This window comes from Solanum stenotomum, chromosome 1, assembly GCF_019186545.1.
Source record: "Solanum stenotomum isolate F172 chromosome 1, ASM1918654v1, whole genome shotgun sequence".
NCBI lineage: Eukaryota > Viridiplantae > Streptophyta > Magnoliopsida > Solanales > Solanaceae > Solanum > Solanum stenotomum.
The window spans coordinates 2,340,531-2,452,406 of NC_064282.1; the positions used below are offsets into that span (position 1 = coordinate 2,340,531).

Genomic DNA, 111,876 nt, shown 5'->3' on the forward strand with positions numbered 1-111,876 from the left:
AAGAGTTGACCATCATATTGTGTTTGACTTCATCATTGCTTCAATTTTGCTCCATGCCCCCCATATAATTAATATTAAAAAAAAAAAAACTTGCACACACTACTAAATAGGCTCCACCATTGTCTTTGCACCATTTGGTTTAAACCTGTAATCAATGTCCAACTACTTACACCTTATAAGATTTTGGATTCATAGATAAATATTTACTAAAAAAACAATAATTTTCATGTATATGTCCAAGTTTTGTGTGAAAAACATTGATTGAGTTAGAACTCAACAATAACAATAAAAATAAATAAATAATAATAATAATACATTTAATATAATTTTATAGACGTAATTTCAAAAAATATGTAATGTATACAGATTGCACTCCTACCTTACAGATATAGAAGGACTAGTTTCGAAAACCCAATTCAATCTGGTTATGACAATTTGGGCGCTCTCTATTTTACCAATCTGATCCCTATACTTGAATTTAAAAAAAATAATTAAAAATTTATGAAACACAAACTATATCTACATTCTCATGTACGGATCTTAAATTCTCAATTTTATCACTTTAGCAAGGCCTTTTTAGTTCTGGAATTTGTAAAGATAATTATTGCTTCAATTTGAATTAAACTTCAAATTAGTTACAACAAACATTGATTACTTTCCTTATTTTTAGTTACAAAGTATTGTTTAGGATAAGTCGTGCGTGGTACAAATTGAAGAGAAGTTTGTTTTTCTTTCTTATTTTCAAAGTAGAGTTGCTTCCTCTGACTAATTTATATTTTATTTTAAATAAATACCAACATTAAATTCTTCACTATGACGTTTGATTATTCTAGTCTACTCTTCTTGAAATAAAATACTATTTGTTTATTTTAATCAATTAAATTAAATGTTATTATGAATTTTAAAGAAAATAGAAATCAACTTCTCTACCTTAACAAGATAGTATTAGGTTTTACTACGTACACTTCAACATTCTCAGATCTCACGTACGTGATCACACTTAAATATATTTTAAAAGGATATAAATAAAAAGATACAATAGGATGATTAGATAGTTATTTTTGTGAAATCTGAACGTCAATATCTCTTCTTCATACAATTAATGGTGAAACTAACATGCTAAAATCTTTGGATATATAAATGAAAGTATTTTGCTTAGACTAATATACACCATTTCATTAGTGCATGAGATAATGATCATATGATATTTTCATGGTGGAATATATTCTTGTGATTGATTTTTTTTGATACACAATAATTGTAACTATGATTAATGGTTTCAAATTAAACATGTTATCATTGTCTTTTAAAGGCTCATACTCAGAGAAAAGACAGCATCTAAAAAGTTAATTGGCCGCAATAATTACGTTTCAAGTTTTATACGTAGGAATTAACTTACAAAGTCACTAAAAATTATTTTGTCAAATTAACTTTTAATAAGAGAAGATTAGGATTTAAAAGGTACGATATTTTAGAATAGTTTCAAGTTAATATTAAATATTTTAAAAATTGAATTTATGATTAAGTATTTATAGATGTTTAAGTGTTTTTTAAAATCAGATATAAAATGATTTTATATTTGCCTTCGTTTGTAATTGTCGTTTTGATGTTTTTGTTTATATCATTACTAATATTAGGGGCTAGTTTAGCTACGATATATATCAAATTCACTATAAAATGAAATAGAACAGAACTAATTATTTATATGTTAGAATTTTGACCGCTTGATTTTTTATGTAATTGGCTAACAAAAGAAATTGCTTTTACCTTTTTTTGAATATTTTTATATGTGTAAAGTTTTAGTATAATGTAATTGCGACTTGTCTTAAAAAAACAAAGTTATAATTATCTAATATATAAACATAAATAAATTGAAGTAACAAACTACATAAATTGATTTATTATTTTGTAAAATACCATTCTTAAAACTGAAAATGAAAATTATTGAATTAAATTTTTTAATATTGTACCCTGTCCACCTCTAACTACTCCTTTCTCTGGTACATATTAATTGAATTGTTAATATTTTTTTCATAGTTTAAACAAAGTAATTTTTAAACGTTCTAGAGAATTGTTGAGATTTTTTTTCTTTCTTCTATATTTACCCATATTTTTAATGAGAGTCTTAACTACTTTATATTTTCTACCAGAATAGTTTTAGAATAATAAAAATACTAGCATTTAATTAATGTTCTTAAATATTTTTCTTAAAAATGTATCATATCCCATTAATTCACTTAACATGGACTAGAGAGTATATCATATATAACTAAATTAACATCATAAATTAAATAATAATAATTATACCTAAAAGCCAATCGTCCATAATAATAAAATTATCAGATAAAATTAAAAGAAAAGAGTAACCCATGCCGTAGTTTATTTAATTTTTTTTAACACGATGTTATTTTATTTATTGAGATAAACCCAAGCACGTCCAAAGATGTTTTATTTATTTATTCAAAAAAATAATATTATGAAATCTGTCTCACACATGTTTTCGTCTCATTCAACACTTTTTCCACCAAAAAAGAAACCAACTCTTAGTCAGCACTATTTTAAAAAAATCATAAATAATAACTTTGCTTTAAATAAAATTTACCTAAATATCATCGAATTTGCAATATAAAAGAAAAGGTAATTAATTAAAAGATTTCCCATAAAAGTTGCCGAATAATACTTTACCAGATACTCTCATTATTTATCTACCAAAATAAAAAGAGGAAAAGAGTAATAATTACAGAAATAATTAGAAGAAAGATTCTAGTGAGAGAAAAAATAAAACCCAAATTAAGTAATTTAATTATTGTTAATCTATTTTAGAATTAAACTAGTTGCTTTTAGCTTAGCTGTTTTTTTGCCACTTTCCCGGTAGTCAACTTAACCCCTCACCCCCCCCACCACCCCACCACCGTCCACGGCGGCGAAAAAAGTTCACTTTTTGTCAGCATTATTTCCAAAAGGGGTAAATATTTTTCCATAAAAAATACAATCTTTTTTGTGTTCTTCTGTTAAATTTTCAAGATTACAGTAATGAACAGTACAGCAATGATCCAATTAATCACACAGAGTTTTTAGAGAGAGAATTAGGATTGACTCACTCTCTCTACATCTACTATTTCTCCTCTTTTCTTCATTCACACCACTTTCTCACACACACAAAAAAAGAACCCATTTTTTTAATCTTCTCTCTTACCTATCAAACTGAAGAAACTGAAAGAAAAAGAGTTGGTAGAGAGAAAACAGTATAGGGATTAGCATTTAGAACTCTTCTTTGCTTTATCAAGAACAAAGAATCAAAGCAAAAGCTTAGTTGATTCACTCAAAAAAGGTAAGCCCTTTAATTTTCTGACACAGAATGTATATTCCCTTTTTTATTTCAAGAATCACTATGATATAGAAGGGGTATAACAAATTAGAGATGCCCATTTATATATATTTGAGAAATGACGAGAATTTTCGAAGTTAAATGAAGGTTGAGCAAGAATGGTGAACCAACAGGACAGAGTGGTTTTGTTTTGTTTTGTGTTTTTCTTGCTGTTTGACTCTACATTTCAGCAGAGGGTTAGTTCTTCAGCTGAGAAATTTGCTTTGCTTCAACTGAGATCTTCTTTAGGGTTAAGAGCCAAAGAATGGCCTATAAAGGGCAACCCTTGTTTCAACTGGGCTGGGATTCGTTGCAAGAATGGTCGAGTTACTGAGATCAACATATCTGGTTTTAAACGTACTCGAGCTGGGGGTCAAACCCCTCAATTCTCAGTTGATGCTCTCCAAAATTTGACTCTTTTGGAATCTTTTAACGCTTCCAATTTTGTACTTCCTGGTTCTATTCCTGAATGGTTTGGTCTTAGGCTTGTGTCTCTTCGGGTACTTGATCTCAGGTCATGTTTCCTCATTGGTCCTATTCCTCCATCCCTTGGCAATTTGACTAGTTTAGTTACTCTCAATTTGTCCAACAATGGTCTCACTGGACAAGTGCCTCGAAGTTTGGGTCAATTGTCACGCCTATCAAGTCTTGATCTTTCACATAATAAGCTTCTTGGGGTTATTCCTGATACATTTGTTTCTCTGAAGAACCTTACCTTGCTTGATATGTCTTCAAATTTCTTCAATGGGGCTATTCCTTCAGATATTGGGACTTTGCTTCAGTTGAAATCCTTGAATCTGTCTGACAACAGCTTTTCTACTTCGATACCCACCCAACTCGGTAACCTTTCTAATTTGGTTGATCTTAACCTCAGCTTCAATAGTCTAAGTGGAGTGGTCCCTGAATTAGGAGGATTACGGAACTTGAAGAGTATGGCAGTTGGGAATAATAAGCTGTCTGGATCGTTGTCTAATGTTTTGTGGTCGATGCCTGGGTTGCAATTCCTAGATGTCTCTGCGAATAACCTCACTGGTATTCTGCCAAATGTTAGCTCTGCTGTCAATGCCACTGGTGCAGTGTTTAATCTTTCTCATAATATGTTTTATGGAAATTTGCCGTCCTTAAACAGAAGCTTCAGTTTTCTAGATCTATCAGGAAACTATTTTGAAGGCAAACTCCCAGATTATGCACAACGTAACGTGTCAATTAGTAGCAATTGCCTCCAAAATGCGACAAGTCAAAGGAATAGGAGCGAATGTGCTTCTTTTTATAGCGGGCGTGGCTTGTTGTTTGATAATTTTGGAGAGCCAAATGCCACAGAGCCTCTTCCAACTTCCAAATCCAACAGAAAGAGTCACAGAAATAAAATCATATTGGCGGCTGTTCTGGGTAGCGTTGGATTACTTGCAATTGTCTTTATCTGTATATTTCTGCTGATTTTTTGCACCCGCAAACGTGGTGCCACGAATCAAAGAGCCACTGAGGTTGGGCCTGGTCCTGCCAGTTCAAGTCCACCACCTCCTGCACCTGGAGTATCATTGAATTTTTCAAGTTTAGGAGATGCATTTACCTACCAGCAGATTCTTCAAGCCACAGGTGAGTTCAATGATGCAAATCTTATGAAGCATGGTCATTCAGGTGATCTCTTCCGTGGCACCCTAGAAGGCGGGACACTTATAGTTGTCAAAAGAATAGATGTGCAGTCTGCAAGGAATGAAGCATACTTGTCAGAATTGGACTTCTTCAGCAAGGTTTCTCACTCCAGATTAGTACCTTTTATGGGGCACTGTTTGGAGAATGAGAATGAGAAGTTCGTGGTGTACAAGTATATGCCAAATGGAGATCTTTCCAGTTCTTTGTTTAGAAAAAACAATTCAGATGATGATAGTTTGCAGTCATTGGATTGGATAACAAGACTGAAAATTGCTATTGGAGCTGCTGAGGGTTTGTCTTATCTACATCATGAATGTAACCCGCCTCTAGTGCACAGGTATCAAGGGCTTGTCATATTACATTTATCTTACTTCCATGTGCCACCACTTTTATGGTTAATCTGAGATATTTTGAATAGTAATGCTGGACTTATGTGATTTACTATTAGATTTCCATGTTTGCATGTGCACTTATATTTCCCTATCATCAGTGTATTTCGTGTCTCTGAATTAGGTGGGACAAGATTCCCATAAAAGACTCAAATTTTCAACCAAAAATTCAGTGCAGCGCAAACACTATGCATGTTAAAGGTGCTTTGCAACTTTATGGATTGTGCCCATGTCTGGTCGACTAAAAATCATCTAAAGCCTATTTATAAATGATAATATTAGATGTCTGCTTCGCTCTTAGCTTCTCGGGATTTATAAAAGGAGGCAATGCATGGTTGATGGTTTTCTGATTTGCTATCAGTTGGAGATCTGTAATGTTTATTGCCTCGTGAGACTATCATTATACAGAGTTCATCACATAAGGAATAGCCTCCATAATATCTTGGACCTGGAGCTTGACTCTATCAACTCGAGGGCTTCACTTACTATCTTTATGAGCTACACCTGCATGTAATAAAAGTAAGAGCTTAGGAAACCTAAAACCTGTCCTTTTAGGGCTTAGCAATGTAACGTCAAGAGCCATGCACTTCTAAAATTGCTGTAAGCTCAGCTTCTATAGTTCCATGCATGTCTGCGATATCTCTAATCTAGGCAGTTTCAATTGTTAGATTCGGTATGAGGGATGTGGCCTTAGAAGATCTTGATGACATTATATTTCTACTGTGCAGAGATATTGTGAATGCAGAAATAGAAAATTTCTCAAACTAAGAACAGTTATGTTTTTTTTTAAAGTTTTTTCTTTTCTTATTATTGAACCTTCTCCATACATCAATCCTTTTTTTTTGATAACCATGGTGCCCGGGCTAGCTTGTGCACACCTCGACACAATCCCATCAATCTTAATCAACTAAAGGTAGTCTGCATGTGATACTCCTCATCTTTTGTACCTTTTATCTCCATGGAACCTAAGCCAGTCACTGAACTATCTTATTTCTCTAAAACTTTTCATCTGCATGTTTTGGGTTCAACCAATAATCTTTCACCGGGCAACCCTTAGGGATTTGGGTTAGTGGCAAGAGCACAACTCATTATGTGTGGGTTAAGCTCACGTTATCAGTTTGAATCCTACCATAGACTAAAGCTTGGTATTTAAGTGGAGAAAGGTAGAGGGCTGGGCCCATTATCCACCGACTTTTGGACCGTGCACCGAAAGAGCTGGGAGGATTTCTCAGTTACAAACAAAAGATCCTTTCATGGGGCATCTAATAGACTTTTTGAACCGAATATCCATTCCAGAAGGAGTTTCCAAAGGAGATGCTTCTCTAAATGTCCACATAGTTTTTCTGCTGCAGTTCACCATGAAATTCTCAATGATTTAATTGCATGAATTAGTTTCTTGGATTCAACTCTTCCCTCAACAACCCACCCCCCACCCGCCCAAAAAAAGAACTTTATTTCTGTCAGAATTTTGCTAGTGCATCATGTAGTGACATCTTCTTTTTCCTATGCCTACTATTCTCGCAGAGATGTTCAAGCAAGCAGCATACTTCTTGATGATAAGTTCGAAGTACGGCTAGGGAGTCTAAATGAGGCCTGTGCACAAGAAGGAGAGAGCCATCAAAACCGAATTTCCAGGCTGCTTAGATTTCCACAGTAAGTACTTGTTGGTAAATTCTGTGTTCTAACCATCCTTTTCTTTTCGAAGGCTAACCACTATTACTACTAGGTTGTTATGTAATGTTCAATAATTTTGTTTCAATATTTGTCTCCCATGATGGATCTTAAAATTAGGCAGTTTTATAGTTAATATGTTTGTATCTCCAATTTGATGTTATAGAAACTACTTTGGCCTGGTTTCTAAATTGGATTTGAGTTCCACAGTTTTGCTGCCACTCAAGTCTTTCTGGTGTATATTTATTAGCTCTGATATAAATGAGAATCCTAACGTTCATGCGGCTCTTAACCTTGTCATCTCGTTATCTGTTCTTATACAAAAGGGCTTTAGCTTTGTTTCTAAATTAGAAAAACTTGTAATATAGGCTCTGACTAGTTTAGTCCTGATGATAGTTGTCATGCAGTTGCATATAATCTTATTTCTTCTCAGTATTCAAGTTGCAAGGAACACTGTAAAGAACAGTGGGTCTAGTCTGAAAGACCATCACCCACTTGTTAATTACTTGTTTTATCCCTCAGTAAATTATTCCTTTTCTATGTTATATGAATCTTTTTGCCTTGATTTACCTATGTCTAGCGGGTGTCACATGGGTGTTGTTGTTTAAGTAGAAATTAGCAAAAAACTGTATGTACCCTTTCTGGATACTTAAAACTCATGTATGGGATATGCATGCGTAGCCGAATCCATGAAACATAGTCCTTTGATGTACATGTTTTCGCTTGAGGAGAATTTGTTGGTTATGCTATTTGGTAGGGAATGCATAGTTCTCATTCTTTTAGCTTTCCATCCTGTGCTGAAGTAAGTTTAACTATTTCTCACTCTCATTGTCTAGCTTTAACTATTACCTATTCTCGTTATGCCTACACATTGAATGCAGGAAATTATTAAATTTTGTATTGTGGTACTAAATACTTCTGGAACGACCTAGATATAATGGCATGTGAAAAATTGGTTTGAAGTCCCATGTTAGATGCCAAAGATTTTAGGCCTTCTATTCTATTATTTTAATCTTCATAGCTTCTGTTAAAACTTTCCAGGTTCTCTCATTTTAGAAATTGAATTTACGACCACTGATCACAGTAATCCAGAAAGCTTTTGTTTTATAGTGAAAACTTTTCCATATGTATTTCCTGTCTTACAAATGGTTATCACTGTTTTTCCAGCTTTTTGTCGAAGCTTGTTGCATGATCTCAAAAGTTTTGTTATATTCTTTCAACCAGTAACTGTTTAATAGTTTATACTGCTTATTGACATAGTTCTCCCTTTCTTATTTGCAGGACGTCGGAACAAGGTGCATCAGGTATGTGCAACTTTATTTAGTTCTACTTTCTTTAAATAGAGTTTACTTGGATATTCTTAATATTTATTAAATTGGTGTAAGTAACTATTTAAAATTATTTGCGTCACATTTCCAGTATTGTTTGTTGGTGGGTAAAATTTCCTTAAATTGGTCTAGGCAACAAATCAAAACTGTAGATTCTCATTAGAAGTAAGAATAAGTGAGACTATTAGGTGGAAATTTACGATATAAAGCTGATTCCAAAGAGTGTAAAGGGCTGGGCAACTGTATATTGAACTGTACTGCCTAAAGAACTGGAGATTTTGATGGCGGTGTTTTGCTTTACTTTTTGTGGGATGTTTGTTGCTTGAACTATCACTAGGGAATACTTCAAAGTCTACTCCTCTCGTCCTAATATTCTTTCTTACCCGAATGGACAGGTACACCTAGTGCCACTTGTGCGTATGATGTCTACTGTTTTGGAAAGGTTTTGCTCGAGCTAGTAACTGGCAAGCTAGGTATCAGTGCATCCAATGACGCCAGCATGAAAGAGTGGTTGGATGGTACGCTTAAGTACATTAGTATATATGATAAAGAACTTGTCACAAACATTGTGGATCCTTCCTTAATCATAGACGAAGATTTATTAGAGGAAGTATGGGCGATGGCTATTGTTGCCAGATCCTGCCTCAATCCCAAACCGTCAAGGAGACCCTTAATGAGATACATCCTTAAAGCTTTGGAAAACCCTTTGAAGGTAGTTAGGGAAGAACACACTAGCTCAGCAAGACTTAGAGCAACTTCATCGAGAAGTTCATGGAACGCTGCACTGTTTGGCAGCTGGCGTAGCTCCTCAGATGTAGCAGCCGTACCTGCTGCAGCTTCAGCACATAAGTTGGAAGGAACAAGTAGTTTGAAGCAATCCGGAACAACAGGCTCTCAAGGAAGTGGTCCTAATGGGGACAACAACGGTCATTCTTCATCAACTAGACGACAGTCCAAAGAGATTTTCCCCGAGCCATTGGAGGAGCACGATGTAGAGAGAGGACCACAGGCGGAGTAAAAGGGAGGGTGATTGTCATTAATTCTTTGTTAATAATGCAGCAGGATCTGCATTAAGGTTGCATTTTTGTTTGGGGACACCTTGTACATTCTCCGTTTCCGGAATGCTTGAGTTTGCAAGCCATTATCTTGCCCTGATCTTGAAAATGGAGATGCATAGTTTACCTGGGGACAGCAAACATCAAATTGTTTATTGGGGTTTTGGGATTTTAAGTTCTTTTTATTTTTCTGGGGATAGAGTTGGAAAACAGGATTTAGTAGTGGTGGTGGTTCTTTTTGTTAATTTTGTTTTTGGGGGGTTTATGTTTGCTTCCAAATTCCAATTCTTTTCTTATAATTCTTCTCTTTTACTAGTCTCTCCATGGAATGTAAATTATACACAATCTTTCATTTTCCAATTGGAGGAGAGGGAAAAAAAAAAAAAAAAGAGTATCCCATTGTTCTTTCCTTTTTCTTGTTACTGAATTTGCTTTGCTTCTTACAACTTTTGGTCTCGTGCCAATTTCTGTGCACACTGATTCTGGTCTACCATTGTTTTATTAGTTTGACAGATGGTTTGGCATCGACAGTCGTAGAACAAGAGATCATAGTCCAAATCTAACAACAACATATCTAGTGTAATTGTTATGTTTTCCGTATACTCAACCTCTACGAAAATAGTATTCAATTCAAACAATTTGTTCGCACAAAAAATACAAAATTATGAATTCCGAAACATCGTCTGATTTTATTTTTCTCTCTGTTTGTTGAGAAGTCGGAGAGAAAAGTCGTATGCATCTACCAATTTACTTTTTTTTTTTTTTCTATTATTAAATTTTCTCTGAAATAGTGGGAAAAGAAAAATCAAACAGAACAAAGAAAAAAAAAATAAGGTCCCACCGAGACTTGAACTCGGGTTACTGGATTCAGAGTCCAATGTCCTGACCACTAGACCATGGGACCAACTTGTTGAAAATGCTTCACGTGGTTAATAGTAAATGTTATAAAAATTCATTTAACAAACAAGTAAACTAGGACACTCCATTATTTTACAAGTTAAAACAATCCCGTCCTTTTGTTATAAGTATTATATATCCTATTTATTACTTTCATTCAAGTTGTTAGTTGGGATGGTGATATAACCTTTACTAGCTAAATATTACGTGAGACAGATCCAAAATTTAAAGTTTATGAATTTCTACGGTGAATTCAAAGTTAATATACATTAACAACTGAATTCAAATTCAAATACTTATGTATATATAATGAATTTTTAATATAAAAATAAGAGTCTCAACACAGGCTATTGGCTTCACGTGAACATGATTTAACCTAGAGTGTGACTCAGGACATCACTTGCTCAAGTGTGACTCAGAATTCTGAATCGACATGTTAGATGTGGAGAAACCTAGAGTTAGTATGGTTAAATAGATAATTTCAAATATTGCACATACTTTTCTAGATTAAGCAGATCTAATTTAGAAAATTATCGACATGCTAACAAAAAAAAAAGGACAATTATGGTTCATTGAAATACTCACATTTATTTGGAAGATACTTATTTCAGATGGGTCACACCAATAGTATGATAAATTATTGAATGCTGAATAGAGTATCGTAGTCGCTACCCCTTGTGATAGCCATATAGATAGAGTCAACACTAAATGTTATTCACTATTTGATGTTGCAGACTCATAGTGTCCAGTTCACCAATGACCCCAGCAATTCCATCAACTTTAATGCCTTGAAGAGAAAAAAATAAAATGAATGGCATGGAAGGTTTGGGCAGTGAGTTGATGCACTTAAAAAGACTTTGGCCAAGAACCAATAGGCAATAGTAGAGGACAATAATTGATGTTGCCTATGTTATGGTTTGATGAAATTTTTCCAGACAGCTGGACCATAATCCATAAATTGCCCCTTTAATTTTGGTTGTACTCCTTATATTTGAGCAGGTGTTGTACTACTTGAAAGACAGTCCAGTGTATATATATGCAGAGGTTCTAAACCAGCAGACGGGTAAAAAGAGGAGTGGGGCTGAATATGGCCATAGTCAAATCCAGTACACATTTCAGAATATACACAAGAACAAGATTTTACTCTTAGCTTTTTTCATTTTCAAAATCGTGGTTCTTGACTGACCTGTGCAGGCACCTCAACTATTTCCATCAGCACTCGTATGGGGTATAACTTAACTCTGCTCACTAACGTTTAGATAGATGGAAAGAAATCACTGTGTTTTCTGCCTGTGTTCCGATTTGAACACTAACATCTTATGGTTTTCACTGACTACTAAGACATGCACTTGGATCCAAGATTTCATTCTAATACATCCTCACCTAAATGAAAAAAAATATTTTAAATTCAACACTTAGGCAACAAAAATAAGGGTAATTCTTAAGACCAAGGAGTTGATCACAGTTCTGTTCAAGCAAAAACTTTGGAACCTGTATCTGTATAACATTTTTGTTTTTGATAACCGCGGCGTCCGGGCTAGCTTGCACACACCTTGACTAATCCACCAGCAACAAGTACCAAGTAACTCTATCCACCAAGACAAGACATTTACCAGCAACTCTTTAGGGAAATCATAGGAACATGCAAATTTTACCAATGACGGGCCTGGAGGTATGTCATCCGATACTAGGGTGTGGAAATAATAGTTTAGTTTGTTCAAATTAGGACAAACGAAGAAGCATTCTTCGTAGGAAATGCAGCAAAACATATGCTTGGTCCTCTAACAATGGTTTCTTTTAGGCAATGGGTAGTTTAGAAATTTTGGCTTATATGGTTTATAGACAGACGACAGACCAAAATCATGTAGTGTTCGAATGTCTCACCATGATGAAATAAAGGTCAAATGCCATAAATCAAACCGTAAGCAGCAGAAATAGCCTTATGGCACTATAACATTTACAAGGTCTTGAGATAAATTTCCCTTTCCTCAAATAAGCAAAAAGTAAAAGTAAAAAAGGGACGTCCAAATTGATTTTAATCAACTCAAAATCATCTATGCAATAATGATTTGACAAGTGCACATGTCCCTAGAGTCTCATTTTTATGTATATATGCAGCTTTTGATATGCCGAAAGCTTGAAGTCAAACACAATGTAATAGATACAACTAGTTGAAAGGAAATATCATATTGAAGAAGCACTTATAAACTTTCATATATTCACTTCAAGTAACTTTTCCAAATGGGATAAAACTTGGAACGTCACAACTCTGTAGACAAAAGTCGAATAGTTCACTTGCAAGCACTGTAGCTATCCGAAAACTCTTGTGCAGAAATTTCAAGCACCAAAAAGTAATAGTTCAACAACTTGGTTGACAAATACAGTGCCCAGTTCATTGATCATTGCCAGCACCACTTGAAACCAAATTTGGTAGCACTATTTAATCATTACTCCCTGATAGATTATCTGAATTGTCCTACAGAACTTACCAAAGTCAACATGTGCTATCGACCTTGCCAGCTAGTTATTGATGGAACTGCCATGATTGAATTTGCAGCTCTTTCCATCCTGAACAAATATAGTTTATAGCATCTTGACCTATGTCTGGTGAGTAATAAACAAAAGTGAAAAGAAACATAGTGGGTTCGGAGAGTACTTATAGATTTCTTCAACAGCCTTCACCACTTCTGAGGAACTTGTCTCAAGAACTTGACCTCCCAAAATGATCTCATCTAATATAGCATGCACCTGCAAAACTTCAATACATCAGCAAAGTCTCAAACATTTTTAGTTTAAATTATGGAAGCAGAATGTCAATGCAAATAACATCTTATCTACAGGCCAGTCACTCTTTCTTGTCTTTGATTAGTTACGGTTATTCCTAAGAAGAGTAATAGTTTCTCAAATTCATTTGGTAATACCTATCAACTTAACTCAAAAGAAGTAAACGCCACGTTGAAATTTCACCACCTTCACTTCTTATATTTCAAACTCTTGATGTACAAAAAGAATTAGCTCGCCCTAATATACTTAAGCATCCCTTTGTTTCCAGAATGGCCCACTTACAACTAATCAATTAGCACAGTAGCTCTGCTTCTTAGATCAACATTATTTCAGGGGGAGTCAACTTCCAGTTGAGATATTTGGAGATTAAGGTATCCCAAGTCTTAATTATTTTGTATCCCCAAAGTTGATGTAAACAATGAACCAAAACACAAGTGTTTCTTTAATATATCAAGTACCACAAAACCCAAAGGAATCAGGTCACTGAACAACTACATAACTTTAGTGATACATACTTCATGATGCTAAACCAGAGAGAAGACCAACCTTATTGAAATTGAATACTATATCAAGTTCACGTACATTGCTGAAACACTTGTCCATTGTCTCCACAAAAACTGAAACTCAAAAATATTGTCAACATCATTCAAGTTAGCAAATCTTGGAGAATGATAAGATATACATTGAAGTAAAATAAAATGATCAGAATATGCTCTGGTCTTACAAACGGAGTTCTTAAATTGTGTTCAGTTAGCTTACATCAGAAGCACAAATACACACACTTATCACAAGTAAAAACTTTAGAAAATGTTTAGCAGTGACCACAAACTCACTCCTGTCATTCCTATGAAGACCTATGACATAGTACAGCTCGACGAAAATTAATAGCAGCACTCCCACCAAATTTTAGATGTTGAAAGTGGTACTGCATAGCTATCAAAGATCTCAGACCACCATAAGACACGATGATGCTCAAACTTGCATATTTCTCTCATATCCCATATTATACTATTTTAGTAAAAGATACATGTGTGATAAATTTTCATTTGCTAAAGTTTCTTTTAAAAGGGTAGGACTTTTCATTCAATCTTAATATTTTGGAACCGACAGATACCGCAAGGCGACAAGCAAGAAATCGTTAGGAAGCCTCAGTGACAAGTTTGTTTCATTGCAAGAGTTTTGCGCCTGAACTCCCAGTGCGAAGGAAGAAAAACACAAATTACTTTAAAACTCTATCAAAGAAGAGATATTTGGCTTTCAATTTACTTATACATAATGTAACCTTTTGTGGGATTTCACTGGGTATGTTGTTGTATAATGTAACCTTTTGATAATGAGTCACAGCTCTTCTATTAATCGATATAATATCTTATAGCCAGCATGGTCAGAGCTTGAGTAGATATACCTTGCATGAGATCAAGCATTGCAAGTTCATTCTCCGAGCTGTCAAATATGAATAAAATATGTAGTGTGGCATAAGTCTTGTACACAAGTCGAGCATCCTGTATGTAAGGAGGCACAAGATGTGAATCTCTCTAGCTATTCAGGTTAAGCAGAATCTCAGCAATGGTTAGCATAAAGAAACGATGACGAAAAAAGATTGATCAACCCTTTCCTTTGTTTTACATGTACTTTCGAGGAATGATAAAAACCAAAAAGAAAAATAGAAAACCAAATTCAGAGAGATATAGAGAGAGCCAAGAGGAAAACACATACCGGTCCAAAGAGGGAGTCAACCTTGACGAAGTTGCTTACATTCTCTTCTCTACTGGATAAAACTGCACTTGAACACAAAATAATCACAACTAATGATTTACACAACAATCAACAGTACACTGATCACCATACAGAACAACAAAAGAGTAAATCTTCACATCACTAGGTTTAATATAAATGTTCAAAACCACTACGTGATTTCTTACATGTTACCTGGTAGTTATTGTTGGTGGGAGGTGACAGGTATCTCACGGAATTAGTCTAGGCAGGGGCATATTTATAGCCTAAATATGGGCACCTGTTGGCACCCATGCTACAAGAAAGTCGAATGTTGAGTGGTTACCTAGAGGACTAGGGATCAGTTCCCACTTACTATACTATTTTCTTCTTTTAGTGGTGCACTCATGTTCTAGAAATTCTAGATTCACCTTTGACTCTAAATGCGCATAAGCTGGCCCAGATACCACAGTTAAAAAAAAAACATTTTTCAAATACCACCCTAACAAAAATGAAATTGGCAGAAAAACACAGATCAAGATCCAATCTTTATACTTACAGAAGCAAAAAGAATTTGACAATCTAAAACAAAAGAAAGAAGGAAATCAAATGTAAATACAACCTCCATATAATCTTCGAATCAGCTCTTGCTGCTTTTCTGCGGGCTAACCTTACATTACAACAAATAATTGATTTTAAGAAAGAATAAAAAATTAACAAAAATAATTTTAATCTTTGTGTTCTTGTTTGTAATGTAAAGGGTTTAGAGAAACTTACATGATAATCGTAGAATTTAGCAAGACGGGGCTTTCCCTTATCGTTCATCAAGATCACTCCCTTTATCATCTTCGTTTGCTTATTTGATTCCAATTGCTTGTCTCCTCTCTCAATGTTTCTAAATCTTGATTCTTGATTCTTGACTTAACGAGAACGCGCGTTGCTTTGTGTTCGGAACCTTTTTATGTTTCGTTTATTACAATTAGACACACACAAATGTGGTGAAATGCAAATGCGACCACCAATGTCAAATTAAAATACTCCTTAAATTGAAATGGTTATGCGATAAAATTAGTTGAACATGAAGTTTAAAAAAAAAATATGATTTAAAATAATTTTAATATTTTGAGAGTTATTTTTCTTAATAGTATTACACATTATGTCCCAATTATGGGATAAAGTTTGGTTGAATAGATAGTATAAAAAGAAAAAAAATCAAATGATATAACATAAATTTTAAATATTTGTGTATGCATATATAATTTTATATGAAGATAAGATATAAATTTTATAATTAAATTATTTTAAAAATATAAAATTGATATTTTTTGGGAATATACTAAAAAGGGGGGCGTACTCCATTGGGACAGAGAAATATTACTTGGAAAAAACTTGATAATAGATGACTTTTGAACCTTGTAGATCTTAAAATAAAGATATGAAGAATATATCAAAATGCACTTTAATCTTATATTGTCAAGTATATTATGTAAAATTTTAGAATCAAAGAGTTATCGAAATAAACTAAATAGTAAAGTAAGACAAACAAATTCAAATAAAGGAAATATTAGGAATAAGACATAATAACTCGTGAATTATGTAAAAATTGTCACTAACACCCCTAAACTATGACTTAGGGCCCGTTTGGAAAGTCACCCTGATAAATGAATTTGGTGCAATTAGTGTAATTACATTGTCTGACTTGTTTAGTTGGTCAGCCTAAACTAGGTGAGGGCAAGTGCAATTTATCTTTGTTTCTGGTGCTCAAGTATAGCTTTGTCTAACTTCTTGGGTTTTAATGAATAACCAAAACCACTTATTCTTTTTCTCTCTAATGAGATACTTGCAGAGCTTTATCCAAATTCAAGTTTCCTCCATTGAAGATGCTTTGTGAGCTTCATCACCATCACTTCTTCTTCACTCCACAATCCATAAACCAACAACACCAAACTACTCTACCCACCATTGTATACTTCTCTCCAAAACGCCGTCGTTCTTTTACCATTTTCTCCACCCACCAGCAACCCCACCTTAAAAATCAAGAAACAGATGCCAACACCACCACTTCATCGAATGATGAAAAGGGTATCACTCGAAAACACAATTCGAAATCCTCTGCTGTTCTCCTCCGTTACCTCAAACAGGAAGAATACCAAGAACCGTTACCCGGTTCAGCTGAACCGGAAAAACAAGACTGTGCTGTACTGGAAGAAGATAAAGAGAAGGTTCTTGAAATGTCACTGATAAGGAAAAGAACCCCTCAATTTCCAGGTTCTTTATATGTTCAATCCCCTACTGACGCTGATGTGAATACTTCATTGCCCCCAATTTCCTCTTTGTTTGATTCTAAAAAAGGAAGTGGATTTGATGATGATGAGATGCTCATAAAGGCACTTGAGATAAGGAGGAAAGTTACAGTGGAGATTTTTAAAGAAGCAATGAGAAAGGGAAGGTTTAGTATTACCTATTCGACGAATTTGGTTTCCGAGTTGCCTGATTTTATAGATTATGTGATGATTCAAGCTGCTTCAATGAAGCAAATGCCTGAGTTCTTGGGTTCATCATTCAATGTTCGTGCCAGAGCCTTCATAGATGACTCTGGTGTCGTGCCAATTGTGAGGTACAAAGGAATATGCACATTGAAGTTTGTTTATACACATTTTGCTCACTACATAGTTGCATTGTTAATACAAAGGTTGATTCCTAGAATAAATTTCTGCAAATACTAATATAACTTCCATTTTCGGTTACAAGACTCTATAACGAATACTTGCTTATGCATGAAACTTGGGATAGAATGTGGAATACGATTATGTATATTGTCTCTATTAAGATAAGCTAATTTCTTGACCTAAATTTGGCAGTGAATGTGTGAAAATCCGTGTATTATTGTTGAATAGCAATTCATGCATTTAGGGACGGAACTAAGCAACTTGTAGGCAGGAGGTTCAACTGAATTCTCAACTGTGCATAAAGGGCAAGAACTAGTTCTGTTTTAAGGGAAAGTTTTTGTGAAGTGGAAAAGGAGGTTCAAAATTTTGCTTTCTGTCATGGATTCATATCTCAGATGTGACATTTTTGAATCCTTGTATGAACTCCTGGCTCTCCACTGTCTGTGTTGTAATATTGCATATCTAGTTTGGAACCAAACTACTCTGTGTTTCTTGCAGGTGGTTAAAACACAATGAATTGTCATATCCTCATATTGCAAACCTCATTTGCAAGTCCAGAGGAGATCTTGAATCAATAAGACGTTTGGCTGAGTGGTTGAAGTCAATTCATGTGAAGGGAAGATTTATTGGGCTTGTAATGATTAGAGCTAAGGGTAATGTTTTGGGTCGAAGCTTGGAGGAATTGGACGAAATCGTTGGATATTTGGAGTACAAGGGTGTGAAGAGAGATTGGATAGGGTATATTGTAGGCCGATGTCCTGAAATATTGTCCTTCAGCATGGAAGAACTAGAGTCTCGTACAAATTTCTATTTTGATATGGGAATGGATGAGAAGGATTTTGGAACCATGGTGTTTGACTATCCTAAGGTGCTTGGGTACTTCTCTATGGAAGAGATGAACCAAAAGGTGCCTGATTTAACCTATTTCTACTGTTCTTTACATAAATGGGCTATCTTGTTTTTTCCCATGTTTGGTGCAAAAAGCACTGAAGACTGACGTTGTAAGTGGCTATGACATGCCACTTGGTTGATTTAACTTTAGAATGAAATCTTATATTCCGACTTTTCTTCTCGTTGAAACTTGATTTATGCTCATCCAGGTTGCATATCTCAAGGAGTTTTGCCTCAGCAATGAAGATGTTGGAAGATTATTAGCTTTTAAACCCCATTTGATGGGTTGTGGTATTGAAGAGAAGTTCAAGCCTCTTGTCAAGTACTTTTACTACCTAGGGATTTCAAAAGATGGTATGAGAAAAATTCTTGTTACCAGGCCAGTGTTGTTCTGTGTTGATTTCGAGATCACCATTGTGCCTAAGGTATGCTATTACTTTTGGCATGTGTGGCACTACATTAGATGTCGGAGCATCAAAATACAAGTACTTAAATCTCAATTTATGAGGCAACTCAAGTTTTTTCACTTTGATTTGAAGTTTCTGTTGACAAGTCGAACTTCTGCAGTGCATTTTATACCTCCAAATCAGAAAATATCTACTACAATTTCTGTTTGTTTTAAAATATCTCCTTTCCCTTTTCTTTTTCCCTGCTAATGACTTTACATTCTTGATTGTTGAAGGTTCAATTTTTACGAGACATAGGTGTCCAACAAGATGCTATTGGCAATGTGCTTGTCAGGTTTCCCAGGTTACTCACTTTCAGCCTCTACAAGAAGATACGTCCAGTGGTTGGTTTGTTTCCCTTTTCCTGATTGAACTGTTTATGTTTCATCTGAATTCTCTCAACATTGTTGGGTTCCTCTGTCTAGTAGTATTTGGTGATAATGCAATCCCTATAACATGAACCTAAGACTTGATTTATGAATCAGAGCAACTATACAACTCTATCTCGTTTCCGTTTGTTGTTGGCTACATTTGCTACTAGACTGCTTGCCACTTAAAGAGTGGGAGCAAAACTGATACGGGTTATCTTATTATAGGTCATATTTCTTTTGACAAAAGCTGGTGTCTCCCAGAGGAACATTGGAAAGGTGATAGCTCTAGGACCAGAGCTTCTGGGATGCAGCATTGCCAATAAATTGGATCACAATGTGAAGTATTTTCTTTCCCTTGGCATAACTCTCAGACAACTAGGTGAAATGGTTGCTGATTTTCCAATGTTACTGACATACAATATAGATATCCTTCGCCCTAAGTATCGTTATTTGCGAAGGATGATGGTTCGGCCTTTGCAGGATCTTATTGAATTTCCAAGGTATATATGACATTCAATGAAACTGTCCTTCCAATATTGCTATCCCTCTATTCTACCGAAAGTGACGTCTATTTTACAGGTTTTTTAGCTATTCACTTGATGATAGAATAATTCCTAGACACAAGATTATGGTGGAGAACCGTGTAAACTTCAAGCTTCGGTATATGTTGGCTAGCACAGATGATGAATTTAAACAGAGGGTTGAGGCTGCCGTTGAAAGACGCTTAAGATTTGAATCTGGAGTCATATATGATAAGCAGGAACACACTGAAATTGATGGCTCCATTGAGATGTTGCCTTTTGATTTTCAAACAACTGAGATACTAGAAGAAAAAACAGATCTTTGTTCTGATTACAAAGATTTACCTACTGTACATATTCAGAATTCTGCATAACTTACCCCAAAAAAATGCATATAGAATTGTGAAATATAAAATTGTCAATCTTAATTTATTCCCCCGATAACTTTCCTTAAAGTTAACACCAATTTTCACTTAGATACTTTGTCCATTTTAAATACCCGTAATTAGGTTTTGCTTTGTCATTTTGAACAAAGCCTACTTGAGTTGCCTAAGTGAAAGATGGTGTCAACTTTAAATATTTGTCTATAGATTCCCGCCCATAATTTTAGCTCAAGTTTAACTCATAAAAATGTATTTTTTAAAAAAAAATTAAATAGAAACACTACCAATCAAATCCAAAACGAATACCCAACTTATGAATTGAAAGAAAATAAGGAAAAGATGCATGAACTTTAGGTGTTGTGTTCGTTTCAAGGAAAATATTTTTTTCCAATAAATAAATAAATATATTAAAAAAAAAAAAACTCAACACGCCCTTAAAAAAAAAAGAAAATAAATATATGGTAGGATGTTGAGACGGTTTCATAAGCCGGTGAACCGACCGAGTATAATAGGTGTAAGCGGAGCATTTCAGTTATTGGCCAATCGCTTTTGGTTTTCTCGCATCTGGACTCCAATGGCCGCTATATTAGCTCGCAAATCTTTATCTGCTCTTCGTTCTCGTCAGCTTGTAAGTCTCTCTCTATCTCTTTCTTTTCCTCATTTAATTCTTACATCTCCAGTTGTTTCAGACTCAATTTCTCGTCAGAATGGTTTCTTGAACCCTAACTTTACTGATATCAATTGAACCGTTTGGACACTCAATTTCATCGGCATTAACTTTCCTAGGCATTAGGTTATCTTCAAGACAAGGTTATGGAAACGACCTCATGTTTGAAAATTAGTGTTGTGATGGATTTGGGTGTTTGGGGGAGACTCTCATTTTGGATAAGAATATGGGGCGTCTTTACTCTTTAGGGCACAATTTATTGTTCTCCACTCTACTCTCCGTCTCGTCTTTCTATTGCCCGATTCAAATCGCAAGAGGATAAATTTGGAATAATTCTAGTACGGGTTAGCTTAAATACTTGTAGGGACTGACGGGGTTAGATAGGTTAAAGAGAAAGAAATGTGTAGAAATTGCTGTTTATGGAGGAGATGCTGAGTGATGGATTACAATTCAGGCTTTCCCTAGTCATCTGCTCAACATTATGGATGCCAGTACTTTTACTCTCTTATACTATGTGTATTTGCTTTTGACAAGTGATGGATATCTTGGTGGTAAGGACATCCATTTTCTATAATAAGGTTGAGGGTTCAGAGTTACATTACAAGGCAAAGTGGGAAAGCTGTACTGTTGGATATCGTGTGGGGTGGGGGAGGGGGTTTGGTGTGGGTTTACCATTTTAAAAACATTTCCTTCTTTTTTAACCTCTTAAACTTTAAGATGCTACATACAATACATTGTGTCTGTTGAGAAACTTTATCCGGAGATACGAGAGTCTGCTGTTACTTTACTATGTTGTAGGTTCTTGGTCAGTATGGCTGCTTGTATATGTATGTGTATGTATATGTGCATTCCATATCTTACGGCTTAATAGAATGGTTTGACACTTTTTTCTTTCTGTGGGAACTGTAGGTTTTGGCAGGACAAGCGTGGCAAGGGACTAATACACCTAATGGAACTCTGCTTGGTACTCGATCATTTGCTACCAAGCATTCGTTTTCAACCGACAAAGGTTTGCATTGCGCTCTCCCCCCCCCCCCCCTCCCCCACCCAAATCCATCACCCTTTGCCGTGAGTCTCTTAGCATGTGAAGCATGTATGTGGATGATGTAGCTGTAGAGAAAAGATTGTAGCTCACTGGAATAACTTTTGATCTTTAGTGGGGATGTAACTGTTACACAGTGTGGTACGTAGTACCTTCCTTTCCTACTGGGTTGCTCACTTAGATGAGCACAATTACCAAGGGAGTAGTAGGAAATATGGGATGTTTAGAATTTGTTGGGGACCTCGGTCGTATATTTTATTTTTTTCGGGTTAAATAATTAGATTATAAGACCACTAGAACCTTTTCTGATATTTGAAATGAGTATTACTTTCCATGGAAGATTTTGAGAGAAAAGTAGGTCAAGCATCATCTTGCGCATGATATTCTTGTCGTGCTCATACCTATAGTATTAATGTCCACAATCCAATTTCTATTGTGGCTAAGATAATATTACAACCAAAATAGCTCGTAACATGGTACATAGTTATTCTGGATGGGACCATGCAAATTCTTGCAAGTAGAAACACCTGTCTATTATGCCGTCTAATTACCTGTTGGGAAATCCATTTGCAATTCTAAATGGATTTAGAAGGCTAGGCTATCAGAATACTTGTCCAACATGTTGGAACCCTGATGCGTATTGGAGAAGGTAACATCATTTGCTGCATGTGTAAAGATGTGGACTTTGCTAAAAATAAATAACCTTCAACAGAGATAAGATGAAACATAAAATCGTCTTTCCAAATATTCAAGCACTGAATGCTCTTTGAGTGAGGAAATCAGTCGCATGCGTGCATAGGATTCTATTTAATGGCGGATTGCCCCATTTTTTCTGTTGCACATTATTATTCTAGATTGGCACTGCACCCTGAGTATGTTGGTTTTTTTTCAGTAAATGCTGGGGTATATGAAAACCAATTCTTGAGGGTCTTAATAGGAGGTTCTAAATGATTCGGAGCAATAATTTACTCCGATGACGAAGTAGTTAGTACTCCTCAACTCAAAGTTCATAATAGAAAGTAGTTAGTATTACTCAACTGAAAGTCGTTGCTTTGCTATCAGCTGCCTGGGTCGTTTAGTGCCTTATTTTGGGGTTCCTCAGTATAACTTACTTCCATTGTCCATTGCTTTTTCTTTCATGTCAGATGATGAAGAAAGAGAGCAGCTAGCAAAGGAACTATCAAAAGATTGGAATTCAGGTAAATCCTTTTAAAGAATTCTGACCCTGTGTAGCATTTAGATTCCCCTAGCGATGCCTTTGGCATTACCTGTTTCTGATTTTTTTGACTAAATGCAGTCTTTGAGCGAAGCATAAATACACTCTTTTTAACTGAAATGGTTCGAGGTCTGATGTTGACGCTCAAGTACTTCTTTGAAAAGAAAGTGACTGTAAGTCTCTCATGCTTCCACTAGCTTTTTACCTTTAAAAGTTTTTGTTCGATTGCCAATTGGACAGTCTTCAACTCATCTTAGGTGGTAGCATTTGATATGCTAACCTCTCAGACTTTACCTTTTTGAGTAGCAAATCAAATACCGTTATATTGCAGATAAACTATCCTTTTGAAAAGGGGCCTTTAAGCCCTCGTTTCCGTGGAGAACACGCCCTGCGACGTTATGCCACAGGAGAGGAAAGATGCATTGCATGTAAACTTTGTGAAGCTGTAAGTGCTGACCTACTATGATTGTACTGCAATTTATGTTTACACACTACTGATTCGGACCTGTGTCTGTAGTTGTTCTCTGTTTGCTGAGATTTGGGTTATTATGATGTTAGTGTTGGTCTTCTACTGCTTCATTGAGGTGTGTGACTTCTTGCATTCTGGGGTAGCTACTGACTACTTCCATTCTTTCATGGATGGAAACAAACGAAGTTTCTTCTTAATTAAAAAAGGAAGAATAGTAGTGAAATATGTGCTTTTGATAATAAACTGTAAGATCACAGAAACTGCTCGACTGAACTCCCTCTTTTCTAGATCAAGGGTCCTGATCTTGGGTAGTATGTTGATTAAGCTCAAGTTGACAATATATGCATAATGGGGAAATCTGTACAACAATATATTCTTTATGGAAGCACAATAATGTTTTGAACTGTGTAAATAGTCTCACAATCAGTTTGTCTATTTGAAAATTAAGATAAGTGAACTAAACGTGATAAAACTGTTGTGCCACCCCCAATTGGCACTGTTTTTTAGCAGTTCAACCTAAAAAGAAGCTTTTCTTAGGGAGGATTATATATATCTTCTTTCTTTTTTTTTTTCACAAAAGAGATATTAGGGAATATATACTGCTATAGTGCTCTACTTATTTTAAGACTTGTGTGGGTGATATTGCTAGGCTCTAGCATTCTACATGTTGAAGTATATGATTACCTATGTTACTGATACAAATGAATTGGGATTTTTAACAGATTTGCCCTGCTCAAGCTATCACAATCGAGGCCGAAGAGCGAGAAGATGGCAGTCGTCGAACAACTAGGTACACTTTTATCAGTTAGCTGATTGTCCCATTAGATACTTGGACATCCATGCTCATGTCTATATCAACGATTACAGGTATGATATTGATATGACAAAGTGCATCTACTGTGGATTCTGCCAAGAAGCCTGCCCTGTTGATGCCATTGTTGAGGGGCCCAACTTTGAGTTTGCAACTGAAACTCATGAGGTCTGTTGTAATAATTATATTAGCAAAAATTTTGAAATAAATGAACTTCTACTGTTACATACCTTGACTAATATAAATTGCATGCATCAGGAACTCCTTTACGACAAGGAGAAACTTCTTGAGAATGGAGATCGATGGGAAACTGAGATTGCAGAGAATCTGAGATCTGAAAGTCTCTATCGCTGAGTTTTTTCGTCAAATATAAGCTGAAATTTCTTATAAAGTAATCCACAAAATAAAGGGTGTTGGTGAATGCTCTTATTTGTACTTTCCCTTGTTTTTTGATTGTTAAGATGGCTCTATTTCATACCAATCTGTGAATGAAATAGAGCATTATCTTGAACTAGATTTCCGATATGGCAAGCTGACTATCTGTAAAGTAAACGTCCATGGTCATAGACTCAAGTGGCTATGTCACTGCAATTACTCCTTTCGTACCAATGGGGTCTGCATGGAAAAGTTATATGAAACCATGATAGGACTTACCCAATTTGGATCTGGATGATCAATTTATAGTTCTAAAGAGATTGAAGTTTTGTTCATTTTCCAGTGCTCTCTCCTTACAATTGCCATTTATTGTAAAAATTGTTGTTGCAAATCAGTTCCTCTTTCGTGTTCAACTTACTATAGCTGTTTGTTTTGGTGATGGATGGAAACTAGGGTGCAAAAATGGGTTCCAAAGTTTATGTTGCTGTTGAGAATCTTCCTCACAAAATACCATACTGACATCTGAGTACCTTTTCAAATCTTGAATAATGTTTAGATGGTCCCAAGAGATGGGCATCTATATGCTGCCTACTCAGAGAACAGGAAGTTGAGAAAAATAATTCAAATGATTGCCTGTAGAGTAAAATTACGTTGTGTTTCTTACTACTAACCCTAGTAGTGTGCCATCTCACAAATTGTTCAACCCAAACCTTATAATTTTGGGTTCACCAAATTGTGAGATAGAAAAGTTTCACACAACTAGTGTCAATGGTAAGCAACAAATTTTTTGTGCAGTTTCATATAGACACTTTGCATATGAATAGCTTGGTTGCCGAGATGTCGTAATTTTCGATGAAAATATTATACTCTCTCTGTCCACAATTGTTTGGCAGGTACACTAAAAATAGATGTCCAAGATTAATTGTCAATTTAAACAATCAAGAAATAATTAGTCACTTTTTTCCAATTCTGCCCTTAATGATTGTGTAGTTCAATTGAAAAGTTATGTGGACTTTTGGTATTCTTGATATAGTAGGGTTATATTAGTCAAATTACACCTTATATTTAAATTTTCCTTGAGGGATGTGCATGATCTTACCCTGACAAACAATTGTGGACGGAGGGAGTAGAAGACATTACGTGAGGTAGTATGATAAAAGAGCACGTGATTATGGTATGAAGAAGATGATGTGTCGGACGTTGTTCACGTGCTATATATTTTATTCCTCAACTTCAATTCATTTTTAACCTCAAATGCCCATTCCCATACTTTAGCCAAACTTGTGTTCCTCCAGGAATCTCAACGGAAATATACAACTTACACTTATTACAGTAAGTTGTAAATAACGTTAAAAATATATTAGAATCATTTTATTTGTCTGTCGAGAAATGTATATAAAAAAAAAAATCTAGTGCACCTTGTAAAAAGATAATTTTATCTAAAACGAAGTCTTTTAATGAAGGTTCAAACAACGGATATTCATGTTTATAATATAGTATAGATAGATATATTATTTGTATTTAAAATATGGAGTATAAATACTTCAATACTTTGGTGCATTCTGTTTTCTTTCTCGTCCGTTGAAAGAAAATAAAAGGAACAACAAAAGCTATTCATGCCAAGTGAATGTTCATGGAATTGCATATAAAATAACTTAAGGCAACCATTTGTTAGGTTCTCTCAGGTTGGAGTTTTAAATATGAAAAGAATCTTATTGAAAATTTTGTGTTTTAGGTCTTGCAACCTGCCATTTAAATGTAGTCGGACTTCAATATGTTATTGGAGGAAATGAAAAAAAGAAAGTATGATCACATTCTATGCCAATAAAATGTGATAGATCACCAACTGATGTATGTATATTCCGTTGTTTATTCTCTTTTTAATGAGAAATTTTCAACGGTACTCTTTCAATGTTGTAATAAGTACTAGTACATAGAATTATTATTTTTAGTGTGATAATATTAAATATATATGTAGGGAGGATGACGTGCGTGTTTTTTAAGATGATTGCTTTTGGTGGGAGCAGAAAACTGTTAAAACAAAATATAGGGAGGAGGTGTCTCTTTTCAGTCTTTTGGTGCAGTACAATGCAGGATAAGATATTTTTGCAACGACAGACACCATTTGGCTCCATTCTCCATCTTATTCCCAACCGTTCATTCCCTCCTTTGCTTATGCATGCATTTCCACTTTCCTCGCCCATTAACTCTTTCTCGTTTCAATTTATTTGTCTTATTTTTAATTTGACACAAAATTCAAAAAAGTAATAAATATAAAATTTATCAAAATATTTTTTAATCTTATAATTTGAAATAATTTGTTATCTAGAAAATCAAAACTAAAAAGTTATCAAAAGAAAAGTTTTTCTTTACTAATTTAAAAAAGAGAGACAAATAAATTGAAAAACATATATATACTATTATATTTCCCAAATTGGTTGGCTTTACTTGCAGATGGCGGAGACAGGATCAAATTCAAAGAAAAAGATCAATAACTTTAATAATTAGCAAGAAGTAGAGCTGAAAGTTTCAATTCTTGTCAAAGAAATTTTATTATTTATTATTTTATTATATAAATAAAATTTATTTTTTTACAAGGGTATTGGGAACCTTCTACCTAGATTCGTCCAAATTCTCATATATAACACATCCCTCTGTTATTTACAATTAGATTCTTTCTACATCTACTTATGTTATACATGTAGCAAATTTAATTTGGGATATACTAGTTAAAAGGAGTTTCATCTCTAATATTTCTCCGTATATACTCCCTTCGTTATAATTTATTTGATATTTTTTGAAATTTGAGACTCAGATTAGTTTTTTTTATTGTAATGTTTTTAAATACTCCTTTTGCACATTATTTCTTACTATCTGTTTTGGATTTTTTATATTTCCTAAAAAATATTAATATATGTATTTTGTTATAATATTTTTGTGAATAAATAATTAATATTAACGATAAATATGTAAAAGAAATATGTTTTCTTTTGATAGGATAAAAGCAACAAGTGAAAGTGAACATTTTAGTATAAAGGACAAGTAAAAAGAGAGGTGAATATGTTTACATATTCTAAGTTGTTAGGGTACTTCTTATGTTTTCAAAGATATAAATATTCAAGAGAGTTAAAATATAATTTAAATTATTTGACTATCAAATACTGAAAAGAGACAAAGGGAGTAGTATTTAGAGGTGAAAGTTAAAAATATGGATTGTTGAAAGAAGTCATGTATAGTTTTGGTGTTCGATAGAGTACAGGCAAAAAGGTGAGTTGTATGGTTTGCATGGAATAGTGTTTGTTGCTAAATGATGAATGATGCTATCTTTCTTTCACACAAGTTTTGTGTTTTATGTTATTTTGTTTGTTTCTATACGTGACGTCTTCACACCTCTGTCTTTTAGTGCTGATGAGTCTTTTGTTGGAATTTGGTTGCTCTTTTACTTTCTTCTTCATAAATGACCCCCTCTATCTCTCTCTCTGTTACAAAATTTATTAAATTGGTTTTGGAATTGAAGGGGTTCACATTCACTCTCTCTTTCTTGATCTCTGGTAATACATTCACTTCTTGATTATTCACAACTGTCATTTCTGCTCATGGGGTACTTTTCTTGGTAATTCAAGATTTGAAATTACTGCTTACTGTGTTGGAGTTTAAGGTTTCTTATCTCTCCAGTTTATCTTTATTAGTTGACTTGCTGTCAAGATGGTTTTGGGGGTTTCTTCTACTGTTTCATTGCTTTTTGAAACTTTTTATCAGATATGAATTTTTGTTGTCCTATAAAGGTCCCACCTTTATATGTGATTCACTTTTTTGTTCTTGGAGTTATAACCTTCTTCTTTTCTTGTGTGAATGGAGAAGAAAGATTTTAGTACTATATGAATGGAAAATCTCAGTATCTGAACTTTCACTTGTTACTTGTTGGTGAGTGTTCATTCACCACTTTGTAATCCCCTCTCCATTTCTTGTACCCCCAATTTTATTTTATCCGATTCTCTGATTGGAAATTCATCTCCTTCATGTTTATATCTCAGTAGTTTGATATAATTAGTTGATGCTACTTGTTTCTTAGTCATTCCTTTTGTCTTAGAGTTACCTCAAATATGTGGGATTTGTAACAATATCTGTCTTGTTGCTTTCTCTTTTGCCAGGTTCTCTTCACTGTTATGAATCCTACTTTTGGGGTTCCTTGCCAACTAAATCTTGATGGATTTTGGTGAGCAATAGCCTTGATTTTTGTGAAGGAATGGAGAACTCGCACGAGAATGGGTATGGAGTGGCTGAGAATGGCCAGAGTCTCATGAGGCACTCTACTTATCAGCCAGGATTTAAGCTATCTTTACAATGGTTAGATTTGAGAGTGTTTTATGTTAGAATTAGCAAATGTGAGCTTGATGATTTGACCGCCGAGTACCTCACGGTGAACCATGTTCCGCTGAATCGCGATACACTTTTGGAAGTGAATGGTGCACGGACTGGAATTTATTCTGATGGGGTATCCACTGTACTCAGAAGAGATAGGTACGATAAGAAATCCGAGGAGGTCACTTTTGTTAGTACGGATAGTATAAGTATGACAGGAAGTGTGAGATTTGAGGTTTACGATAGGGATGTTGTTGTGTTGTATGGCTCATTAGAACTATGTAATAGCAATGGGTTTATCGGTGAATCTGAAAATCATGGTCAATCTTGGAGCATCAATTGTGAAACAGATGTGCTTGCTGGCTCTAGTTCTAGCTTTCTTAAAGGAAACCAACACCTCGGTACGGATTTGGTTTCTCCTGTAATTGAAGTTTATGTGGCTGGTTGTTTCTCAGGGAAACCAATTATACTGACAAGGACCTTAGAACTCGGACACCGGAAGAAGCAACAAAGGCAAGGAATGCTGGAATCTATACCAGAATATGAGGCAACCGAAAGCCAGTACCATATTTCCTCTTCATATGCAATGCAGGTATATTACTAGTTGTGGTGATTTGATGTTTACACCTATACAGTGGTTGCAGTTCTAGCTTTGTTTAAGATAATTTACAACTCGATCAATGTTTAACCAGTAGTAATTAGCAATTTTTCACCCTTCATGCCAAATAATTTTTGTTAGTCTTTTTTGTTTGACAGCTTTTCCATATTTGATGTAGTAGTTTTTAGCTCCTCTGTAACTGTATTTTCTTATCTTGTGCTGTCAGTACCCACTACTCAGGGCCAGCCAATAATGCTTGAGTACCATGAGCAAACTTATCTTGAAATCTTGGGAAACAAAGGATAGAATCTGCCCCAGAATTATATACACATACTCATATGTACACACATGTATACTTAGATACACACATATGTGTCTTACCTTTTCGTTTTGTGTGTTGATGTTTCTACTTCTTACCAGGATACCACATGGATGAAAGGAAACAAAAAACTTTGTGCTAGCATATAAGATAGTACACCGTAATACAAAATATCCAGTGTGATGTCACCAGTGGTGTGTGGGGAGTGTGGGGTATATGCAGACCTTACCCCTACCTTCGTGGGGGTAGAGAGGTTGTTTCCAAAAAGAAGATGATATACCATATATGTTAGTATTTGAGATATTGCATCTCTTATCTACCCAAGTAATCAGGAACTTGGCACCCACCAGTACCAATTTTTTTCAGTACGAGGACTCCTTCCGTGAGCACAAGCTAAATTCCTCATTTCAATTTATGAACATAGAGAGAAAGGGGAATCTAATGCAGTAAAGCACAAGATAACAACTGACTAAACACTATGCATATATACTTGAAAACTCAATGGCATGATTTACGGATCAAATCTCAACAAACTTCCTACTGAAATAATTGTTGAACTTGTTAGAATTTGAATGCCTTGACAAGTTACTGAAGTTTCCTTAGGTGTGGATTTAGTTTTCCCTTTTATCTGATCTGCATTATGGGGTATATAATAGTTTGCATGTTAATTTCTTTGTCTATTCCCTGTTCTCTTCTTAGGCTTATTGTTAGCCTATGTGATTATGGAAGTCTAGCAAGAGGCACCTGATTTAATGATTTTTGATATGTAATACAACCATCCATCTGTTTTTCCTTTGTCAATCATCATGAATGTGTTTTCACAATTGCGTCAATGATCCATTTGCAGGTTACAGATCATGAAAGACAGAAACAAGAGCATGATGAATATAATCATTACTCAAGGATGGAATATATAGAAGGTGAAGATGGGGAATTATCCTGGTTCAATTCTGGTGTAAGAGTTGGTGTTGGAATTGGCCTTAGTGTTTGTGTTGGTATTGGTATAGGAGTCGGGCTTCTTGTTCGTACCTACCAAGGAACTTCCAACTTCAGAAGGCGTCTAATATGAAACCTGCTAACTTGATGATTTTGACTGATAACTTTCTCTGAAACTAAGTGCTGATGATGCAAGGTGATATAGGATCCTCTTGTAAGCAGAAATGTTTATGCCCTTTCTCCATTTCTTCCTGAACTGGTCTTTTATAAAACTCCCAGCAGTAACGAATAAAACTTGAATCTTGTGTACTTGAGCTACAGTATAGCCTTAGACCTTGTTGCTAACTACCGATACTCACTTGTTAGAACAGTCTTCACTGAATCATATTTCTCATAGGTCTGCTGTCATTTTTTTTTTCTTTTGTCAGTAATTCTTAGGTCGGTCTTCTATTGGTGTTATAACATGGTCAAATGTATCAGTGAACGTTCCACCGTCTGTTCAAAGGTTTTAATCTAATTGAATATCAGATTACTGTTTACAGATTGCAGTAAGTTGTTAACTTTGTGTTTTTTGTTCTCTTGTCGTAGACCTTATTTTTGCTCTCCAGGTTCCACATTTCCTCTATGGTTCTTGAAATAACTGAGTGGGCAAGTAGTTATGACACTTTTTAGTGGTGAGATTCGAACCCAAGCTTAAAAGGTTCTTTTCTGCCTCTGGATCAACTCGCTTCTTGTATAGTTACTGGATTTTTCAGTTCATCCCGGAAAACCCCATCCAACACCCTAAATCCGCCCGTCTACATTTACATGCCGTACATCCTCGTATAGAACTTACCTAGCTCCGATTGTCGTTGAAACGAAGTGTGCAAAGCTAAATAACATGCTGAAATTTCAATTGATACATTTACTTATCCAATTGAGCTAAAAAGGTGAAATAACTGCTCAAACTTAATAAACGTTTAACCTACCAGCTAACATAACCTTTTGAAATCCGCAGAATTTCTTCAACCTAACTGCATGAAATATTTTCAAAAGCCCCTAATTAATTCCTAGAATATTAGATACATGGCTATACATTACTATCCCAGTGCATTACGAAATTTCCTGTGAATAGTTTCGGAAAAAGTCCCCCTTTGACAATGTAACAAGCCATGGAATGCCATGCTTACCTGCCAAATTTTGTTAGAACACACATAATAGAAGCAAGGGAGTCGAGATCACCAACAAACAAGCCTGGTGATAGGGGAAGCCAATTTCTACCTCCCTGAGTGAAAGAGAGAAGAAATGCAATTAAAAGACATAAAATGGGCAGATTTCATACGCCACAATGTCTTATGTACATGCTGGTCATTCTCTTAATAACCAATGCTTACAGTCAAGGATACTGCGCAACACCAAGTAACCAACCTAAGAGTCGCACAATCCACATAACTTCTAGTACAAAGGTGAGACAACACGTTTTATGTACAAATAACAGTGTCTCTTGCAATGGAGATACTAGTGGACATTAGACACCAAACTGTCCCCATCCTCATCCACCGAACCATCACATATCTGGTAGGGGGAATCTATTTGCTCGTCGGAACCAGGTGGTAAACGCGCTGATTAAGTGAGGACAGTCTTCAACATTTCTAGTTGAAAAGCTGAGACACTGTTGCAATAACTCCTGGGCATCAGACAAGGGAAGCGTGGATATAATCCTCAAAAACGTGTCTTCCAGCTCCACATATATTGTTTTGTGACTTGGTGTCATCGGTGTTACATAGTCTTTGCACAAAATCAACACTGGAAGCCAATCTTTCACGATCTTCATTCTAACCTGTTTAGGCATTAGAGAAATGAAGTAAAGCAGAAGCGATTGTGGAAAAATTGCATCACCGTTTATGATTTATCAGTTAAGCACAACATTAACTTGCCAGGTGATAACACCAGAACAGACACAACCAGCAAAAATAAAAATGCAGCTGTTATTGTAGAATGATGTTTCTGGTTTCGACTCAGTTAACCTTTAATACAGATCATTCATTTCAACGATGTCAAACAAAACAAGGTACAAATAAGGAAAACATCTTGTCCAGATCCAAAACCATCTCTTGGAAACAATCAACACTATTTAGATGTTCCTGAAAAGGCGTTATCTCCTCCTCTTGTGCTACATCCATTTAGACCTATAACCACAAACAAACAGAAGGTTCTATGCTGCCCATTTGTTTTAAGTAACATGTGAAACTTCCATTACTAGTGCTTGTACTTCTATAAGCAACAGTACCAGCAAACTATACAAATTAAGAAACCAGCCTTGCAAAGAAAAACTAAGCTAGTTCTGTAAGTGTAACGTTATTAACAATTCATGGGTATTGAGATTTGACATAAGTAGTACAGAAAGCATCCAGCATCTGCAACTCCAATGTACAACAAGTAAAACCAGAACCACTATGGTTTAGCAGCAATTCTTTTACAATTATCCTGCCACTTCCAGTGACGCTACTAAAAAAACATGGTACAGCCTACGAATAAACATCTGTAGAGCATTCATGATAACAGTTATATGATACCATAACTTGCAGTTTCTTTGACGAAGCATCACACCATGAAGATCTAAAACTTACTGAAGTAGCTCGCATTTTCAAAGAACAGCACAAGGCTAACTAACACAAGATATAACTCAGAACATGTAAAAGCCAATGCCCATTTGAATAAAGATCTATGTGACATGAAGTTGAATACTGCAAATGGATAGGAAAACTTCCAAGTGATGTCCCACTATTACATGCATTCAAAAGTTACAAGCTAAAATAGCTGAAAGCAGGAGAAAGATAGGTGAAACAGTAGCACGAAAACTCACTGTTATACACTCCTAGAAGTATCCTTTGCTAGAGCAAGAATATGTTCAAGTGCAAGATGCTCCAAGTCCTAAAGGTGTCTGTGTGTAAATAGTCCCTAATTTTGCAACTAGGGAACAAGAACGTTTCAAAAGGCGTAACTTCTAAAGCCCTCATAGCCCAAATAGTGTATTTCCTAGACTCTATATTTTGCAATTACACATTCCAGAAAGAATCATTTGTAGACCTGAGAGAACAAAACGGACCTGTCTGGTGGCCAAGATAGTCCCCGTGGCGACTGCATTAGAAAGCTTGCAAGTGCATCGAAGCACAACTGCAGGAAGCCCTGGAACGATGTTCCTCCATGCATCATCACGGAAAGCCCTCAGCAAATCAGCAGTAAATGCGGCCTGATTGCTCCACTCTTGTACAGCTGTATCGGCCACTCTCAGTTCAATCATCCTCTCCACCAACCACACCAAATGCCTCCCATTTGTCATTGCAGTATGCAAATTCAGCCTCTGAATTGCCTCAATCTCATTGTGATCACCTCTAAAGTCAGGACTTGAGTACTCCTCCAACGACTCCTTCACAATCTTCAAGCTAGTCTGAAAAGCACCGTCCAACACTCTCTTCGCTGCCTCTTTGGACGAAAAGTCCCTCAACAGCTTAGCTACAAATGCCTTAGCGAATGCCATGTTAGGATGGTTATGAAGTGCTGATAATATCAATCCATGAAGCATTTGTTCGGACGAATCAATTTTGTCAATCGAAACCCTAGCGAGAAGCTCTTGAGATTCCTCCTTGCTTAGCAAGGGAACTATACTGAGTATTTTCCTTTCTTCATCTTCAGCCCATGGTACGGCCTCAAGGAACCGAACACAAGCCTTAATGCAATCTTCGAATATTAGTTCCAAAGCCACCGGAAGTAAACACAACGCTACCGAAACATTGTGGATAGTTGTCGAGAAGTCATTGGTATATAGAAGCTGAAGAACAGCCAAATGATGATCGATTGATCCAGGAGTAGCGGGAACGCCGAGATTAAGTCGGAATATCCTTGAAGAATTCCCGGAATCGACGTCGTTTGATTCCTTTTGCCAGCGGTCGGATAAGAGAGTAGCGAAATACTTAGAACGGCAGAGAACATCGGAGTGGAGATAGATCTGGACATCGGATTGATCAGAATCGACGGCTGAAATGGATTCGGAATCATCGGTATCGAACAGCGGCAATTGATCGACAAAGAGACGAAGCACGACGTCAGCCGTGGCTGAATCGTTGAATCCTCCGCTAACAGCAGCGGAGGACGACGGTGCAATAAAGGTGTGAGAAGCTGTGCGGCGAATACCTGATGTCTTCTGTGTGCGTTCCGTTAGGGTATTATCTGGACGAGAAGAGTCGATGATTCCTATAGTAGAGGAAAGTCGACTATAACTACCAGAACGTTGTCGTTTTTTGCCGGAGGTGACTCCGCCGGCACCGGCACCACCGCCGCCGCCTGCCGTCATATGATTCTGCTAGAGGTCCTTCGTGATGAAGATCAAGTTTCAGATTAGGATGATTGGGATTTCTGATCGAAGTGTTCAGAACAGTGTAGTAAATTAATTAATGTAATAAAGTTTTGAATTAATTGTTTGAGTATGCCGAATTTGGTTTATATTGCAAGATAAGTGGATAAAATCGGATTGATGATCTGACGTGTCCAGGGCCCATCTTCTGATAAGCCCATTTTATTGTTTGATCACTGATTCTGAAATCTCCAATTGGGCCTAGCCAGCCCTTCGAGCCGGCGCAGGTGCAGAAATAATCGATTTTGGGATCCCTATTCCCTATTTAAGTCATGGTTAAATAGAGAGCAACTTACAAAAATGACTATAGTTATAGGATTATTAAAGTTCAATAGCTATAAATATGTTATTTACTAAAAATGACTACACTTTATGTCAACTTCTAGCTGCATGTTTGTATTTTTTTATTTTTTTATTATTTATACAATAATCTTACAATGTAATAAATAAGGTATGGTATGTTACCATAACTGCCAACCTTTTATTATGTCCCTAAATCACTCAAACTTCCATTATTAAATTACCAACTAATATTTACATATTGAATGCATATCCCGATTCATTCACATAATACAAATAGTAAGTTGTATTTTCATAAATACAATATATTCACAAAATACTAATTATAAAGGTATTCATAAAATTTTGAATATAAAAGAATATTCATGTCTTTTTCTCGCTGTATTTTTGTATATGTTTTTTATTTTTCTATTTATACACTAATACAGTTGTAATTACAATAACTAAATAAGAAAAATATATTACTTGTACAATTAGCATATGAATACTTTGAATTCAAATTGGTGTTTCTATTTATAAAACTTAAAGTATTAATATATCAAGTATACAAGTATTTATAAAAACTTAATGTATTAATACATCAAACAAGGTAACGTAGTACAATTTTAGCATATGAACACAACAATTTGGAAAATGCATGGATACACTGTTGTTAAATAAAAAATGAATACACCAATACAGTATACATATGAATACACTGTTGTTAAATAAGAAAAATGGAAAAACAATAGAATGTGTAGGTATCAAAGTGTAAGTGTTCGGTTGTATAAAAAATTGAAAAAGCCAACAAAATGTCAATCTCTTTTTTATCAAGTTTTTCCTATAATACTATTTATAAAAATATAGTATTAATGTATCCAACTATACTTGTATTGCCTAATCAACCTTTCAAATTGGATATATTACTTATGTATCCAAATATACTTGTATTCACAAATCACTATTTCAACTTGTGTTAATATTACAATACAATTGTCTATGTATATAAGTATTATACTATATACAAATTTGACAAACAACAAAATTCCCTCTCTACACTCTCTGCTAACAATGGTAACATAATGGCTCCAGCAGTAGAGGTGACACTCATCGCAAGGAGATATGCAATTTCACCATGGAAAGAAAAGTATAAAAGCAATATAATTTATGAAAAGCAAATTCTTCAATCAAAACCCTATAAAAATAGATGAAAATAGATGTATACAAATAAAATTTTCATAAAAAGGAGGAAAAAAATCAATTAGAAAATACCTAATGAATTCAAATCACAAAAATCGCTCCTAGAATCATACAAAATGATCTTGAATTGGAAGAAATTTGGGGGAAATACAAAAAATCTTTGATATAGGGATATTGATGAAAGAGAAAGTATTGATGAGGACATAATTAATTATGAGTGTAATAATAACTTTTCTATTTAATATTTATTTATATTAAATATATATATAAGAAAAACTGATTATTGGTATATAATTAACTTTGCTATTTATTGTATAGTTATATCCATATAACATAATAAAAATAAACTATAGCTATTTATTTTAAATGTATATTGATGTTTGCCATATTCTGTAGTTTTTCCTTAAATAAATATATACTAATTAAAGGGATTGATTTATGGGTCGGATAGATTGTTTAAAAGAGGTGTATTAATTTATTTATTTTTTAATATAAATGCCAATTGTAATTAAAAAGGGATGTGACAATTTAATTTATCATTTAATGAAAGGGAAAATGAGTTGGTTATTTCCAGCAAACCAACTAACGTCTACAAGGGCATATTTATGCAAAAAATTGGACGACAAGGGTACGAGTGAGCCAAACTTCAAACAGGGTACATCTAGACATTTTCGAATAGTTAAGGTAAAGTATATCAATGAGCTTTTGCAAGAAATTACTAAAACACAAGGGTGTAAGAGGGAAATTATCTTTTCTTGGAGAAAAAAATTCGCGAAATTATCAAAGCTTATAATTCAAGGGAAATTGAACATACCTCTATCTAGAGTTGTCAAAAAGAGTCGGCACAAGTTTCGCAGGCCAAGGAATTTGAAGGGCTAGGACGGCCAGCACTTCATTTGGAAGGGCCTGAAAATGTTCAACCTAACCCAACCCTAGAAGGGCCGAGGGCTGGGCGGGCTAGCCCTTTTTTTTCTTTTCAAACTTAAAATTTTATAACATCAAGGAAATGAGAAGATTTTCAAATCAAATATGACAAAGAATGATGTTGTTTCAATAATACTAGCAAAAAAGTTAGTGTAATTAGCATGTATCTAGGATACTAGATATGCGAGATACATGTATCTGGTGTGATGCATCCCAGATACGCGAGCGAGATAAGATAGCGGCAAGTGAGATGGGAGGGAGATAAGGGAGTGGGATTTGTCTATATCTCCTAGATACATGCGAATTCATTTGGATAGAATGTATCTAGAACAAATTAACCTAATTTTGAGTCCATGTGTCCTAAGATTACAAATATATAGACGTACGAAAATCTGGTAAGATTCATAATATTACAACATAACATGCATTTAAGTAATTAGCTCATACATATACTTGTGAGATTGTTGTAAGTTACCATTAAATAAAGGGAAAATTGTATGAAATAACAAACTATTAATTCAAATTAAATGTTATAGCCATAGTTTATTTTATTTGTAATTCCCAACAAATATACCATTTTTTTGTCATTTGATTCGGTATACAATTATCCATTTTCGGTATACAATTAGCCATTTTATACATTTCGATATAAAATGTATAAAATGCGTTTGTGTTTGTATAAAGCGAGAGAAAAATGTATAAACAAATACAAATACATATATTTTCTTCATATACATTTATAATTATACAAATACAGATCTTATTATACAAATTACAATGTATAAATGAATTTATACAAAACTGAACAATTTGTATAAAATTGGATGTATCTAGCGAATTATACAAATCAAAAGCTCCATAGTAAACATAAAATTTGTTATGGACCGCAAGTATGCAAACTATAGCTATAACATACAAATATGATTTTTATGTTTGCTATATGTGAAAGTTGCTCTTAAATAAATAATTTTGGCCCATGGGCTGATCCCGAATCGGTCCGATCAAACCTCAAGGGATAAGGGCTTATATGGGTTGAGCTTTCAAGCCTTAGTTTTAAATGGATTTAAAAAATTATATCTCTACACTATTCCAATAACGGATTGGATTGGGCTGACCCATTTTAACGGCTCTACCTCCATCCCAAATATTACATGAAATATGAAGAATAAAAGTTTATGATATGATTCATTGTAACTATTTTGATATATTAAAATGTGAGAGGATATTTTATAATTTTATACTCCCTCTCCGTGGACTTTCCGACAACATTTGAATTTGGTGAGTAAGTAATGGACACACTGTCCCAAAGGCGCCTATGTCTGTTTATTTTTTTAAAAAATAATCTATTATTCAGCAGTATATTAGTGTCTTATTAAACTAGACTAGAATATGTATCTTACATGGCCCTTTTTTTTATTTCGCTTTCATCAATAAATAATTGTATTTTGAAAAATATAAATAAGAAATCTCTAATTAAAAATGAAAAGACTCTTGAATTATATGTTGACTCATATGTCAAAGGAGCGTATGTCAATGAATGCAGATATGTACAAATGTAAATGATCTGAACCTATATATGAATACTCTCACGTAGTCTGCCTCTTTTCAAAATTTGTCATTAATGTACTTTAAGGGACCGGCGCACCGACTTTCTCTCATTTGTTTGGGAATTATAAGTAATATCGGTTAATGTGAGTATATATGTTATATTATGCGAATATAATGTAAACAATTAGAATATGCGTATTAATGTGTAGAGCAATTAAACTATTTAAAGAAACAAATGAGCTTTTAAAATAAGAATCTTATGTTCTAGCATTTTTTTTTTCATTATTAATCATTTTTTATAAGAAAACATATTTCTTATTAATTATTGTATAAATAATCAATATATAATCATTGTTTTTTCTGTATAACTAGTAACCGAGTATGTAACCAACTGATTCTAAGATGTAGTTTGATTGGTGGTTAGAGTTATTCATATATTATAAGACATAGTTATACAAAATTAGTTATTATGTGTTAATTATGCACAAAATAATATATAAATTGACTCATAACTTGTACCTATTTTTGTTATGCAAAAGTATAAATTAATAACTAAACACCGTGTTTAATGAGCTGAATTTTATACCTAACATCTAAGCATTTATCAACCATAGTACTAATAATATTAATTTTAATATATGATATCAAAAGAGCCCTTTGTGTGATGGGTGAGTCTAACACATGACACAATCATTTTCTTGACTATACAAGAAAGATACTAATAAAAGAAAAACATTAGGTAATTACACTTTTCTCTTAATAATAACTTGAACTGGATATAAAAAAAAGGAAAACAAACTAGTACATCTTGTATACTCCTAAATAATTAATGTGTCTTTAATTTCTTTCATTGACTTTTTGGTGTACGACAATTCATGGCGGAGTAATCCATTTTTGTTTTGTTTTGAAGTGAGTAGGTGATGATATGTTATCTTTCCTCCGTTCAATAATAGTAAATAATATAGGTAATATTATTATATTATCTTTTAACTTTATTAAATTTAATACTTTGAAAAATATGTTAGATGATAAATAATATTTTAATAACAAGGTAACATAAACACAAAATATAAATTATCTCTTGATTTTTTAAATTGGGAAAAAACATAAATTCCCTCTTGAACTTATACTGAAAAGTTAGTTACACACTTAAACTATTATGACGACATATTACACACCTTTACTACTTAAAAGAGAATTTATTTACTCCCTAAAACTGACGTGGCAAAATAATAAAAAACTAGCACGTTAGAAAAAATTAAAGTAAAAAAAAAATTAAAAAAAATCAAAATCTTCTTTCTCCTCCCATTACCGTTTTAAAAAAGAATTAAAAAATCAAAATCTTTCTTCCCCTCTCATCACAACTTTTTATTTTTCATCACAATCTCAAAGATTCACAACGATGAGAGTGTAGTACTGGTGTTGTTGGTTGTGGCTATTTGTTGGTTGTTCAGATCTGGAAGTGTGAAGCTCTTGAACTTCATCGGAGCCATGGCTGAAGCTTTGAGCTCATCGACACACCAACAAAAGAAATCAAATGAATAAAATCGCAAAGGGATAAGGTAATGAGGTATGATTTGGTGTTTTTCGGTGATTGATTTGAATTTTGAGTGGCTATTATATGGTGGTTTAAGTGATTGTTTGGTGACTAACGGTTCGTCGGAAAAGAAGAACGAATGGAGTTGTGGAGGTAGGCTTGTGGTGGTGATGGGTTGGTTGTTCTTCATCGGAGAAGACAAAGAAAATTGTGATATAAATCAAATGAATGATTTTTACGATAAGATTAGAGACAAAGTGGGTGGATTTAGTGATAAAAAAGATATAATTATTAGACATTTTCAAAAACTAATTAGAGATTAATTAGTGAAAAATAGAGTTAACAAAAAGAAAATTAATTAATAAAGAAAACAAAACAAAACAAAAAGAATATAAAAAAATTATAAAATTTGACGTGGCGCTGACGTTGTGCTTATGTGACAACGTGTAATACACTACATGCTGTGAGAGTGGTGTTACACGTCTCAAGGTGGTATTAAATTCAGTTTTAAGTAGTAAAGATGTGTAATAGGTCGTCATAATAATTTAAGCGTGTAACTGACTTTTCGGGACAAGTTAAGGGGGAAATTTATGCCTTTTCCCGTTTTTAATTAGACAAGTATTATTAAACAACTATTTTTAGTATAATAACAACTATTGTTGGATGGATGAAGTATAAGAAAATTTAAGAGCCATTTGATCATAAATCAAAAAAATTATTAACTCTGTTCATTTTTTTTTATTTACTATTTTTTTAAAATCATTTATTTGTCATTTTTCACATATCAAGAAGATACAATTATCTCTTCATGTCTTATCTTTTATATGAGTAATACTGATTTTTCAAATCATTTTTTTAGATCTAACACTAAACATTATTTAATAATGATAATGTGGTAAAATAGTTATGTCAATCATTATTTTCTTAATGAATGTGTCAAATTCAACTATGACAATTAAAAGTATATAGTGAGAGTATATATTTACAGTTTTAAGTAGATAATTTTTTACTTTATTTAAAAGTTTGTATTTGATAATCAAAATTTAAATTTACTGGAGTTGTATTTCAAAATTATACGTGTGTTTTCTAACTCAACTTTTACTTTTGAAAATGTATTTAAATACATCCACGTAAATATCATTTCAAATATTCTTCTTAAAAAATATAATCAAACACAACTCTATCTTTAGCGTCTTACAAAAATCAATAACCAAACGTAAAGTTAGAATCCATAAAATAGGAAGTATAAAATGGTACTATATTAAATTGTTCTGGAATTATTATTTTTATTAAAACATAGGACAAATAAATATTTTTACTAACTAACATGCTAATTTATGAGGGAAAAATTATGATTCTTCTTAATTGTTGACTGAATTCTCACATGGCATGTTAACCAGGTAATGGTAATCTTAATAAATAATTAAATAATACATGTGTGCATCAACAGTGTCATTTTACCTACTTCACCAAACTTGTTTCAATCTTAACATGTCTGTGAAGGTGAAAGTGAAGGGAGAATGAGTAATTAGAATTTTAATTCTTGTTTAAGCTATTTGTTTAATGATAATTGAAAATATTAACACCAGAATTAGGTGGAGAGTTGACATCATATATCACAGTTGATGTTATGATTGTGTTATACGTGAAGCAGTCTTATCTCTATTTTAATTTTTTTATACCAATAAAATTGATTTTTAAAAAAATATGAAGAGAAAATTGTATAAATATATATGACACAGTCTGAATTTCAAAATTCTATACATGAAAATCTTAAGTTTTTAACAAAATTTACATGTTTAGAAAATACGAAAAAAGTATTATAATCGCAATAATTAACTACTTAAAATACTTTAAAAAACATACTATAAGATTAAATTTTAATATCGCTGGTTTAAATAATTTGGACAATAATTAGCCACATCCCCCAAACCAAAAAAAATTAAAAAAATTAAAATTCAGCAATAAGATGGTTGGCTGGTTGGACGGGTTGGTTGTGCGACTGTGTGTCGGTCCGGAGAATAATAACTTTTGAACAATTTCTTAAAACAAAAAAAGTGGGAGAATTATTTTTATAGGTCATTTATATATATAAAAAATTAATTATAATTATTTTTTCACGAGAGATCTTTATTTTTATACATAAGAGCTTTTAATTTTCTTTTAAGTGGTCAAGAAATTTCATTTCCTAAACAAAAGGCTTAATATATTGATATTCTCTTGAAGTTATTAGTAAATTCATTTAAAAATCCAAATTGAACAACTGAACACATCGTAAACTATTCTTATTAAACACTTTCATTTCAAATTTTTGAAAAGCTTTTACTCGATCTTAAGCGTCTACTAAAAATCAAGTTAACTATATAAAATATGTCATCCTCTTTAATTACACGCATGAAACTCAATTGGGGCATCCGAGTTTTACAACTTATTTGGGTTAACAAATATAATTAAAGACGGTGACATATTTTAAGTGATTAACTTATATAATGATCACATGAAAACACACGTGAAAATATTTTCAAAATTTGAACTAAAATATCTAATAAAATTTACTGATATTTTTAAATACGACCAATGTATTAAGCCCAAAAAAATGAATAGTTTTCAATAATAGCTTGAACCTGGTTCTACATTTGGTGGTTGCCTTCAAACTTTGCTTACTCAACACTCAAAGGAAGCTTTTCCCAAAAAATAAAAGACAAAAGCACATTGATCACAATCTACCACTATTGATTGACAGTAATATACATCATGAATAATTGAGAAGGCATGAGTTGATAAATCTCTCTTTTGCATTTATTTAATTTATTATTTTTACTTGATAGAATAAATGAAATTAATAAGAGTAGTTTAAAAGACAACTATTATAATAAGCTATCACTTTATTTATTTTTTAGCTACAATGCTTGATATAGAAAACTATCATCTATATTTTACTTTCTCTGTCCCTAATAATTTGTCTACTTTTTCTTTTATAGTTGTTCCTAATTACTTGTCCATTTTGACAAATCAAGAAAGAACAATTTTTTTTACCTATTTACCCTCAATTAAATGACTAATTACTTTGAAGAATGCAGAACTTTTCATCCACTTCTTAATTAATAGAGATAAAATGGTAAACTCACTATGTCATTAATTGATTTCTTAATAGGTGTGTCAATTCAAAAGTGGACAAGTAATTAGGAACAGAGGGAGTACTTGATTTTTATTGATTTAATATTCTCTTTTAAAAAAATTCTATTAGGATTTTGTTTTATTAAGCTGTCTTTGTTAATATGCTTGAAAATATAGGTTTGGTTAATAGTATTATGTAGTTACTTATGATAAATATAATATTGAAAAAAATTTCTCTCTTAATTTATTAAAATAAATAAATAAGAAAGATGTATTTTTTTTTTATAACAATCAAATAAAATAGAATTGACAGAGTACATGTTAGATAGATTATGATAAGTTGACAACCATCACTAGAATTTGTAGGGGTATTAAAACAGTTAATGAAATAGAAGTAACTAATCAACTTTCCATCTTAATTTATTAAAATGAATAAATAAGAATAATATTTATTTTTGTATAGCAGTCAAATAAAATTGAATTGACAGAGTACATATTGGTAGATTGTGATAACCAATACGAGAACAGTTAAGGAAACAGAAACAACAACTAAAGTAAAAGAGCAACAAAAATAACATGTACAATGCATCAAACATATTCAGCAGTAAAACAAAATGCCACTCAATTACCTACCAACTTTCATATTATGATAAGCAATTCAACTAATATTACTATAAAAATAATAATTATTTATTTAAATCCAAAAAGTACCATATCATCAGCTTCAAAAAATTTGAGATGAGTTAAGCAATCAATTTAAATGGATATAATATAATATCGAATGATCAAATAAAATAAAACTGATAGTTAATTTTAGTATAACCATTAAACAAAATAGAATTGACGGAGTACATATTGGTAGATTATGATAACCAACACGAGAATTTTTAGAGGTATTAAACCGTTAATAAAACAGAAGCAATAAATAAAATCTTTCTCTTAATTTGTTAAAATAAATAAATAAGAAAAAAATGTTTTCTTAATATAACATTCAACTAAAAAATAGAATTGATAAAGTATAACTTGGTAAATTGTGATAACCAATATGAGAATTTTCAGCGGTATCAAAACAGTAAATGAACAGAAACAACAAATAAACTAGTGTGATAACTAAAGTAAAAGAACAACAGAAATAACATATACAATGCATTAACTAAATTTTACACTTACTATATAACAAAACAATACCCAATTACCTACAAACTTTCCTACTAAATAAATAATTCAACTAACAATTCTATAAATAACAATTGTTTAGTTAAATTCAAAAAGCACAACATGATCAGCTCCAAAACTTTTTAAGATGAAAAGGATCAATTCCCAGGGTCCCCATTAAGCAATTAATGTAAATGGATATAATAATTGTAATATAGATTAGTATGGATTGTGGTAGGGCTATTTCATTCTTAATCAAAAGGTCTCGAGTGAGAGTCTTGAGTATGAGAAAATTTTATTGATAACGTCACTTCTGAATGGGTCTTGCAATAAACGATTCAAATTTAATCGGGTGCTAAAAAAACCAAAAAAACATATACTAACGATGTCATAAAAATCAAAAGGACGAAAGCGTCATTTCATCTACTCAAACGGTCTCTATGTCCCTTTAGGTCCCCACTCTCTACACAAACGGCAATTCCTTAAAAACATTTCTCTATACTATGCTCCTCTCCCTCTCGCCTATGGCCAAATAACCTCTTCTGTGCTTCTCTCTCATCGACATTCTATCTCTCTCTAAAATGCCATCTCCATATTGATCAGCTCACTAATCTCCGGTACTCTTTGTGGTGTCCCGTCTTACTCCATTGTAGTCGGAAACAATGGCGGTTTCCGGCGAGAATCACAGTTCCGGGAATTCACTCTCCAGTTTTTTCACTGCACGAACTCCTATTTTAGGTCTTCAGCTCTATGTCGTAGTTGCCGCTACCGTTATCATTATGGTTGTCGTGCTTTTTCTCATCTTTCTACTTATCAGGCTAAATCGAAGCTCGAAACGACGTCGCAGTGGAGGTAAGAAGAGTGTCGGGTTGTTACCTTTGGTAGCTGATGTGATTCGCGACAGTAGAACAACCGATCTCAATGCGATTGGTAAAGTGAATCATTTATCGAAAAAGGAGGATGAGACTATTGCGATTCTCCGAAAAGAAGCTCAGGAAGTGATCGAGATTGAGTCTGATGGTATAAAAGGAAGTTCAGGGAGTAATGAGTCAAGTACGAGCCGGAGTGATACATCGTCGGCGATCTCTGGTTCAACCGAGTCGACGAATATTGGGTGGGGCCGTTGGTACAGTTTGAAAGAACTGGAGATGGCGACCAAAGGATTTCGTGCCGAGAATGTGATCGGTGAAGGTGGATACGGTGTCGTATTTCGTGGAGTCTTACAAGATGGTTCAGTAGTAGCTGTCAAGAAGCTTCTAAACAACAAGTGGGTACTTATTATTTAATTCTTCATGTTCTTGCATAATTTTATTTAAATATATGAAATCCAATTTAAGTAGACCAAAGTAAGTGTTTACGACAATAACATATCCGGTGAAATCCATCAAAATGAGGTGTGGAGGTAGAGTTTATGCAATTCTTACCACTACTTTTTTTTCTTTTTATTTACTGATTTGATTTGCTTGAGCCGGAACTTCTTTTGGAAATATGTCTCTGTTTCATTGTTCCATTTCAATTTTTTTTATCTTCTCTTCCCTTTGTAGCTGTTTGTTTGAGTTGATTAGCTGGTGTAGTGTCTACATCTTGTTTGTTTTCAGCTTAATTTTCTTGGAAAAAGAATCCAATCTTCTCAGATCTGGATTTATGTGATTATTTTTCTCTTTTTGGGTCAAAGTACAATATTTGTTACTCCATAGAAAAAGAAAGTAAACGTTACTTTTGTTTTTTATCTTCTCTTTTACTTTTTCTTCATTCCTTTTTGTTCTTTTTTATCCTGGAACTATTTCTCTTTTTTCTTTTTTCCTTTTTTTCTTTCTTTCTTTTGTACCAGCCTAATTATGTTCTTTGCTAAAATCTAGACATAAGGTTGAGTAATTATGCTCAGTAATGACAACTTCCATTTAAGCCAATCTTTATTAGCCGTAATGATGGTTGGTAACAGTACAACTGTAAATGGAGTTATGCTCACTGTCATGATCTAAGTTATTGCATTACACAAACATCAGGCAGAGAAGGACGGGTAGTGTAATCTCATAAGTGAAGCCTGGGAAGGGTAGTGTATACACAGACGTTATTACGTGGATGAGGTGTTCAAGGTTTACTATTTTTAGAATTTTCCTCCCTGAAAGTTTCTACTTTGAACCCTTGTTGTTCATGCACTATGACTTGATTGTATACAGGGGTCAGGCAGAGAAGGAGTTCAGGGTGGAAGTTGAGGCCATTGGCAAAGTGAGACACAAAAACCTTGCGGGTCTTCTTGGTTATTGTTCAGAAGGTGTTCATAGGTAATTCATTACAGTTAATATTCACAAACATGTGGAAAATTCTTGTCTCTGTTTACAAATACATCTGTTAAATCGTTTACTGACTGTCCAGGATACTAGTGTATGAGTACATTGACAATGGCAATTTGGAGCAATGGCTACACGGTGATGTAGGGTCTGTTAGTCCTCTAACCTGGGAGATTAGACTGAGAATTGCAATTGGAACTGCTCGAGGGTGAGGCTTCTACATTTTGTTTTTTCACTACATGATATGTATCTTAGTCCTTGTCATGAACTGAAATTGCTTTGACCTTGAAGCATGATCTTTTATGTGTGCACTTTCTTTGGTAATTACCAAGACAATCTTCTCCCTTTGCTCCAATGTTGATTGACAGTGTAAACCCATGGTTATAGGAACCGTTGTATCTCCTAACAATTCATACATATCTTTTACAACGTTTGTGACTTAAGTTTGACATGTGTGCTAAAGAATAGTTTAAGTGCACATGTTCACATTCAACCCTGATTTTGAAATCTATGGGTTGCATATTTTTCCGTGTGCAAAAAAAGAAAGAGATACACATCTTTAGTGCATGCATGACTTAATTTTTCCTATCTCATTCGACATCATAACTTTTTTGTTTGGACAGACTTGCCTATTTGCACGAAGGTTTGGAACCCAAAGTTGTGCATCGTGATGTTAAATCGAGTAATATTTTGTTGGATAGGAAGTGGAATCCAAAAGTATCAGATTTTGGACTTGCCAAGCTTCTAGGACCTGAGAAAAGCTATGTGACTACCCGTGTTATGGGGACTTTTGGGTGTGCCCTTTCTCTAATCTTTCCAAACTTTTATAAGCAAATACTAAGTGGATTATTAGTGCTAATTATGGATGATGATATTGCCCCAGATATGTTTCGCCTGACTATGCCAGCACTGGTATGCTTAACGAGGGGAGCGACGTGTATAGCTTTGGTGTTATGCTCATGGAGATTATTACTGGAAGAAGTCCCGTTGACTATTCAAGACCGCCTGGGGAGGTAAGAATATATTTTCCCTTGTCATTTCTGCTACCACTGCCAAAAATATTTATAAAAAATAAAAGGAGTTAAAAGAAGATCAGTTACATTCTGATAGATCTTGTGGCATTATCTTGACATCATTACAAAAAAATTGCAGATGAACTTGGTCGATTGGTTTAAAGGAATGGTATCAAATCGACGTGGTGAAGAATTGGTCGACCCATTAATTGAAGTCCATCCTCCTCCTAGATCCCTAAAGCGGGTTTTGTTGGTCTGCCTCCGTTGCATAGATATGGATGCCAACAAGCGGCCAAAGATGGGTCAAATAGTACATATGCTAGAGGCTGATGAATTTCCTTTCCGTTCAGTAAGCCATCTCACCTAGTGGCCTTTGACTGACTGAAATTTTTTGTCTCCTATTTGTGTTTTCAGTTACTAGTCTTCATTTGACCACTGATTTTGGTTGGCATATAATGCTCATTCACTTGCCACTGGCCCTTGGATTTCTCAGTTATAGAAGAAATGCTCATTCATTTGTATCAATTAGTTGTTTCTATTAGCATGTGCTCAATCTGCTTGTCAAAGCATAATATATGTCATAAGTTTTTGAACACGGACTAATGATAAAGGGCATTACAACTTATTCATCGAGACTGTCCAATTGCTGAAATTGGCTTTCTTCCCTTTTACTGCTTGCAATAACTGAAGTAGAGTAACCCTTAAAATCAGATTGGTTTGGTGGTATGCCTTCTGTTGTTTTCCCAGTCAGTTAGTATTAGAGTGGTGGGTGCAACCAACTTCATATCAGTATGTTCACTTTACTCAACTTATCTTGAAACATTACTAGAGTACCAGACAATAGTGTGTATCTGCACTCGGACATTTCATGTTTCTTTGGTATGAATCATTTTTCTCTTTACATTGAATACAACATATACATTTACAATAGCTTGGTTTTGACTTGTTTTTTGCAAGGGTGGTGGGGAAGAGAAAATTAGCTCGTTATTTATTTGATTCACGCCTATTGGGTTCATATGGTGTAGTGAACTATTTTTCCCTTTGTAATTTGTTTTTGCAGGAACCTCGACTAGTCCAGGAAAAAGATCTTCTAAATCCACGTTCAGCCGGTACCAATAGACTTCAACTAGCTACTAAGGACTGCGCAGGTGATGATGAACAGAAACCTAGAGGGAGATGAAGAGTTATATACAGGAATATTTTAGTATGTATATTCTTTTGAATCATTTCCGCTCAGTCCCAGTTTATTGTATTAATTTGTGCCTATGTAGGCTCTATATCTTGGTCTATTTTTGTATATAAACATAGTTAAACTACTCAATGTCCTCAGGAAAAACACTTGCATTATCTATCTTAGTTATTTACAAACTACTTAGTTTACTTGAGAAATGCAGAATATTAGATTTTGAGAAAGATTTTACCAACTTAATTTTTTGCCTGTGTTTCATGCCTGATCGGTGCTTCTTGTTGTAATGAATGTAGTCGTGACTTGGGAAATTTCAAGTATTAAGGCTCCCTGGTGTTAAGTTCCTCATTCACGAGGACTAAATGGGAAACTTTGGGTCCATAATTATTAGCACATTTAATTTTTGTTTACTCTCGTTTTCGACGCGTCATAACTTAAGAGATCATTTCCACATTTTTTCTGTGAGGCTTTACATTTGACATTCATTGGAATTGTTTCTTCGAATTTCAAATGGGTGCTTTTATGGATGGCCATTTATATTCTACTTTATTTACTTTTTGATGAAGGTTATTTATATTTTACTTTATTTACATTAAAGTTATTAAATTAATGTATGTAATGAAAAATTCACTCAATTATGTTTACGTATCATAGGAAGTCGGTAAGCACTAGAACTAGGGGTACAAAACAGAATCAAACCGAAAAAAAAAATCTGACTAACGGTTTTGTTTGATTTTGAAAAAAAAATCGACTATATTTGGGTTGGTTTGGTTTTAACTAAACATAGTCAACCTAAGACCAAACCAACCCAACATTAGATATATAATTTTTAAAATTTATTTTATACATAAAAGTATTTACTTTGATGTAATTTCTAAATATTACTTATTCGTTTTCATAATTTTTATCTTTTAACATATTTTTCAAGTTTTTTGAGATTAGAAATTTTAAATGGTCCAATAAAGGTTATATAGTTCATTGATATTAGTAACTCTATGAATACTTTATCGGAAAAATCCAAAAATCCGAAAAAATTTGAGGTTTATTAGTTTGATTTGATTTAAAAATTTAACACAAATGGTTTAGTATTTGAAAAATCCGAACCAACCCGAGGTTGAAAAATCTAAAAGAACCCGAGTTTTCTTAGTTTGGTTTATAAAATTAAAAATAAAACCCCGAACCAACCCAGGTTGAAAAACCCCGAGTTTTCTTAATTTGGTTTGGTTTATAAAATTAAAAATTTGACACAAATGATTTGATTTGATATTTGAAAAACCGAACCAACCCGGTCATATACCCCTAACTAGAACTATTTTATAACCACAAAGTTATATATAAGATTAACCCCACAAATGAAGGGATTTTAAAGAAGATGATTCTGGGAGAACATTTAAAATGATTGAAGCGGTATGATTAAAATTGAAAAATAACCAAATGCGTTAAGTTTCCTAAATTGCTTATACTTTTTTCGTGACAATTTTTCCTGCACACTTTGCCTAAGAACAGTAGTATTCTGAATGAACCATAATAGCATAGAGTAAAAATGCATTTCTACTAACTTACTAGGTTAACATGTATTTATTAATTTGATATAAATATCACACATAAATAATTATGTGTCTATCTTTCATAGTATAGACTTTTAATTGGCATCTATCACAGTTTTCTAACATTTACCTGCAAAACAAAGAAACTAACTAGCGTTTAGTAACAAAATTCGGGAGTAAATTTTAAAAAATTATATTCAAATATCTGTTTGATTGTGAAATTAATTTGAGCTTCAAATATTTTTTAAGTTTTTAAAAACCGACCTTTTAAGACTTTTACTCACAAAAACTTCAAATTTTTTCATTTAAACTAGTTATCTTAACACAACTTTAAATTTCAAAAATTACAACTTCAAAAACTCAAATTTTTAATTTCAAAATCTATGACCAAACGGGAGTTAGATTAAGATACCGTTGAAAAGACTTTCTTTCTTTTAATGACTTGAATAGTTGAACATGTCACGATTCAATTAGCTTGTTGTACTTTATTTTACTCTATTTTTAAAAAAAATCTCTTTCTCTTTTTAATAGTAACTTTTAAATTTTTATTTTTCACCTGATATTTAAAATCATAAATTTTAAAACATTTTGATATATTCAACATAATTTTAATTTAAAATTATAAATTCAAATCTCTTTCAATTTCTTAATTCCAAAGCTGAATGAACAAATTAAAACGGAGCTGAGTATTTGCTTTAGTTGAGAGTTACACATGTATTACAAGTTTACAACGCAGAAAAAGCCATAAGTCTCTACTTATCTGACACGTGTTATGCCTTAATTCTATATTCGAACGTGCACTCTCCACCTTTCACCATTTCTGATTGAAGACCTTTAACAAACATATAAATACCCATTTCTCACAGATATAACACTTTTTCTCCGAAGACATCAAACAATCACCAGATCTGTGGCGTTAAGCTCCAATTATAGATCAGAAACTTGTAGAAACAGATAGAAGAATCAGAAGCTTCGCAATGTCAATGGAGGAGAAGTTGGTACAGCGATTGGAGTCGGCGGTAATGCGGCTGGAGGCGCTATCAGCCACCGGCGGTTCCGTCGGGACATGCGATGGTACGGCGATTTTAGATCCGTCGATTATTGCATTTGACGATCTGATGTCGCAGTTCCTCGGAAAGGTTTCGAGTGCTGCAGAGAAGATCGGAGGACACGTTCTGGATATCACTAAGATTGTTGAAGCGGCTTTCGCTGCTCAGAGAGAACTTCTCATTAAGATCAAAGAGACTAAGGTAATGTCAAATCTCTGATCAGCTCATTAGAGTGGAGTGGCAGAGCAAGGATTTTTGCTTACTTGTTCAAAATATGAAACGTAAACACAAAAAAACGAAGGAATTCAACATATAAAATATAATTTTGACCTTATATATATAGTGTGTGGGAACCCCTTACTTACCCTGGCTCCGCCCTGCTGTTCACCTCTTTAGTATTCCTATGTGTTTTAGCATTTTGAAATAAGCTGAGACTTCAAACATCCCATTTTATATAGCCCGCACAAATGTTATGTCAATGATTAAGATAAAGAGATGAAAATTTCCAAAAGTCTTCCTTTCTCTTAAGTTCCATGTCGAGTCAAACTAAGTCACATAAATTGGAAGGCAGGTGTGTGCTATTTCCATATTCTGATGTATGTTTTGTTTGATAATGTGCATACAGTAATGAAGTTGCAAGGACTTATATGATGCAATATGTATGTTTTTTGGTTTTCGTTGTAGTATCCATTCCATATTGTTTGAGTTCAATGAATAATCGTTTTCAAAAGTCTTATTTGGAGGATAGGAATTGTTGCTTGAAGCATGTGAAGATAGAAGAATTTCAAATGGAATCGTGCTTGTTTATTATCTTTTTCTAGCTGGAAAGAGTGATATGCTATCCGAAGTTTTTGATTGAACTCTGTATTTCGAGAAAGAGGTGTAGACTTTGACAATTTGTATTCATCGTAGCAAGTGAGAAGTGTAATTTCTTACCTTTTGCTTGAAATGTTTGGGGTTTATGTGCGTTGATTAGTGAAAATACAGAAAGGTACTCTCTAATAGTGCACAAAATTATTTTCTTTGTCGAAGATGCTTTTATTATACTGGTTCAATTTTTATCTCGATTCTGTAGAAACCAGACAACTCAAGTTTGGCTGTATTTCTCAAACCATTGAATGATGTGATTGTGAAAGCTACAAAAATGACGGAAGGACGTCGGTCTGATTACTTCAACCAGCTGAAGTCTGCTGCTGATAGTCTATCGGCTCTAGCATGGATTGCCTACACTGGAAAAGACTGCGGTTAGACATTTTTTTATATCTACACATTCTAAATGAAGAGGGCAACTGTTGAACTTCTCATTTTTTTTCTTTTCTAGGCATGACCATGCCTATTGCATACGTGGAGGAAAGTTGGCAGATGGCTGAATTTTATAGTAACAAGGTAATTTAGGCCTTTTCTAGCAGTTCAGATTCTCCTCCCAATTGCTCTCACTTGGTTGAAGAAATCTTTAAGATATTTTTACATAACCTGGACAAAATTAGGTAGAAAAGGGTCTGTAGTTTTGTTATCCCCTAATTTTCTGGCACGATGTGGTGTTTTTTTGTTTGCTTCTCTTTCTCTTGGTTAGAAGTTATCTTCTAACTTCTGTAAAATATTTTCAATATTTTTTAGATTCTCGTGGAGTTCAAAAACAAAGACCCAAATCATGTTGAATGGGCAAAAGCTTTGAAAGAACTTTATCTTCCTGGATTGAGAGATTATGTTAAGAATCACTATCCATTAGGTCCTGTATGGAGTGCTACAGGGAAAACTGCTGTATCGGCACCGTCGAAAGCTCCTTCACCAAGTGCTCCTGCTCCTCCAGCTCCTCCTCCATCTTCTCTCTTCAGCTCTGAATCTCCTCAGGCTTCATCATCACGCCCCACGAAAGGGATGTCTGCTGTATTTGACGAAATTAATTCGGGAAAGCCAGTGACTTCTGGTAATTTTCCTTTCCCACCCTCATGTATCATGTATAATATATGTAGAAGTTTACCCTTATTTGAATGTTTTCTTCTAGGACTGAGAAAGGTAACAGATGACATGAAAACAAAGAACCGTGCTGACAGAACTGGCGTTGTTAATGCTGGTGAAAAAGGAGCCCGAGTGAGCTCACCCTCTGTCTCTAAAGCTGGACCTCCAAAATTTGAGCTTCAGATGGGCCGTAAGTGAGTAAAGAATAGGCTTCAATCTATCTGTATGTGCAATTTTCTCGGTCATTCCTAACTTTGCTGTCATGTTGCTGGCAGATGGGTGGTTGAGAATCAAGTAGGAGAAAAGAACCTAGTTATTGATGATTGCGATACAAAGCAATCAGTATATGTCTATGGGTGCAAAGGTTCAGTTCTGCAGATCAAAGGTAACATAATTCTTCTCTATAAGTGAAGTAGCATAAACTGGACAATAACAAAGTGGGTTTATGTTGCACTTGTATTGATATATATTGATGGCACACAGGAAAAGTCAACAACATCACCATTGACAAATGCACTAAGATGGGAGTTGTATTCGCGGTCAGTGATGAACTTCAAGAAAAGTTCTTTAAATATTGAAGGCTGTTGTATCATCCACTAAATGGCTTACCTGATCATCTAAATTTGGTGCACAGGGTGTTGTGGCAGCTTGTGAGGTTGTCAATTGCAACGGTGTAGAGGTGCAATGTCAGGTATCAAAATTTATGGTTCAAAACTTTATAAGTAATGGTCTAGAAAAAGTGCAGTGTAATGAAATTTGAGTATTAACAATTATATAACTATGTTTTCATGAGATTAATGTTAAAGCTCCTTTTATGTGGGATACTAGGGCTCAGCTCCTACAATTTCAATCGACAATACTAATGGATGCCAGTTATACTTGAACAAAGATTCTTTGGATGGTTCTATTACAACAGCTAAGTCAAGTGAAATCAATGTTTTGGTTCCTGGTGATGGGCCCGATGATGATTGGGTAATGTTGTCTTCTCTTTTTCTTTTTTTCTCTCTCCTCCTCCATTTTATTTTAATTGGTATTGTGGATGAAGCATTGCATTAAGTCAGATGTCGTCAATATTCCTTACATGTCTGCCAATGCATTCTTTACAATGACAACACACTCGGTATGAGGGTGGTCTGTACGTAACCTTACCCTTCCTTGTGAACAGTGGCGGACCCAGGATTTTCGTTCAGGGGGTTCGAAAAATAAAAGTATAAGAGTGTATATATAAGCCAACGAAACAAAATTTCAAGAAAGTAGTAGTATTTAGTTTTAATGGCAGACCCTTGAATTTTTTTGGGTTTAAAACCACACTTTTAGCATGTTTTATAAAATAAAAAACTAAAAAAAAGGTGAAAACGGAACTGAAAAAAATAAAACGCTAATGCAGGGATTCGAACCCTCAACATGAGACTTAATTTTCAAGGAACCTGCCACTGGGCTATCTCTTTCTCCTTGTCATTGAGGGGGTTCAAAATATATATATATCCACATAAATACAGAAAATTACCTTATATATACAGTGTAATTTTTTGCCAAGGGGGTTCGGGTGAACCCCCTGGAACCAACGTGGGTCCGCCCCTGCTTGTGAAGGTAGCGAGGTTTTTGTTGGACCTTCTGAAAATGCATGGTATTCTTATCGCATTTTTCCTTTCCTTTATATTTTTGCCTTTGTGTTTTATCCTAATGGATTTCACGTACGCAAGCAAGACTAGCTTTTCAACCTGGGAAAATGATCATGGTTTTCGGTGCCTCTTCACACTTTCTTTAAATAGAGATGTAAACTGTATCTTATGAAGCAAAAAGGTGAACTTCAAGTATCAGATTTCATGTTTTAGATGAAACTAGTTAAAGCTTTAATGTGTGAACATTATTGCAGGGTGAGCATGCTTTGCCACAGCAGTATGCTCATGAATACAAGGACGGGCGCTTCGTGACTACTCCAGTCTCCCACTCTGGAGCTTAACTAGTGAAAATTTTCTACATCCAGTTTTTTTCCTTTTTATTTTTTAAAAATTATTTTTGTGTTAACCAATTTGATATATTGGAGAGCTGAAGATGGTCGATTCTTTTCTTTCTTGATTGTAAGGTATGTTCTGTACCTTGTGTTTGTTCAAAGTAAGGGGCTTTGTGACTTTTCTGTTGTCACATTTTTGTTATTTGTACCAGAGCTTGACCTTTTAAAGCTCTCTTTTCGTGGAACATTATATAATTTCCACAGCCCATGTAATCTTCCATTCAATGTTTTAAAGCTCTCTTTTTTGTGGAACATTATATAATTTCCACAGCCCATGTAATCTTCCATTCAATGTTATAAAATAGAAAAGTCCTAATCAGTTGGAAAAACCTGTGGTCAACTTGTGTTATAAAATATAATTTCAATGTTTTAACAGCATATTCAAGTTGTGTTATTACTCTTTTAAAAGCATTTCACATTTGTTTGGTTGTGCTTTTATGCTGTTAAATAACTAATTTTTGAGGATGAAATAACAATCCTAGGATAACTTATCGTCGGATAATTAATCTCGAGATAACTTGTTTCCAAATAAGCCCTTAATGAATTAGTTATTCCATTATGACCTACTTTTGTCCAAGTATAGCAGAGTGAGTTTAACTTTCTTTGATTAAGTTGTGGAAACAATCACTTGTAAAGCTTAAATACGTGTTATGTCAATGTTTGCTTAGAATGGTTTTGTAATTGAGTCTTACACGATTACGCAAACATTTTGAAACCGTTATGCGTTTCAGTTTATACAATATGGAATAAACTCATAAAATAAGAACCCTATGGTACTCTTTTAGACAGAGAATTGTCATACGTTATCAACTTTACCAAATTTGCATTCCTAATCAATTAACAAAACAGAACACACAAACCTTAAATGTTCCTTATCTAACAAGACGCTAGATGCCTAATGTGTGCCACCTAAATAATGGGAGGGTGGTTAGGGTGGGCCGGAAGGTTTCATTTGAAACTCCTTTGAAAAATTAAATTGAGTAAATTTTAGGTTTAGCAAACATAAAAATCATATTTGTATGTTATAGTTATAGTTTACATAATTGCGCTCCATAGCAAATTTTATGCTTGCTATGGCTATTAATCTGTATATTTCGGTATACATATACATAAAATATATGTATTTGGGTCTATTTGTATATTTCGATATACAAATGGGTCTTGCATTTGTATATTTCGGTATACAAATGGGTCATGTATTTGTATATTTCGGTTTATTTGTATATTTCGATATACAAATGAGATGGCAAAATACATGAAAGATTTGCTGCGAATTACAAATAAAAGAAACTATGACTATAACATTTAATTTAAATTAGTAATTTGCTATTTCATACAATTTTTCCTAAATTATATTAAACCTCCTAATGAAAATTATATCTTTACAACTAGCCAAGAGTAAACTTCTCTTTGTTTTCTTGTTTAATTTTTGGGATGTGGGGTCCATGGGCATGAATAAAAATTAAAATATTTGTACTCTAAAAATAATATTCCCTCCATTTCACAACATCTATGGCATCTTTGGATTTAAGATATGTGTGAGAAAATTTTGTGAACTATGCAATTAAAAATGAACATTTATTATTTATTTTTTGGATTGAGAGAGTAACATTTCGGGGTAACGGAAACGTTGCGTGAAATAAAAGCCACGTTAACTGCTATTGGCCGTGCTTTATGCGTGTCATGTTTATTAGACAATTAATCATTCTAATAAGTTACATCTACTCAGATTATTGCTAAATCAAACATTTATGCACAAGATAATCTTATAATATGAGTCACTTATAATGAACATAATATCGATGTCAATTTCTTTTACACATAATATATTCTTAGTCTATATTTTACATTTGCTTCTTTTCTTTTTCTTGCTTTTCCTATGTCGATAATTAAAATCAATCTTTCTACTCCATAAAAATAGAAGGTAAGGTTCACATACTTCGTATCTTCTTCCACTATCAAAAAAGTGTGAATTACATGGGGATTTTCCTGGGGATTAGTATGAAAATCTGTAGGAAACGTATTTTCCTGCAAATTTTCATACTAATCCCAAGAAAAATCCCCATGTAATTCACATTTTTCTTGTAGTGAATTCAAAATAGGATAATTTAGTGGGTGTAGTATTGTTGTTATAGTCTATATTCTATACACATTTTTATTGACAGACACAATTTAAGCACTATAAGTTATTTCAGCTTTCTACTGTCTCCTTAATTTTAATTTATGTAATATTATTTGACTAAATATAAAGTTTAAAAAAGAAATGAAGAATTTTCAAATTTGTGACATAAAGCAAATCTTAGATATTTATGTGGATATAATCATTTCATTAGGAGTAAATGAGAAATTTTAAAATTAAGTTGTCCTAATTATAGAAAGGTAACATTTTTCTTGAAAGGACAAAAAAAACATTACATTAATTGAGACGGAAGGAGTACAATATATCAAGAAGAGTTTCCCAACAAACATTTTTTTTAATAACCCCTTCACACGAGCTTCACCTTTATTTTTTATTTTTATTTTTTTTTACTTTTTGGTAATTCAAATCCATAAATATAAATCTAAAGATAGATGATACTTACCATCCGAGCAACTTGTTTTACCTCTTTAAATTATATTTATCATCCGAGCAACTTATTTTACCTCTTTAAATTATATTTATTATCCGAGCAACTTGTTTTACTCCTGCACACATTAGATTCAAAGTTAATGTAACTAAAACTCGATTTCTACTAATTTCTATCATTACATAAACATCCCCCCACCCACCACCCCCCACCCCCCTCTTATACTTTGTTCTTTACTATGTATAAGAAGTAACATATTAATGTAATCTCACTAAGTGAAGTTTGAAAAAAAATTAAATAAATCCAATTTTTTTTTTATCTTAAAAATAAAGAATTTGTTTCTAGTAAATCCTCGGCTCAAGAAAAAAAAGGCTTATCTTTATGTAATCTGCTTAAATTCTTTAATGATGACACGTGTGATTTAGGTCTACATCTTTGTACAAATAATATATTTATTCACCATTATTTAACCTATTAGTTGTGATTTATATCTAGCTTGCCACTTCCCAAACAAAAGCAAGTTTATATATACGGTTCGTATCTAAAGTATAACAATTGCAAATTTCCAAAGTATCCCCTTCATAACTTTGAACTTTTATTTATCGATTATTTTCTTAAAATTTAAAATTATATATTAATTAATATGAATATCGTAATAAAAATATTTATATCAATTATTATTTAAGCATATAAAATTTAAAATGAACTGATAAAAATAAACGGAATGAAGATAAAACTTGACTAAGAAGATAAGTCCACCTTACAAAGACGAAGACCATAAAAACGAAACCGCACCGAAACTTTCTGTGTTGCTCTACTGAACTACGCACACACATGTTCACACCTTCATTCCCTCAAACCTCACTTGTTAAATCTACTCCACTTTCTTCACACTGGACCCCACTCCACCCATCATAAATATATCTATTCATTTTACCGTTAAATTCCTCCTCCTCCTTCTTCTTCTTCCTCTTCACATAGAAACTTCATCAATGGCTCCACAAAAACTCTCCAGTTTCTTCCTTATCTTCCTTGTTTTATTGCAATCCCTTTCTTCTGCAGGTAATTAACTTCCACTTTCTCTGATTAAGACGCGAATTGACTTTTTTGTTAAATCGAATCTATACTTTGCTTTCTGGAAGAAAAAGCCTGACTGCTTTTCAGCTCGATAACTTCTTTTGTTTAATCGGTGCAATTGTCTAATGGTGTTAGACAGTTAGTGAACACTTGTTAACAATTTGTTCAAATTTGACAGCGCAGAGAGATTTTATTATAAATAAAACTAATTGTCTTTATCTGAAAATGACTTGTATGATTAAACAAGTTTCAACGTATTTTTTTTTTTTATACTAATTCGTCTTGTAATCCAGATTCGCAGGCTTTTATCGGTGTAAACTACGGCCAAGTTGCCGACAACCTCCCGCCGCCGGCGGAGACGGTGAAACTCATTCAATCGACCAGCATTCAGAAGGTGAGGTTGTACGGAGCGGATCCGGCTATCATAAAAGCGTTGGCGAATACCGGGATCGGGATTGTGATTGGTGCTTCCAACGGAGACATCCCGGCGCTTGCCGCCGATCCGAATTTCGCCGGACAATGGGTTAATAACAATATTTTGGCGTATTATCCGGCGAGTAAAATAATTGTGGTGAATGTGGGTAACGAAGTCGTGACCTCAGGAGATCAGAACCTTATTCCCCAACTATTGCCCGCCATGCAGAATGTCCAAAACGCCCTCAATGCTGGTAGGTGGTTGTTGATCAATTTCTTTCAGATTTTGACTCATGTTTCTTACGCGGAATTTAGAAGTCAAGTACTATCTAAGTTTTTTAATCAAATTTGACATAGATTTCTTAAATAATTTAAATAAAGTTTACCAAAGAATCATACCTTTTGAAATTTATAGTCTAAAATAAATTGTAAATATTAGTTTTAAATTAAGTTATTTGTAAATTATAGAAATGAGGCATTTTTGGTTGGGAAAGGGTGAGTACATACTAGGAATTAGTGTTTTAAAAGGCGGGGGCGTGAGGCGAGGCGTAAGCCCCATGAATCTACGGGGAGTAGTCTCATTTATATTCAATTTTATAGTTTTATTAGTAATAAAATAAGCAAAAGTAAACCTTTCAATGATTTATGATTTTTATTTGAGAGAAGCATTAACAATCAATACAACAACAACAACATACCTCGTGAAATCCCACTAAGTGGGGTCTGGAGAGGGTAGAGTGTACACAAACCTTGCCACTACCTCGTGGAGGTAGAGAGGTTGTTTCCGGAGGACCCCAGCTCATGCATTAACAATCAATAATGAATAAAAAAAGTATTATACTTATTATTTGAGAAATATCATCACACCAATAATAAAAATATGATTTAAAGCAAAAAAAGTTCAAAAAAAAATAAATTAAAAATGCCCGGGCGTACGTTTTTACGCCTAGGACTTATGTTTTTATGCTTGGGGCTTACGCGTCAAATTTTAGGACTTACACCTTATGAATCTACGTCTTTAATTTACGTTCTGGAGCGTTTTTGGTACGCTCTGCCCCGAGACTCTCTCCAGAAACGTTTTTTAAAACACGGCTAGGAACAGTATAAGTTACACCATCCATTATTCGTATATTTACCCTATCATTCATTTTAACATGTTTAATTGGAACAGAGGAAGTACATACTAGGCATATCTTTAGAAGTTGTAGTCTCAAACACATTGCAACATTTCTATGACGATAAGAAACTGAAAAAAGGAGAGAGCATCATAGAAAATGAATATAAGAGTTTGATAAAATCATTATTAAAAAGATATTTGATTTGTTAAAGTTGATAGTGGATCTACGTACGATTGAATGGAGTAAATTATCTGTGTGTACTATTTATTTATTTGTGTAAAGTTCAAAAATCTTTGCACGTGGTACTTTTTAACCGAAATGGTGCTGCCAACGCAGCTTCCCTTGGTGGTAGAATCAAGGTATCAACGGTACACGCCATGTCCATTTTGTCCCAGTCCGACCCGCCTTCTTCCGGGTTATTCAGTCCAGTATTTGGGGACTCACTGAAAGCTCTGCTGCAATTTCACAAGGAAAATGGTTCGCCTTTGATGATCAATCCATACCCATTCTTTGCATACCAGAGTGATCCTAGACCTGAAACCTTGGCATTCTGTCTCTTCCAACCAAATGCTGGCCGGGTCGATTCAGGCAACGGTATCAAATACATGAATATGTTTGACGCACAGGTTAGTAATTCACTTTTTACGTAGTTTTGAAATATATACTTAGTAACTATTATGAAAAATTAAGAAGCTGTAGAAATTCTTTCAAGAGCATGTGCTGAAAAGCTAGTAGTAGTATAAGAAAATATTTCAACTCTATATTCCCATAATTTCTTACTGTAAGAACATTTTACTGATTGGCTCCTTTTCCCCCCTGTAGTAGTAATGAATAGTATGTAATTTAATACTAATTGGCAAGACAATAGTAATTAATAATTGACCAACTATCCATAATCACTACTCAGTGACCTCTATTTCTTGGCCTTTTTTTGTGCAATTTGATGGGACCTAAAAAGCATCTAGTACTCTGGATCTTGACTCTTGCGTGGTAATGACAGCCTGTTTTTCATTAAAAATTAGTAATTGGACAAGGTTCTGATTCTCAAATGTTATAGTACAATATTTAATGGGAAACTTGACTCTTACATATGAAAGGATAACAACTTGATAAGCAAAATTATTGCTGATTTCGTTGGAATCTGTTTGGACATATGTAAACAGTGAATTCAAACTGAAAATAGTTCTGCAAAGTTTGGTGTGCAGGGCCCAGTAGAATGCTATACTTTCAAAAGAATATATACCATCAAAATTTTGTAAATGGAAGTACACATTAGAAAAAGTAGTGCACATGTTTTGTTTTGAAAAATCATAAATGGCACCATATTGTTTTGATATTTTCATGGTGTCCAAGTTAGAGATAGATTAGGATTTATAACCAATGAGTTTGGACTGGAGTAACCGGACACATTGAAAGTTTTTTTTAATGCATCCATTGAGAGTATATATATTCAAGAGGAAGATATTTGGTAGGTAGAGCGCTATGCCAAAATGAGACTTCCAGGCGTGAATCCGAATTCGTAGGGTCCAAAAGCGGGTAATGAACATCTAGCAAATATATATATATTAATCGAGACGAATATAGTTGGTCTATTCCACTGTTCCCTGATATCATAACCGCTCTAGAACCATTATCAATAGAATCTCCTTTTACTTGCTGACTAAATCAACTGCTCTAATTCTGTAACGCTTCTATTCCCAATTTCAATAAATTGTCCTTAATTAGTTGCTCAGGTTGATGTGAGAAAATTTTGTGTGCCTGCAGGTTGACGCCGTACGTTCAGCCCTGAATGCGTGGGGATTTAAGGAAATTCAAATTGTGGTTGCAGAGACAGGGTGGCCATACAAGGGAGATCCAAATGAAGTAGGCCCAAGTATGGATAATGCAAAAGCTTATAACGGTAACTTGATAAACCACTTGAGGTCTATGGTTGGCACTCCATTGATGCCTGGAATATCAGTCGATACCTATATCTTTGCTCTCTATGATGAGGATTTGAAGCCTGGGCCTGGCTCAGAACGCTCCTTTGGACTTTTCAAGCCTGATCTTTCCACCACTTATGATGCTGGCCTCTCAAAAAATTCTCAGGTGAGAACAATAATTCGCCATCCTACAAGTTTCGAATACATGTTTGAACCAAAAACAGAAAATAAGTTCCAAGGACATAAAGAAAATATATGTTTTCAATCAAATGATAATAGATTTTAGGTTTCAAGAGCCATATAGGTAATATCTGTAGTACTTCCTTCGATCACAAATATTAGTCGGTTTGCCAAATTGTATATGTCCCAAATGTTTTGACATTTTAGAAAGGCAAGGAGCATTTGTTACTTCCTTATTTTTCAAATTGATCCTTGCTAGTCCAACTAGTGGAATATTATGATACGATTAGGAGAGGTAAATAATAGTTTAGAAAATTACTCTTACCATTGAAGGCTATTCTAATGTCTTTCTTAACAAGTGTGCAAAAATCTTCAGAGACGAATAATACAGACAGAAGGTAGCATATGTACCGCTGCATTAGAATAAGATGCAGGGGATAGAGAAAGTACATTAGGATTGAAGGCCAGTACTCAATAATCAACTCATGCTGAAGATCCTTATTATGTTTGTTCGTTTTGTGTCTTTTGTTAGACTCCTACAGCTCCAGTGACCCCTGCTCCAGCAACACCGACAACTCCAGTAACTCCAGTTACACCAGCACCAAAGCCAACAGGATCAGCTACTTGGTGCTTGCCAAAGCCAGGAATTCCTGATTCTGAATTACAGTCAAACCTCGACTACGCCTGTAGCATGGGTATTGACTGTAGCCCTATTCAAGAAGGCGGTCCATGCTTTGAACCAAATACTGTTGCATCGCATGCTGCTTATGCTATGAATGTTCTTTATCAAACTGCTGGAAGGAATCCCTGGAACTGCGATTTCTCTCAGACCGCTTCCCTCACCTCAACAAATCCTAGTAAGTTTCTTCTCATCTTGCACCAACACTTCTCCACAATACCATTTGAGTACTTGATTGAATATGTTACCTCTCGTTTGATTACTGGAGTTATAAAAAAACATCATTTGCTTGCATTTTAGTAAAATATTGGTATAATTTATACTGAAATCTTGCTATGATTTAATTCCACATCCAATGTGGTATAATAATTCAATGACAAAAGTGTTCTTCCAAATTAGATACAAATGTCAATCCAAATTTCAAACTGTTAATAACTAGTTAAACACGTGTTTTGCAAAGCTGTAGCTTTCATATTTGGTACTTGATTAATTGGCCCTGTCTTTTTGTCAACAAATAACATCTTTTTTTACCTCTTTCTTTTTCTTAGGTTACAATGGCTGTACTTATCCTGGTGGCAACTTATAACGCAGAGCATCTAATTTAGTATCTAAATATATTTTATTATATGATGGAGTAGTTTATGTAACTATATAAATTGGTCGATAAATAATCGCATCCACCCTTTTTTTCTTTTGCTAAAATGATCAGGATTGTCTTTAAAGAAGAACTAAATTTGAAGTGTATAGTTCCTTAATATTATCATTTTCTTTTCAAACAACAAGTCAACAACATATCCCAAGTAATCTCGGGGGATTGAAGAGAGTGGTGTGTAGGTAGATCACTATTTTTGTTGGAAATAAATTTCATATAGTTTATTTTTGTTTATCAGTTTCAGTTTGTTGGATAAATTTGATACTACTCTTTAATGTTATATTCTATTAACCAAATTAAAACTTGTAATCGTGATCCATGAAATTGATTTTTCAGACTCCAGCAATAAAGTAAAAATTTAAAAGAAAACGAAGTAAGTCAAAACTTAATGGGGTTTTACTCTAAAACGATAGTCTTGCTATTTGCTTGAAAATCATATATCATATCATATATATATATATATATAAAAGAGAATCTTAACCCGTCTACGTTGCGCCATAACAAACCAGAATTCACATTTAATTTAATTATTTCCAAAATTAGTCTTCTCCTTTCATGAAAAGTTGTGACATTTATGAAAAATTGTGATTTTAATGAAGAATTGCGAATTTTATGAAAAGTTGCGACATTAATGAAGAGTTGCGACTTTTATGAAAAATTGTGACTTTTATGAAAGGTTGTGACCTTTTTGAAGGGTTGCAACTTTTTCAAATAGATGTAACCTTTCCGATAAGGCATAATAAATATTTGTTCACACTACCATTTGTTGTCTATAAATAGAGAGATTTCCTCTCATTTTAAATCAACGAAAATTCTGAACCTCCTCCTCCTCTTTTTCTTCTTCTTCTTCACAATTAAATATTTGTGTACTTTACTCATGTTGAGTGGCTCAGTGACACCATTTCTTATGTTACAGATCCTGATATATATTTTTACAGTCATTAATTTATGCTTAGGTTTTAAGTATTATTTTATATATTTTGTGATATTAAATACCCGCACGAAGCGGGTAATTTTACTAGTAATTATATATATATATATATATATATACATACATACTAGATGCCCAATGCCCGTGCTGCGCACGGGCCCAACATGTGATTTGGAGTACTTTTTACATGTTTGGATCAAAATTATAAATTTATGGATCATGATTAAGTTTGCAATCAGACATAATCAAACTAAAATGTAAATTTCGTAAAGGAACATTGAAAAGGAACTTAATTAAACAGAGATTCTCATTAAACATTTATACTCCCTAAGTTGTACAAACTTCATTAGATGATGAAGTCAAAATCTTGTAGACGTGCCTGTCCACCCAAAAATGGCCTTACACAATTTCATCCATCCAAATGTCTCCTCAACATTTGACATTTACCTATTTGCAACAAAATATAGTACGTAATAGCCTTGAGTGCATATAGTTGTGTAAATAGTTGGGAAAATATCTTTGAATAAACTTTTAGTGAAACCAACAAGTTCGAATATAATTGCAAGTAGATTTTCCCAAATATTTCCACCACTACTACATATTTGATGCTACAACTTTAATAAGCCCAAGCTCAAGCTCAATCTGCATTTGTATCAACGACAAATAGATTTCTAAATGGTCATTAAAGTTCAACAAATTACTCGCTTTTTCTTAATTGGAATCAAATTATTCAGTTATTACATAGCCATGAAAATCACATTCATAAAACAGAAGGACAAAAATCTCTTTAGTTATAAGTTATAACCGACATGAAAATTACCTATTAACCATGAAAGCAAGTCCATTCCTTGTTAGTTGATAATAATGTTCAAATGGTTCAAGTAAAAAGGAACATTTTAAAATAAATGTTCATAATCCCAAAATTCCAACGAAATTTTTCAACACCCTCAAATGATCAAAGAGTAAAAATGAAATGAATTAGCTTAAAACTCTGTAAGAACAAAGAGAAAATATAATAGTACTCCTACCTTGGTTAGAGGCATAAATAAAGCAATTGTAAGAAATGAAAATAAATTGAAGTTTAAATTCAGAGTTCAGTTTATTTCTAGCCCATTTTTTTTCTTTATTGAAGCAAAATTTCGAAACAATGCATGTTCATTTGACTGAATAAGAAACTTTGAGAACAAAGTGTTAACAACTAGGAAAATTATAAATAGAAATGAAAGCAAGAATAAAGTGGAGACTCATGTTAATCATCAGTTAGTATATAATTAGTATAAACTATCGAAAGTCTTAGAAGATCTAATAAATTATATTGAGAAAATAAATCTGCAATTCTATAACTTTCAACAACAATTGAAACAAAATTAAAGCAACTATGACAAAATATTCAATTGCAAGAACATTAAATATCCAATTTCACACAAATAAAGCATTTCTTCTAACTTGGATATCTGCTTTTCTTCACTATGCCAAAATCGTTGAGTGAAACTCAAATTAAACCTCGGCCTAAAATTTGATTAAAAAAAAAAACTCAATTTTCCGTATATAACTCCAAGTAGATTTGAGTTCTTAGATTAAAAGGAAACTAATAAGAATGTTGGAATTGTGAGTGGTCTTCTATGGCTTGTATTGTGTTGTGCGGTGGAGAAGATAGACACAGTAGTGACAGAGAGGCAAAAGGATAGCTGATGCAGGTTATTGAGAACAATAGAAATGACACGTAGCATAAAAGAGTATTACAAAAATATTCCTAATTTGAATTTTATTGTCAACTAACAGACATGTTGATACCATATTGCTACTCACTCTTCTAATATAGTTAATAAAGGTATCAGACATGAATTTTTGTAGTTGCCAAATCTCACAAACCACCATATTATAAAACGAATAAATTTGCATCCATTCATCAAATCTAGGGTAAAAAATTCACTTGCCGTGTTTAACACAGAAATCACACAATAATTAACGGTTGGGGATGGAACTGGATTTACTTGGGGAGAAGCAATCAATGTTAAAAGTGTAGACAAGTTGACTCAATCTAAGGTCACAAAAGTAATAGTTTTAAAAATAAAAATAAAATCAAATATTTTAGGACAAAGCCCCTTCTATACTTTAAAATATATTTGACTTCGAATATTTAGGTATGAAATGATTGATAGTCTATTTAATGGTGAAAATAGAAATTGTTATCTACCATAAATTAAATTATGTGAAAAGCTAATTATTCTAAAGGTATAACATTTTATAAATTATACTTGAAGATAAGATTTGAGAAATCACTTTTTTGAGATTTTTTTCATACGTATCAATAGTGAGACAAGTAATAAAAAAATTTTCCTAGATTAACGACTTACTATAAGTTTATTTTGATAGAAAATGCAAAAGTAAACTTATAATTGATGCTATTGAAGTCGTTATGGACTTCACTAGAACACCTCATACTTCGTGGACACAATCTCATATGCATTCATTCAACAAATTAAAAGTAAGTAATAAATATACTTTCCATGTTTAACATAGAGAAATAGTACAATCACTAACGAGTAGATAAAAATTTATCTAGAAGCAAGCGGTTAATGTCCTAGATAAGTTGACTCAAGCCTTTAAATATATTAAGTATAAAAAGTTATTAACATTCTATTTAATGATAAAAGTTAAAACTATTCTGTGATGTCAGAAACTTATGCAAATCATAAACATGTGATATGCTAACTAGTCAAAACATATGACATTTGAATTTACTTTTTCTCAAAGATAAAAGGGAAACCTTACACACCATCATATGTTGTGGTGGTGCGTATGAAGCTATATTTATTTTAATTAGAAATTTGAAGTTCAAATTATGAATACGAGAAATTCTTAATAAAAATGATTTTTCCTAAATGAAATCTAGGCGGTACAAATCTAAATTAATGAACTCCAAAAATTAAAAATAAAATCCTTACACACGAAAAATTGGCACAACAGGACGGAAAACAAAATTTTTCCCATGTGTCGACAAATTAACACATAAGTAGTACTCGTAACTCTCTTTTGGGCCGGAAGCCCAAAGAGGAATGAAGTCATTGTGGACCCCACTAGCACACGTCATGCACAGCGGTGGGCCCGGCGGCTATCAGGCAAACAACTCTCTGTAAAAGGCTGAAACCACCTTCACACCACCACCAACTTACGTGACTCGCCGCTGTCCCAGCCAGACTCTTTCTGTTTTTCTTTCTTCTTCAGAAACCCTAATTCAAAAGCAAAAAAAAATCTTGCGATTTTGTGAAAATCATGTTTCAATTTCCTTAAAGAAATGTCAGTTGCGGAGCTGAAAGAGCGGCACATGGCCGCTACACAGACTGTAAATGATCTCCGTGAAAAACTTAAGCAGAAGCGTCTCCAATTACTCGACACAGATGGTTAGTTCTTTCAACTTCTTTCTTATTTGAAGCTGTTTCCGTAATTACTCAGAGATCTTGATTTTTTAAAATTTATTTTTGGTTTTCTTTTTTGCAGTTTCTGGGTATGCAAAGACGCAAGGTAAAACTCCGGTAACGTTCGGCCCAACAGATCTAGTTTGTTGTAGGATCCTGCAAGGACACACTGGAAAGGTAAGATACTTTCTCCAGTTTTGTGAATTTTAGATTCAAATTTATTCAACGAAATTCATGCTTTCTTTCTTACAATTTATATGTATATAACACCTATCCTTTTTATCTGGGACATACGAATTGTTTGTTTGATCCATTACTTTCACGACTTAAATTTTAATTATATTCTAATTCTTGAATCTTGATGAAAATTAACTCAAATTCGTTTAATTATATTCTAATTCTTGAATCTTGATGAACATTTAAAAAGAATTCTTGAATCTTAATGTGATTTTTTGTTTATGAAACTAACTTTTTCGATTAATATTTTATGTGTATTAATGAAATAAACAAGCTAGATTAACATCTTGAGCTGTGCAGTCAATCAAACACCGTCATAATGAGCTCAGGATGAGAATTTGAGACCGTGGATTTTTTGTCTTTTTGGTCTGGTCCTGTTAACACGTTTAACTGTTAATGATGCAGTAAAGGGAGTACATTTTGAAAGTCTTACTGCTATCGTAGGACCCCCTAACATGTACGAAGCTAGCACAAACATTTTTTGAACTGTGCATGAATTTAGTGTTAGGGCTGAGCAAGTTTATGTTTAAACCACTCTACTCTTCAATGTTGTGATTGTTATATGAGGATTAATTGTCGCTTCTTTTCTTTCTTTAGTCTGCTTTACTGCCTTATCACATTCCCCTTCAGTAGATGAATAATTGCTGGGTGCACGAGGTAATTGGTTCTTGAAGTAAAATCAACAACCATTCTATGATTGGAAGTGACAAAACCTAGTACATTGTGAGTATAGTTACTTGATATGGTGTCAATTGAATTTTGTTCTCGAAGTCAAAACATAACATGGTGACAAAAAAATTCTTAGAAATAATAAACTACAAGGTAAAAGTGGAGGCACAGAGCAGTAGAAGAAGATCAAAACAACAGGAGCAGATTTGGTTAGTTAATCCTTGACAAGGGTCTAACACAGTTGATTGTAATCTATTTTTTTCAACCTGAATGATACATTATACTCCCTCCGTTTCAATTTTTTTGTCGAGTTTTGACTTGACACGTAGTTTAAGAAGTATAGAAGGCTTTTGAATCTTGCGGTCTTAAACTAAAGATAGCTAAAATATGCAAAAATGTCATTTTAATCTTGTGGTCTGAAACATGTCATGTGGAAAGTTAGTTAGAAAGAGGCTACAAATCCTTTTTTTTGTGAGCTTAACTGATCTATCCTTGTAAAGCTTGCATCTTCTTGATGCCTTGAAATGAATCTACTTACTTCATCAAAAAAAAAAAAAAAAGTTAGAATGAAAGAGTTGTCAAAAAAGGCAAGAGATATTATTTTTAAATGCACGACAAAGGAAAGTAAGATAAACAAATTGAAACAGAGGGAGTACTTGTATGGAAGGATATTGCTTGGTCACTTATATGTGCCACCTAAAAACTTGGACACTAGGAAAGCAAGATAACTATCATATCAAGCTAACATCTAACTAGTTGTTGCCAGTGTTTTGGAAATCAATAAGTGAAAAAAAGCAACGACTGCTCGCTTCACTGAAGCATGAAGTGAAAGCATGCTTTTTTCAACTAAAGTGCAATTTAATACAGTACAAAATTAGAAATGATACAAAGTTACTGATTTCAAAAAAAAAAATGACCAAGAACTCAATAGAAGTACATGTTAAGCAAATCTTCCATTTCTGAAATTAAAAATTAATTAATAGATACTAAAACTGGATAGTCAATAATCCTCATAACATACTTAAACTAGATAGTTAGTTACCTTTATCTCAAAAAATAATCCTCATAACATGTTCAGCAAATTCTTAACCAAATTCATGAAACCCTAGACGAAAATGATAGTTATCTTCTAGAATTCCTAAAAGGAGTAGAGTAGAAGAGAAAATTGGAGAGGAAGAGTACAACATTTTCGTCTAGGGTTTCATGAAAAATCAAAGAGGAGAGGAGAAGAGATAAGAAAAGAGTAAGGGGCGAAGAGAAGAAGATAAGAACTTACATTGCAACACTAGAATTGGAGGAGAAAAGAGCAGCAAATTCGAGTATCAGCAGCAGGAAGAAGATGTGTAAGTCTCTGTTGCAATGGTTTTAAACCTAGACCTTGAATTAACCCTTATTTCAGTGAAATTTTCCAAAAATCTCGCTTTTTTCGCTTAAGGATGCTTCACGCCTCTGGCATTCTTGCTGAGGCGCACACTTTTCTTTTCTAGCCTTGCTTCAGGCCATAAAGTGCTGTACCCCACGTCTTGCCTCATCTTGGTTCACACTTTAAGCACTGAAGCGAGCTCTTTTAATTTCACTGCTGGAAGCTGTTACGGAAACTACTTGGCTTTTCTGAAGGCAGCTATAAGACTTAGCTATTACAATGTGAAAGATCAAAAATGACAATCCACCGGTGGAGAGACTAAAGCAAGTAATTAAGGAAGCATCATACTCATGAACTACCACAACTGCATAACACCAAGTACCAGTACTCACTAAATGGAGTGAGAATACTTTAGTAATCATACTTGCTCTTTACTTTTGCTTCTTTATGTGCGGATAATATCCTCTAAAAACTTTGTTGATGTATTGATGGAGAGACCATTGCAAGTAAATAAGGAAGCATCATATACATTATAATCCATTGCAACTTAGTTGATGTGTGTTGGAGATCATAATATAGGGGTATTACTTTGTAACTGTGAAGTTGTATTACCAAACTTTTAAAAAATATTTTGCAGGTCTATTCACTGGACTGGACTCCTGAAAAAAATCGTATAGTCAGTGCATCCCAAGATGGTAGATTAATAGTGTGGAATGCTCTCACAAGCCAGAAAACCCATGCAATTAAGCTTCCATGTGCTTGGGTTATGACCTGTGCCTTTTCTCCTAGTGGACAGTCTGTCGCTTGTGGCGGCCTTGACAGTGCCTGCTCTATCTTCAACTTAAATTCACCAATCGATAAGGATGGGATCCATCCAGTATCGAGAATGCTTAGTGGGCATAAGGGGTATGTGTCTTCGTGTCAGTATGTTCCGGATGAGGATACTCACCTAATAACTAGTTCTGGTGATCAAACATGTGTACTTTGGGATATAACTACTGGCCTAAGAACTTCTGTGTTTGGAGGTGAGTTTCAATCTGGGCACACTGCAGATGTATTAAGGTAAGTTGTGGTCAATGGGCTATGCAATTATACTCTCTTTGTCCTTAAACTTTGCAGTATGTTTAACGTATCTTCTGCTTTTTATATTGGGAAGCAATCTTATTTCTTTTCCATTTATCCAGTGTCTCAATTAGTTCATCTAACCCCAAACTGTTTGTGTCTGGGTCCTGTGACACAACTGCTCGACTGTGGGACACCCGAGTTGCTAGTCGAGCTCAACGAACATTTCATGGACACGAGAGTGATGTTAATACTGTAAAGTTCTTCCCTGACGGTAATAGATTTGGAACTGGTTCAGATGATGGCAGCTGCAGATTATTTGACATTAGGACTGGACACCAGCTGCAAGTATACAACCAACCGCATGGTGACGGTGACATCCCTCATGTGACTTCCATGGCATTTTCTATCTCAGGCCGTCTTCTCTTTGTCGGGTACTCTAATGGTGATTGTTACGTGTGGGACACCCTATTAGCAAAGGTACAACAAAGTTGCATCTTGCTTTTTAACTCATTTCTCCAAAACATTCTTCTATAATTCTAAACATTATCTAGTTTGCAAACATTTTGAGACAATTCTTGATCCAAGCATACTCAATCTCTTCTTTTTTAGTAGGTAACATTTAAATTTATTACTACCATTTTCCTTTCTAGATTGCATTTTCATTTTGATTGTTTGTACATATTTATGATGTCTTTGTTCTTATCTGACATCAGCCTAATTTCTTGCCTTTATGCTTTGAATCAATAGGTGGTCCTAAACTTAGGATCAGTTCAGAACTCTCATGAAGGGCGAATAAGTTGTCTGGGACTGTCAGCTGACGGAAGTGCCTTATGTACAGGAAGTTGGGATACAAACCTGAAGGTAAGCTTTACAGTGGTTTTCTTTTCCTAATGAACAAGAAACTACATTATGATTTTCAAGCATCAAACCAAATTCTAATGAGATGAAGAAATCTAATAAGTTTAGAACCATTGATTACAGAGTTTATGTGCATGAGGAAAGAACTTACACAAATAATGGATGGTAGCTCCTACATTTCCCAAGTTCTTACTTGGATGGGAAACACATATCATATTTTTTAAATACATGATTGAGATTGATTAATTAAACAAGGTCCTAACCATGGTTAGAGTAATAAATATTTCCATATCTGATTTCTGAACTGTCCTCTCTTTAGCTAAATTCATGTCCTAACATAGTTAATTTCACAGAATATATTTACTTCTGTTATTGCCACTTCATACCAACTGAATTCCTACCCCATGTTTTAAGCTTTTACTATATTTTATACTCACAAAATGTATTTGCTTTGAGGTTTTCTTGTTTCTGTTTATATATACATGGTCAATAGCTAGTGTAATAATATTCTGAATACTGAATTTGTATTCACTTCTTCGTTGAAAACACAGGGTCTTGATATGTTAGATATTGAACCAATCGAACGAATTTGAATTTTAGCAAATTCAAGGCCCTTAATTAGTGATACTAGAAAATTTTCAATATATGAAATATATAGGCAATATAAGGCTTAGAGTTTGGGGGTTAGAAATTTAGAAAACCAGAGTTGAGAAAAAGGATAGAAGTTTTAATATATTTATGGGTGAGATATGCATTGAGATTGGCAAATTTTTTTGAAGCAAAAATATATATGGAATATCTACTATCCAATCATGGTTAAAGTCTTGCTTACAACAACTACTAGCCTGTTATATGAATCCCCACTTCTTTGTTTAAGCTCATGATATCCTCATCATCGAACACATTGACAAAAGTTCAATTCAGCATATAATCTAAACCATAAATTTAAAATGAGATGTCTATCCCCCATCCAAGTGAGAACATGAAGAAATGAAGAAGAGCCGAATCCACAAATAAATAACCCTATTCCACTTCTCATTTTTGGGGCCTCAGTTTTGTGTTTTGGACTAGCATGCATAGCGGTTAGCCTTGAATATCAAATAATTACTTGAAAGAAAAGAATTACAATCAACCCTTCGGGGTGGCCCAGTGGTTTGAGCTTGGGACTTCCATGTTGGAGGTCTCAAGTTCGAAACCCCTTGCCAGCGAAAGCAAGGGGTTTGCCTTCTGGGTCGAGCTCGTCGCACCAGGCTTGCCTAGTGCGGGTTACCTCTCCTATGTGGTTTGCGAGCTATTGCATAGGAGCGGGGGTTTTACCCTGTGCGCACCCAAAGGGTAGCGGCTGCGGGTTCCCCTTGTCATAAAAAAAAAAAGAAAAGAATTACAATCAATTACCGCACAATTGATATTTTCTGTTTCAATAAAAAGGAAAAAACAAGGGATACTCATCTATCACTCTCTTTTGTTTTCTCTGCAATAGATTTATCCCGAACTCTTCACAGTTCAGGTTCCTATGTATTCTACCATTAAAACAAGATCTTAATTTCTTTTTTTCTTTGGCAGATTTGGGCTTTTGGAGGACACAGAAGTGTGATCTGAGTTATGAAACACCTCATTCTGTTATCTATCTCAAGTCCCTCTTCATTCTCATTTTCTTTCTTGGCCAGCCTGTGGGTTCGCGTTTTCTTTTGGCATCTTCATAACCTGTAGATCTCTTTAATTCTAGTTAATATTTCGGTCAGATAAACCAAATCGTTTCCACATGAATCTGACATATATTACTAGACCAGCACCAGTTGTAAAGAATAACCTGTTTGTTGTCAAAATTGTCTGATGGTTTCAGCTGCTTATGTAATTAAAATTCTTTTTTAAAAAAATCTTGAAGAATGAAAACAAGCTTTACTTTTGCCACCATCAAAAAATTGTTGTGATATTGAAATTCTCAGTTGACAGAACAGCCCAGGCATAAACTTTTTTCTTTTCCTCAACGTTCCTATTTATTCTCCTCCAGTTTCATTGTTTCCATTAACATGATTTTTTTTTCCTTTTTATAAAAATGTTCATTGTTTTCAGGCTTTCTATCATATTTGAGAATTCTCTGTATATGCAAATTTATGTGCTGGTAATATTGTTAGCTTGTTTGTAATGGCACAAGGGTAAAATTGTTCCTTTCCTTTTACAGGTAAAACTAAGTGCATTTTGGCACTTTAAGGTGTGACGTAGTAGTTAATGATTTAATTTTCGTAGTGGCAAAAATGTTGGGTAATTTTTTCCGATCCATTCAAGCATTGATAAACAAAGACCAGAGTTATCCATTACGTGTGTTGGTGGGATGTAGTAGGTGGTCCGCGAAATTAGTTAAAGCGCACATAAGCTTTCCTGGGCACTGTGGGTTTGGGAAGAGGAAAAAGAGAATTTTGACTTATTCATTAGAAGGCATTATTTTAATAAGAAAAACTGTCAAGTACTACTCGTTTTGTGAACAATTTGGGAGGGAAGAAGTATATTGTCATAACAAACGATGACATATAAATATGCGGAGCCACATGACAAATAGACAATGTAGATAAATGTGGCTAAAAGAAGCTATGCTTCTTTGCTCTTCTATCCCAACTACAAAAAACTGCTTTTTCATCTCTGCCACAAATATCCCATTTTCTTCATCTCCAAATCCTCCTTTCCTCCTCAGATTTCATACTTCTCACCGCGAAAATCTCCGTTATCTAAAATCTCTTGGAATTATTAAGCCTGGTACCAAAATCTATAAAACAACCCCATCCCCAGAATCCCTTTCCCAAATTTTATCCACTGTGAACTTCCTCAATTCCCAAGGCTTCTCCCAGGCTGATATATCCAGAATTGCTCTTGTTTGTGACCATGTATTTTCTCCTGAATTTAATGTTGAATCTGTATTTGATTTCTTCAAGTTTGATTTAGCTGCAACCCCAGGAGAAACTCAAGGTTTAATTCTTCGATGCCCTCAAATTCTTGAATCCAATGTCCAATTCTGTTTGAGACCAACACTGCTTTATCTTAAAGAATTAGACATTGGAAATTTGAACTTGCCAACAAACTTAAATGCTCATCTACTGAATACCCGAGTGGATAAATTGCAAGAAAAAGTTACATTTTTGCAGGGAATTGGGTTTTCTTATGAAGAATCAGCCAAGTTTTGTGCTAGATTTCCTGCTATATTTGGTTATAGCATTGAACACAACTTGTGGCCAAAGTATGAGTATTTGGCTGAGGGTATGAAGAGGGATATTGAGGAACTGAAACTGTTCCCTCAGTACTTTGCTTTCAGCCTTAGAAACCGGATTGTTCCTAGACATTTGCATCTCAAGGAAAGAAATGTTGCAATTCCCTTGAAAAGAATGTTGCTGTGGAGTGATCAAAGATTTTATGCTAAATGGAAATGATTTTCTTTATTCTCCTTCATGTCTTATTACATAACGTTGTATCTGTATTTTTTTGAAAGTGACGCAGTTGTCAAGTGGTGAAAGATTAATTTCATGTAAATATATTTCATCAGGTTGTCACAAATATAATGCATCGTCTTTAAATTAATCGGTCTTATTTGGTAGTTTATTCATTTTCCGATCCCGAACCCTTCCTTGCACAATTAAAGGTGTGAGAAGAGGGTCAAAGGACGGTGATTCAGACAAACTTCCAATTACACAAAGAATGAACCATCAAAATAGCAAAATTTAGAATGAATACAACAAGCATGGTGCCAACTTTGTATCTCGAACCAAGTACATCAGGTAACACTTTGACAATATAATGCAAAATATACGGACTAGAACTATCAACTCTTTCCTTCGAACCAAAAAAAAAGAGAACGAGAAAGTCAAATTTAGTGTTTGAATTACCCCAGCCGACTGACTCATTGAAGAGTACCTCGCAGTTCTGAACTGACCAAATTTACTTGGTAAAAAAAATTAAAATAAATCCACTTTCTATTACAAGTATTGATCTGAACTCATCTACAAAACTAGCCACTTGCAACAATTTCGTGAATTGCATCGCTGACAGATATATCTTCAGACCTAACAGCCAGTTTCATTGCAACCTCCTTTGGCCCACCGACTCCAAATGACAACCGAACTAGAACCTTTACATTGCCAATGTATAAACCAGATAATAAACATGTGTGTGATCTTGAATTGCTTGGGACTACCTCAGTACCCTGGAGAAACATCATAATAGAACAGTTTAGGATACCACATAAAGAGAAATACGCATAGTTGCTCAGAAAAGGTTCGACCCAAATATGAATTGTGTTCTAGCCAAATCTGTAAAGTATGCCCTTGCTTTAAAAGAGTTCTAGCAGAGTGTTTTGAGTTGATTAGAACCATGAATGAAAGACAAACCTCGCAAGGTTGCATGCCAAGAAGGCTGATAACTGCATTTACAGCTTCAGTTAGACCTTCCATTGGCCCGAGACCATATTCATCTATCTTTTCACAATCTGCTCCCAAACTCTCCCAGGCATTCCTAAAGTTGGACACTCCTACTTTTAGCATATAATCTGCTGAAACAACCTCAAGATCTTCTAGCTGGTACTCGTCTTCGACACCATCATCTTCAGCTTCACCAGTAGATGGATCCACCTAGTGTATCACCAAAAATTAGCATAGCATAACATCACATTGCATAGGAAAGATATCTTAGAAACAATTTGGCAAGATACACGGAGCTACATTTAATAATCAGAACAGTTGAATACTACAGACAGAAAAAAATCAGCAGTTCTATTTTTTTATCCTTTTGGAGGTTGGGCTGGGAAGGATTGCTAAAAAGTCACTCACTCCTCCTGTTGTTAGTTTGGTTGGGTCTAGAGTTCAATACTCTATCTGAATTATATACTTTAGGAGAAAAGGGTCCAAGAAAATAACACAAGTTTTTTCTGATGCAGCTATTATTTTGAACAGGCTGAGCTAATGATGCAGCTATTATTTTGAACAGGCTGAGCTAATGATGCAGCTATTATTATGGAAAGAAGACACCTTAGTCAAGATGCTCCACACAACTTACATGGCTTGCATAGTTGTTAACAAGTGATCACAATTCACAGCTCAAAAATCCATATCCAAACTAAAATATCAGATATAAGTCTCTATTCATAGACTATAGAGAAGATTTTTCAATACATACAAGTTACATGACTACCAGAAAAGCTAAACTACCAGACAGGAAAAGGAAAAAAAAGCTAAACATGGCCATCTCTCAAGTCATGACTCCATCCAGATCTGTTCACAAAATAATTCAGGAGAATTATACCTCTTTAACGATGAACCTTAACGTGTTTGAGAATTTCCCAACAGCAGGGACTCCTTCCGGTCTCTCAAAAGCCACAAATGTCTGCCCTGGGGTATCGTATGGAAGGGACTTGAGAGGTTTGGATGCTACTTCAGAAAATTCCTCAGCTTCAGAAGCATCTACTATAACACTGACCTGCAGCAGGCAAATAACACTTCAAAATGATGATCAGGTCAAATTAAAATGCAAGAAACTCCTCCAAAGAAAAGTTCAATACATTCTCCAGCAATTGTTCAGGAATAGTGTTGGTGCAGTTGTACTGGAACACGATATGACTGTCAAAAATGTGCTTGACAACATTAACTGCATATTCTGTTTCAGCTTCTGTTAGCTCCACTGGAGCAGATGACTGGTCATACATGGAAAAAAAATATTAGCTTAAACAAGTACAAAACAAATCACCTTAGAAAATAGGGAAAAGGGTCTGATATACCCCCTCAACTTTGCCATTTAAAGCTGATAAACCCCTCATTATAAAAGTGGCTAATATATACCCCTACTTATATACAAATGGCTCATATATACCCTTTTCCTCTAATGGAAGTGAAAAAAATTAATTTTAGTTTAATTTTTTAATTATTTATTTAAAAAAATATATAATCCCATATGGGTATATTTAATCCTCCTCAAACATATTTTTTTACTTTTTTTTGTTTCAATGACTAATTTAGATTTATTATTTTGATGGTCAAATTTATTTAAGTTTCACTAATATTCTTGTAAAATTTATTATAGACGACCCAATTTTTTTCTTCAAATACAAAAACTAAATTACAATATAGCCAAAAGAAATAGTTTTAAATTATAATATAGCCACAAAAAAATAGTTTTAAATTTGTTTTCTTTACACTAAGGAATGAAAGAAAAAAAAAAGAATAAGAAACTCTAATAATGATAATCAAAGAAGTCAAAAAATAATTTATGTATGAAAAAGATTAAAATATACCATGAACTTTGCTAGAAGAATCATATATACCCCTAAATGATTTTTTTAAAAATTAAAAGTCAAAAATATAAATTTAAAACTAAATTTTTCACTTCCGTTAAATGTAGGGTATGTGTGAGCTCATTTTGTAATGATAGGGATACATGTGAGCCGTTTGTATAACGGTAAGAGTATATATGAGCCACTTTCATAACGAGGGGCATATCAACTCCAAATGCCAAAGTTGAGGGGTAAATCAGGCCCTTTTCCCTAGAAAATAAATGATTATGAATATTGATCAACGAACCTTGAAAAGCTTCCCGTAACTGGCAAATTCTGGAATAGAGGACAGTAATCTTTCATACGCATCAACAGTGGAAGTGGGGGCCACCGGTGGAGCAGACAAACCAGTTGGCTTTTTACCAGGTGCTTTCTTCTCTGCCAAGGGTTGAGATTTAACTTCCTTAGGTACAGAATGAATATCAAATGCCTCCTCCGAGGGCTCCTGCCACCATTATAGAAAAACATGAGATAACAAATGCAAAAAGAACTAGAGATCATAATAGAGAGAAGCTACATACATAATTCTTCAAACTGGTTTCCAGATTGGTTAAAGGGACATCGAGTGAACCAAAAAGGAATTCTTTCACCTCTTCATCAGTTTCAACAACTGCACCATCACCACCAAGGGTATTCAAGTAAAGTGTAGCACGGTCACGGACCTGCCAAAAGATTGCAACACTTGTAAACTGAAAAAAGAATATGACACAAGTAGAAACATATATCGCAATCACAGACAGGAGCTAACTGAAAAATATTATAAACAAACAAAAACACATATCACAATCAGAAAAGACAATAGAGAACTATTCGTTTCAGATGATCTCTCACATATGTAGGTTGCTAAAAACAAGTACAACAACAACAACAACAACAACAACCCAGTGAAATCCCACTAGGTGGGGTCTGGGGAGGGTAAATAGTACGCAGACCTTGCCACTACCTCGTGGAGGTAGAGTGCTAAAAACAAGTACATGCAACAGAAACGAAATCTAAGTTACTAGCCATAAAGGAATTTAAAACATAGTTAAACAGTTAAGACAAGGAATACTTTCTTTCTAGTTTACATAGGAATGACCGAATGACAACAAGCTATGGGGGAGGGAAAAAAGAAGACAAACTGAAAGGCTCAACCATTTTTGGTTTGTAAAGGGAATTCTTATGAGTAAATGCCAACGAGTTCTGCAAATCCCAACACCATGAATGTTAATCAGGGAACTATGGAATAAATATGGAATCTTTGGCTATTTATTTTCCTTCCTCTTTTTTTTTTTTTTGGAGTGGAAACAACAATACTTAAGTAAGCACATGATTGCTCATAGTCATATATACAGGGCCCTAAATTTCACAAATCAATGAATGGTTCTCCTGATTAACATGAAAGGAAAAGGATAAAGCAAACATTAACAAAGTAATAAAGAATAAAAATAACCGAAGGCATGAAATCTAAAGACTAACCTCATCATCACTGTCAAACAGACAACGTTTCAACAGCACAAATATGCGAGGCTGCAGCATATTAAAAAAACAGTTTTAAAGTCAAAATGCAGCATTCAGTCATGACACAAACTGAAACCAGAACAATTCTACCTTTAATGAATCAACCAAGGCACCAAACTTCGCTAAGGTGCTCACTGCACTGGCCCGAACCGTTGCATTTTCAAGTATCACCCGATTATATATGTATCGGATGTACTTACTGGGGTCAGAGGTCTTAGGTCCTTCATTTCCAAGAAAGTGTAGTATCTATGGATAGATCGAGGTGAGAAATAAACAAATACAACATCACAGAAACCTAATGAAAACAAAAATTACAATGAAATAATGTGGATAGACAAGAAAACCAGGATTAGCAAGAAAAGAGGAAATTAACCTGAGTAGAAAGATATGTAAATTCACAGTCCTCAATGAATTCACATAGGTGAAGCAATCCACCTTCTTTAGCATCTGGGATATCTCTAATCAGGATCACAATCGAATCAACAATAGCCTTCTTGTACTCAAATCCACCTTCTTCCCTCAAAATATTGCTCAAGAAATTCATCCTATTGTTGTTAAAAACACACACACACACAAAATCCATGTCAAGTGACTGTTAAAAAGTAACAAAAAAAGATGTATCCCCCCCCTCCCCTTTTTTTTTGTATGTTAAGCTTTGCATACATATATTATATACTGATATCCAGGTGTTTCTAAGAGAAGTCCATGATTACTCACAATGATCTGTACTTAAGGGGGAACTTCAAACACAATGATCTAATGGCTTCCACCACCACTATCTTAAACTCATCAGCAATGTCAGACATGAAGTTAGTGATCTGCTTCATTAGACGATCAATGCTAGATTCATTCCCAGTCTTGAGTAGAGTTGTGATAGCCAGAGTTGCAATGCTCCTATTTTGATCAGAAATCAGACTCTCCATATCAATGTTGCAATTAGTCACAGCCATAGGATGTGTCATTGCCACCTATACATGGTTCAAAAATTGCAAATTAAGCTTCTTCAGTTACAAAGTTTAAGAAGGTAGTATTGTAACCAACCAGTACACTACTTTTAGTGGCATAAAAATCAATATCATAGAGAATTAAATTCAATATGTGTTTACAAAACAGAGATAGGGTTATCCTGATGTGGAAGCATTGGTTAGTGTGCATCATTCGACTAAATAATTAAATCACAGTTACCAAATTAATCATTCATAATAGAAGTAGTAGACCAATGAATACACAGATGAATCACCTTGTTCAAAGTGCGGACAGCAGCAAACCTAAGAACTGGCTTAGAAGAGCTTAAAAAGAGCTGTAGGACAGTAATAGCAGGAGTTAATTCTCGAGTAGTCACACCGTTAAGCTCTGTGATTGCCCTAGCTGCTTCAAAAATAACCATTTCTGCTTTGTGACGAAGGCAACTCTCTAAATAGTCATAGAATGGCCGATCTCCTGTTTGACTAATGCCAGATTCTCTAATAACCTGAAAATTTATCATTCCAACACACCATAAATAATCCAGGATTAGGATTTCTTTCCAGTAGGCAAAAGCCCAATCAAATAATTAGATTAATACTAAAACTGACGGGAAATGAGGGGGAAAAGAAGGCACCTGACTAGTATAGCGAATCAAAAGGCATTGAGCTAGAGGCGAGCGGACACTCCCTTTTGTCAAACTGGTAACTAGCTTGCTAACAGCTAAACGGTCATTTTGCCGAATCTGCAAAAGCAGAAAGAAAATCATATCAAGAGTGTGAACCTTGCACATGTAAAGACCCAGGAAAACATAACCTTCCATATGATCTATTACCACTTAATCTTCAAAACATTATAAGAACCCCCAAAAAAATGAAAGAATTAGTACTGCTGTGATTTTAATGAATAGTAGAATATGGAAAAATGCAACACTTTAGAAGGTGGTAGGAAACCAGAGATCAAAAGCATGTTTAAACCTGACCACTGAATGAAAGGGAACCCACAAGATATTTTAATATTTAAGAACATGAACCAACTACAGATATATGAGGACTAGTACTACTTCAATACAGTATACAACAACTACGCCTCAATCCCAAACAAGTTGGGGTCAGCTATATGAATCTTCATTTCTTTATTTAATCTTATATCATGTCATCATCATAATAAATAAAATATAACTGAAAATTACGTTAAAATTATATCAAGATAATGCTAATAATAATAATAATAAAAGTACTATATGAGTCTAAAACTTACCCTCAACTTCCATACTTAAATTTTTTTATGACCATGAAATCTATCCAGGGTAAACCCTCAAGACCAAGGGCGACTTTCGAAATTCAGGGATAATGGGTCCGCTCCTCTACCCTTCTCCACTTAAATATCAAGCTTAGTTTGCATGACATGGGGCTTGAACCCGTGACCTAAGTCACAAGTCCCCCAGCCTTTGCCACTTGAACCAACCCTTGGGGGCTTCAACACTTTAATTATGAGGTTTTACTCAATATGATTGTGTTAACAAACAAAAATTTCATGACATGAATAAAAATTCAAAGCAAAATTTTATATAATAAATAACATACCTGGTGCAACAGGGCCAGTGCATGGAACTGTACAAGAGCTGCCCTTGATTGAACAGCTTCTTGTACCTCATTGCTCCATCTTTTCACGATTTCTGGGTTTGTCTGTGAAAAGAAACATAGGCCAAGGAGAGTTAGGAAGATTCCACCAACCGAGCAAAAAATGAAAAAGGGTTCTTGAAACCTTACCTGAAGCAAATGGATTCCACTCACAAGGGCAGCACTTGCAACAACAGGGTTTTTGTCAACAATGGCTTGTTTCAAGTATCTCTCTATTTGGGTGAGAAGTGTCCCATCCGTGATTCTACAAAGGACACGAATAGCATTTGCCCGATACATATCAGTTCTGCTATTCATGTCTTTCATGAGAGAGCTCGTAACAATGATAACCTTTTGGAGGCAATGAAACCACATGTTAATTTCATTCATAGGAGGAGAATAACCTTAAAAGAAAAAAAGAAGAAATTAGGTATCTAACCTCGTCTGCGGAGGGAGAAAGCTCTTTAATTATCAGATACACCATTCTCCTGAGACCAATATCCTTTGACTGAAAGAGTTTTGTGACAGAAAAGAATACTTCTGTAGCCTCAACCTACAAATTAAAACAACTTAAGTGGCAGTCTCACAGGAAGAGAGTGAGAGAGAGAATGTCATCAAAGTGACATAAAGAGATAAGATGGAGCGACTGCTTACGTGGATTTCCCACGAAGGAGGTTGTAATCTCGCTACTTCCCCTTTATGTCCTAAGGGGGAAGGACTAAGAATTCTCAATTATAGAAAAGACAGAAATATTTAGTTTGCTTCAGTTTGCAAATTCAAAATGGCAATAAGAAGAGCCTCTTTTCAAAGATCCATATCATGGACGTGACAGAAAATCTATATGGGCTAAAACAAGAATTTACAACACTAGCAAATGGCTCCAGGAATATTAAAAAGGAAACATTGTAGAGCAAAGAAATGGTATGGTTCTAAATTGGGGCACCGAGATGAAGTAAAGAAAGGAGAAACACTTCAAGGAAGGGAAATTCTCTTTGATCCATTGCACATATTAGTCTGTTGTTTGACTACGTTCGATCAATTTGGCTAATCAACTTTAGTTTAAAGATGTACGCAATTTTCCCATATGACTAGCCAGATACATAAATTCCAAAATTGTAACTGCTGATCATTGCATAATGTGAAAATAATTCACGACCATATCAGACTAGTGTCTGAATAGCAGCATTGAGATGCTTCCGAGATCATTAATCATTAACATGAAAAAACATATCATACTGACACGCTATATGTAATGCATTACTGAAAATTACCCTTCAGTTCAAGCAGACATGCAATAGCATGTGATATTATCCACTTCCTTATTTTATTTTTTGACTAGGTAAAACACATGTGATATAACCTCCAGAAAACAAGACATGATCAGCTAATACCAATTCTATGTAGGGTCACAAAAATCCGGATAAAAGAATTGTTTTCTGAGGTGCAAAGTGAAGTAGAATTCATGAAAAAAAAATAACCTTCATCGTGCAAGAACAACTGAATACGCATATGGAGGAGTTACTCACAATCAAGTATTATCCCCGCAAATGAAAATTCAGAACCTTTATACATTTTCTCATAAAATACAGTTGCTTTATTATGATAGCCAACGTCACACATCTCTCTATTTCTTCAACGTTTCTCTATACTCTTTAAATGGTGGTTTGGGGCATTTAAATGGCAGCCTGGTGTACGAAGCACACTGCGTTCATGCAGGATTTCATGTGGTGTAGGCAGCCTACCCTAACACATTCATGGTTGATTCCACAGTTTGGGGCATTTAATTTGTAAAATGTCATTGTACAGTCATGCCAAAAAATAAAGGAATACATGTTTTACTGCCAAAACTAATAGCTCTAGAGCTAACCTTTGTAAACGCCTCGCCCTGATTCAGAAGATACAAAAGCTTTGTAATGACCTGAAGAACCGGAAAATAAAGGCAAGACGAACAAATTAGTCTAACCAGCTTGACATGCCACCAAAACAGAATGAGAGTTAATTTACTTTTGCACAGCATTTTTTATTTCAAAAAAATAGAACACCATACCTGAGAACATCTTCTTGCATCCAATTGAGGATCATTGAAAACCCTAGCTTCCTGAAGAACAGCACCCTTCTCAATCCCCATAAACGGGGAATAGTCCACTGTATTGTCATAGAAATCCAACATGGAAATGTCAATTCATCACTCAAACACATATTAAATCCTACTTTAGATAGATCTGAGCAGAAAACGACTATTCTACAGTGTAAAACTACACAGTATAATCCTCGCAAACTAACTTCCCCAACATCATTCAAGCACACACATACCGCACCTCTTTTGGATCCTAAAATTTTAATATACCGTATAGATATTTATCACTGAATTACGTATTTGCAGCATTGAGAATAGCTGTCAGAAGGAAATGAGAAAAAATGGCAAGTAACAAAAGCTGTTTCACAAGTATTCCACCGTAATCAGACTCACTATCGTCCAGATTCACTTGAGCACAAAAACAATCAACGAAGAATATAATCCACAATGCAGATCTATACTCAGCCTCAATCGAAAATCACAAGCGAAAGCAACAATCCAATCAATTAAATGCAAAACCACCGACAAATTAACATGAGGAATGAAACAAAAGCTTGTGCTAAAATTCAAATAAAAATCGTACTTTCGTCATCGCGATCGTCGTCCTTCTTCACCAAAGGCTGAGCCATTTCTGAGACGACAGCTGAGATCTGTAAGGATACAGATAAATAGAAGTGTAACCGAGTCGGATCGGAAAGTAATCGGAAAAAGGTGGGATCGGTTCGGTGAATGAAGAACACAAAGTGATTGAATATATTTATATTGCGTAGCAGCGAATCGAATTACAGATCTCTCGATCTCCCCTCGGACGTACAAGTTCAGTGAAGAGGGTTATAACTTATAAGGGTGAAATATTAAACCGGATCCGGTTTACCCGAAGACTATTTTACATTTACAGTTGAAGAAAACGGAGGCTAGTAACCAATGGGATGTGTACACGACATACCATGAAATAAATTTCCTTCGTTCGCTGAAAAAAAAAAGGAAAAAAGGAGTAACTTATAATATACGGAAAATGGTCCAATATCTTTAAAATATGAGTAATATTTTTTGAAAGTTAAAATTTCATTATGATAACTGATAAGTTAAATTTTTTGTTAGTTTTTCAAGTTTGAAAACTCATCTTAAACAAATTAAAATTCATTTTGATATATATAATCAATAGTATTATGAAATCTTTTTTTAAAAAAAAAATAATTTATAGCCAAACAAATCCTTACAATCTCTCACCAAGAAATATATATGACCAAATAAATTTGAAATGTGTACTTTGAAGGTACTTGAGCTTCAAAAAGTTATCTTAGTAGCAAAGAATCAATTCTCAACCATGAAAGATTATGCTTGGATAACACCTTCTACAAATTCTATCTACTATTAGAATGAAATTGATGTATGAGAACAAAAACATTTCATGCTATTTCCCTAGTTGTTTGTAATTTATTTTTTTTAGTGGAATCGTTTGACAATAAATATAATTGAAATTAGACACAATGAGTATTTTTAAACTTTGAAAAGATGATAAATAGTATTTGAAAGTGAATATCTACACATTTAAGGAATTATCTTTTTTCGTTATAACAAGATTAGTTATATATTCTAAGTTCGTCGAAAATTTAATTAAAATGCACATCATCTTAAGTATGCACTAATATATTTCCATAGAGATCTGGGCTCGGATAGTCGTGTTCATATTGATGAAAAGTCTAAAACAATTGTCATCATTTGTTTTTATTAAGATTAATATGTCTGAATTTAAACACACATCTAAATATTAAGATACTGTATTAAGATTTGAATACTAAATAAACTTATATTATTATTTGCTCAACATCTTAATAATCAAACTTATCTTTATTTAAGAATTATACTTAAATAAATAAATTAATTATATATGTGTGTGTGTGTATGTATGTGTGTGTGTGTGATGGGTGTCAAATGAGGATTGAATTGGGAGATGGTGGTGGTTGTTGATAGTAGCTAGTGATGATATGGCTGATATTAGTAATTAATAGTGGTTGTTGATCGTGGTAATTGATATTGTCAAGTAATTGTGGTGGATGATAGTGATAGTTAATGGCGTTGGTGAATGATGAAAGCGGATGACGTTATATAGCGGTGGTTGATAGTTGTAATAGTGAATTGTAATGGTGGTTGGTGGCAATGATTGTAAATGATGGCTAATGGTGGTGAATGGTGATGATTGATTGGGTTTATGCCATCGATGGTGGTTGTGGATGATAGGTGATGGTTAACAGTGAAAGTGAATGGAGTTATGGTGAACTACCATATTTTAGAAAACCCTTGAATAAACATTTTAATGATATTAAGACTTTGTTATGGATTTTAATCATTTGAATCTATTCATACCCATTAAATGGTTGTAAAAATTTTAAAACAAGCTACACGCTTAATGAAATATTGTATGAATAATAAGATTCATATCTAAAAATCAAACAGACTTAATGACTTGAGATTTGAATTAAATTATCATTCATTCATGGCAAACAATGAGACTATATGAACAATAGGGGTTGATGCTTGCCTAGAAAATATCAATTACACATCTAAAAAAAGCGAATTAAACAGTATAACACCAACGAATTTGTATTGTGCGAACTAAATGCACATCAATTATTTCTCCAATTTTAACAAAATTTGATGACTAACTCATGAAGAATTCAAACATAAAATTGCAATCACCTAAGTTTCATGATAGAAGAATATTATTATTCCACCAAGAGACCAAACTTAAGTACCTAAAGCATCTTTGCGAATTGCGATTAAGTTCAATTGGTCAATGATTGTGTGTTGTATCTACAATTTCATAATTATACATAAATAAATACAATTTATAATTATATGGAGAATTGAAGTAACCATCCTTTTTTCTGTCAAGAGCAATAATTTTGATTAAGGGCTATATTGTTTACTTCTTGTTTTGACGAAATTCACGAGATTCACCGTTCTCACTGCTTGAGTATTCTTGACTCGACATGCTAGATTTTCTGAATTTCTTTAAATCATATGAACCTCCATCTGGTTCAGAACTTCCAGAACTGAGAGTTGCACTGTGACCCAATTTTCCTCCCTCATTCAAATCGTCCAAGGTAACATCATCTTCTAAAGCACGTACAACCTAATAATATGTAAAGTGATTCATTGATTAGTATTTTTCAACGATATTATTAGATTACCTATTTATATTTCAAAGGAAAGTATAGTAATATAATCACAATAAAAACAACTAAGAAAAGTTGCACCAAAATAAAACATTACTTCAAATTTACTCACCAAAAAAAATATAGTAACGGTTAAGAAAAATCAAGAGATAAACTAACCTGGCTCATTTTTGGACGTCTTTTTGCAGAATGTCTGATTGTTGCAGCAGCACATGCCACCATACATAACATTTGTTGGGCATCAAAGTTTCCCTCTAAGCGTGGATCTATTAATTCATCATAATTTCCGCCTTCTGTTGCACGAATTAAAATAGGTCTTGCCTGCATATAAACCGGTAGCATAAATTAAAACATGTCACATAAAAAATTGAATAAATTAAAACGGAGGGGTACATACCCATTCAACTAAAGTATCGTCGTCACCATCCATGTCAATTGGACGACGTCCAGTTATAAGTTCCAAAAGCATAACTCCGTATGAATAAACATCAGACTTTTCAGTTAGCTTTCCGCTTGAAGCATACTCTGGTGCTAAGTACCTATTAATCAATACACACAAATAATTACACTTCAATTATTTCATTCTAATTGAACGTAATACATTACTTTCAAAATTTTAAAAAAATTAGGTACACATTTCAAGAAAATACTAGCATTAAAACAGTAGAAGATAAAACTGGAACGGAGCTCTTGTGGTTGATTTATAATATGATCACTCAATTAATAGAAATCAACTCAAAGATTTTATAAACGCTAACATAGCAAAATAAAATAAATTAAAGATGTTATTTTTAAAAAATATTTTAAAATATGCTCACCCAAAAGTTCCCATGATACGGGTGGATACATGAGTATGGTTGTCAGATGAGAGCTTAGCTAGTCCAAAATCAGCCACCTAATAAAAATATTGTAAGAATCAAGAGATTGAGTTTTTCTGTATCTAAGTGAAATTAAAATTCCTCATATAATTGGTATTTTTATAACATAGAAATACCTTTGCTTCAAAATTTTCGTCCAATAGGATGTTTGCAGCTTTGATGTCTCTATGGATAATTTTAGGGTGACCTATAATTTATACAAAATAAGAACAAAAAAACTTAGATATGAAAATACACGTATATAATATAAGTCAAATAGTGAAAAAAAAAACAATAAAAAAAATTCAAAACTTACAATCTTCATGAAGATAAGCAAAACCTTTGGCAGCTCCTAATGCAATTCTGTGTCTTGTATTGAAATCCATAGGAGGACGACCAGATCCTAAATGAATTCAACAAACAAAATATGAGATAAACTCCAAACACCAAATAACAAAAGTTATTTTTCAAAAAATGCTAAGTATAATGATAAATAAATATATATATATATATATATATATATATTATTTTTTTATTTTTTTTATTTTATATTTTTAATTTGATATGTTATATAAACCCATAATAATAATAATAAAATTTATTAGGTACTAAAATCTTGTAAATAATAAATAAAACTTGATAAAAATTGGACCTATTGGGTTATGATCCGTTTTGACTCAAGCTAATTTTGGTTTGTTGTCTTAATCTGTTTTAACTCAACCCGCCCAATTATCACACTAATCAAAATGACTTTAAATTTTGTGGTCTTTAAAGAGTTGTCAAAAAAGAAGAAGGAAATAAACAAACTTTTTTTAAGGGATGACAAACATATTAAAACGGATTGAGTAATATGTTTGAAAATAAAATATATACATACCATGAAGGTGATCTTCAAGAGTGCTATTAGCAACAAATTCATAGACCAACATCCTTTGAGATCCAGCAATGCAATACCCAACTAAAGACACAAGATGTCGATGATGTACACGACTAATAATTTCAACTTCTGCTTGAAACTCTCTTTCTCCTTGTCCACTATTAGATTTCAAACTTTTTACAGCAATTTCTTTACCATTAGGCAACACTCCTTTATGTACATATCCAAAACCACCTTGTCCCAATAGTTTGTCTTTAGTAAATCCTCCAGTTGCAACTGCTAAGTCATCATAAGTGAAACTACTTTGATTATAACCAAGAGCCATTGCTGGATGTGGAGGTGGTTGAGCAGGTTGATGTGGACCAGAGAAAGCCGCCGAGCTCATTTCACTACTACTCATCATCGGTGGTGGTGGTGGTGGTGCTATTGGCCAACTATGCTCTGAACTTACTTGACCACTCCCTGCCAACCGCCAAAAAGATGAATTTTATTAAGGATGGTCAAAATTTAATATATACGTATAAACATGATTGCGTACCTGGAGGAGGCATCTTGTGAAATTGGTCAGTTGATTGAAGTTTGTTGTTAGTCTGCCAATTGTTGGTATGTTGTCCAGTGTTGTTATAGTAATGATTATCTGTATAATACATAATGCAGGTTAGAATAGAGGGAAAATGAATTAGCAAAGATATCCCTACCACCTCTGCCACGCACTAGGCAAGCCTTATGCTACAGGCTCGACTCAGAAGGCATTGAGGGGATCAATCACCCTCCAAACCAACTGAGTCATCCTGAAGGACTCGAGGAATGATATTGTAACACAAGCTTTCTCAAAAGAGTGATTGTCTAATCAAGGGTGACATTATATTGTGGATGGACATGCCTATAAACCAAATAGGTATACTTTCACATCTTCTTTTCTAATGTAATATATTATGTCAAAATTAAAGCATATGATAAAATAAGAAAATAAAGATAAGAAGTATACTCATGGCTCCATGAGAATTGTCTCTGTAGTAGCCCATTTGATCATGCTTTCTTTTCTTTTTCCGCTTACAACAAGAGATGAGGAAAACTAGCATGACAAGAAATAATAATCCTGCTCCAGCTGCGACTCCGATCCTGAGTGCTGCTTTGCTATCCTTACTGTCTGACTTTGCTGATTGAGGCTTTGGAGGGGCAAGAGGTCTAGAGTTTGGAGAAAAATGTGATGGTGGAGAAAATGGAGGAGGAGGAGGAGGAGGAGATGATCCTCCTTTTGATGAGTCTGATGATTTTGGTGGAGAACGTGACTTGTTATCGTTGTTATTGTTATTATTACTGTTGTTGTCATCGTCGTTGTCGTTGTCGTTGTCGTTGTTACTGTTGTTGTTACCATTGTTGTTATTACCATTGTTGTTGTTATCATTTGAAGAAGAGTTATTATCTTTTCCAGATGACGAATTATTGTTATTAGAAGGAGAAGATTGAGAGTTTGAATTATTATTGTTATTGTTATTATTGTTGTTGTTATTATTGTTATTATTTGAAGAAGAGGAGCTATTATCTTTTCCAGAGGATGAATCGTTGTTAGAAGGGGGAGATTGAGAGTTTGAATTATTGTTATTGTTGTTACTATTATTATTATTATTACTATTACCATTAGAAGAAGAGCTATTATCTTTTCCAGATGATGAATTGTTATTTGAATTATTTGGTGGAGATGATGATGAATTTGATGATGGAGAGTCCCCATTCGATGACGAAGACATTTTTACAAAGGTCTTTGTCACGATCTGCGTTAGAATAAGTTACGCAGGTTCCGCCGATCTCCCAAGTATTGATTCCTGTTCATTAAAAATCCAAACAAATTTAACTTTTTCTATCCGAAAATTCACGAAAAATATTCAATAAAATAACAAGAAAACATGAAACTAAATCACAATCAATGATCTCATTATTGAAACATTATCATTTATTTCATAACGAAGAGAAAATTATTACCATACGGAATCAATACTTCATATAATTATTTCGTAAATGATATCAGAAGCCTTAATCTTAGAAAAATAAAGATTAAAAAGATGAAACTGTAAAGATGAAAATACAAACTCAGGAGAAAAGAAATATGATACCTTTAGGAGAAAGGCAGTGAGGAATCTCAAAGAAAGAAAAGTAAAAACATGTTGCATAATAATAAAATTTACCATGAAACTAAGAGATGTTTTTTCATCCTCATACTCCTCCTAAAATAAGGGAACTAATCACTACATTTAAAGAAAAATCACTACATTTAGTTAATGCTTATTTTATTAATCCTAATAAATTAAAGGACTGAATTTATGGAGAAAAAACTTGTATATGATTTAAATAGTTTTTTCTAAACATTTTATTTGTCAAATTAAACGAATAATTTTGTTTTCACTTTTTTTATTATATAATTTGATTAATCTAGTTTGATGTCAGCAATTTACCCAAACAATTAGTTAGTGCTTTTGAAGTATGAATTATTTTGTGTGTGTGCCATTCTACGTTTGACCACACATATGACGTTTTTCTCCATTTCTTACGCTTTACTGTTTCATGTAAAATGTCAACCACATAATTAATTTATAAAAAGAAATTCCAAAGTAGTTTGGTTATTTTTGACATTTATAGGCTGAAAATAAATTCTACCTAAGGCGTTTAATCATAGAAAAAAAATTAAAAGAAAAAAATTAAGATGTGTTATCAATGTTATCATCCAGCGCTGGAGGCTTAGAAGTTGCCATTACAAAAAATCTATTAATTTCTTAATTTTTTTATTAACAAAAGGAAGAAAGATTTGAGTACATTTATTGCAGCATACAAAAATAAAAAGAATATATAATTTTATAAAAATTAATCAATCGTTAATATTAACAGTAACTAGTTATTTTTAACATAATATTTTTACATGGTACGAATATTATCTTCATGTCAAACATGAATCTTTTTCTCGTAGAAATAAGTGATGAGATTTTCTTTTATTTTTTATTTTACAAAATATAAATTATGAGTTAATTTTTACATTTTTAAAAATTTTGAAATCATTATTTGAAATCTTAAATCATACTTTTGGAAAAGTTGAGATTTGAAATCATGATCCCAAATTACACTAGCGTTTGGCCATAGATTTTCAAATATTCTTGGCAAATATTATTTTGGTGAAAATTTGGGTGAAATTTCACCACGTGTTTGACCATAGTATTTGAGAAATATATTTCACTTTTTTAGAAAAATATGATTTATACCCATAAGTTTTAAAAACTATCAATACTAACCATAAGTTTGTATTACAAGTCAATTAGATCTTTGTTGCAACAAATAATAAGTAGTGTCCATGATACTAGAGCAATGTGATAGTTTGGAGTGAGTGCAACAAGCATCATTTCATACATCGTAAAGTAGACAAAGCACATGATTTTGTTACCATGAGCCGATTGTTCATCATTTTCATCAACAACCATATCATCACTTTCATAATCGCTGGATATTTCATCACTACTTTGGTGTTTACGTAAAAAATTATGTAATACAACGCAAACAACTACTATAGAGGATGTTTTTGGTAAAAATAAAAGTTTGGTGTAAAATTTCAATTTTCGAAAGATCCCAAATAATGAGATTTGGCCCAAATATTAGTGTATTTGAGAATTTGGGATATTTGCCAAATAATGGCAAATTGAATGAACAAACACTATTTGTTAAATTTTCCCCCAAATATTATTTGGAAAATCTATGGCCAAACGGGCCCTATATGTGACTTCAGTACAAAAATAATATTTCCAAATTCGAATAGTGATAAGTGAGAACCAAATTGGGGCCAACCCGACCCGGGCAGGCGGAAAAAGGTTAGTTGACTGTTTATTGCCCAGCTCAAGTATAATCCATTTCAATACTACGGAATACTATACAACAACTGGGCAATCATTTTTCTACTAGAAACGTCTCAAATTGCCAACTGTCTCTGCTCCTCACGCCACACACGGAGAGACAAACACGCGCGGAGCTCTCTGTGTTCAGTCTCTTCTCGTCAGATCGAGTCAGCTGAAGATGCCTTCTCGCCGGCGAACGCTTTTGAAAGTCATCATCCTCGGCGACAGTGGGTCAGTTCTCACCGTATTTGTCAATATAGATACTAAATATATTACTGTACAACTTTCTTCTGTTCTGTACTGTTTTAGGGTTCAGTTACTCATGATTCATCGCTGTTCATGTTCATTTTGCTTGGCCTGTTAACGGATTGATTTTATAATTGAATTTGAGTGTTCCATTACGGTGATCTGGGATTGGGATAGAACGGAATGATTAGAGACGATTCGTGCATACAGTAGGGTCTAACTAGTTGGCAATTGAGGCGTTGTTGATTTGATTATTTGACTTTTCGTGATCTAAGTTCAAGCAGTTGCTTAATTTTCAGTATTTGCCCATTAATCACCCCTCTTTGTGTTTTGCAGGGTTGGAAAGACTTCGTTGATGAATCAGTATCCTTTTAAGCTTTGTAACCTAGTATTGCTCGATTAATCACCAGTCCAAGAGTATTGTGAAAAAACAGCTTGATTCACTTTCCAGATGCAATTATACCTTATAATTGAATTGCCTTATTGTCTGCCTTAAATGATTCTTTATAGATATGTAAATAAGAAGTTCAGCAATCAGTACAAAGCAACTATTGGAGCTGATTTCTTGACAAAGGAAGTGCAGTTTGAGGATCGGCTCTTTACTCTACAGGTTAGTTAGATAGCGTCTCATTGATGTGTATTAGTGTATGAAATCAACCAACCTGATTTTCCTGTATCAAATTGTCAATTCTAGGTTTGCTATATTACTTATTTCATCTGTGATTCCTCGTAACAACTAGAGAGATGGAGGGGGTTTTCCTGTGATTCACGTATGAAGACAAACTACCACACAAGTTATCTGAGAATAATGACAAATTGAACTATACTTAAGTGTCATGCTGTTGATTGTGTAATTGTGTTTATGAGGGGTTGCAACACTCGGTTTTTTAATTGCAGCCCATCACTTCCTTTGCTTTAGATTTTGTTCCTTTTCTTTTATGGGTTGAAATGTTCAGTGTGTTTGTTGGAGTTTGGACATGTTTTTCTCTTTCAAGTATACGAGAATCATCTTTAGCCATCTTCATTAAGAAGCAACTAAATGGGAGGAAAAGAAAAAAAGTCAGGATAAGGGAGGTCCATTGGTGACTTTGTAAATGGCATGCTAGAGTGATTGTCTAAATTCTCTTAGCCAAAAAAGAGGATGCATGTGAGTCGAATGTCAGTTTCTTATGGAAGATTAGGACTGATTTATCTCTGAAATATGTGTAGGTATATCAATGTCTCCAATACACGTGCTGGGAAAATTCTCATATGGGAGATTCTCTGTACTTTGAATGAATAACTGTGGCTATAATCCATACTAAGCTGCTTTCTGAATTAAGGCATTTGTTTTGGATATAAGAAGATAGAAGTAATTTACATGCATTGATCTCCTAGAAATACTCTGTGCATGATGATATTTTTATTAATTGTATCAAGCGAAATAAACTTTTCAGCTTTGTCACCCTTCTGCTCTTTTAGTTTGAGTTTTGTGGCTTATATGGTGATAATTAGGTAGATTCATATATGTGTTAGTAATTAAGGAGAAGAGACTCATGCTGCATCTTCACTCCCAGTTTGTTTTCCTCATTCAGAATCTTAAAGTATAGTTCAGCTTCCTTGACCCCCTCCTCCAGAATTTAAAAAGGAAAAACAATATTTAATTTACAGTTGCTTACCTCTTTTTCCTAGTTATTCCTGTCCTTGTCCTTTGGTTTGGTTCAATTCTATTTGTGGATCCAATGCAATGAAACGGATAGATATGCATTGCCTTGCAGATATCTTTTTTGTTTTTCAAAATATCCAATCTAGAGAACTCATGGTACATCCAATTCACTTCTCACTTGGTCAAGACTTCCATCTCTCTCTCAAATTTACTCTTTGGTTCTTATAAGTTTGATATCTAGAAACATGCTCTATTGTTTTTCAGCTTGAAAATGATGTCGTAATTCCAAACATCTGCATGTATTAGGTTTGGTATTGGGGAGAGGTAGTTGGTGGTTGTATTACCAGTTTTAATGTTTTACTCATGGATATTTCAACCTGGCCCGTTTCCTGCTCTAACTTTGATATTTCTGGTTGTCCAGATTTGGGACACTGCTGGCCAAGAGAGATTTCAGAGTCTTGGTGTTGCTTTCTACCGCGGTGCTGATTGTTGTGTCCTTGTTTATGATGTAAATTCAATGAAGTCATTTGAAAACTTGAACAACTGGAGAGAAGAGTTCTTAATTCAGGTATTTCTTCTTTATTTGCCTCTGATTGTTTACCCTGTACTTCTTCTTTATTTCCCTCTGATTATTTACCCGTTACTTCTTCTTTATTTGATTCTATTGTTATCAATTCACATTATTAACTATTTATAGGCTTATAGCCCTATTTTGCTTCTGGCTTAGATGAAGGCTTAATGAGCTTTTCCCTCTTGGAGCTTGTTTTGTTTCATCTTTCTTGAGTTGCTAATCCAGTGCTCCTCCCTTTTGTTATAGCCACTGGTATTTGTTGGTGCCACCATTTACTTGTTTTGATCTTTCTGCATAGGATCTCACATACAGATTGTTGTTAAAAATGATAAAATTAGTTGTTTGGTATCTTCACCTGACACTATTTTTTCTTGTTGAACAACTACTCTGTAATCTCCGAATGAATTTTCTGCAGGCAAGCCCATCTGATCCAGAAAACTTTCCATTTGTCGTGCTGGGGAACAAAGTTGATGTTGATGGTGGAAATAGTAGAGTGGTAAGTTCCTGGTCCAACAAATTGTACATTGTCCCAATTCTTCCTCTTTGTGCTCCCTTGTCTGTTGCTCTCACCTGTTCACTTCTTTGGTAAGCCGCCTATAGGACTACTATCGTTTCATACAGAAAACAACTTTGCTTCCATAGAGGTATTTTATTCTTTTTCTTCACTTAAAGATACTTGTCTGCTCTGTTTTAGGTGTCTGAGAAAAAGGCTCGGGCCTGGTGCGCTTCAAAGGGTAACATTCCCTACTTTGAAACTTCAGCTAAGGAAGGAACCAACGTAGAGGAGGCTTTCCAATGCATTGCTAAGAATGCCCTGAAGAGTGGAGAGGAGGAAGAAATGTAAGTTGAAACATTATTTATACTAATTGTTGTCCATAAGATTCTAGCAGCATGGTGCACACAAAAATATTTATCTTCCCAAAAAAGTGTCACGTGATCACGTCAGTTGGGGACAACCTAAAAATAATGTTGGACTGGGGAATGAGGGATGTCAAAATGTGGGCGAGTAATTTTGTAGGATCTATTTGTCTTGGCGCAGCTGCTTGGCAAGCCGTATAAGCCCTGTGCCTTCTGACCGATTCTGGTTTACATAATTGTTTTCTCTGGTCCCATATCTTTCCTCTGGCGTTTTCCCAAAGGAATTAGATTATCAATTTTTGTTAGGCTAAACTGTTTGTGGGCAAGCGATGTTAACATGCAAACAGGGGATATTATGAGCTGTGCAAGATTAATACCGTGACTATAAATTGTTTCAGTACTAGATATTTATTACTTTTATACCATGATACTGATCTATTTCTTTTTTCTGCCGCAACTTTTTTATGGTAAAGATATTTGCCCGACACCATTGATGTTGCCGCTAGCAGTCAGCAGAGGACAGGTGGATGTGAGTGTTAAACAGTTCACAATTTTCGAAGTGATGATAAATCTTGCAGCTCCAAAAAAAATTGGATTCCTTTAGCCCTCGCTTTATTGTTTGCTTCTCATGGTCTTCTTTTCCTGGTAAATTCTCAAGTTGTACCTGTATATGCTTTTGCACGGGGATCTTGGTGCTTGAATTCTATTGGTGCTACTTTCACTTTGATAAAACTTCAAGATTTGTTGCATTCGTATTCACCTCTCTGGTGAAAGCTCTTGCTTTACAATAATATTTTCAGTTGATCTGTTTTACCTCACAAACCATGTGCTTCAGATACCCCTATATGTTGTACAAATGATGAAAATTGTAAGGCGTTTGAACAATTTAGCAAATATAAATTCTTGTACGACTGTGCTAAGAAATAGTTTAGGACTATATACAAAGGGTTAATCAAAATCACAATTCAGAATCGCCCATCAAATATACTATGCCAATTAAAAGAGTTGAACTAGAGAGCATTGTGGCTCGAGTGCGTAAAGATGCAACGAATGTGCTCACAAATCAATAAATTGATGCATGGCATAAAGATTTTCCTCGCTTAATCATATGATAAATTGATACATATTTGCCTCGTTGGGACACTTGGCCATTGTTCGCTAATATAATTTGATGTCACCACAAAATACAATTACAAATAATTTTTTACCAAGATTGCTGCCTCTAGAAAACTAATGAAAAGTGCAGGAGACAAATGATGTTAGAAACCAACCGTGTTCTGAGAAAAAATCTCAAAATTTTAACCTTCCATTGATATACATTTATTTCCTCGTGATTTTACGATATGATCTTACAGAATTAGATACTCAAATATATTTGTGCAAGAAAACATTGATTTAAAACTATTCTGCAAAAGCAGAACATTCAACTACCTACTAACTTTCTACCCTAATCCATGACCTCCTATCTAAAGTCATGCCCTCGGTAAGCTGAAACTATGTCATGTCATGTCTAATCATATCTCCCCGATACCTATTCAACCTACCTCTACCTCTCCTTATACCCACTATATCCAATCTCACACTTCTTCACTGGGGCAACTATGCATCTCCTCATACCCTCAAAATTCTAATAATCAGTCCTCAGAATCCTTCTAATACAGAACAAAACATGTATTAGCTAGCCTAATCCTTTCAGCATACATACAAAAAGAGAATTTGGACAATTAACTTCTGCTGTTTAAGAAGTTTATAACTTAATGACCCAGGACAACAGTCATGAAAGGGTAAACACAGTCACATGACAAATAAATATTTGAAGACCGTTTCTTTGCTCTTTTGATTTATAGATGAGTTCACTCTTATGCACTAGAGAAAATATTACTTAGTCCTAACTAAAATAAGCTTATCCTACTTTGAAGGCTGCATTGAATTTCCTGAAACTGTTGTAGGCATAAAAGAGCTTGGTGTAGGAGTTCCTGCCATTATGGGTCTTGAATACGGTATCCTCTGGGAGCTCATTGCATTTAGAAGCCTGGGTGCTGTATTAGCAAAAACCATTCCAGGTCGGTTAGCAGGTACTGATTGTGGCACAGGATGAGTTACAGATCTTGATTTAAGTATTTGACTACGCTCAAGGAGAAGCCTCTGTTTTGACCTCTCCAATAGTTCTCTGACCCTCATAACCACATTATCCATGTCATGAAAGAAGGTTATCTTGCTCTCCAGCTTGTTTAACTGCAAAGAAGCAACTTGAATGGTTGAGACTTGGTGAAACAGATTAAGGCTAAGAAAGTCAGATTTTGATCAGTTTAAAATCAAGCCAGCAGAAACCTGGGAGAATATGGTCAGAACTTAACCAGACAAGTCCTAACTCAATGATTGAACTCGGGTTAGGATTCTTCCAATGTAAAGCAATATAAACATTCAACCAAAGAAAGGAGAATATAGGAGGTATTTCCCAAGAGGTAAGGAGACGGTCTAATACTCATCTATATGACACTATAATTTTTTCTGTTCTAAAAGGAAGACAAGCATTTTCTGCTCCAAGTGGAAAAAAGCTTATCATCCCTCTCTTAATCACAAACAAATCACCCGGATCTGTTTTGATAGCTCAAGATCTATTTCAGTCTAAATCTTGCATTAAAGCTCATTAGCTGATCAGTCTCAAATTTTGACTGAAAGCATCCCCCAGCAGAAGTGAGTGAAAGCCTTGCAGCTGTTGGATGATTCCCATAGAACATAATTAGGAGCCTCAAAGATGCAATTTTCAAAGAGCTGGTGGGCCATGATTACCTGCTTCTCTATTAATGATGTAGTAAGCAGCCGAATTTGGTCCTCTTCTTGATCTGCCAGATATTTCGCCTTGACTGCAGCAGCTGTCAAAGCAGTGACTGCGGCACGTTTGATCTTATCAATATCCAGATCATTTTTGGTCTTCAAAGGATCTTTTCTCCCATCTACAGAGTCTTTGACTTCTCCAGCCCCTGAGCAATAGAGCACCAAGGGAAAAATCAGAATTATAGGGGATTTACAAATTCTTAAAAGCCTCAGTTTAGTTCAGAGGGAAGAATATGAATCAGTTTTCCGCTTTGGCTAAGCAACCATAAAGAGAACCACAGTTTTAGACCCGAGGCCATAGCAATGGCACTAAACGAAAATTTAAGATCCAATTTGGTCTTTGCAACATTTCACCCTTAAGGGTAAAACTGTTTTAATGGCTGCCCTACTTTTTTGATTTGCACCGGGTGTCCGAGTCTCTTTGAGCCCCGACTAATCCCGGGGGTGCACAGGCCCTCGGCAAGGAGTTTCCCGCAAGTGCACCACGGTTAATTCAGGTTTTACCCAGTCCGATGGCCCTCAGAAATTGTTTGCACCTAGTGGGTTTCGAACTTGCCCTACTTGATCAACTTAGTCTATCATTTGCCTTTCCAGCTCCATCAATCCATCAACTCACTACAGTCCCTCCCCTCCTCCTCCTCCCCAACCTTGGATCTCATTTCTTGAACTCCTGAAATTCCTATCCCAATCTCACATAGAACCCGTTTATCCTCCCAATCCCACACCCTCTTCTGTGTTAGTTCTACTTATTTTCATTTCAAGGTCAACATATATCTCCTCTCTATTTTCCTCTACCTGAAGATTCTTTATCAATGAATCACAAGAGGGAACTATGTGTGCGTATACACTAACCATTTCATTTATCTGATGCTAGGCCTAGAAATGTCGAGTAATCCAGCAACTCACTACAAACCCCCTCCTCCCCAGCCTTGCATCTCCTTTCTAACTCCTGAAATTCCTATACCAATACCACATAGGACCTGCTTGTCCTCCCAATTCCATGCCCCCTCCTGTGTTAGTTTAAACTTATTTTCATTTCAAGGTCAACTTATTTCTCTTTTCTCTCTATCTGCCTCTACATATGGATTTTCATCAACGATTATCACCTTACAAGAGGTCGGGGACTATGTATTTGCACCACTCTCCATAACAATTTACATGATGCTAGATCCTAGAGAAAGAAAGGCGTCATTGTATATGCCACTTTTTGATTGGGTATGTAGTTAAAGATGATAATTTAACTTGTGTGTTATAGTAGTAGAAGTAAGCAATAAGGTAAGATAAGTTGGATTAAGGAATTTATCAAGGTCTAAAATTAGAATAGTAAATAACTTCTAATTCTTATAGTCACAAAAGTTGTACTGTTTAATAATGGCATGGTGTTAAACACTTAAGACATACCTAAGTGAAAAGAGAACTTGTGTGTATGATATTTAACATGAAACCGACACGGTATCAGAGGAGGGATTCTATATCACCCAAAATAAATGCAGCAACCATCATTTCAACTTTCTGCGGTTATTTGTGTTTGGGGAGAGGGGTTGCAGGGCAAAATGTATGAATAAGGGGAATATGAGAGTTTAGAGAGGTGGGAGAAAAGAGGAATTAAAGGACTAGTGCACTGTGAGGCGAAATAGGAAAGCAAAGGGTGCTAGAATAAACTTCAGTGGTGTTTCTAATTTGAAGATCTGGATTTGGTGTAAGAACTAAAGCACTGTCACATTATCAATTACAAAGTCAACAATCTGGTGGTAGTCAACAGCTACATGCCACTGACCGAAGACTCAAAGGATGCTTTCTGATTCTCTTAGTTGAAACATTATTTTATAAAATCAATAGATTGATGATTTCCTCACTAATACATATCATGCAGATTATTATTATTTTTATTTTTTTGGGGGGGGGGGGGNNGGGGATAATTACTTGATGTCATCTGTTTTTCCTATCCTTGTCGAGCATGTTATGAGATTTAATTCCAATAATCATATCCTACTCCTTTGTTGTTCTTGCACCCCATGATTAGTGAACTTCTATTTTAACTGAGAAATCTGTGAAGCATTGAATTCGACGGAATATAGACCTTCCCTCTACTCTTCTACACTTAAGTACCACTAGAATTTAAACTCGTTGCATGCACCTACACACTTCCTGTGCAATACTACCTTCCCCATTTAAACACCCCAAAGGCAACATGATTGGCATAACTTATACTATGCAAAAAACATAACACCATATTGAAGACTTGGACCTGTATTTTCGCCATTTTCAAGTACAGAGTTCGATTTCATCGATTGCTCAGGCTCCTTTGTTTGCACAGCAGGCATCATGTCCTCATCTTTAGGAGTATCTGGAGAGTCAGAAGGAATGGCTGTTATAGCTTCATCAACTGACTCCTTTTCGAACCCGGGTGGGAGCTCTAGTTTAGACGTTAAAACATCTGATTCTGCTGTGGTACTTGGTGTCTGTCCCACTGCCAAGCCTGCATCATCTGATTCTTTAAGGGATGCAGGTTCCCCTTCTTTTTCAGTAGGAATTGGATCAGATTGTTTTGAAGTATCAGATTTCTCAGGATTTTCGTCACTGGTAGAAACCAAATGAGCCGCTTCTTCAAGTTCCTTCTCATTTTTCTCTCCATGGTTTTCACCATCCTGCTCTTCGCACTTTTTGTCAATGTTTGTTTCACCTTTGGTCTCTTCTTGTCCAATTGACGAACTCTTCTCTTCAATAACTGATGTCAACTTTTCCTCTTTCTGCATTTCAACATTGTCATCCTCATCTTTCTTATCTTCTGGATCAACTGATCCATTAGCAGGTCTGCAATACTAAATTTACAATTAGACTCCAAATTAATACAATACCTGTTAATTAAAGCTAAAAGGAGGAACACTAACCGATCTGTATCAGATGATGTCCTCCCATCATCTGGTGGATCTTCCAACACAAAACAGTGCCTTAAGGCTAGATTCTCACCAGAAGGATTACCAGAAATGGATTTCAAAGAGCTGCGCACTGAGGCAGTAACCCTTTTAGCTTCTACCAGTTTCACCAGGAATGCTGCCTAGCAAAAGAAAACATCATAATGAAGACAACCAAAACATTTTCAGTAATCACTTATTTTAATAAACAATAATCAGAGTTTTAACAGCAGAATAGAAAACCAAACTGATACTACTTGAGACTTCCTCTTTTCTAAAAAAAATCGGTAAAGAGTAGCTTTTTATAGTAAGATCAGCAAGAAGAAGTTGCTGGATAGGTTACAACTTACAACCAAAAGCACCCCATTACAAATTGTGTAATATACTAATGATGTCAATCACAGCACTAGGGTCAGAAGCATGTACATCTTCCATGTTACACTAAAAACTAAGCAAAACAATACATTTGTGTTTGGTATTAATGACTGTTCTTCCTACTTTCAAACAACCTGTCATTTCTTTCTTTCCTGACAAACAATTGCCTCTTTTGAACACGATTAAAATATCTCATTGAAATTGCAGTGCTATAATGAAACCCTATCCTTTTCAAAACAAGGTCTCAGCCTGTGAAAATGGTGAGAAAAGACAACCACCGGCAAAAAGATCATACCTTGATCAAGTAAATAACACAAATTAAAAAAAAACTGATTTCATTATTCAGGCCTCAGGGAAAAGTATGAACAGATTCCTAGCTCTTGGAAGAGTGCCTTTAGTGCTCAGTTGCATCAGAATGATTGAGCCAATGAAAAGTAAAAGAAATCAACATACCACTGCCATTACAGGATTGCCAGCTTCAGCAAATGATGCACATTCTCCAGGTGGAGGATAAAAACCAGCAGCTGTAAATGCCTCCCTCAGTGCGTTGAGTGCACAGTTCTCACCAACTTCCTCCTGAGGAACTGGCCCATTCACATTCTCTGGCTTTGATGTTTCCACTGTGGGTGAAACCTGATTGTCATTTCCATCATCCTTACTCTCTGCTGTTTCTGGGGCATCAATACTGGCTGATGTATCATCTTTAGACAAATCTGCATCTTCTTTTTCTTTAACACACTGGTTATTTTCAGCATCAGTATCCAGGAATGTATCCTCTATTGGCATTTCAATGAAGTGAAGAATACACTGAGCTTTGGTCTTTGTAGCCACATGCTCAGCAATCTCATTCCAGTTTTCCTTATAAAGCTCTAATGCCTCAAGGAGAAGAAGAGTCTCCTGATCTGTCCACTTCCCACCACTTGCACCGCCAGACTCACCAGGCTCCATAACAATGAAATCTGAAGGGGACATACCAGATCCAAACTTCCCATTGTTGAAGCATTCACTACACAAGTCAAAGTCTGCCTATGTAGTAAAAACAACCAACACAAAGAACAGAGTCAGGCACTTAAGTAAGACGTCAAGTTTTGACAAGACCTACTTCAACAGTGAAAATGACCTTTTAATATGTACGTGCACAGAAATTATGGACCATACGACTTAAGGATATGTGAACATGGACAACTGCAGAAAGAGTTTGAGAACGAGAATGATAAGCAACTAAATCTACTGGGTTGGCTCAAGCATGCGCCTTTTATGCCCAGAAGGAAATAAAGTGTGGTTCTGAATCACATTCTTTGATCGGCAACAAGTATATGAAATAACCAAGATGATGATCCCTTCATCTAAATAATAACATGAATAAAAAGAAAACACTGGTGGTGATGCCCTAGACAGTAGGCAAGCCGTAATCATATCTTATCTCATTACCCCAAAAACAAAGAAAGGACATTAATGTTGAGCAAAGATACCTCCTTTTGGCAATGATACCGCTTTCTTGAGCAGTCAGCTGAGCAAGAGTTGCAGTGGTACTCAACAGCTGGCCCTTCAGACTTCATCAGTTCTTCAGCAATAGCTGACTCTGGAAAGAACCCAGAAGACGCAGAAGGAGTAGCTACACTAGACCTCGGAAGAACTGGGGTCCATGTTTCATTGGATTCGAATCGAAACAGTTTATCAACCAAAGAATCTGTCTTTGCTGCCTCGTCCCCATCAATATCAACATTAATAACCGAACTGGTTTGTGGGAAAGGGTGGTAATTAATTAAACCCCAGTAGTCCAAAAACTCCATCACTTCCTTTTTTACATCCAAATCTCCTGCTGAGAGCTCGGACAAATCATTCAACTCAATTTGAATGTTGGGGTCAGTGTGATACTTTTTCATGATCCAATTCCGTATCTCCATGTATATTTCTGGAGTCCTACTTTGCAACTTCTCATTGAAGAATGACGGCATTGTCTGCTTCTCCAAAGGATGAACCTCTGTCCAAGAGAACCAACCTAAAAATTTTGAAAATGTCAGAGAATATCTGGAGAAGCCCTAATGCTATTAAATTTAAGTACCAGATTATACATAAATTATTTTATTTTAAAAAAAGGAGAGAGCATGTTAGCACCCCTTTAATCTACCAACAGTTACGCATGGAAAATTTAAGGAAATCTGAAAGTAGATTACTTCATGTTATCTATTAATTACGTTTCCTATTTCTTTGTTGCAGTTATTAGCACTAAGGAAGTTATTCCTCCACTTCTCATTTTTAGTAGTAGTAGTAAGTTGTTTCTTTATTATTAGGTGGGTGCTTAATACACCAGTGTTGTTTTTGAAGTTATTTGAATTCAATGGAAAGATAAGTAGAAAATTAATCCAGTTTTGAATACTTTAACTAAAGAGATTACAGGTTCTCTCTGAACAAACTAGTAGGAAGAAAACATATGATTTCATCTTGCAACGTCCCATAACTAGATCTATATCAGGGGACCGTAAAAACTTGGTATCGGAGAGGGGAGTTAGGGGAGATCTAATCTAGCAACGACAGGCACAATTGTTGATTTTGTTCCGAGAAGAAAGTGCAACCAATTTTAGCAAGAAAAGAAGTCATAAATGCTCGCTTGGATTCACTCACGAAGTATTTAGCGAATTCAAAGGCGGATATTGAAGCAACTGAAAATGGCAGTCACAGTTAAGGTTGGAAAGGTAAAACTGTGGCAGCAGGTTTAGGATAAAAAATTAGTGGGGATTTCATCATTCCTAAATATACAAAGTTGGATTTTTCATAATTCCGTGGCCACGAGGACCCCTAGGGATGGCTAAATAGGTGTGAGCATTTCTTTTTTTCTTAATGACAAGGGAAGCCCGCAGCCGCTACCCTATGGGTGCGCAAAGAGTAAAACCTCCGCTCATATGCAATAGCTCACAAACCAAAAGAGGTAACCTGCACTAGGCAAGCCCGGTGCGACGAGCTCAACCCAAACGGCAAATCCCTTGCTTTTGCTGGCAAAGGGTTTCGAACTTGAGACCTCCAACATAGAAATCCCAACCCTAAACCACTGGACCACCCGAGCATTTCTTTCGACACCAACAAACACCAAAAGAAGAAAAAATTGGACTTGGCTCTTTACATTTGGAAGGAGTCGCACAACTTTGTTTTCTTCTACTAGAGAAAGATATGCCTCAATGCTTATGGGATGAGTTCAATGCAACCTTTGTTTTGGACCACCAATTAGAAGTCAAAAGTTGCGAAAATTGGCTAAGCTACGCCAAATTAGATCTGTGGGAGATTATCAAGAAAAGTTTGACCAATTGATTGTACGGGCTGGCACCCTTACACAACGGTAGGAAATTAAAGTTTAATACGCCAGATTTGGCTACAACTTTATGAACGCAAGGAACAACCTCTTTATTCACAATTGTTAGATGAATATAGATCAAAAACATCGGATTTCTCACCACAACAACCCGCCAGATTTGTGAAGAAATTGACTAGATCTAAAATGGTTGAAAGACAACTTAAGGTACTCTGTTTCAATCAGCGGAAGAAATTATTCTAGATTGATTCCATTGACGATGAGGAATAATTTGTTGAAAAAAAGGGAAATGCTAGTACTTTCCACACTTACTCGAGCACGATTTGAAAGAGGGAGTAATGTTAGCACCCCTTTAAAGAAATATGAAAGTAGATTACTTCAGCATATCTATTAATTAATTGTGTTTTCCTATTTCTTGGTACTCCTTATATTTCAATTTGTTTGGCCTACTTTTCTCTTTAGTCGGATTAAAAAATTTGCCTATTTCTCTTTTTAGCAACTCTTTAGTTCCAACTTTTCATGTGACATGTTTAAAACCACAAGATTAAAGGGTATTTTGGTACATTTGACATATTTTCAGTTTAAGACTACAAGATTCAAAAGTCTTTTTATTTTCTTAAACTCTGTGTCAAGTCAAGATAGGCCAAATAAATTGAATCAAAGGGAGTAGTAGTTATTAGCAATAAGGAAGTTGTTCCTCCACTTTCTCATTTCAATAATAGTAAGAAATCATTTCCTTGTTATTAGTTGGGTGGCTAATCCACCAGTGTTGTATTTAAAGTTATTTGAATTCAATAGAAAGATAAGCAGAAACTTAGTTAATGAGTACTTTAACTCAAGAGCATATACGTTATGTCTTAACGACCCAACACCATAGGTCGAAGGAAGAAAATATTTGATTCATCTTGCAACGTCTCATAACTAGATAAGTATCAGGGAACCATAATAGTGCAATTTCCAGTTTGACCTTTTGACAAATTGGAAAATGTGAAAGTTGCATATTTCCTTTGTCCCAATTTATATGACATTCTTTTTGGGATTGCCTAAATTATTCAATACCATTCCATTACATATATCCCAATTTATATGACACATTCCCTTCAAATTGCCTAAATTGTTCAACACCATTCCATTACACATAACTCCCAATTTATACGACACATTCCTTTTGGAATTGCCTAAATTGTTCGACGTCATTCCATTACATATAACTCCCAATTTATATGACACATTCCTTTCTGGAGTGCCTAAATTGTTCAACACCATTCCATTACATATAACTCACACAACTGTGAAGAATTAAAATTTGATTTTGTTCGAATTCTAGACTATGTCATGATATCAAATCATTACTTTAATATTCTCTTCTACTACTGCTGATAAAGTATTTAAGTCAAATTAACATCTTAAATCCATCCCCAATGAAGTAACATGACATAAAACGACATGGAAGGAGTATTTACTATGTAACTGTAAATGTAAGAACTCACTTTTATTTGTAAAGTACCACTAAATCTATCTCAAAAATATAAATCTTAATCTCAGGTCATTGAATTCCTTGTTTCCAGCTTATCATATAAACATTTTTTTAACTTTCCAATTTTACAAAAATCTATTTCTCTAATACTCGCCGCAGCAAAAGCATACCAAATTGAGGGTTGAAAGAGGACAATTGAAACTCACCAGCATGAGTCGGCACAACGTGAACATTACGATCACGGGATCTAATTGACTCAATTTCAGCTTCAATTTCAGCCTCTAATGCCTCCAAATCCTCCTTCACTTGATTGGACTCTTTGTCAACCTTCACCGCCTCTTCTACACCGACCTCGGCCTTTGGCAGCACCTCCGATTCGATCCTAACACCAAAACCTGACGGAGAAACAGCACTGGCAGCTGCAGCTGCGGCGTTGTTTGGCTGCTGCCGAGCTCTTGTGAGCGGACCATTGTGGATCGGTGGGAAAGGTACTGCTGACTGCTTCTGACGCTTCGACAAAGTTGAGGGAGGAGTCGAACTGGCGCCACTTCCAATGGCGCTTGCTTTTCGTTTGTGGCCACCACCTCTCCGACGCGACGTAGGTGCCTCAGCGGACGGAACGTCAGCCGATGTCATCGGCGTGTCGGCGGACGGCGGTGGAGTTCCGGCGTCCTTCCGTTTCTCCTCCATTAATTGAGAACTGAAGTACTAGCAACTACGCTTGAATCGTTGTCTTCGAAAAGGATTTTTATATTTCAGCCTCAGGGTTGATTCGGTGCGCTGTCGGTACATGTAATTTACAATGGATTTTACTAGCAATTTATTGAATTTTTTTTGGTTTATTTAATAACTAGTAATATTACCCGCGCTTTGCGCGAAAATTTAATATCACGAAATTTATAAATTAATATTTAAAATCTATCAATCATTAAAACAAAAATACAATATTATCTTACATACAAGATTACGTAGTAACAAACATTAATAATGTAAAGGAAAATGAAAATTATTTATATCTTATCATTTATCCTTAATAACATAAGCATAAATTATGACTCTAAAAATACATATTTGGATTTGTAACATAAGCAATAGAGTCAGTGAGCCACTCAACAGGAGTAAAGTACACGAATATTTAATTGTGAAGAAGAAGAAGAAGGGGTTCAAATTTTTCGTTGTTTTAAAATGAGAGGAAATTCCACTATTTATAGACAACAAAGAGTAGTGTGAACAAATGTTTATTGTGTCTTATCGGAAAGGTTACAACTTTTTGGGAAAGTTACAACCCTTCGGAAAGGTCACAACCTTTTATAAAATTTACAACTTTTCATAAAAGTCGCAACTCTTCATTAGAGTCGCAATTTTTCATGAAAGGAGAAGGCTAGTTTTGTAAATAAATAAATTAAAAGAAAATTCTTGTTCGTGGTGGCGCCACATAAGCGAGCCTAAGGTTCTCTTTTTATATATATGATATGATTTATTGAAATTGAGTTATTTAATGGTGTTATATTTTAACTAACTGCTATTAGCATCAAAGGGGGTTTCGATTAGGGTGTGCAACGGTCCCTTCAGTTTGATTTTATGTATTATTAATTCAGTTTTTTTATTTTTAAACTTTTTAAACCAATTACAAATCAACAAGATATGTTTTATCGATTTTTAGTCGTTAACGTTTCTGTTTTTAGCTTACCCAATAAGAAAATGCTCATAAAAAAATATGACTTATCATTTTTCTAATAATTTGGTGCGCTACAGTGAAACAAGCAAATTAGTTGTAATTGATTTGATACAGTGAAAATAAGAAAGATAATATTTAATTATGTAGATTGTAGTATAGAGTATTGATATAGTGTCTAGTTATATAAAATTATTCGTAATTAATATTTATGAAGGGTAAATAAGTAAATAACTACCGTCTTAATAGGTTATCAATTTACCCAATAATACAATACTAAAAATCGAAATCAAATAATAACCCAATAATTTTTTTATAAAATCATTAAAAACTCACTAATCCAATAGCAATAACCCAATAATATTTAGTTTATTGATCGGTTCAATTTTTACACGCGTCTAGTTTCGGTTAACCAATGGAGACTAGGTGTAAGAACAAGTTGATCTCGTATAAATTATTTACAATTTTTATATTAATAAATTTTGATCTAGTTTTAAATTTAATTCCTCTATTAGCTGATAAATTCATAAATTAAAGTCTTCTTACAGAGGTGATTAATGAGGAAATGAAACAAGCCATTTTTTATATGCATCCTTAAAAGATTTCGGAGTAAATAAATTGACACATTTTTTCAAAACTATTGAAATATTCTTTCTATTGATATTATTATTGTCATTAAAAGTTTTTCTCATTCAGAGGGTCTCTTGCCCTTCTGAAATCACGCGTTTATTATTTTAATTTGCAAAAGCGAAGATTCATAGTATTATTAGTAGTCAAACGAATCAATTTTTAAACTGCAATTTATTATAGAATCATCACTAACATGTTATAGCTAGAATTTAAAAGGTATACAAATGAAATAATGTCTCCTTACCAATCTGTCTTTATAGGTTAGTAGATAAATTATTGAGAATATTGTTATAGCTAGTATTATATCTCTATGTTCTTAATATTTTAATCATAATTTATACAGGTGCGTAGTATTTGTTGAAATTTGATTACTAGTAATATTTTCATATATTTTTTATGTGCTGAAGTGTTCCTCTTATATAGTTTTCTTTCTAGTAGTGAAATTAAAATAAAATAATAAAACATTACAGCCATGAAACTTCCACAATTGATTTATCATCGTAAAATTTAAAGTTCACACAATAAAATTGCAACTCAAAAGTGTGGATTGATCGATGCGTATATGTTTTGAAAAAAGTTCTTCCTTGTTTAAATGAAAATCTTTTACTACATTTCGTAAATGGATATTATTATTTTTCCCTAAAATAAAGGGAAAACTAAGCAAATACCCCATAAAAGCAAAATAATAACAAACAAATACCCATTTACATTCTTACCTCACTAAATTATTACACTATATACCCTCCCCCAAACTAATTTCGCTTAACTAATATTAAAGTCATATCA

At 34.3% G+C, this 111,876-nt stretch overlaps 15 protein-coding genes and 1 non-coding gene across 16 annotated transcripts; 10 read left to right on the top strand and 6 right to left on the bottom strand.

Moving 5' to 3' along the window:
• Positions 1 to 3,166: 3,166 nt before the first annotated feature.
• LOC125858820 (probable LRR receptor-like serine/threonine-protein kinase At2g16250) lies at positions 3,167 to 9,587 on the top strand. The gene is made up of 4 exons (XM_049538820.1): positions 3,167 to 5,357; positions 6,934 to 7,062; positions 8,362 to 8,384; positions 8,804 to 9,587. The coding sequence occupies exons 1-4, from the start codon at positions 3,487 to 3,489 to the stop codon at positions 9,424 to 9,426; spliced, it is 2,646 nt and encodes an 881-aa protein (XP_049394777.1). The 5' UTR covers positions 3,167 to 3,486; the 3' UTR covers positions 9,427 to 9,587.
• A 708-nt stretch (positions 9,588 to 10,295) lies between these two features.
• On the bottom strand, positions 10,296 to 10,367 carry TRNAQ-CUG (transfer RNA glutamine (anticodon CUG)). The gene has a single exon. It is a non-coding gene; the product is annotated as a tRNA-Gln (tRNA).
• A 1,858-nt stretch (positions 10,368 to 12,225) lies between these two features.
• LOC125873771 (AP-3 complex subunit sigma-like) lies at positions 12,226 to 15,794 on the bottom strand. Its single transcript, XM_049554835.1, has 7 exons — positions 15,635 to 15,794; positions 15,480 to 15,522; positions 14,861 to 14,922; positions 14,550 to 14,646; positions 13,691 to 13,761; positions 13,017 to 13,108; positions 12,226 to 12,928 (listed from the first exon to the last, which is right to left on the bottom strand). Exons 1-7 carry the CDS (start codon positions 15,701 to 15,703, stop codon positions 12,865 to 12,867), a joined length of 498 nt encoding a protein of 165 aa, XP_049410792.1. The 5' UTR covers positions 15,704 to 15,794; the 3' UTR covers positions 12,226 to 12,864.
• Positions 15,795 to 16,309: 515 nt separating this feature from the next.
• On the top strand, positions 16,310 to 20,183 carry LOC125847699 (transcription termination factor MTERF2, chloroplastic). The gene is made up of 7 exons (XM_049527368.1): positions 16,310 to 16,334; positions 16,694 to 17,474; positions 18,025 to 18,433; positions 18,627 to 18,842; positions 19,100 to 19,207; positions 19,460 to 19,734; positions 19,814 to 20,183. Exons 1-7 carry the CDS (start codon positions 16,310 to 16,312, stop codon positions 20,127 to 20,129), a joined length of 2,130 nt encoding a protein of 709 aa, XP_049383325.1. The 3' UTR covers positions 20,130 to 20,183.
• Positions 20,184 to 20,586: 403 nt separating this feature from the next.
• On the top strand, positions 20,587 to 25,053 carry LOC125869019 (NADH dehydrogenase [ubiquinone] iron-sulfur protein 8, mitochondrial-like). Its single transcript, XM_049549912.1, has 8 exons — positions 20,587 to 20,766; positions 21,715 to 21,814; positions 22,993 to 23,046; positions 23,145 to 23,236; positions 23,395 to 23,508; positions 24,255 to 24,322; positions 24,400 to 24,511; positions 24,602 to 25,053. The coding sequence occupies exons 1-8, from the start codon at positions 20,605 to 20,607 to the stop codon at positions 24,695 to 24,697; spliced, it is 798 nt and encodes a 265-aa protein (XP_049405869.1). The 5' UTR covers positions 20,587 to 20,604; the 3' UTR covers positions 24,698 to 25,053.
• A 3,092-nt stretch (positions 25,054 to 28,145) lies between these two features.
• On the top strand, positions 28,146 to 31,470 carry LOC125867334 (uncharacterized protein At1g01500-like). The gene is made up of 3 exons (XM_049548175.1): positions 28,146 to 28,269; positions 28,870 to 29,672; positions 30,845 to 31,470. The coding sequence occupies exons 2-3, from the start codon at positions 28,965 to 28,967 to the stop codon at positions 31,064 to 31,066; spliced, it is 930 nt and encodes a 309-aa protein (XP_049404132.1). The 5' UTR covers positions 28,146 to 28,269; positions 28,870 to 28,964; the 3' UTR covers positions 31,067 to 31,470.
• A 703-nt stretch (positions 31,471 to 32,173) lies between these two features.
• On the bottom strand, positions 32,174 to 35,379 carry LOC125861455 (BTB/POZ domain-containing protein At3g05675-like). The gene is made up of 2 exons (XM_049541564.1): positions 34,022 to 35,379; positions 32,174 to 32,752 (listed from the first exon to the last, which is right to left on the bottom strand). The coding sequence occupies exons 1-2, from the start codon at positions 35,264 to 35,266 to the stop codon at positions 32,480 to 32,482; spliced, it is 1,518 nt and encodes a 505-aa protein (XP_049397521.1). The 5' UTR covers positions 35,267 to 35,379; the 3' UTR covers positions 32,174 to 32,479.
• A 10,197-nt stretch (positions 35,380 to 45,576) lies between these two features.
• LOC125862273 (probable receptor-like serine/threonine-protein kinase At4g34500) lies at positions 45,577 to 49,759 on the top strand. The gene is made up of 7 exons (XM_049542671.1): positions 45,577 to 46,353; positions 47,267 to 47,371; positions 47,463 to 47,585; positions 48,001 to 48,171; positions 48,261 to 48,390; positions 48,530 to 48,739; positions 49,451 to 49,759. Exons 1-7 carry the CDS (start codon positions 45,749 to 45,751, stop codon positions 49,568 to 49,570), a joined length of 1,464 nt encoding a protein of 487 aa, XP_049398628.1. The 5' UTR covers positions 45,577 to 45,748; the 3' UTR covers positions 49,571 to 49,759.
• Positions 49,760 to 51,935: 2,176 nt separating this feature from the next.
• LOC125864082 (cyclase-associated protein 1) lies at positions 51,936 to 56,262 on the top strand. Its single transcript, XM_049544324.1, has 10 exons — positions 51,936 to 52,373; positions 53,248 to 53,416; positions 53,494 to 53,558; positions 53,790 to 54,099; positions 54,178 to 54,325; positions 54,407 to 54,516; positions 54,615 to 54,670; positions 54,766 to 54,822; positions 54,960 to 55,103; positions 56,008 to 56,262. Exons 1-10 carry the CDS (start codon positions 52,101 to 52,103, stop codon positions 56,092 to 56,094), a joined length of 1,419 nt encoding a protein of 472 aa, XP_049400281.1. The 5' UTR covers positions 51,936 to 52,100; the 3' UTR covers positions 56,095 to 56,262.
• Positions 56,263 to 59,505: 3,243 nt separating this feature from the next.
• Positions 59,506 to 64,797, top strand: LOC125863185 (glucan endo-1,3-beta-D-glucosidase). The gene is made up of 6 exons (XM_049543650.1): positions 59,506 to 59,774; positions 60,083 to 60,457; positions 61,658 to 61,947; positions 63,086 to 63,409; positions 63,956 to 64,280; positions 64,651 to 64,797. The coding sequence occupies exons 1-6, from the start codon at positions 59,705 to 59,707 to the stop codon at positions 64,686 to 64,688; spliced, it is 1,422 nt and encodes a 473-aa protein (XP_049399607.1). The 5' UTR covers positions 59,506 to 59,704; the 3' UTR covers positions 64,689 to 64,797.
• Positions 64,798 to 68,842: 4,045 nt separating this feature from the next.
• On the top strand, positions 68,843 to 75,122 carry LOC125866413 (guanine nucleotide-binding protein subunit beta). Its single transcript, XM_049547093.1, has 6 exons — positions 68,843 to 69,089; positions 69,187 to 69,281; positions 72,011 to 72,435; positions 72,558 to 72,915; positions 73,186 to 73,299; positions 74,860 to 75,122. The coding sequence occupies exons 1-6, from the start codon at positions 68,984 to 68,986 to the stop codon at positions 74,893 to 74,895; spliced, it is 1,134 nt and encodes a 377-aa protein (XP_049403050.1). The 5' UTR covers positions 68,843 to 68,983; the 3' UTR covers positions 74,896 to 75,122.
• A 693-nt stretch (positions 75,123 to 75,815) lies between these two features.
• On the top strand, positions 75,816 to 77,138 carry LOC125868238 (transcription termination factor MTEF1, chloroplastic). Its single transcript, XM_049549139.1, is given in 1 exon segment — positions 75,816 to 77,138. A coding segment is annotated over 1 exon segment (885 nt). The 5' UTR covers positions 75,816 to 75,830; the 3' UTR covers positions 76,716 to 77,138.
• On the bottom strand, positions 76,995 to 86,605 carry LOC125857980 (coatomer subunit gamma). Its single transcript, XM_049537993.1, has 18 exons — positions 86,349 to 86,605; positions 85,736 to 85,833; positions 85,556 to 85,606; positions 84,128 to 84,241; positions 83,839 to 84,039; positions 83,653 to 83,754; positions 82,704 to 82,811; positions 82,344 to 82,574; positions 81,821 to 82,071; positions 81,477 to 81,648; positions 81,194 to 81,349; positions 81,062 to 81,112; positions 80,125 to 80,265; positions 79,851 to 80,048; positions 78,836 to 78,967; positions 78,580 to 78,753; positions 77,670 to 77,909; positions 76,995 to 77,485 (listed from the first exon to the last, which is right to left on the bottom strand). The coding sequence occupies exons 1-18, from the start codon at positions 86,392 to 86,394 to the stop codon at positions 77,291 to 77,293; spliced, it is 2,661 nt and encodes an 886-aa protein (XP_049393950.1). The 5' UTR covers positions 86,395 to 86,605; the 3' UTR covers positions 76,995 to 77,290.
• Positions 86,606 to 88,688: 2,083 nt separating this feature from the next.
• LOC125859659 (putative proline-rich receptor-like protein kinase PERK6) lies at positions 88,689 to 92,955 on the bottom strand. The gene is made up of 10 exons (XM_049539809.1): positions 92,793 to 92,955; positions 91,667 to 92,504; positions 91,217 to 91,315; positions 90,679 to 91,140; positions 90,118 to 90,204; positions 89,939 to 90,009; positions 89,763 to 89,839; positions 89,342 to 89,483; positions 89,104 to 89,265; positions 88,689 to 88,901 (listed from the first exon to the last, which is right to left on the bottom strand). The coding sequence occupies exons 2-10, from the start codon at positions 92,427 to 92,429 to the stop codon at positions 88,692 to 88,694; spliced, it is 2,073 nt and encodes a 690-aa protein (XP_049395766.1). The 5' UTR covers positions 92,430 to 92,504; positions 92,793 to 92,955; the 3' UTR covers positions 88,689 to 88,691.
• Positions 92,956 to 94,613: 1,658 nt separating this feature from the next.
• On the top strand, positions 94,614 to 98,695 carry LOC125870789 (ras-related protein RABG3f). Its single transcript, XM_049551678.1, has 7 exons — positions 94,614 to 94,784; positions 95,136 to 95,162; positions 95,310 to 95,409; positions 96,866 to 97,012; positions 97,431 to 97,511; positions 97,710 to 97,855; positions 98,347 to 98,695. Exons 1-7 carry the CDS (start codon positions 94,732 to 94,734, stop codon positions 98,411 to 98,413), a joined length of 621 nt encoding a protein of 206 aa, XP_049407635.1. The 5' UTR covers positions 94,614 to 94,731; the 3' UTR covers positions 98,414 to 98,695.
• Positions 98,696 to 99,555: 860 nt separating this feature from the next.
• LOC125857042 (SWI/SNF complex subunit SWI3D) lies at positions 99,556 to 109,517 on the bottom strand. The gene is made up of 7 exons (XM_049536968.1): positions 108,992 to 109,517; positions 105,474 to 106,003; positions 104,455 to 105,027; positions 103,603 to 103,769; positions 102,960 to 103,525; positions 100,667 to 100,857; positions 99,556 to 100,108 (listed from the first exon to the last, which is right to left on the bottom strand). The coding sequence occupies exons 1-7, from the start codon at positions 109,473 to 109,475 to the stop codon at positions 99,782 to 99,784; spliced, it is 2,838 nt and encodes a 945-aa protein (XP_049392925.1). The 5' UTR covers positions 109,476 to 109,517; the 3' UTR covers positions 99,556 to 99,781.
• Positions 109,518 to 111,876: the final 2,359 nt, after the last annotated feature.

Bases quoted from the DNA above. Each gene is read 5' to 3' on its own strand.
- LOC125863185 (XM_049543650.1), top strand. From the start codon at position 59,705: ATGGCTCCACAAAAACTCTCCAGTTTCTTCCTTATCTTCCTTGTTTTA. The intron at 60,458-61,657 runs GTAGGTGGTTGT...CTGCCAACGCAG, and splicing joins CCAAAACGCCCTCAATGCTG to CTTCCCTTGGTGGTAGAATC. The intron at 61,948-63,085 runs GTTAGTAATTCA...GTGTGCCTGCAG, and splicing joins TGAATATGTTTGACGCACAG to GTTGACGCCGTACGTTCAGC.
- LOC125864082 (XM_049544324.1), top strand. From the start codon at position 52,101: ATGTCAATGGAGGAGAAGTTGGTACAGCGATTGGAGTCGGCGGTAATG. The intron at 54,326-54,406 runs GTGAGTAAAGAA...TGTTGCTGGCAG, and splicing joins GAGCTTCAGATGGGCCGTAA to ATGGGTGGTTGAGAATCAAG. The intron at 55,104-56,007 runs GTAATGTTGTCT...ACATTATTGCAG, and splicing joins ATGGGCCCGATGATGATTGG to GGTGAGCATGCTTTGCCACA.
- LOC125869019 (XM_049549912.1), top strand. From the start codon at position 20,605: ATGTTGAGACGGTTTCATAAGCCGGTGAACCGACCGAGTATAATAGGT. The intron at 21,815-22,992 runs GTTTGCATTGCG...CTTTCATGTCAG, and splicing joins TTCGTTTTCAACCGACAAAG to ATGATGAAGAAAGAGAGCAG. The intron at 23,509-24,254 runs GTAAGTGCTGAC...GATTTTTAACAG, and splicing joins CATGTAAACTTTGTGAAGCT to ATTTGCCCTGCTCAAGCTAT.
- LOC125861455 (XM_049541564.1), bottom strand. From the start codon at position 35,266: ATGACGGCAGGCGGCGGCGGTGGTGCCGGTGCCGGCGGAGTCACCTCC. The intron at 32,753-34,021 runs GTCCGTTTTGTT...ATGCCTAAACAG, and splicing joins CTATCTTGGCCACCAGACAG to GTTAGAATGAAGATCGTGAA.
- LOC125857980 (XM_049537993.1), bottom strand. From the start codon at position 86,394: ATGGCTCAGCCTTTGGTGAAGAAGGACGACGATCGCGATGACGAAA. The intron at 81,350-81,476 runs GTTAATTTCCTC...ATCTATCCATAG, and splicing joins TTACATATCTTTCTACTCAG to ATACTACACTTTCTTGGAAA. The intron at 81,113-81,193 runs GTAGAATTGTTC...AATATGCTGCAG, and splicing joins CCTTGGTTGATTCATTAAAG to CCTCGCATATTTGTGCTGTT.
- LOC125858820 (XM_049538820.1), top strand. From the start codon at position 3,487: ATGGTGAACCAACAGGACAGAGTGGTTTTGTTTTGTTTTGTGTTTTTC. The intron at 5,358-6,933 runs GTATCAAGGGCT...CTATTCTCGCAG, and splicing joins AACCCGCCTCTAGTGCACAG to AGATGTTCAAGCAAGCAGCA. The intron at 8,385-8,803 runs GTATGTGCAACT...CCGAATGGACAG, and splicing joins GTCGGAACAAGGTGCATCAG to GTACACCTAGTGCCACTTGT.
- LOC125859659 (XM_049539809.1), bottom strand. From the start codon at position 92,429: ATGTCTTCGTCATCGAATGGGGACTCTCCATCATCAAATTCATCATCA. The intron at 90,205-90,678 runs GTATGTATATAT...GAATTCATTTAG, and splicing joins TCTTGAAGATCACCTTCATG to GATCTGGTCGTCCTCCTATG. The intron at 88,902-89,103 runs GTTAGTTTATCT...ACATATTATTAG, and splicing joins GACGTCCAAAAATGAGCCAG to GTTGTACGTGCTTTAGAAGA.
- LOC125866413 (XM_049547093.1), top strand. From the start codon at position 68,984: ATGTCAGTTGCGGAGCTGAAAGAGCGGCACATGGCCGCTACACAGACT. The intron at 69,282-72,010 runs GTAAGATACTTT...AATATTTTGCAG, and splicing joins TGCAAGGACACACTGGAAAG to GTCTATTCACTGGACTGGAC. The intron at 72,916-73,185 runs GTACAACAAAGT...TTGAATCAATAG, and splicing joins GGGACACCCTATTAGCAAAG to GTGGTCCTAAACTTAGGATC.
- LOC125857042 (XM_049536968.1), bottom strand. From the start codon at position 109,475: ATGGAGGAGAAACGGAAGGACGCCGGAACTCCACCGCCGTCCGCCGAC. The intron at 103,770-104,454 runs GTATGTTGATTT...TTCTTTTGCTAG, and splicing joins GCAATCCTGTAATGGCAGTG to GCAGCATTCCTGGTGAAACT. The intron at 100,858-102,959 runs GTCCAAGTCTTC...TCTATTGCTCAG, and splicing joins TGAAAATGGCGAAAATACAG to GGGCTGGAGAAGTCAAAGAC.
- LOC125870789 (XM_049551678.1), top strand. From the start codon at position 94,732: ATGCCTTCTCGCCGGCGAACGCTTTTGAAAGTCATCATCCTCGGCGAC. The intron at 95,410-96,865 runs GTTAGTTAGATA...CTGGTTGTCCAG, and splicing joins ATCGGCTCTTTACTCTACAG to ATTTGGGACACTGCTGGCCA. The intron at 97,856-98,346 runs GTAAGTTGAAAC...TTTATGGTAAAG, and splicing joins AGTGGAGAGGAGGAAGAAAT to ATATTTGCCCGACACCATTG.
- LOC125862273 (XM_049542671.1), top strand. From the start codon at position 45,749: ATGGCGGTTTCCGGCGAGAATCACAGTTCCGGGAATTCACTCTCCAGT. The intron at 46,354-47,266 runs GTGGGTACTTAT...GATTGTATACAG, and splicing joins AAGAAGCTTCTAAACAACAA to GGGTCAGGCAGAGAAGGAGT. The intron at 48,172-48,260 runs GTGTGCCCTTTC...ATATTGCCCCAG, and splicing joins CGTGTTATGGGGACTTTTGG to ATATGTTTCGCCTGACTATG.
- LOC125847699 (XM_049527368.1), top strand. From the start codon at position 16,310: ATGCACTTTAATCTTATATTGTCAA. The intron at 18,843-19,099 runs GTATGCTATTAC...TGATTGTTGAAG, and splicing joins AGATCACCATTGTGCCTAAG to GTTCAATTTTTACGAGACAT. The intron at 19,735-19,813 runs GTATATATGACA...TCTATTTTACAG, and splicing joins GATCTTATTGAATTTCCAAG to GTTTTTTAGCTATTCACTTG.
- LOC125873771 (XM_049554835.1), bottom strand. From the start codon at position 15,703: ATGATAAAGGGAGTGATCTTGATGAACGATAAGGGAAAGCCCCGTCTT. The intron at 15,523-15,634 runs GTAAGTTTCTCT...ATGTAAGGTTAG, and splicing joins CTAAATTCTACGATTATCAT to CCCGCAGAAAAGCAGCAAGA. The intron at 13,109-13,690 runs GTTGGTCTTCTC...GAAGTTTTGCAG, and splicing joins TAGTATTCAATTTCAATAAG to GTGCATGCTATATTAGATGA.
- LOC125867334 (XM_049548175.1), top strand. From the start codon at position 28,965: ATGGAGAACTCGCACGAGAATGGGTATGGAGTGGCTGAGAATGGCCAG. The intron at 29,673-30,844 runs GTATATTACTAG...ATCCATTTGCAG, and splicing joins CCTCTTCATATGCAATGCAG to GTTACAGATCATGAAAGACA.